Genomic DNA, 144,179 nt, shown 5'->3' with positions numbered 1-144,179 from the left:
CAACTTTGCACCAGTCCCTTTTATCTTGTCTGCACATTGACATCTCTGCAGTCGCTACTTAATCTGATTTAGCAATTGCAATGCTCAAACCTTGTTAAGAAATTCGGTCTTTTATAGATTCTTCTCAATGTCCCATATATAATATGGAGGAAGTTACTGTTTTACATATATTGTGGGAATGTTCAGTAGCTTCATATGTGTGGGGGGATAGAGATAGTCCTGTTAAGAAATGGCGTGGGAGTTATGCTGATTTTGCAAGTTTGTGGTCTGATTTTCTTGACAGGTTGGATAGTGGCAGTTTGGATCTGATATATGAAATCTGAAATCCACTCTGGACTAGAAGGAATCAATTCAGTTTTTATAACCAGTTCATCAGCCCATCATTGGTGTTAAATTTAACTGTCTCTAATCTAGAAATCTTCAAAACTGCAAGCTCTGTTATAGTCTCTACTGCAAGTTTTGCTACTAGTTCAGCTGCAAAACTTTTGCTACTAATTAATGAAGTTCTATCTGCATAAAATTGTATGAAGAAGTTTGCATATATTTTCCAAACAGAAGACTTTTGGAGTTGACACAAATTAGTGAAAGCACCCGTACGTCTTGGCTCTTAGCTAGAGCCAATCACCTTGAATAATTTTGTAGCATTAATTAATAGGAATGTTTACACTCATGTCATTCCATTTATATATTATGTAATGCTTGCAAGAAGTCTGGTCATTTTGCATTGGGCCCCATTCAGATAATCCAAAAAGTAAATAATAATAGTGCATTTGATGATGATGATGATGATAAAGAAAAAATATCCTGGATGATTCTGAAAAATTATTGTAAAGATGAATCTGTGTGTACAAATCTTAAACTGAATAATACTATCCTCCCAACTTGTTATCATAATGCCTTAATGCTAGCATTTCTTTTTCCATGTTATCTGGGATTTGAGTTGTTGACTCATTAGGCATGTTGTTTGCCTTTTTTGCAATGCTGAAGATGCAAAAGAGAGGTTGACATCCCTCCATATCTGAAGTCTTTTCAGTTTAATTATGTTGACTTCGAACTTTGAGACAGATTACTTTGCTTTCTATCTATGATTTCATGATATTCTAATCTTCGAGTTATTCTGAATAGTTTTGCCACCATGACATAAACTCTATGAACCGCATAACATTTTCAGTAGTAATTTACTGAAAAAATGTTCATTTACTTTCTTTTATCCATTAATAGTCCATAATTGGTGTGGCATTCGTTAAGTGCCAGGAAATAATATTGTTGTGAGTTTCACAGCACTAAATTGTTATAAAATCTTATTTCTCACGTCACAGTTACATTTCATGCACTACATAGCTTTATGCAATTGCTCAAATAATATTTTGAGTAATTTTAGGGGTATCTGACTAAAAACCTATGTGGTTTAACCGATTGGTTTAGTAGGCTGTAAGAAGATATAATATTTTGATTATCTAAGACTAATCCAGTGGGTGTTTTGGTGCCATGGAGAATAGTAAAGGGAACTGAAAGTCAAGTTGAAAGTTTGGAATGTTTATCAGTTTCACAACATGGACAGCCAAATAAACCTGCACTTTTACATAAACATGATTACTTAAGTAGGGATATTTCTGTTTGGTATTTACATATGAGCTACTGAAGCACATAGGTACTAGATGTTGAATACCTATGGATGTAGAATCTTCATCATATGATTCGGAATACTTGCTTTTATAGATAGCATTTTTTTGGAAATTGAATTGAAGTACTTTATGATTGTTAGAGGGTGACAGGAATACCTTTTTTATTGGCTCGAAAATGCTATATAAAGCTTATTGTAATACAATTTCAGTAATACACTTAGGGACATTTTCATTATCCATTAATGGATTTTTAAGTGACATTGCATTTTTGGCAATGCCTTCTGCAGCTTTATTTCCTGCTATCCTTCTGTAGTTGCCAAGACCACACTATGCAACCCAAATCTGAATATTAGTCTCCCCTCTATTATTCTTGCTTCCTTTTTTTTCCATTTTCACCCATCGGCAAGCTTTGGGAGTTTGATAAATTTTTAAGTTTTGGAGTCTTTTTTCTTCTATCCACGGTTTTCTGATTTAGACATTCTTATTTGTGAGTTAAGCAACCCTGCTTAACAATTGAAGCTTGTCATTGCTAACTAGCCCTTTGCTCTTTTTATCTGAGTCTGTTTTTGTAATATTTACCTTCCTATGAACTCATTTGAGGCTGTTAGTGTTAGTGGCTTCTTTGTATATATTATATAATATATCTTCCTTCCATAGAAATGCTTATTCTCATAATAATGTCCTTTTTTCCTATACCACTACCAAAAAGGGTAATAATCCCTGACCCTTTTTGGTTATGGCAGTTTCTACCAACTGAAATAAAACCAGTTGTGGGTTAAAACACCTTTCTAGCTTGATCAAGCATTCAGTTCTCACTTCCAGGCATGCTTTTTTCTCTTCCTTTTTATTTATTTATTTATGTATTATATATTATTTAAATTTTGCTTTTATTCCATTATTTTCTTACCTGGTGTCGCTTTGTTAGTTGAAGCACATTCCAAGAGCTCTTCTATTTCAAATGCACTTGAGATCAAGCATGTATGAAACGGGTGAGCTAGTACAGTTTCCAGGAGCTTAGGTTTTTTATCTTTGAAGCTTGTAACCATAACATTCTAATGATGAATCCATAATTGAATGTGTGACATTGAACAGGGTGGAAATGTAATGCAGTAGGCCCTCTGTTATGAAACTGTTGTTGGTATGATTTTCAGCAGGAAATTTGTTGTAGAAACTTTATATATTGTTTAATGGACTGGATGAATAAGTCTTTGGCATGTGAGTGTCTTTATAGATGCCTATGGTTTTAATCTAACTCATGAACATAGTCTTAACCAATTCAATGCCTTTACACCTACTTCTATTGAAACTGTTTGGATTCAATTTGTGTTTCAAAACATGATAAACTTCTTTTTTTGCTGCAACAATACTGTATTTAAGCGGGTGGTTGTATGCAATAAACATCTCTTACTAGTCTACATGTAGGGGAATTATTATGGCTGTATAACAAAGTGGTTGACTGTGTGCTATGAATTTGTTCTTTCTGATGCTTTATTTGTTTAAATATACTGTTTTTCCCATCTCAATTTAGTGATTAGGTTTTTTCCCCTGGGTGCCATTGGATTTGTTTTAACCTATTTGGTCTCCAGTTTGTTTTTTGTTTTGCTTTGTTTTGAATTTTTCATAAAGCATTTCCTTTGTCAGCTTTTGTTTTAATATGTTCTGTGGTTCAATATTTTCTGTTTGCCATTCTATTTTTCCTTGCTAGCATGCATAATCCACACAAGTTAGTAGGGTATGAAAATTCTTTGCTTTTGAGGATATGATTCAAGCATCTAGGTGACAAACTTGTTATTTGGGAATTATAGGGCCATGCATATACTACACAATTGGACTGCCTTTTTTAATGTCGTTGCGTGCGCCCTCCCTCTAATTTATTGGGAGTAGATTTTGAAATTACACAGTAGACAATACTCATTTATAGAACCGATGCGCATAAAATGTTGACACTAGATGAGATGCTTGTGCAAGAAATCTGCTTGCTTCTTAGTTATAAGTCATATGCTTTCTATAAGTAATGTACTGAACCAATAGATATAATCATGCCTGCAAGCATGATTATATATCTCCCCATTCTTACTCATTCCAGTATGTTTTTAGTATGTACTGGAGTGCGAAAGAAGCTGCATTTTTCCTATCTTCATCACCCATTCAACTTCTCATACAATTCTTTGCTAACAAACTACATTTCTAAAAGTTGTTCTATCCATTTAACTCTGTCGGGGTCTTAATGGAGTCCACTTCATATTAACTTATATCAAGAGCAAAGTTACTGTGGCCTACTTTTGTGCTACCAAGATTTAAATGGATAAATCTTGGATGCATATTGAAGATAGATTGTGGTCCCATGAATATGCCGAAGGCATTAATCAATTCTTATCAATGGCTCAATCCAATGCTCCTTCCAGTGACTCAATTAGGTGTCCTTGTCGGGACTGTCGTAATAACTTCTTCCAGCCATTTACTGTTGTGAGGGATCATCTATTTTTGAGAGGGATTGATAGAAGTTATACTCAATGGATATTTCATGGAGAAGATGATCATTTTCATGCCAGCCGGTCAGACGATGAGGATGATGGAGATGATACTAGAGAGTACATTGATGACGTCGATGAGATGTTAGATGACATTCGGGTGGGATCCTTCGTGGATGATATTACCGTTTTAAATGCTAGTGGCAGTGATGATGATAATGCACAGCCCAACGTTGGGACTTCTAGACACCATACGTTTGAACAATACGTCGAGGATGCACGACGTCCCCTATATCCATCGTGTACAACCTACTCAAAGCTATCATTTATGGTGAAGTTGCTTCACATCAAGACAATCAGGGGTTGGAACATGAAGTCATTTAACATGGTGCTAAAGCTACTGAAGTCTGCATTCCCGAGTGCTCTCTTGCCTGAAGACTATAATGATGCGCGTCAGCTAGAGCGTGGATTGGGATTTAGTTACACCAAAATCCATGTATGCCCAAATGACTGTATGTTGTTTTGGAAAGATGATGAAGACAAAGATAAATGCCCGAAATGCAACGCATCTAGGTGGATCTCAATGACGAGTAAACACCAGGTACCTCAGAAAGTGATGCGTTATTTTCCATTGAAGTCTAGGTTGCAACGCCTTTATCTATCGAAGAAGACAGCAGAAGCCATGTGATGGCATAAAGAGGGTCGTATTGATGATTTGAACTGTATGAGGCATCCAGCTGATTCCAAAGTTTGGAAAGATTTTGACAGGAAACATGATTGGTTTGCCAAAGATTCTCGTAATGTCCGTCTTGAACTGGCGAGTGACGGGTTCAACCCGTTCAATAACATGAGCAAGCCCTATAGTATATGGCCAGTAATACTTCTACCTTACAACTTGCCACCTTGGTCTTGCATGAAAGACACATACTTTATGTTGACCTGTTTGATACCTAGTCCTAAATCACCAGGAAATGATATCGATGTCTTCCTGCGTCCTTTAGTTGATAAGTTGAAAGAATTATGGGAGGTTGGTATTGAGACATATGATGCATTCGGTTTTGATGTTTTTCAATTACATGCATCTTTACTTTGGACTATAAATGACTTCCCTGCATATGCCAATCTTTCTGGGTGGAGCACGAAGGGGAAGTTGGCATGTCCTATATGTAATGTTGATACCGATTCTATGTGGTTGGCGTATGGGCGTAAACATTGTTATATGGGCCACCATCGATGGTTGGCCCTGGACCACCCTTGGAGAAAGAAAAAACGTGCTTTCAATGGTGCCAACAAGGTTTGGATTCAGCCAGCAAAGCTTTCGGCCCAAGCTATATTTGAATCATTATCTATGGTCCCGAACGTGCAATTCGGGAAAAGTTCACGGAAGAGGAAACGGGCACCACAAGAATTAAACTGGACAAAGAAAAGCATCTTCTTCGATCTCCCATACTGGCAAGACTTAGAGTTGAGGCATAACCTAGATGTAATGCATATTGAGAAAAACATATGTGATAGTGTGTTGGGCACCTTGCTGAGTATTGATGGAAAGAGTAAGGACACTGCAAATGCGCGTAGGGATTTGGAACATCTAGGACTGAGGAAGGAATTACACTTACGTCCGAATGGCGATCGTTGTCGAATGAGTCTTGCATGTTACACCCTAAACCAAAATGAAAGAATATCCTTCTGTGAGTGGGTGTCACGAGTTAAATTCCCAGATGGCTTTGCCTCTAACATTGCTCGGTGTGTGAATATTCATGAGGGAAAAATTTCAAGAATGAAAAGTCATGACTACCACATTTTCCTCCAACGGTTGCTTCCGGTCGTGATTGGTGGTTATCTGCGGCCTGACATTCGGCTAGCTTTGATCGAGCTAAGTACATTTTTCAAATAATTGTGTGCTCGAACATTGATTTATGAATCATTGCATCGGCTTCAGGCAGAAATTTCTATCATCCTATGTAAACTTGAGATGATCTTCCCACCTGCATTTTTTGATATAATGGTGCACCTTGCAATTCATTTACCGGACGAGGCATTGCTTGCTGGACCAGTGCAATATAGGTGGATGTATCCTTTTGAGAGGTACCTAGGGAAGTTCAAACGTTACGTCCGGAACAAAGCCCGCCCGGAGGGCTCAATTGCCGAAGCATATGTTCATGTTGAGTGTTTGACGTTTTGTTCAATGTATCTCAATGACATTGAGACCAGATATCAACAGGTTGAAAGAAACGTAGACCTTCCAGAACAGAGTAATGAAGAATTTTTCTCTGTATTCTCACAAAAGGTACGTCCGCTCAGGGCAGCCAACATTCACATGCTAGCCGAGAAATTATTTGCAAGAGCCCACTGGTATGTGCTAAATAATTGTGGCCAGATCAAGCATTATCTCGAGTAAGTGGTGAATTCTTTGCAGTTACCGAAGTGTTCATCTCATCATCAAAACACCGTGTAACTATAAGACGTTGTTTTGCAGTGAGCATTATAACATGATTACAAGGGAAGTCACAACCAACACTAGGCGCAGGCACGAGGCTCAATTTCCCGGGTGGTTCAAGAAACATGTATGTATTTCCCTTGCATAATGAACAAACAACCTTTTTATGAGAGGCACCCCGGTTGGTGTGCATTACATTTGAATCCGACATAAAAGTCTGTAAACTTTAATTGACTGTAATCACGTTGTCTAAAATAAAAATTCTTTTAGGATATTATTAAAAATGGATAGTTGTATCTCCTATTTTGCAAGCATGATTCGAATTGTTGTTTGCTTGGACACTAGATTCGAGAGAAGCGTACAATGGATCCAACCAGTGTACGAGATGAAATATATGCACTTGCATGTGGTCCCGACAAGTGGGTTGCGTCATATGCTGGTTGCATAATGAATGGAATTAGGTTTCAAACAAAGGATCGAGAGAGGTACTGGCGAACGCAAAATAGCGGTTTGGTTGTCCGAAGTGAACATCAATCAAATCCCATAGACTTCTATGGGGTGTTGAATGATATCATAGAATTACAATATATGGGTTGGCGTAAGGTGTATTTGTTTCAATGTGATTGGTGGGATGTTGGTGATAAGCGAAGAGGGATTCGCATTGGGGACCATCTAACCAGCCTGAACACGTCTAGAACATGGTATAAAGATGAGACTTTTGCTCTTGCTTGCCAAGCTCAGCAAGTGTTTTATGTAAAAGACGTGAGTGTGGCGGGTAGTTGGTATGTGGTCCATAAGATAACGAATAGAAATGTATACAACATCCCTTTAGTATCAACGGCTGAGGAGGCGGATGATGGTGCCGATTCTGGTGAGGATGACACTTTACAGGAGGATGAAAACATTGCCACAAACGTGCCATATGCCCAATGCAGTGACCCAGACTTGATGACTCTGTTGAACAGGGTAGATGAAGAACCATTGCTGCTTGACCCTTCGATCATGCTAGAACAGCAACCATCTGAACTACCTGACCACGAGGAATACGTCAAGGATGCTGTCATTGATGATGAGCTGGGAGTTGACGATGCCTCCACTAATAGCGAGGACAGCGAAGAAAACAATATTGCAGTTGCCGATGATAGTACATCAGATTCAGATGATGGTATGTTTTTCATAATCATGTATATATTTGGAATTTCGGAAATGAGGACTTCTTGTCATTATTTATTGTTAAAAGTCAGCGTTCTCACATTGTGTATGTTGACTTCTTTATTAAGCTATATACATTAATAACACGATAATATAATGTATTGAACCAAGGATAAGAAAATGCAAAGTTAATGATTGTCAAACTGATACCACTTTCTGAGCATTATGCAGGTTCCACATGTGGAGGTAAAGGACCAGAGTTGGGGTAATGGGGTCATGATGACAAACTTGGTGTAAGTTCTCATCTATACTCATGATAGTGCTATTTTGAGTATTGTTTCAATGCACTACAGAATGTTCATACTACTATATATATGTTTAGGGCAGTGTTTGGAACATGGCTGGTAATTGCAGTGTGGTCATATTTTGAATAACCATATACTGCTATCCTAGGTTTGGGATAGCTCAAAACGTTATGATTGCATTAGATGGGATTTGAGTATGAGTTTAGTCTCACATATAACTCATAAACATAGAACAGTATAAATGCCATCAATAGCAACTGCTATTGATCAAACAATGGATGGAAACAGTTTGAGATTGAGTCAAATGGTGATAAACTTCTTATAGTTGCAGCAAATTAGGCTTACACGGGTAGGTGTATGCAGCACCAAAATTGGAGACTGAAATCAATTTTTTTTTAAATTATTTAGATGATAAAACTTAGTACAAACTCGATCTCACATGCTGTGTAGCTGCATGTGAGTGGTTTATATTTCAGCTGGTGCCATGTAGTGAGATATACTTTGGTGTCACGGTAGGTCCCTCAGCAAATAAGTAAGGATCAAGCATGACATAAACCACATATATGAAGCTTAATTCATATATACAAAAAGACAATTCACCATCCAGTATAGGAATGTATAACAACATCTGGGCATACTTTTTTACTGCATCCAGTGTTCATCTTTACCAGCAAAGTTAATGGTGTATTGTAAAATGGTCCCTATAATATGTGGTTTATGGACAACATTAAAATATGAACTTTTGAATAATATTATACTATAGAACGAGCATATATCCAGAGCAAAATAAGCCAAGAGATACATGAATTAAGAAATGACTTAACAATATATACTTTTATCTGCAGATGAAGCTACTTGGTGGCAGCCACATGCCTCAACGAAGGTGGTTTCCAGTTGGGTATTTACTATGAAATACCCAGGTTGTGATTGTTTCCTCAATTATTAAGGGCAAACTTATGAGCACGTCTTAGTATGACCATGTTGTATTGAAGGGGTACTGCTGCTTATATATGCAACTAGCAAGACTTTGAGATTTCTATTGACTATTATAAGTTAAACTTCTATACAGTATTGATGTGTTTCTTATATAATTAAGATGGTTTGACAGGTCAAAAGGAGTACAAGAACACATAAACTCGTTAGCCCCAGGTGACTACCTTATCCTTCTACATGCATGCCTCCTATAAATGCCACAAATCAAAGGCCAAGTGATCAATAAATCTAAAAAACATTTAAACGATCTATTTAGGGTATAATGTTGATTAACAATACAGGGGTGATGACAATCAAATAAATGAAAACTGAAAAAATGGGCTAATCAACATTGGCTATAAATCCATGATTATATGTTATTTATTATACTTCTATGCTCAATTAGCTTCATTACCCACATAGTCTGATTTATAACATATTATGATATAAGGAGAGCTGATAGTGTTTTTTACATTGCTAATATTAATGATGGATATATCGATATTGGAGTTGAGCAATGTAGTTGCAAAACTAGTCTATGGGTCATTTCCAACAATTGTATGTGAACGTAAGTTTTATGCTAGCATTCAAACATTGTGAATATAGACTCAATTCTTTCAATCAAGTGTGATAAGAAAAATTATAAGCATAGCATGCTGAAAACTGAATACCATATTTCAACTTCTGATAACAGTAAGAGCACCAACAACCCATTCCCTAATGACAATTATAAGATGTATTTTAGGGTTCAATATATACATATTTAAGTTAGGCATATGGGAGCTAAATGGAATTGACTCAATTACAGTTACACTTCCCAAATTTGGAGAGCAATTGTAAGGCAATCCAAAATCATTCTTGATATTGTATTGAAATAACTTAAATTCTAATAGTATATAAAGACAGAATTTAAAGTGAAGTGAGATAAACAAATAATAATAAAGATGGTTTCAAATATTGGTGATTCATAGAAACCATAAAGGGTAATAATAGAATAGATACAGTCTAATCTTGAACAAGTGAATAAAGAGTAACAAAAAAAATCTTCATAATATTGGTGATAGCAAATGCAATGGGAGCTGCATGAAATTCCCAGCAATGCGAGGCCCATTCATCCATAATTTGGGGAGCAATATGGGTATCAGTTTCACAATAAATGATGATATTTGTATTGAGAATATCATCATTTTTTAATAGTATATAAAGAAAGAATATAAAGTGAAGTGAGAGAAACAAGTAATAATGAAAGAGGATAAAAAATATTATGATTAGTAGAATACATAGAGAATAAAGAGTGGGATACATCTTGAAATGTGAATAAACAATATAGTTGCAGAAGATGCAAAATTTGAAGAGATGCAACATGGGAGATGCATGGCATTCCCTAAAATACAGTGCCAAGAAAGAATTTGGAGAGCACTTGTGGTAGAAATTGAAATTATCGAATTAGTTCTTTGAAATAATCCATATGTTAATAGTGAATAAAGAAAGAATATAACATGAGATTGAGAGAACCAATTCAGAACTAAAGAGGAATGTATTGATGAATTTAGAATGGATCATAAAGAAATCAGACCAGGATATATATCGCATAAAGAAAGGTTGATAAATTGCTGTATAAAAAAAAAATAGTCAATGAAATGATAAAATTTAGTTAAATTTTAGCTACCATTAAAATAAGGAGAAACTGTGAGCAGGAAGTAGTACATCTTTCACGTGGGCAAAGTAAGCCCAAAAATTAACACAGGTTAAGCAAGAGAGAGAATATTATGTTTTCAAATCTGAAGGCTGAATAAAGAAATTGGGTAACTATACCATAGATTCTTAACATTGGTTAGGTTAAGGAGAACGTAAATATCATCCCACAGATACACAATCAGAGTGAAAGGTCCAAGTGATCAGTAGAGTGGAGGGAAAGTGGGACAGAAAGGAGGTGATCTGGAAGGTTCCCTTAGAGGAAGACAAGCTATTCAAGCACTCCAACGTGGGCTGTAACAAAGATCCACGAATACACACCAGGTTAGTAATCCAACTTTCTAGCTTTGCAAATTCCCTCTCCTACTCTGACTCTCTAGCAGAAAACTGGATTTCTTGAGGCAAGTTACTGAAATATGGTAGCAATTTTTTAAAAAGGCAGGTTCTTCATATAGTAATCGGAACACCAAATTTTTCATTATAGTTTGTGTGCCATTGTGGCTGGGGAAAAAACAGCCTTTGCTTGTAACAATGGAGTAGAAATTTGGTGTACAGCATGAATCAAGCATGACCACACATCGATGCTCCAACATGCTGGACCAGTTTGCTTTTTTTTTTTTTGGTTTTAAAAAAAAAATGTTTCTTAGCTTGTGGGAGGTAAAAAGGTTGAAGTTTTTTATTACCTACTCACCCATGCAAATCAGGAAGAAGGTATCAGCTGGAAATTTAAGTGCTTAGCAGCTTAGTGAAAGACTTGGAAGTAGAAAGTCTGTCACTACCAGTAAGTGGTTTAAAGTACCTTTTTTTTTTTTTTTGTGGCAGTCTAAAGGGGAAAAGGTTGGAATATTTTGACATTTGGTTAAAAACTGGGCATGAATAAAACCATGCTGGAACTTCTAAAACCATTAATAATAAATGTTCATTACTTATTAAAAAAAATATTAATAAATGGACATCATGACTGAGTATTTTTCATGCTTCACAATCATTAAAGCAATGAGACACGTAGAGTTTATGGTAAGGGGTTTTACATTTAAAAAATGCTTGCCTGCTTTGTTAATTCAGCTATCGGGTTATTCTCACATTGTGTATGAATACAGCATACAGGAAAGTCTGATGCATTTTCCCTTCATTGTCATAAGCTTCAGCACATATATTGCACACATATATTGCCCAAAATGTGAGATGGGTAAGAGGCTTTTTATTACCTACTCACCCATGCAAATCAATGATTAAGGTATCAACTACTTGTTTAAGTGACTAGCAACAACGTTGGAGACTTGCAAGTAGAAAGTGAGTCACTACCAGTAGGTGTTTTAACTTTATATTTTCTTGTGGCAATCTAAAGGGGAAAAGGTTGGAATATTTTGACATTTGGTTAAAAACTGGGCATGAATAAAACCATGCTGGAAGTTATTCTACCAATAAGAATAAATGTTGCAATGATTGAGTATTTTCACGTTTCACAATCAGAAATTTAGCAATGATCTTGTAGAGTTTATGGCAAGGGATTTGACAATAAACCAAATTGCAGAAACTGCTTTGTTAATTCAGCTGTAACATAGTCTCAATTACTTCTGATTGAATACAGAATATACACAGTCTAATGCATTTTTCATTCATTGTCATAAGGTTCAGCACATATATTGCACACATATATATCGACAATGGCGAGATGGGTAAGAGGACGATGGCGCGAACCAGGTGGAATACATAGAGCAGGAGGCATACGTGTCCAACAACATCCACTTTTGAGTGATATACAAGATAGGGAACACGAAGTACATTCGGACGATTCAACTCAACCACCAAATGTTGGTGGAGATGAGACAGTGGAAGCTATAGGGAATGAGGCTGAAAGGGTTGTGAGCACTGAACGTAAGTTGACAGATTCGAGCTAAGTAATTTCATAATAGTAGATTTTAAATTCCACTTATTATCTTTTGTCATGAGAGATCTAATAGAGATAATGTTTTGCAATTTCAGATGATGGAGATTTGCCAACTCGAAAACTTGGTCGGGGACCAACAAAAGACGCTCTTTTTGAACGCGTTCGGAAATTTGGGAAATACCTCTGAATATTAAGGATGGACAAAGAGGTCCATCTTGTGAGAATTACAACATATTTTATGGACGAGTGACATCGATTGTTAGACTTCATGCAAACATGCGATATGCAAGCTGGAAACAAGTATCTAAAGAGGAGAAAGAGGAGCTAATTGACCGTGTTCGAGTATACAAGTTTTATTTTTCTGTTTTGTCAGATTTTTTTTCAGTAAAACTCTTAGTCTAATGATATTTCACTAATGCATTGTTTCATAGGTTGACTTTATATTAAATTGGACACAAAGTTTCCATCGTGAGTGTGTGATAAATGCTCTCCATCGAAAATACAATGCATTCCACTACCTACTACGCAAGCAATACTTGGGCTATTCCTCACATGAAGCCGCACTTTCTGGCGGGACAACCTGGGTGGAGAAGCCTGTTTGGGAATACTTATGTGGATTGTGGTCGGGTGAACCATTCAAGATAAATATTAATTAGTAGTACGTTATTTCTTTGTTCGTTGGAATAATGGTTTATTCCAAATTTTTTAAAGCTAATGCAGTAGGCAGAATTGTATAGATAAGATGAAGTAATGACTCAATCTTCAAAACTGCTCTATTTGCTAGTAATGTATCTAAAGTTGTTTCTCTGTTAAAAGCTCAATTCATAGAGGAATGTTGTATTACTAGAACAGCAGTAGGGCTTATTAGCAAATAGAGGCATGAAGTAATGTTAGAAAATTTAATTGTTAATGGTAAATATTAATGTATATAAATTTCTTTCTTTGTAATTCAACAAAGTGTACACAATCTGTTTTTATTACTAGAACAGCAGTAGAGATCATGTGATAGAATGCCGAACTGATAACCATGGGCTTACATTTATTTGTTCAAGGTAAATAATAATGTATAACAAGTTCAGGCTTTGTTACAACATAAGCAGGTTATCAGTTTGATTTTATAGAACAGCAACGGATCTTGATTTTAACGACTACATAGAGCAATGTATGAAAATTACTTTGTTTACTATACAACTACTCAGTCTTGTTAAGTACCACTTCTAGTTAAACCACAATGGTTATCATTTTTTATTGCTATGACAGCAGTAGGGATAAATTTATAGCATGATGATTTAAACATAACAGTGAAAATTCCTGGAAATTGCAGAAAATGTCACAGAGAAATAACACAAATAGGAAAAAACAGCGAATCAACCATACAAATGGCTGAAAGCCTTTCGTTAGGGTTATGGAGGAAACTGTAAGTTGTAGCTACTATCTTGCTTCAATTTCAAAGAGTTATTTCTTGCCTATGTGATTGCAGTACCTAACAAAGTCACCTTTGATGATAAAGAATGAACAAGCCCCAAACTTGGTAGCTTTTTACAAAGAAGTGCATTGGTCAAAAAAGAAAGGTGGATTTATCACCAACACTGCAGAACAAAATTATGTAAGTTTCCAAATCTCAAGTAGTATTTAATTTAAAACTTCTTAAATATTATATAATGGTGTGCATTATCTATGGATGTAGAATCTGATACTTGAGCGGTTGAATGAGACTGAGTTGGATGGGAACATGGATGAAATAGCTAATGCAGTGTTTAAGGAGGTTTTAGGATATCGACCAGGTTATGCAACGAGTCTAGGCCACTCTGTTATACCTGAACCATCTCCTTCATTGCTCAACAATAGGGATTATCAAAGCGTTGTTAAGGAGAACGAGAAGAACAAGAATGAAGCAAATTTGTACAAGAACCAGTTAGAAGCACTGAGATCTGATTTACTGGAATTCAAGAACCAATTTAAAGACTATGAGAAAGTGATGAACACTCAGATGTCTCGTTATGAGTCTCAGAGGGAGTCTCAGCACGAGACTCCCATTGATGCCTAGCCATCGCTAGTTTTCCAAAATCATCCCTGCTTTTGAAATGTTTTTTGAACTGCTGTTGAGGGTTGATCAGACAGTAGATGGGGATGATTGTGGTGAGTTCCAACTTTTGTTGAGCAACTTAGGATGTGGCTTGGTTGGAAGTGATAGGAAAGTCATACCATGCGATGGCATATTGACAGGTGCATAATACATCCCTTTAATAACTTGGTCCATTTTTATTTCTTACATAGCTTATTGGTAGCAGCTTTATGTCCTTAGTGTGCAAGTGGTAGAGCCAGGGCAGTTATTTATTAGCTAGCTTAAAAAGTGGGATTTGTTTTTGGGACTTTAAGATAGCATATTTTGTTGGAAATATTTTTTGGCATTAGATACCTAACTAGGAATCATTAAATGAGTTGCAGAAAATGGTAATATAGGTGGATAGTTACTGAGTGATTAAAACTACTTCCTGTTGTAATTGCAATGTAGGAATTTCTGTGGAAACTTTATTAATACCATGATAGCAATACTTTAGATAACATGATATTTTTATGCAGCATTGTTTGACTCAATTAGCAAAGGGACTGAAAGGGACTACTGCTAGAGACAAAGGACTGCTGCATGCCTGAGACACTTCCAGAAATGTTCAAATACTTGCTTTTTGAGCCAAGACCACACTTGTTTTTGCCCAGTAACTTATCAAAGTATAAGTCAATCTCTCTTGAATCTAGATGTATGAACTGCTTTCAAAAGTTGCCTAACTGTTGGAAATTTCAGTTTTAGGATGATATTTATATGGCTGATAGATCAGCTCTATATGGTTTATGTGGATCATGTTTAATGATAGTAGACGTAATATATAAAATGTGTGTATATGGAAGTACTTTACGTAGAAATTTGGAGTTGATAGAGTTTATATTGTTGATCAGATTTTATGATGATGGCATTTATGCAGCAGTATTTATACACAGATTTGTCATTACATTGTGTGAATTGATAACAGATCTTGGGTCTTTAATGGCCATCCGTGCAGATCATTATGTGCATGGAATTTGGCTAATATGTAAAGAGAAATAATAATGTTGACTACAAGCAACCAAAATATAGATATATACATAAATAGGATGATTACATTGCGTTCTATACACATCCAATGTTATAAGCCGCCCCACTGCAAGATGGAATAAATTTACAACAAATTTATGTACGTACTGGGCTAATGCTTGAATGTTAATTCGTTTACTATAGTCGCAAATCTCAAATTCTTACGCCATCTAATTGTGGAAATTATTATATATTTTGGTCAATTTCCAGATTTTTTGTGATGCTGATTTGTGCAAAGAGACTTTTAGCAACAATATCGAATACTCAATAATCATCTTATGGTTAATAAGCCTATCGTTCAATTAATTTTGTGTTGAAGATGTATGTTTGCGGAAATACATTGTTATTAGCATAAAATAAACATGACAATAGCTTATTTTCAAAACAAGTTTTTGTTGGAAATACACATTAATCATTATGCTCGTTTGTAGGCATTCTTGTTTAGTGACATAGTTGGATGGTCAATAAAATTATTTCCCACAATAACTCAGTTCCAATAAAAAAAAATTTATGTTATCCATTGCGGTAATTGTATTTTAGTACCGGTACCAAAATGTTAATAGAACCAATTTACAACAACCACTTCTCATTGCTAGCTGCTTGTTTTGATGATGATCCTTTGCGGGAATATAATTATATTGGCACAATGTACTGCCAATATATTCTATACATGGCACTAACTATTTGTCGTATTCCATAATTAGTGACAGAATTTCTTAACGAAAAAAATATTTTTTTACAATGTATCATCTTAGCAAGTAAGTATCTCATGCGACAGTGTACTGACAATATTTTCTATACATGGCACTAACTATTTGTAGTATTCTACATCTACTGACAGAATTTCTTAACGAAAAAAGCCTTTTTTTACAATATATCATCTTAGCAAGTAAGTATCTCATGCGATGGTGAATGATCTAATAGGCTTATTCCTGGCAATTTTTTTTCTTATATGCAACAATTGGAGTTTCTGTAATAAGTCTACATTTGTGACAAATTACACTTTTGCCGAATTTGATAGTAAAATTGGAAGTTTATTATCTGCAAACGTGCGGCCATCAATTTTTGTCAGTATTGGAGATTTACGGCAATTTTTCTTGCTATTTGTGGCAAAAGTCGTTGCGAAAAAATGCTGAATTTTTTGTAGTGATCTCATTTAATTAAATATTAATATTCAATGTATTAGGCCACTTATTGAGAAGTAGTTTAGCCCAAACGTGAAAATGAGTAATAAAATATATAATAAATAATAAAATCTATATTTTTTCATTAACATAAATTTTTAAAACAAGTTATGATTTCACATGTACCACTATTTTCTCCATTCTTAATTTGTCGTGATGTACTAAATGCATTGCAAGTATATATATAGTGTGGGAAACCGACTTGCAAATGGTTGAACAAACCTGGGATCTACATGTTTCTTCACTTGATCAATTACCTCATCAGCTACTTGCTTATTTTGCAATTGACAGAGCATGAATTCCAAGCTTAATAGTCCTTAGTACTCTTTGTATCATGATTTTTTTTTTTTTCCCCTTATCTTTTAGCTCTATTTCTTTTTGGACTTGGTTTTTGGGATTTTTATAATTAAGAATATTGATGGATCTGCCAAGGTTTCAGAGCCAAACCCTAAATATGAAGAGGCTCTACAAAAATCAGACCCTGGTCAGATGGATAAACTCCACCTTCCTTTACATTTGTGCTCAAATCCTCTGGCTCAGGTAATAGATCCAACTCATGCACGTCAGATCAGATCAGGAATGCCTAAGCTCTTTCTTTTTTAATGAAAAAATTATGCATTCTAAAAAATGCGTGCAATTAATTAAATTTGGGATAGTGTTTCTGAATATTTTTTTTTTAAAAAAAAAACAAAAAACAAAAAACAAAAACAAAACAACCCAGGAGTCAAGAAAACCAAAACTCTTATAGATTTGTATTTATAGCAGTTTTTGTTGAGTAATGAGATAAGAAGAGACATTTTCAAAATTTCTTCTAATTTCTTTTCCAAAAATCACTCAAATATAAAATACTTTTTAATTTTTAATTTTTAATTTTTTTATCTAATCATTATAAATTTTACAAACTTAAAAAAGAAAAAGAAATATCAATATAGCAATTTAAAACTTCAAAACACAAATAATATCACAAAATTATATTTAAATACTTTTTTAATTTTATAATATTTTTATTCAATTTTTTCTCTCTCATTTTCTAAAACTCAATAAAACATTTTAATTCAAATTATTTTATTGACTATTTCACTACTATTAACAAAATTTTGAAATACTCAGTTCTGCTTAGCCACTGAGATTTCTCAGATGAGAATTTTGAGTTTTAAAATTAAATATTAAAATATTATATTTTAATATTATTATTATTTTAGGATTTAAAAAAGTTAAGAAAAAATTAAATTATTTATTATATTTTATATGAGAATTTAAAAAAATTATAATAATGAAATGAGAATTTTATATTTGAGATGAAACATAAAATTAATGTAATATATTCCGTTGCACATTAATAATTATGATAAAATTCTAAACTGTGTCTAATACATAACTAAGGATTTGAATCCTAGATTTTTTCGTTTTCTTGTCTGCTTGTCAATGAAGTCCACATGTTGAGACGTTAACGGCGAGGATTTTCGACTTGTGGGTCCCGACCGATATCCACTTTTTCCCACTCAAATTTTGCAAAGCCATACAATACGAATCCTCCAGCAGCTCCAGATAGCTCAAGCTTAATCGAAACAAGCAGAGATCAGAATGGCCGTCTCTGTGCTAAACGTTAAGACCCCAAATCTTCATAGCCTTCAAAGTTTCAATCGCAAGTCCTTCTTCTCCACTAAACTCACTTCTTCGTCTCCAAATTCTTTGTCTTCTCTTTGTTCCGGTTCTTCTCGTGCTTGCTTTTCAAATGTAGTCAATGCAAAGCTATCTATAACTTCAAATTCTGCAATCAAGAACCGTGTTTTTGACGTGGGTGTTGGGATTTTAGCAGCCTCGGTTCTGGCTTTCTCACCGTTAGATGCAGATGCTACTAGAATTGAGTACTACGCCACTGTGGGAGAGCCTTTGTGTGAACTCAATTTCGTTCGGTCTGGGCTTGGCTACTGTGACGTGTCAGTCGGCCCCGGTGCGGAAGCTCCTTACGCTGAGCTTATCGATGTGAGTCTTAGGATTCAATTTTATATTGGGTTTGATTCTTACTTTGATTGTTTTATGTTTAAGTAAATTTCCTCCTGTGGCGCTTAGTCGTTAGATTGTTACACTGCCTGTTCCTATCTCTCTCTAATCCTTGTTTAAAATGCTGTTCTTTTATATGTTGTATGACCTTTGCGGGGGCATCAGTTAACTAATTTAATTATTTAAGGCTTTTGGTGGATCATGTTAATAATCGTTTAGAATGAGTCGTAGTTTTGGAATTCTTCTCTATAAAGGCATTTCGTGAGTGCCGTCAATTATACTGGGGGAAAATCCAACGTACGCCCATTTGAAGTTTCTTAAAAGAATTAAGGTTGATTCAAGGGTGTCACATTTTACACAGTGGGATAAAGTGAGATGGGAGCGTTGCATTTAGCATTAGTCAGACCCATGGTTAACATGGTCTATTTTCTGGCCTCATTTAGACCTGTTCTGGTCATGATATGACTTTCAGCAGTCTGAGTACGAGTATAGCATATCTCTATGTAATATTAGTGTTGCATGACATTATTGCCACTAGTTATGCAATTGAGTTTTCCAAAATCTATTTCCAACACAGGTTCACTACACTGCAAGATTCGGAGATGGGACAGTTTTTGACAGTAGCTATAAACGTGCTAGACCTCTCACTATGCGTATCGGCGTTGGCAAGGTATATATGATGTCTCCTTTAATACATTAACTTGGTATGACCCACTTTTATAACCCCTAGATGTTGGCTCAAGTGGTAAAGGCTTTGGTCTTGGTGGTATGCTCCCTTCAAGGTCTAAGGGTTGAATCCTCATGGGTGCAAACAATTTCTAGAAGCTATCAGATTGGAGGATTTTCTCCTTGAATTACCCAATGTGTATTTGTGAGAAACTTCTTGCCGAGGGCTTGTGCACCCCCAGGATTAGTCGGGACAAGACGCTGTTCTCGGACACCCGATATCAATAAAAAAAAATGACCCACTATTATTGCCAATCATTAGAGTGGCCTCGTTACTTATCTCTCGATTTCTCACTTTATGACTGATGATACTAGAAATTTTAAGCGTATGATCAAAACCTACTTTGTGTGCATTAAAGTTGAAGCACATAGAGATGTTCTGGACATCTGCATATCCTTTAATCTACTTTATATTCGTTTTTTAGGTTAGATATGCTGCATGTTATATCTGTTCATGCTACAGATATAGTGTCTGGAACCACTAAACGCTTGTCCTATAAGCTGTTCTCAAGACACTGTGTACTTTTGTACTTGGTACCCTAGAAACATTTTAGCAAAGAACCTTTCTAATTCTTGTCATGGTATGGAACCTTTTCAAATGAACAGACTCCGCTTGGTTGTTGTCAAACACTCGAAAATGTCCTTTCACCTAATCAGATTAGAGAGGGGAAAAATATGTTGCCATGCTATTCATTCTGTAGATCTGTTTTATGAATTGAGTACTAGACAAAGTTTAGTTCTTTCTTTCTTGTTCATCCACCATTATCTTGTGCTAATTTCATCTTATAGTTGTTACTTCTTATTGGCATTGGCTGTGAAGCATAATCTTATAGTGGTGATGAACCTTTAGTACACACTTTTTGAAATACATTAGTGCTTTAATGTGCTGTTCTGAAATAAATTTCCATGTGTCCCAGAGGCCTTTCCAATTTAGGTTTTCTCCCACTTAGTAGTTCTCCTTTCTCCCTGAAAAACTAGAGACAACAATCAAAATTGTAGAAAAATCAAACCTTATTTAACAAGGTTGGCTCAATATAACTATTTGTGTCCAGGTCATCAAGGGATTGGACCAGGGGATTTTGGGAGGTGAAGGAGTACCTCCAATGCATGTAGGTATGTAACTCAAACTGTTTATAGATTGATACAGGTTATTTTCTGTATTTTGTTTCTCTTTTGCCAAAAAGTAATTTTCACTCTGCCTTAAACAGGTGGAAAACGCAAGCTTCACATTCCTCCTGAATTAGCATATGGGCCAGAACCAGCGGGATGTTTTTCAGGTGGGATTCAAGAGAGAGATTCAATATCCCGACTCTCATTATGATTGTAGTCTTCAAAGATGAAACATTATATAGTCATAAACACCTACAACAACACTCACAGAATTAATGAAAAGGGACACAACAAAAAACAGAAAAAAAAAAAACTATAATTGCTATCTATCTGCTTCTGTTCTCTCTTTCCCTCTCCTCTCCTCTCCCTCTCTCCTGGTGAGAATGTCTGTGACGATATGCCTAGAAAATAGTCCTTGGTCAAAACTTTCTCAGGGCAGATATATAGTGTTGTGGAGCCCTTGTTGACAAAAAATTCCTAATGGATCAGACTTGACAAGTCCCCGCGAAGTTTTTGTGAACCTCAGTCGACAAAATGCCAGTAATTGAAAATTTTCAAAGCTCCTTGGTTGCATGAGTTTTCCCGATTGTATCATGATTATGACATGCTTTGGTTGGAATGGTGCACAGGCATACTGACATCGATGTCTTTTTTGTATAGGTGACTGCAATGTACCTGGCAATGCAACTCTTCTATATGATATTAATTTTGTTGGTATCTACAGCGGGAACAGATCAAAGTGAAGCCCACATTCATTAGCATATATGGATGGGAAGCCTATGAGGTTCAAGTGAATTTTCTGTGCACCCTGAACTGAAATCTCATTAGAAGATAAAAGTTTAGATGGTAACCCAAGAACCTGATTTTAAGATGGAAGTTTAGATGGTGATCAAGCATTATGGACCCTATACGAACTTTAACGAACTTTACCATCTGCACACTTGGCCTGAGAATTGGAGATCATAGACCTGCAATAGATTGGCCTTCCCAGAAATGGGAAATCAAGATATCTGTCACTCATAATTGCAGGTGTCACTCCTTTCTCAGAGACCTTGATAAAACATGTTTGCTGCTTTGGTTCTCGGGTCAAACTGAAGTGACTTCTATAGGAATACAGGAAAAGATAAAAAGGCATTATGGCGCACACACTGTGAATGCATGCAGGAGGAAGCAAAAGATCCAATTGTCCATAGTAATTTCTAGGGTCAAGATTGCCTAACGGAGAATAATGATAAGCCTCATACTGCAGCATTCATACATGCATATTTTCATTTATCGGATAACTCTTTTTAGATATTTGGTATGGTATAGTGGTCTGATAAAAAAACAACATGTGTAGTACTAACACAAGGTGGTACACCATCAAAGATCATCAGGCAAATACTAAATATTGTAGATTTTTTGCATCACTTGCTTTAATTCTGAACACTAGTGCTGATATACTTCCTCTCCTCTGATTACTTGTAATAGGCTTGGTTTTCAATGTTTAGGGCGCCGAAGTACATCTTGCTTTTGAATATGGTTCAAATTGTATGGCTGACACTAGTCACCCTTCTCAAAAAGTGCAAGAAGTGCCATGGCTGCCTATCCCAATTGCTTTCCAACTGTTCTCTTCCTGAAGTAAGACTCGCATCAAGCTCCCCTTGAAGCTGGAAGTTCTTCTATATTGGAGGTAATCAATCGATTTAACATGTTTATCTTTTGCACATGGCTTGCAACAAGACCACCTGTATATGTGATATTGATCTTAAGAAGAGTACATAACATTGTGTATTTTGTTTCCAAACCCCAACCGTAATCCCCTATCCCCTTCCCCACGAAGAGAACCAAAATTGGATAAGAAAAATATATTGTTTTCAAAATTGGATTTTGGTATTAAGGGTTGACGAGTATGTCTGGCACCAATCTTTTCCCCGAGTTGTCACACTTACCATTACAATGCTACATGAAAACTGTATCTACCATGGCAAACGAATTTCATACAAATAAATCATGGAAGTTTTTCGCTGAAGTAAGATGGCATTGCTTAATCTGATATCTCAAAATCCATATCAATTGCCACAAACTCAGCACTATTTATTTGCGGCAGATGATCTGATTAACAAGTACTATTAGCCTCGGCCTCCATACTTGGCATGTTCTTTACTTCTCTTTTCCTCAATCGCGTATGAAAAGAAAAAAAAATGGTAAAAAAGGAAGTATTTTGTGTAGACTATTGTTGCTCGTGGTTTACGAAGAGCAGAAGGTCCATTAGCTAGTTGGGTTATGGGTATCAATGCAAACGTTGAAACTCCATATAATAAGTAAATCTGAGAACATTCTTTAGTAAAGCCTGTATTAATTGATAAATCGACTTTTGGGTTTCCTATCATGTCAAGTAAAATCTTACCTAAGGAAGGTCATGGATCGAAGAAATTATGAGAGCACTGGTATTTGTCAAATTTTATCTAATTTTTATTAAAGTGATCTGTATTGAAGTAGTCAAAACTCTAATACTCTACTTTTGAGTTACAGTAAAGTGAAATTATTCTTCAAATTTAGAGTTCTATTGTTTATCTCCAAAACAATTTTTTAGTCTAAAAGTATTCTCCAAATCCTAATGTTCAGTTCCCAGTTTCCTTTTTTTTTTAATTTTTTTATTCTTCCTTTATTTGGAGTGTATTTGCTGAATAATTGATGCCGAACAAAATAGCGATTATCCTGTAGGCTAGTTCTAACAGATGATTTACAGGAGAAAAATAGCCCAAAACCAGAGAGAAAAGTCTCTAGGGTTTAACTGAATATTATCAAATCAAGCAATGATGAAAATCAGTCCACAAGCTGGACTGTTATAGCTAAAAATCATGTTTATCTGAATTTTGCCAAAAATAGCAAAATCTCGAAAATCACTCCAAATTGAAATTCGAAATAAAATAAGCAATTTACAAAAAATGGGGCCCAAATCGGGTTTAAAATGACTTCCTAACTAACAAGTGAAATATTACTATAAATAAAAAAAATAACTAAAACTAGTGATTTGGAGTGGCAAACAGAAGAATTTGAAGTTGAAAAAAAGGCACATGGAGCCATGCTCAATGTGGACAGCGTGTGCGCTGAAAAGAGTTTTTCGAATCGGGGTCTTATGTGCGATTTCGACACCCGTAGCCAAAGTTATGGCCAAAAGACTGAAACGCACTCAAAACGACTCCAATGAGGAACATATCACAATCAATTCCTGCCTTTGCGCTGATCTGCCAACTCATGGTATCTCAGCGCCATCAAGGTGCAATCTGACAGCTCAGCATCATCTGTTTCGGATCCCCCTGCATCAGTCGGCCCGAGTTGGAAAGAACTCGTCCTCGAGTTCAGTGTAGTGTCATCAGAATCCACAAAACAAGGACTTAGGTGCTTCACATTAAAGACATTAGAAGTCTTCAAGTAACTGGGAAGGCGCAACCTGTAAGCATTATCATTGATCTTCTGCACGACCTCACAAGGTCCAATCTTCCGATCCTTATGCTTATTATACTCACCAACAAGAAAACGATCACGAGTTAATACAGCCCAAACAAAATCACCAACATCAAAAAGTACCTAACGACAGTGACTATCAACCCGAGTCTTGTACTTGGTATTGCTCTCATGAATGGTTTGTTTCACCTGCTCATGGATACCCCGAAGATACTCTGCCATCTCATCTGCTTTAGGACTGAAACGTCCTATACGAGGAATAAGGGCTAAGTCCAGCACCCCGGATGGGTTCTGACCGTAGACAATCTCAAATGGGCTTAAGCTTGTGGTTCTGTTTTTCGATCTATTGTAGGCAAATTCTGCTTGAGGCAATGCCAAATCCCACTGCTTCAGCTTAGTTCTTGCCAAACATCTCAAAAGGTTGCCCAAACTCCTGTTCACCACCTCGGTCTGGCCATCCGTCTGGGGGTGGTAGGCGCTACTAAAATTCAACTGTGTTCCCAGTTTCCCCCATAGGCTCTTCCAGAAATGACTGATGAACTTGGTATCACGATCTGAAGTGATGGATCGAGGAACACCATGTAAACGCACAATCTCTCTGAAATAAAGATGGGCAATCCGGACAGCTTCCATAGTCTTCCAACAAGTTACAAAATGGGCCATCTTGGAAAACCTGTCAACCACAACAAAGATAGAATCTGAGGCCTTTTGGGTGCGGGGTAAGCCCAATACAAAATCCATGCTGACATCGAACCAAGGAGCTTCAGGAATAAGTAAGGGAGTGTACAAACCCGCATTGGTGAGGACTCCCTTAGACCGCTGGCACACATAACAACGGTCCACACAATGGGCCACATCACTAGTCAACTTGGGCCAATAAAAGTCAGAAGAGATAAGGGCCAAGGTCTTATCTCGGCCAAAGTGTCCCTCATTATGAAGCTCACATATAATTTGCTGCCTTAATGAACAGTTTGGAATGCATAACTATAATCCACAAAACAGATACCTATTATGCACAACAAAATCATGACGGTGACCATCAGTTACCTCCTGAAATATCCTTCCAAAGGAAGAATCAGTTGCATACATATCCGTGAACGTCTCAAAGCCTGCTTTGGTACTCATGGTGGTGAGGAGTAAGGTATGATGGCTCGGGGCATCTGCGACGCGGTTCAGACTCCCTGCTTGGTGCCTTAGTGTAAAGGTGAACTCTTGCAAGTATGCCACCCACTTGGCATGCCGTCTACTCAGCTTGTGTTGGCCATTGATGTACTTCAGGGCCTCATGATCGGTAAACAGAATAAACTCCTTCTGTACTAGGTAGTGACGCCAATGCTTCAGGGACTGAACTATGGCATAGAACTCCAGGTCATAAGTGGAATAATTTTTCTTTGATCCCGATAGCTTCTCGTTGAAAAAAGCAACCGGATGACCTGTCTGACTCAGAACACCACCAATGCCAATGCCAAATGCATCACAATTTACCTCGAACACTTTGTCAAAATCAGGAAGTGCCAAAACTGGAGCCTCGGTCATCTTCTGCTTGACCAGTTGAAAACTGGCCTCTGCCTCCTCAGATCACTAGAAATCACGCCCCTTGAGGCACTCTGTGATAGGGGCAATCAGAGTGCTGAAATTTCTAATGAACTGGCGGTTGAAAGATGACAATCCATGGAAACTTCGGATGTCATGTAAGGTCCTTGGTCTGGGCCACTCCAAGACTGCATTTATGTTTGACTGATCTGCAGGAACACCATCAGTAGACACAACAAAACCAAGAAAAGTCACAAAAGTAGTGAAGAAAAACACTTATTCTGATTGACAAACAAGCACTCCGTTTTCAGCATCTCAAAAACAGTACGGAGGTGATCGAAGTGTGAAGCCCATGTCGGACTATAAATGAGGATATCATCAAAGTAAACTACAACGAATTTCCCCATAAAAGGCCGCAAGACCTGATGCATAAATCTTATGAACGTGCTCGGCGCATTGGATAGCCTAAAAGGCATGACCATCCACTCATACAACCCTTGTGGCGTCTTAAACGCCGTCTTCCACTCATCTCCAGGTCTTATTCTGATCTGGTGGTATTCGCTTTTAAGGTCAACTTTTGAGAAGACCTTAGAACCGCTACTTCACTATAATTCTGTTGATCGCTCGGCTGTCAACACACATACGCCAAGAACTATCTTTCTTTGGCACTAGCAGGGCAGGGACTGCACATGGGCTCATACTCTCTCGGATATAGCCCCTCTCTAACAACTCTACCACCTGTCGCTGCAACTCTTCAACCTCCTTGGGACTGAGGCGATATGCTGGTCGATTTGGCAACAAGGTCAATTTGATGCTGAATATCCCTCATAGGCGGTAGCCCAGGAGAAAGATCCTCTGGCATCAAGTCAAAAAATTCTGCTAGCAGTCGCTGCACCTTTACTAGTAAATCTGTATCCACATCTACTGCACTATTCCTACAAGGTATTAAAGCATAGACCACGCCTCCATGCTCAATCTCATCTAAAAACCTGGACATAGAAAGCAGGTTAGTATTATTGGCTACCGGGGTAGGAGTGAGTCCTTCCCGCCGGGGCGCCAACACAATCTTTTTTCCCTTGATGTTAAGGGAATACGTATTCTTCCATCCATCAAGAATGACACTGCGATCACACTGCCAAGGTCGACCCAACAATACATGACACACATCCATAGACACAACATCACACCAGTCATTATCGAAATATTTTCTACCAATTGAAAAAGACACGAGGCATTGCCTATCAACATTTACCTCACTTCTTTTATTTAGCCATGACAATTTGTATGGCTTAGGATGACGGTCCGTCTTCAACTGCAATTTCTTGGCAACCTCCTCGAACACTACATTCTCACAACTGCCGCTGTCAATGATTATTTTGTAGACTTTATCTGCAATTGTGCAGATCGTGTGAAAAATATTGGTTCTCAACCAATCGTCCCTGAATCACCCTTGGGAGTCAGTAGACTCTTGCGAACAACCAGAGTCTCATGACCATCTCCATATAACACATCATCAGTCTCATCATCATCATACAGGGGCTCGCCAATCTCCTTAGTCTCGTCTACCACATTTTCTTCAATCAACAAATTTTTACCCTTTTGATTAGCAGGCTTCTTGCAATCAGTCGCCCTATGCCCATGTTCACCACAACAAAAACATCTAATAGTAGGGTTAGAATTACCACGTGGTGGTTGCTGGACAGGACGGGAATCCTGAGGGCGAACTGGCCGACTGTTTTGATCGCTCCTAATCACTGGTCTCCTGTTTTGCTATTTTTCAACAGCAAGTGCACGCTGGTAGGCCTCCGAAACATTCCATAGTGAATGAAGGCTGAGGACATCTTGCAAGGGCTGGCGTAAACCCCCCAAATACTGTGCCACCATCTGCTCTTCCATTTCAGATAAATCGTTCCAGGCGACCAATTGGTAAAACTCCTCCATGTAATCATCGACTGATCGCGCGCCCTGCCTCAACGCATGAAGTTGCTCAAAGGTTTGCGTGTAGCTAAAGGGAAGAAAGTGACCCTTCATCTTCTTCTTCATCTTCTCCCAATCAGTGATCTTGGCCTTGCCCTGCCTGTCTCGTGAACGTCGCAACTGCTCCCACCACGCAGATGCTCTGCCCTTGAGTTTGATGGCAATTAGTTTCACTTTCACACGATCGGGGACTTCCTTACAATAAAAAATACGCTCCACTTCGTTAATCCAATCCACGAATCCCTCGGCCTGTAACGTACCAAAAAACTCGGGCAGATCGATCCGAAAACCGAGGTCTCCATGACGCTCCTCCCGACCACGGTGCTCCGGGAATAGAGCATGATTGTGATATGGGTTTTTGAAAGTGGAATTAGAATCGTGATCAAAGGCCTCATGATCCTCGAAATCCTGCGCCGCCAGGCACTAGGTTAATTCTGTGACTTGCCTCTGCAAATCCTCAATCATCGCATCCTGAATGCTACGATCACGGCGTTGGGCTTCCTCATTTGGAACCTGCCCACGAAGACCATGACCACGACCACCAGCCATTGAAACTGGTGAAATTTCCCGGGAAGATGTTGAAGCTCTGATGCTGATGCCGAACAGAATAGCGATTATCTTGCAGGCTAGTTCCAACAGATGATTCACAGGAGAAAAATAGCCTAAAACCAGAGAGAAAAGTCTCTAGGGTTTAACTGAATATTATCAAATCAAGCAATGATGAAAATCAGTCCACAAGCCGGACTGTTATAGCCAAAAATCGTGTTTATCTGAATTTTGCCAAAAATAACAAAATCTCGGAAATCACTTTAAATTGAAATTCGAAATAAAATAAGCAATCTGCAAAAAATGGGGCCCAAATCGGGTTTAAAATGACTTCCTAACTGACAAGCGAAATATTACCATAAATAAAAAAAAATAACTAAAATTAGTGATTTGGAGGGGAAAACAGAAGAATTTGAGATTGAAAAAAAGGCACATGGAGCCATACTCAATGTGGACAGCATGCGCGCTGAAAAGAGCTTTCCGAATTGGGGTCTTATGTGCGATTTCGACACTCGTAGCCAAAGTTATGGCCAAAAGACTGAAACGCACTCAAAACGGCTCCAATGAGAAACATATCATAATCAATTCCTACTTTTGCACTGATCTGCCAACTCATGGTATCTTAGCGTCATCAAGGTGCAATCTGACAGCTCAGCATCATCTGTCTCGGATTCCCTTTTATCAATAATTAGGTTAAAGAAAAAAATAGGTGGGAAATAATAATTTTAAGTAAAAATTAAATTATTAATTAATATATAGAATATATTCATAAAATATAAAAAAAAAAAATTATTATTAAAATATATAATATAATATTATTAATTTGATTTTGAGATGAATAATATAGCGTGGGTTAATATCTCTATTAATTTTGACTTTAACTAAAATCTCAATTTTTAATTAAATTTTGAACTTGACGGTAGAAATTAGAGTGTTTATCTCCAGAGTAGGGAATGGACAGCAGAAGAAAGTTGGGATGGGGAAAGTGTGGGTATGCTTTATGACCCAGGTATTGCACGTGAATCTCTCTTTTATTGGGATCGATGCATGCCTTTACGCTTCCTTCGGATCCTAGAAAGGCTGATGGCAGCAGAAAAGCCGAAAAGGAAGTAAAGATGGCTCCTCCCGAATATAGAAAGAAACATACGCATTTCCTAGCAGTTTCTTTCTTTGCCTCAGTTCTCTCTTCATACTGTTCTGAAATGGTGTAGTACATAGAACTGTTAGGTCTATTTTAGAAAAGTAAACTTGTAAATGGATATGACTTCAGATTTACTTTATAATAGAAAAATGAACTTTACAATCTCACATATTACATAAGATTTGTTATAATCTCACATGTTACGCCGTAAATTTATAAGTTTCCTTTCATAAGATGTGTTATAAACCAAATGTTTTTTTATGACTTCGATCCTCACCAAGGCTTGTATCCTGGATTTAAACCCAAATATCTGTTATCAAGAAATGCGCATGAACTCAAAGGGGATCACCAATCTGATGTTAACAGGATTTTCTAGCTTTATAAGAGGAATTCCTTAGCTGCTAAAAAGCCGTCTTGACAATATTATGATCTGTACCTTCCTGTTTTGTACCTAATATGATTTGAATTGAGTTCATTAGTCTCTACTTATCTTCACTACGTCACATTGTACGCGTAATTCGTATCTTGAATGTCATGAATGCATGGAAGGTTTCCAGAGCAAAAACTTTGCAATTCAACTTTCCTCATTGAGACTGGGTTTTCACATTGAGGCGAATTACAGTCGCGGACCACATTTTTGAAATGATCTCAGATGAATGGTAGTAAATAAATTATGAATATTAGTAAACTGTTTGTGAATAGTAGTAAAGTAGTTTCCTTACCAAACGCAGCCTAGTGTAGAAGCTACAATGGGTGCCTCGTAACTACTCACACAACCCACCACACACTCAATTATCATTCCACATTTTCAAGGTCTATAAAAACCACCATGCATTTGTAAAAGTAAAGAGTACAGCTGATCAGGATTCACCTATTCAGGACCCTATATAGAAGAAAAGAATGAAAACATGAATTAGCTTACAGATTTTCTCAATCACTTCTGAACCACAAAACAAGAATGAAATAGTAAACCTCCTACATTGGGGACAATGACAATGGTTTATAGGTAGGCTAATAATAAGAGGAGAAGCAAATGAGACAGAAGATTTGGTATTGTTTCTTCAGCTACATAATAGAGCATGCATTGGGGTTGTCATCACTGAACATTGTGATATAGGGGTCCGCATATATTGTCAAAGTGCCAGTGGTGGCAGTGTTCTCTACATTCCTGACATAACCAGGCGGTGCCTTCTTGTCATAGGCCTGAGTTGTGTAAGGCTGAGCCACTAAGTTGTAAGGAATGTAAGGCCACATCTCTGTCTTTTTCACTTTTGACTTGGCCCTCTTCAGCACCTTGCTTGCTTCAACATATCCAGTCACAGTCACCTTCTGCTGTTTCCTGCTTATGTCGACTGATCTAACTCCTGGCAAAGTATCAAAACTCTCTTGTCAAATTTAGTAGCCTGTCATCATTTGTAACAAGCTAAGGAGAAAGGGGAAGAAAACATTGGAAGAAAAATGAAACTTAAGTACCTCTTAACGAAGATAGTGCCTTCTTGACCTTAAGCTCACAGCCATCACAGTCCATCCTGACCTTCAGCTCCACGGTCTGCAGTTGTTTCTTCTTCTTGTGTTTATGGCTACTGGCCATCAAATCAAACAAATATTCTAAAGTGCATCCAACTCCCATTTTATGTATTAAAAATCCCTTTCACGAGAAACCTCTTTGAAAGATGAAATCAAGAGCTTGATTACAAGTTTGATGAGCTTGATAGAAAGAGACTAGACTCAGAAAGTAGACCAGGAAAAAAAAAAAAAAAAACAGAGATTTTCAAAGAGGAGAGGACAACAGAACACAAACCGGTCTGAGGGAATGTTTAAGGTGGATTTATAGAGAAGGCATTTGAAGTGCACACCCAAAGAAGCTGCAAGGAACTAACCTACAAATAATGGAATACTTCCATGACCTCTAACCAGCAAAGCAAAAGATAATCAAAGCTGCTGTCTTAACTTCTTTAATTGCTCTAATATCTTTTCATTACACCGACCCGCTTCTTATAAGGGCTTTACATTACATTTTAAAAAAAAAAAGTGGTGGACCCGGAACAGAGCTGCTGCAGTATACTTAAAGCTTTAAAACCCCTGATATTTTTCTGCTGTAGACTTTGTCCTAATTTTTTCTTAGTTCCTGATACAGAAACCTTGCGCTTAGGAGAGAGGATATTTGAAGGAAACTTTGTTGTGGGCTCCTATACTATCTTGGTGACTATTAATATGTACATTTTCATTTAAAGATCTTCAGCCCCATGTTAGGCAAGTTCCTTCTACACACTTTTTGACAGTTTGAATTTGAACGTCTAACAAAAGAGAGAAGGAAAAACAAAGGATCCAGATTTCTCCAATTGTACATCATTTATTTGAAAATTTAACCAGTAAATTGGCTCTTTGACAACTCATTCAACTCAATGATGCAGATGCTAGGAAACAAACACAAACTAACCAGCCTAAGATGGAGAGGATCAGAGAGGAGGGATGATATTAATAGCCCGCCAAGAATTTTACAAATATGTCTGTAAAGAAAAACTTTTGAAATTGAAAGTAATGTTCCTGGGAAAGATAATTACTACTTAATTGATGGATCGATTAAATTAATAATGGACGGTGAAAGGAGTTGCTACAAGATCATCAGAGCAGCCGATTGACGCGTGGCAGAATCTGACATTGGAGATAGTAGGAGCTGGCTGACTGGCTCCCTTTGTTTGTGGGGCTGGCTGGCTGGCTGGCTGTCCACTCCATCTTTTCTGTTTGCCCATCTTTTCTTTCTTTTGCATTGGTTGGTGGGTTTGATTTGTCAGCCGGAGCTCCATCTACCGAATACTCAGCGAAGAATATTGATTGATACACAATATTTTTTACAGTTTTTATATTATTATGTTTTAAAATGGAAATATTTCTGTTTTTCCAAATTGTAAAAATTTATATAAAGAAATTAAGGTTGCATTTGAATGTTAAGTTGACTTAGGATGAATTGAGTTTTTTATGAATATTAGTGAATTAAGATGGTGAAATGAGTTTTGTAGAGCCTCTAAGATGAGTTTAGTTGTATTTAGATGTTAAGATGAGTATTTATAAAAAGTCAAAAATGATTGTAGGTCCTATGTGTTAAGAGGTATTGAGTTAAAAAAAGTTATGGATTCCGCGTGTAAAGAGGTTTTGAATTTAGTAATTGAGAGTTAAGTATTTGGATGTTAGACTCAGTTTAAAATTAATATGAATTAAATTAATTTTAGTTAAGTTTAAGTTCCAAACGGAGGCTAACATCTTTTAATTTCGTAGCCAGAAGGCTTTCCTTCTAATCCTCCTTGCTCCCCCATCTCATCTCAAGTGGTTTGGTAAGATAAATCGTACAAACACATAGCTATCCTAAAATAATTACATAGAGATAAATCATGGTTAGTCTAGACAAATCCTATATCTTGGCATTGTTAATTAACCATTTATTTCGTTAATCATGCGTCTTATATCTCTTATTCGTAACCCTCAAATATCAAGTTGTAATTACGGTATTCTTCCGTTACAAGTGAGAATTTGTCAATAAAATTAAAGTATCGTCCTCTTTTTTAAAAAAAATAAAAATGTATCTTATATGCCTAACCATGATTAGTTAGCTAATAGCAAGGAAGACACAAGGCTATTAAAAATGCTTGTACACAGCTATCATGATCATGATATCAGCCAAACTTTGTCACAAACTTATATATAACTAGGTTGCACTCAAGATTTAAGAGAGATTCGAAACAATTACCAATACAAACTTGGTTGTTCTATGGCTTGAGGTGCATTTGCGACAAGTTTCTTATTAAGGATCTATATATCTTTAAGATTAATATGAATTTTATTCTGATATTTGGTGTCAAAAAAATAAAAAATAAAAAAGGAAATATGTCTACCAAAATAGGAACACCGAAAGGCCTAAAAGGGAAGCCTGGCGATTATCTCGAGCAATACTCAGATGCATATAAATCTCTAGATTATCAGCCGTGTCTAGCCACTACCCCCACTTTTTCCACTTTATTCCATTGGAGAAGCTTGTGTCAAGATCTTCTCATTAACGTCGCAAATTTTTATCAAAAGTTCATTTTCTAGTTGGTTCGATTCTTAATCATATACGCTAATATAATACAAAGTAAACAAATAAAAGATTCGGGGTCCACGAAAGGTGCACTTTTCTTCTGGTGTACGTGATTGAAGCCATGTACAAAAGTTGTTGCACTTCTAGTGTGATTTGTTGTGGATGCTAGGCTAGTGTCGGTACATTTTCGATGCAATAGTCTACCCAAAGTTACTTTCACTCAATTCCGTGTAGAAATTAAAAAGGGATTTAACTATAAAAAAATTACATAAAAATAAACTCACGAGCTAACATAGTTTCATATCAATGATATGTTAAATTTATTTTAGAATAAAAGTAGTTTTAGTAGTTTTATAATCTAATATATCATAGTAAGCTACGTCAATTTATATGTTTATTTTTATAAAATTTCTTTGTGACTAAAACATTTCTTTTTATTGGAAGTGCAACATTCGGTTCATCATTGTTGGCAACCGAAGTGATTGACCAATTAAACAAGGTTTATTGCGCTTTTCCTTAAGTTTAATTACATTTTTCTAATTCAACTTACTGCTCCATTGTATTTTCTAATATTGAGCTTCTTTTTTTTTTTTTTTTTGTTACTTCCCCATCCGTTAATTTTGACAGTTGAATTAGATAGAAAATTATCGAAGTGGTGGTTTTACTTCTAATAAGTTAAAATCCAAACTTGAAAGAAAATAATTATTCATAACGTTATTAACCCATATGGGCTATATATACTTTGAAGTTTATGGGACAGTGATGCACTTTGATTATCACAAGTAGCAAGCAAGGTTCCCACCCTTAACGTCATAGTATTACATCATTAGGTGAATTAAGACACCGATTGAATATTGAGTTGAGTTAAGATAAATTAAATTCTTTATAAACAGTAATATATTGAAATGGTGAAATTAGTATTATAAAGTTCATTTAAGATGAATTTATATGTGTTTAAATGAGTTAAGATATATTTATAAGAAATTTAAAAATATAGTAAAACTCACATGTAAATATGTGTTAAGTTGAAAAATATTACAGATCTTACATATAAAAGATTTTAAATTGAAATAAATTTAGTGATTTAAAAATTGAATATTTAAATATTAGACTTAACTTAAAATTAAATTGAACTAAACTAGTTCAAGTCCAGTTCTGAATGGGACCTAAAGCTTTCAAATTTTTCCTTCTCTTTTTTGATTAGGAGGCATAATATTGAACACTCGCAGGAATGTCTTTTCTCTTCGTACTAATTTTCATGTTCAAATGTGCAAAATAAATCTGTAAAAGGTCAAAACCTCTTCAAAATTCTGTTGGAACTTGGTATAGAGCAACCATCCAAACCATCCAAGAGTTTGGGAAATGATTTCACAAGCAGAGTAATGGGTAAAGTTTGACGACTTCGTCAAACAAGGATCTCCATGATGAGAAAATTGCGCTTGGATAAATACAACATAATACAACGATAAAAGAAAGAAGAAGAAGAAGAAGAAAGCAAGAAAGAAAGAAAGAATGCAAGATGAAGAGAATTATACCATAAGCCCCCAACTAATCCAATGACCCATAAGGTAAAAATTGCGGGCATTGGATGACACAACATGACAGCTACATATTACTTATTTGAGAAAAGAGAAGAAAAAAAATAGACCATGTGAAAAAACAAAAACGAGCAACCCGGGATTTACATGCAAGGCTACCTAAACTAATTAAATATCTATGAGATGATGCCAGTATCCGCTTTAAAGTCTGAAAAAATATTGAGAAATAGAAGCAGCACCACCGGCAGTGATCTTAACAAACAGGACCTACAGAAATCAAGCCGACTTGAGGCAGCTGATGGTTTGGATGGAGCTCTTCCAGCAACAGCAGGAGGAACTGCACGCCCACCAGGGGTGCTCTGCTGAGCATTTGTCGGCAATGGATTCGATGGTGTGCCATTTGGAGAAATAAGCGGCATTTGTTTACCATCACTGAGATCCTGACCTGCATATGCACATTGGTTAGCTCTCATCAACCTGAACGAATTGCAATTACGTCTGTTTAATCAACTTGGCCATTCAGCACATCTATAAAAGATATAAAACAAAAAAATGTTTATGAACAAGTAGCTGTTGGCATCTCAATTATATTTGAAATGGCCGGTTTCCACACATTGCATAAGGTCATCAACTTGGGAAGACTGGAACAAGTATTAAAAATTAGAGTGGACATAGTGAAAACTCACAATTTGAGTGTGACCAGGCTAACTTCAAATTTTCTCTATCAAACACCATACGGTATCCCGTCATGAAGTTCTCTGCATTACAATATTCTTTTTTTAGTTTTATAATGAAGATAAGAGATATTTGTGTGCTTGGGATTTATCAACAATATAATGTTGCATACTTACGTCCAATTGTTCCAATATCTCCACCTGCTGGCTGTATGGCTAAACAAAAGCCAACAACTCCCTGCAACAAAACGGCCACAATTTTAGATCCCCCGCCATGAATCCCGATTGATACAATAACTACCTTTTAAGCACCATAGAAAATATAATTCTACAATGTACATAAAAGTTGTTAAATGGTCCAATACGCCTCTTTAAAAGTCAGTAACCATAGAGATGATGGTCTCAATTCGAGACAACAATGCAGATGATTCACTACATAAATTACCAATAAATGGACAAAAGCTGTTGAAAATCAAATCAACCAGTCATATTATCAAAAGCGGCCTAGTTACATTATCTATCAATCTAATAATTACTTGTTGGTAATTTTCTCAGCACAATAAAATCATTTCTTCAAAAAAAAAAAATTGAGAATCAAAGGGCTATGGGCTTGCCTTGGAGTTGGGGATATAGCACTCAACACAGGTGTCTAGTCCAGATAAGCATGATATTTCTTTTTCAAGTAGCTTGAACTTAGGGCATGGTTGCCACTAGTAATATGGTATAATGGTCAATTTGCCTCAAGATTAGTATGATAATCTTTCAGACAGGAGCACCACAACTTTGCTATCATTCCCTCGGCTATACTTGTTCAGGGTTGTTAGACTATGAAAAATCTACTTCTGAAGACATTCATCAAACCTTTTTTCTGTGTCTGCTGGTGCTAATTTTAGATGCAATTTTGATAGCAACTTAAAGCTTAAAAACTAACTTTGCTTCATTCAAAGTTCTGACTTCTTATCGAATAACTGAGTTATTCTTACTTCAAGGGAAAACTGGGTTGGGCAGAAGGGGAATATCATACCCAGGTGTTAAAAATTCTCAGAAAATTTGTACTCACCTGATTGCCATTGATAATGAAAACAGGGTTATGGACCACAAAGCTGTTGTTTAATGGGAAAACAAGTGTCACGGAGGGAACCTTGGGCAACTCCTGTGAACTGAATCATAAAAAAACCACCTGATCATCAGCATGACACAGATAGCATGGCATACACATATAACACATTGAGAGAGAGAGAGAGAGGATAGTAGCTTTTGAACTCTTTATGTCAAGCAAATTCACCTGGCCTTATAGCAATACTTCCAAGGAGATCCTTCATAGCTAGACCTTGTAGCATTGACATGTCTGTCAAACTTTGATAATTGAAAGCCACATTAGACCTTGATAATGATTATACACGAAATTGTTCACAACAACAATAAATTACCTCCTTTGCAACTTTTTCATACAACTCATCTGGAAGAAACGTAAATGATGTCCCACTATCAATCAGTGCCCTGAAGCTTGTCTGCTCAAGACATGCGTTTCCAATACAAGAAGCCTCCACCCGAATAATGTAGGTTTTACTGAATGAAAACGTGAGTTGATCATGATTATCAATGCCAAGAAGTCAGAATATGTGTATAAAGATTCAAGAAGACATCAATATTAACTCTCACTTAATTATCAAAAAATATATATATTAACTGTCACTGTACAAAATATAAAAACATTTGAAAGCTAGAGGCTGTACTATATTCCATCTAATGGCAAGAACGAAGTAGACTGTTGGATGGATGGTCCTAAGTCCCCAAAAAAAATTCTCCCAGAATCATCCTCATTGAAGCATATTGAGAAAGAGTTCTGGACTAATCCTGCTTTAGCAAGAATACTTGGAACTGCAATCTCTCCAAATCCGAGACCCATGAGACCATCCGGAGCCACGCCATCCAAGTAACCACCACTTTGTTTCATACCACATCTGTTTTCAGAAGAATTGATGGGAAGGATTAGTCCTTACTCAGGCAACCAGCAAAAACTCAAGTGAATGGAACAAAGATCTGTAAAAATTTTAGCAGGGAATGGTAAATAAAGCACACCCTATAATGACTGGAGCCTGAACGAAATTTTTCGACACATTTGCACCTCCAGATGCAAGATGCAACACGTCCTCAACCAGCAACCCAGAACTTGATGTGTTTTCTGTGTAGTAATCTCTAGTGTAAGGGCATGGCTGCTTGGGACTTTTGCAGTTTGGACCTGATTCGCATAACCGATGGCTGCAATATAGATGCTTGCTGGTGCTTGAACTAGATGGATTGTACTCATTCAGATCTCTATCCTGCATAATAGATGCCCCATATAGGAGGGAGCCCCTGCCAATCAATTATTGGAAATAAGGACTAAAACTGTTATCAACTCTCGAAAGAGACTGCCCCACTCAACCGAAACATATAAGCCCCGAGTGTTTTAGGTGGCCGCCCAACCTGGCTCTCTCTAATGACCAGAAATCATGAGACCAGCCATCTACATTCGTACATAGTCACTTCTCTGATCTATTAACTCTAGTGTGTCCGTAATTCTTCATCTTTATTGATTTAACATCCACATATTAAGGAGATGGTATGATCTTCCAAAAAGAGCCATATCATGAATGGTGCCATAGTTAACCCAGACATCAGGAATAGATACGAGACTTTATACGAATCCTTAGAAATACCATCAATGTAATTCTCTTTCCATTTTTTTTTTCACATATATGCGAAATGTTCTTAATATTATCATCCACGGTTGGTCATGTATCATACTTTAAGTGATTTTTCGGTTGAATCTTTAAGTCACTGACGTATCAATCAGTGTAATAATAAAATCTAATATAAAGAGTTGCATACACAATTCCAGGCACTCTCAATTTGCAGCAGTTAATCCCCAAACCCTTAAGGGCCTAAGGCTGGCATCAGTAAAAGTTCTATAAATTGCATTGACCAATCGCTATTATGGTATGGTCTAGACCAAAAGTAAAAACAAAGAGAAATGCTTTAACCAAATTCTTCTCAAGTTAACTCACAAACTGATGTGATTTAATATGGTAGATCAAATTATACAGCTACTTGTATTATAAACCATTATATAACGAATTATATAAAGTCATATCAGTTTGTAAATTTACTTTTATAAAATCTCTACGTGGCATTTATCAAAGAGTGGCTTTACAGCCACACATGGGGATCCCTACTGGAATCAAGTGCAATTTTTTTTTTCTTTTTTTTCATGTATTTTTTAAATATTTTTAGAAAAAAAAACACAATATTACTAAAAATTACTATCTTAATCGTTAAGTAAAAAATTAAAAAAATAATAATAAAAATGCCACTGTCGAAATTCTCAGTCGGGATCCCCTTTTGTTGCTTTAGCATTTCTGTTTATCAAAAACAAAATGGTCATCAAAGTAAGCAAAATAAAGTTGGCATACCAAACTACTGTAGTAACGAGCAGATAAGGGAGCACATTGTACGCAATCGCATGGAACCCAAAGTAGATCACTCCCAGTATCCAATGCAACAAGAAACGAAATATTCGGTGTCCCAATATCAATCCACGTGTAATGTAACCTAAAAAAAATGGAAAAGATAAACATATTATTATTAAGATGTAAAGCGGAATTCAACGTAGGGAAATTTTGCTGTCGTATTTCTAATCTCGTTTGAAAACTTCTGACATTTGTCGTAGAAAAATATGCCAGTATAGACCAATAGAGTCAAACAAGGCATTTAAAAAGCGAGGTGAAAAAGCGAACCATCCGAAGTCATTTCCGAACGACATCGTATTGCTCCCTCGGGAAGGAAAAAGCAACTGTTTTTGAGCTCCGAGCTTCATGTTATGCCTCCGGAAGTCACTGCTCAGCAGCATCTGATAGTACTCAACGCTCCCCTTCCGCTCCGGCCACGACGAACTAACCGCACTACCGTTTCTCGAAATCCTAAACGCCCTCACTTCGTCCGAGAACCAGTGAACAAGCCTCGACGACAACGGCACCGCCGCACTGCCATTCTGAACCATCAGCCACGCCGTCAACAAAAAATACATCAAACGCCGAGCAGCCATCTCGACTCGAACCCGGAGCACGAGGATCACAACAAACAGAATCTAAAACGGATAAAAGAAAAAAGGAAACGTAGCTTGAGATCTAGTGTTTGGGAGAAGAAGATTGTGTTGAAACAGGAAGAAAGCGAAGGAAGGGAAGACGACTAACGAGGGAGGGACTGCGGAGTGCGGTCTGGAGTGTTTGTGAGGTGAGCGTAAAGGAGAGCAATGGAGGCTGATTGAATCATTACAGTGGTTTTAAGTAAGAAAATTAAGCGAGAAAAAAGAGAAAAATAGGGAGAGTATGGAATGATTATGCTGCGAAGACGCGCCACGTAAGTGGTCCCCGCGAACTTTACGTGTCAGTTTGTACAGCGTGCTTTGATTGGAGAGGGGACGTTTTGTCTCCACATGCCGGACCCTTGCTTTTTCAGATTTTTTCTACTACTTTTTGGTTTTTTTTTTTAAATTTATATTTAATACATTTTTAAAAAAAAAATATTAATTTTTATTTTTTATAACTATAATAAACATAATAAATATATATTTCAATAAGAAAATGTTGTCTAAAAATCTGTACTCTAAACAGTGAAAATAATAAAATTTAAACATTAAATTAAAAAAAGAAAATAAGACAGCTATAATATTATGTATACTACTCATTTATATAATTATTAATTTATAATTATAATGTAAATAAATAAAGTTTTTATTAAAGAATTATATAAGATTATAATCATTTTATATAAATGTGTTAAATTTAAAATAAAATTATAAAAATCAATATAATATTTAAATTTATTGTTTTTAAATTAATAATTGTTGGAATGATTTGTTAATAATATCACTTAAAAAGAATGAGAATAAATTTGTATATTAATTCGAGTCTATTCAAACTTGAGTTTCGAAACAGTAACTAACATAGACAGAATTTAAGAATACTACTTTAATAGATATTCTTACTGACTTGTCTTTTACATTTACTTATATGCTGTTTTAGAATGATACAACATGATGGAGATAAAAAGCAATGTGTGTTGTTATTATGTTGTTATTGAAATTGCAAGTATAGTTTGACAAATTCAAAAATCACTTTTGACCACATTGACCAAATCTCTTATAGTTTGAATGTGGGATTTGGCTAGAAATTAGAACGATTGTTCTTTATATTACAGTTTTAAAACGTGTAAATTTTGCATAATTTCTTTAGCAAAAATAGAAAAATTTAAGATTCACGTGAAAATTTTATTTTTTTAATAAAAATCTCATTTTATTTTAAAGAAATTATACGAAACTTGCACACCTTATAATTATATCTAGCATTCCTTTTTTTTTTTTATAAAAATATGAGTTTTATAGTGTTTTTATATACCTAGAATGCATATCTTATATGTTTTTTTATATATTTATTAGTATTGAAATATCTTAAACTATTTTTCCAATTTTTTTTTAATATTAAACTATGGATAAAATATAAAGATCTCATAATATTTAATATTAAAAAAAACTGACCATCTCCCTTAATTAAAAAAGAATATGGTAAAAGAATATCACCAACAGCCCGGGCCCCCCATTCCTCTTATCCAGCCCAAAAACAGCAAACGATAAGGAAAGGGAAGGGAAGCTGCATGCGTTCATCCGTAGAGGCGTATCTGATCTCCACGCATCGTTGCTATTGTCAGAAGTAATTAATTTCTTTATATTTCAGAATAAATAAAATAAATAGGAAGGCAATATGACAAAAAGGAGAATAATGAATGAATATACATATTTCTTGGCAGACAAAAGCAGAATGTCAGTAGGACAGAAGATTAGATCCACCACGTTCCATCTCCCTTGGATGGATAGATACACACACCCATAAATAAAGGAATGGGTTATGAATGAATATTATATTTACATTTCGGTAGACTTTTATGTATATTTAAAATAATCAGGAAGATCCATGATTTTATGGTTGGATATTTTTTAGTAATATTATTTATAATCAGGAGATAGAATATATAAGTGTCGTAAAATTATTTTAAAAAAAAATAAATTTTATTATTAAAAAATTAATATTTTTCGTGTAAATTTTGAATGATTACGCAGAGCTCTTAGCTTACATATTTAGAATTGTAAATATTATTCTTCTTTTTTCTTTCAAAAAAATTATACAATATTTTCACATCTTAAAATTATACAAATCATTTTCCAAATAATGAACACAGACTTGTATGTCACTATACTCTTACTAAATAGATATAGTGATCACATTTGCTCCATACATTGACAAAATGAAATGAGCTTTACTACATACAGTCGTCACATGCAGTCAGTTATACGGAATGAATAAAAAAAAATTATAAATTTTTTTTTTTATATTCAAGAGAACCTACATGAATTATAAAAAATTATAAAAATAATTTTTTTTTTCATATAGGTCCCGTATTAATTTTTTTTTACAGCCGACTGCACGCCGACTGCAAAAAGTATTTCTCAAATGGAATTATTGTTTTTGGTCGGTGGTCTGTTTCTTGGTTTTGGCATTTTCTCCAAGATCTTTTTGCAATATAACGTAAGTCCGTACAGTGTGGATCACAGGCTACCGAAAAGCTACTGCTTACAAAACGTTTCGATCTGGTTTGACAGATTGACAATGAAATCATACATAATACACTGCTATTTATTTTACAAACAAATGATTAATAAATTCAACACAAATAACCAATGAGATGTACAAACCCAAACCCAGAACCAATCGCATTACTTCCCTCTTGAAAATTGACAACAAACAACACTGAAAGTACTGAAAATGTAAGATCAGGATGGAAAGAATACATTGAAAAATAACTACACTTTAGACTATTGACCAAAAATCAAAATCTCGGGGTGTACTATATACACTGACATGTATAAAATCCGTTTTTAACATGTTTGCCCTGCATTTTCAATTGGCAGCAGATCACTAATTACTTCTCTATTGGGTCTATCGTATTAGACCATTGGAATTCTATTTCTAAATTTCTTGAGGGCCCACTTTTGCTTTCTGGTAACAGAGTGTACTCACCAGCAACTGCACCCAGCATTACAACCCGATCAATCTGGATCGTCACTTTTCCAAATGAGTTCTGCCATCAGATGATGAAGAGAGAACCGGTTAATATGCAGTTTAATTGAAAATCAAGATTAATAGGAGAGAATAATGTCTCCATATTTATTCTGGGGTTTGCTCTCTCTTTTCATATACCTTCCCCATTTTGCTCTTGTTCTTGCAAGAAATATGAAGCTTTTGGCCCTTCGGAGGGCTTTCAAAGGTCCATGCAAAGCTCTCATCAAACTCCGGATTTGGACCAGTGGAAACCACCTGATAAATTTACATTAATGAGAAGTTGCATTGGCAATAAACTGATATAAGCAGCCACAAATTACTCGAGGGAGACGAAAAGAAAAGGGAACGTAATTTGTGACCTAACAGTAAAAGTGACCTAATGATTAAAAGGGGGGATCTCATGGAATACAGCTTTTCTCAGTGCAATGTTGTGAGCAATGCTAAAACTGTTCCATGCAGCCCAAGATTTTCAGAGCAAACATGAATAAAAAAAACAAAGGAAGCCCAAAGCAATTATCTTGTTTGGCCTTTGGCCTATGTCCATGCAAAGATGATAATAAAATGTACAAAGTTGGAAAAAACAGCACTTAATTGGATGGCTCCCATAAATTTCACAAACCTCAATCCCCTTTTACCCTCAATATAGGAATCTCACAATTTGAAATCCAAAAATGAGAAATAGAAAACTTCATATGTAAACCTTGCTCATTTCTAGGAACTCAGTAACATGACAAGTCAGTCAGTGGGTATTGAGACAGGTAGTCAGTACATAGAGTACACGGAGTGACGGACATCCTCTTTTTATTGAGCAGGACTAGAAAAACCAATGAAGATAAATTAGCCTTCCCTTGAGGTACCAGGTCTGAACGTGCAATTTCAGAACTTTTGTGCATTATTAGCCACCAAACCAACCTATAATAGCTTTTAGTTAGGGAATTAGCTTCATTTCTACAGCATAAATGAGTAATGTATTTAAGAGAAGATTGCTCTCAGACCAAAAAATGTTGAACCTAAAAAACGCCTGAATGTATATAAAAATTGTATTACCTTGGTTTGCCTGGGAGGAGTGTTGCCAAGTGTAAGCTTACAATAAACACTTGGGTTCCCCACTGACTGTTTCATATTATTACCACGCTTGATTATCACAACCAATGTCCCCGGCAAACACTGCAATAGAAATTCCGCCTTCTCCTGAAACCGAGGAGGGCCAGACTGGATTAGGTATTGCAACAAGGGGATTGCATCTGCTGCGGCTATTGACTGGGCTCTAGAAACTTCGGCTGGGCATGCTGACCAAGCTTGCCTAAGAAGAAAAAGTGCGTCCAAAGCAGCTTCTTGAGTTGCCTCTGACCCAGTTTTGAGGGATGTAATCAGATGGGGAATGCTAAGTGTTGCAGGCTCAGTGGCTCTCAAGCGTGGGAAGTTGCTGAAGAGAGCATTTAGAGATTTCAGATACTCCTCATTCACAGTTCCAGTGGCCCACAAATCTTTTTCAATAGCAGCTGCAAGACACAAGGCCAGGATAATCATATCGGCCAATCCATAACAAAAGGAAGGAAAGCAGGAAAAAAAATCTGCTTGCATGACATCCAGAAACCAGTAAAGAAATGCCGCAACGACTGGTACAAGCAACTTTTTAAACCAAATCGCAGAAAGAGTTGGCACATTGTAAGCTTATAGAAGGAAAAATGCCCGCCATATTTTCCAGAATGGGTCAAAGAGTAACACTAATAACCCACTGATCACACATTCTTATTCAACTGCTAGTCAGCTTGAAAGCAACTGTTTGGAAAGTAACTAACTATTTCTTTGCATATTCCACCACAAAAAAAAGAAAAAGAAAAAGAAAAAACAAACAACTGCAAGCACGTGTATGTTTGTTCAAGTGCTACTCCTCTTGACTAAAACCATTAGAAAAGTAATTTATATTTTATTTTGCATATTGTACGAAAACATACTAAATGTAAATGTTTCCAGTATAATTTTTTTTTTTTTAATTCTCATCGCCGGCTTTACCCATGGGTTCTAACTTCCTCAAGTAGATTAGTACTAATTTGACCTTAATGGGACAAGATTTCATTACTAAAGATGCACCTGAAAATAACTACAATATAATATCATTCGATCGTTGAAAAAAGAAAAGAGAAATTTTCAATCGAACTTAATGCAAAATTTGTGGCAATTTCTAGGATAATGTGGAAACGTATTTAATGAGATGAGAAATGATATAAAATAGCATCAAACATTCACAAATTGAGCTATGTCCTTGGGCATTGGCGCCAGAAAAACAGTTAAAATAGAAAAATGGTACAATAATATTAAAATTTGTCATGAGAACCAATGCAATGGATATTTGTAATCGAGACAATTGCCAAAACAAGGACTGGCATAGCGGCATCTAGTTGCAGGTATTCATGATAAAAAGAGCAAGTATATTCTCCACATATCAGCTAAAGCACAGCAAGCCAAGGGCTTTTTCACCTAAGGGCAACACCCCCCCCCCCCCCCCCCCCCCCCTCCCTCCTCTCATGGGTAGAATATCTGGAAGAGAGTTCCCATAACCCCAACTCCTGTTGCCCAGACAAAAACAAAAAACAAAAAACAAAACAAAAGCGCACCTAATTCTGCAACAAGAATAAAGAGAACTTACCAGTTATAGCTCTCACCGTTTCACTCGAAGCGTATTCTTGAATGGTGTGATTAGAGAAGAGAAGTTTAACAAACATTGCTGCCTGTATGGATGTATCCGGATCACTCGAACCAATAAGATCTAATACAACCTGTACTCCACCAGCCTCGGCAACTGCTCTTTTATTTGACCGACTGTACATCACAAGGTTTTGCAATGCACATATAGCTACAACTTTCATTTCCTCTGTGGGTTGTTCTTCAAGTACATTAACAAGAGCACGGCAAGCTGAAACAGCATCAGAGCTTCGAGCAAGACTCTCATTCTGAAATAGATCACCAAGGGCCAAAGTTGCCAGTAACCTTGCTTGCTGAGCTTGGGTTTGTGGATCCAAGAGATACTGGGACAATGGTAAAATGGCAGATTTAGTAGCTTTTGTTTCTCTGATCTTCACATTGTTCAACAGTACTTCCAACAGCCTTGCAGCGGTTTCCTCACTCTGATGACACCTCATAAGTTCCAAAAGTGCCTCTATGGCACCACTTTCGGCCATTGCTTCAGCACTGGTTGCATCATCACTTTCCAACACAAGAAGAGCATTCAATGCACCAATTACTGTGCTCTCTGACCCAGAATGAAGCAACCTGACCAACACAGCAACAGGCACTTCCAAATAAAAGTCAGAACTAAATTGCAGAATACTTGCCAAAACAGAAGAAGCAGATTCCCACAAAGCATGAGGAAGCGAAGGATCAGCTTGCAATATCACTTTAGAAAGTTCATTGACACCACCCTCTTTTGCAATCTCATTTGGCCATGTCACTGCCAGACTTACAAGAGCCTTCACAGCTCTCTGCTGCAGTATGTGTATACCGGAACCAAGAACTCGTACAAGGGGACCAATTACTTGTTGTGTCACTGAATCCTTCTGAAGTCGTTCCTCCATGAGTAGATGGGATAGAAGCTCAGCTGCCAACTGTTGCACTGCCAAAGCTGGAGAATCAAGTAAAGGGACAAGTGGCTCTATAGCTTGGTGAGAGGTCAGCGTATACTCAGCACGACACTGTTTATGCTCTAAAATATTGACAAGAACCTGTAATACACTGTGCTGCCCGTCAGGCCCAAACTCTGGCCTGGACAGCAACAGAAAAAGGGGCACAACGACTTTTGCAGCAGATGGTCCTTTAGCAATGCTAGCATTATTGGTCAATATTCGCAGCAGTTCAGCAAAGGCGGAACAGAGAAAATCCGGTGCATCATGGAGGATGTTGAGAACGCTTTCAATTATTCCAGCTTTCACCATTTCCATCTTGCAAGCAGGCCTGTCTTTCCCTAACTTCACAAGGGCTCTGGAAATAGCCTCATGAAGCATGTGATTCCTACCATATAGAAGGCCGACAAGAGGAATAACTGCACCATTTGCAGCAACTAGCTCTGCCAGTTGCTCATCATCAACAAGTTTATCCAATGCATGGACAACTGACTGCTGAGCAGGACTGAACTCTGTCACAAGAAGAGAAACCAGAGGCTCAACACAGCGTGCCGAAGCCATCGTGGACCTGATTCTTGTATTTCCAAAAAGAACGCCACACAATTCAGCAGCATCCCCTTTCAGCTCCATTGAACAATTTGATGAAAGGATCTTGCAAAGGACATCCACAGCATTCATCTCAACATCTGCAACAGCAAGGGCTCTTGATGGATTTTCACTCAATAGTCTAACCAATGCAGCAATAGCAGCATGCTGCTCCCTCTCCAAACCGGTATTCAGAATCTCCACCAAGGGTTGAACAGCTTGTCGAGCAGTTTCTGCATTCCTAATATGGTCAGCAGAAAAGAGGCTTTCCAATGCTTTTGCTGCACTATATCTTGCACCCCTACCACCTAAACGTAAAACTGCTACAAGTTGACTGACAGCACCAAATGCAGACTCATGTCTGCGTATTTCAGCACTGCTGAATAGGATCCCTAACAGATCAGTAGCAGCCTCCTCAGTTGCATCTTGTGGACCAAGCGAAAGATACTTGGTTAGTGCTTCCAAAGCTCCTGATTCTACCATTACAATCTTATTTGGTGGACAGTCTTTTGCCAGCTGAGTCAGGAGCCCAAGAGCTAGAAACGGTGCTCCAGGACGATCTGGAATTGGTTTAAGCAGATCAACAAGGGCGGGTATTGCTTTCCTGGAAGTAGCACCAACCCTTATGTCATCAACTCTAAACAACCTCTCAAGAGAGACTTGTTCTGGATATGGCACCAAAGCAAACTCCTCTGAAAGCTGCAGTAGATCATATATGTCAACATCAGCACATCCAAGTAAGGAAATAAGCCCACCTGCAGCCCCAGAATTTGCGACAGATAGAAGAGTTCCTCTGCTACCATTACACACTAAACTAGCAACTGCTTGAGCAGCAAAATATCTGTTTGCTGACTCCTCTGATTTCAACAAATTTGCAAGTACTGGTATACATTTCATGGTTGCATGTGCTCGTATGATCTCTCTATTTTGAAATAAAATTGCTAAAAGTAGAGCACAAACCCAGATGCTGCTATCTTCCTTAAAATCAATCTGCATAGATTAACATGAGAGCAACCACCATTAAATAAGAGGAAAAAACCGTGTATAAACCACACTAAAAGATCTCACCATTGCATGCATGGCTAAACAGATGGACAGAAAGTAACGTTCTACAGAATTGATCCCTTATCACCAATTGGATGCATCATTTTATTTTTTCTAATAGAAGAATAAGGAGGACAGTTACCTGAGTGTACTGAGAAAAGCAATCTGATATTCTATCAGTGAGGACTTCAATAGCTCCAGCCTCCATAATCACAATTTTACTCTTTTCATCATGACAGGCAAGAACAGAAAGAAGCCATATGGCTAGGTTCTCATCAGATATGACCGTTGTTCCTATATTGGATTTGCCATTCTCAGATTCTTCTTTAGCATGCCTGAAAATGCTAATGGATTCCTTGACATCATCACCCTTATTTCCCAAAAATGAAGATTGTCTAGAACTAAGCATTGCAACAAGAGACTGAATAAGATTTGAACACAAGTGCGACTGATTAAGATCTTCCGCCACTCTTTGGTGATTAACTGTAGCAGCACAAATAAGAAGTGCAGCACCCCCAATTTTGACATTTGGGTTTGTGGAACCGATAACCCTTCTAGCAATTGAGCATACACATCCAGAGGCACAGGAAACTGTATCACCTAAAACAGTAGGCTGATCCCGGCAAAGCCGTGACAATATTTCAATGGCTTTATCCTGCAACAATGGTGCTGAATTGGCGATAGATAAAACTATTGGGGTGATGCTTTTCGGGAATTCAGCTAAAACTTCCCATGCGGGTTTTATGTGGTCACTTGCCCCCTTTGATCTGGACAGAATCACAAGTGCATCTAGAGCCTCAGATGTGGCAACAGATCCACCAATAGCAGATTCTAGGAAAGAAACTAATGCAAGAACTGTTCCAGCCTGATTCACACAGTCAGTTAAGGCAGAATCAATTTGGCGAGAATGAAGCAGACGAGCAATTGCTGCTGCTGCATGTGTCTTTCCAGAATCTGATCCTTCACTCAAAATCCTAGTAGCAGGCAATACAATTTCTTCAGGAACAGCTTTTTCTGATATTTCACAATCTAAAATAAGATTTGCCAGAGCACATGTTGCCAGCTCAGCAACTTCCAGAATGGAAGAGTGAGCAAGCCCAACTAAGGGAAACAATGCATCTCTAGCAATAGCTGCGACATCCCGGTTCTCTTTGATTGAAAGAAATATTGCAGCAAGACAACGCGAGGACTCTACCAGCACGCTTTCGGATTCAGCATTAAGCAGCTTCATGGCTGACCATAGAGTTTTAACAGCTACGCTACTTTCTCGCAGGTCCTTCCTAGTTTCAAAAATTCCAGCTAGAGCTGATGCAGACTTAGCCTGAGTCTCTTCCTTAGTTGAGCTCAAGATTTTTATCATTGTCTCCATTGCATCATTGGCAGCACTACCTTCACGCAATATATCATTGAGGGGAACCACAGAGAGCATGCTTTTCAAGGCATCCAAAACATATACTTTAGATTCAGGTAGATCACTGGTCAGTAATGCAGTGAGCTGGCTGATAGTTGCAGTATCAGATTTGTGGATTAAATGATTCAAAGTCTTTGCAGCAATTTCCTTCCCATTATGGCTTCCATTCTTCAGTAGCCATAACAATGCAGGAACAGCATTAGCACTTTCAACACAAGCACGTATATCTTCACTGTGATTGCATAGGTTCCTAAGGATTGATGCTGAATCTTCCTTGGCTTTTGCAGACCCTGACTCTAGAATTTGGACAAGTGGAGGTATGCCACCAGCAGCAGTGATAGCCCACTTGCTTTCATCATTTTCAGTTGATAGAAGGCAAAGTAATGCAACTGCACATTCTTGCTGTTGTTCTGATGAAAGCCCCAGAAGAGAAATTAATAGCTGGACTCCTTCACGGCCTCGCAGGGCACGCCACAGACTGCCTTCATTGTTACAAAGTGTGAGAAGAGCTTTCATAAGCTCATCCTGCACTTCATTGGTGGCCATTGTTATCAAACCAACAAGCAAACGTTTTGCATCAGAATTTGCAAGTTTACTTGAGAGTATGACATTCCCATACAAACTGGCTAGGGCTTCTATTGTTCGCTCCTGCACTAGAAAAGGTGACTGGGGTTTGAACTGCTTAAGCAAAGTCTGCTCAATAACCACAGGATCGGATGCCCTCATAGATTCTGCTTTACCATCATAGATCATCAAAGCTGAAGCTAATGCTCCTAATGTGTCAGCAACTTGAGCAGGTGAAGTGCATGATTCAAGACTTTGACCAAGGCTTGAGATGACATATGACAAACCACCAGAAATGTTTGCTAAAGCACACATGGCATTCTCCTGCAATGCTTGGGCGTACTCTCCCTGCATGAATTCTTTGGAAGGAGCTATAGTAGCATTTATCAAAGCAGGAATACCAGTGGAATTAGCTATCTCCCGCCTTGCTTCTTTACTTTGGGCTGAAAGAGATTTAAGAGCACCTGCAGCTTCTGCTCTGACAGAAGCTTCATTGCCAGGTCCTAATAGGTTGAGAAATTGTTTTGTAGCTTCTGCAGCCAAAACTATAGAACAAACAGATGCATCCTCCATCATCATACATGCAAGAAGAAAACACACATTTGCTTGAGTGCTCGACTGTCCCGTTGTCAGCAACTTCACAAGTACATCCACCCCTCCAGCTTGAACTGTTGCAGTCCAGAATCCCTCAGTGCTGCTGGAAAGGTTCTTTAATGCTCCAGTCAATAAGCCATCAACAACATTTCCAGTCTTGTGCCCTTTGGCTAGCTGTTCCCAGAGAACAGGAACAACTCCTTCCGTTGAAAAAATTTTTGATCCAACATGATCCTTTGCGCCACCTTGAGAAACAGCATAAATAGTCTTTGCAGCTGCCACCTGACCATCTGCTGAGCTGGACTTGAGAAGACCAAGCAATGGTGGAATGCATCCTCCCAGCAAGACTTTTACCCGTAGCTCATTCTCCTTACAGAGTGAACCTAAAATAGTTGCAGCCTGTATCTTCACTCCGAGTGACCCTGACCGGAGAAGAGAAACAAGTACCGGAACTGCCTGAGAGTGAGATCCAACAGCACTAAAAGCATTTTCACGTGTATCAATAAGTTCCAGCAACTGTCTCAATGAATACTCTTTCTCTTGTATAGATGAGGAACTCTGACGGAGCTGCTCAATGCTTTGAGCAACACTGGCTAAGGTCCCATCTGGATCCTCCATGCTACTACGCTCTCTGCAAGAGATTTAAGAATGCAAGTTTGGTTGGAATCATCCTTCTATATAATATCACGAGTTAACACTCTTCACTAACATAATTCTGTGGAAAATGAAAGTGAATCCAGCAGCAATGGCAAGCCTTTCTACTAAAGTATAGCATCTAAGCCCAAAATTGGCTCAGTGATAGGTGGCAGAAGAGAATAAAATAAATGTTTCACTTGGCTACCATAGATAGTAAAACTGGCACTTAAACTGACCTTGAACCCATCTTTATCACAGAATGTGGAGTAGGAGGTTCTGAATCTTGAACTTTGGCATCACCATTTCTTCCCTGCAATCATAAAATGAAAGTGAAGAACAAAAGTAGACATATCTCATGGCATTCAATTGACGGTAACAGCAGAAAACCATTCAAAATTAATGAAAAAGATGGAAGGACTTTGAGGTAATAGTATCAGAGACTTCAACACAATACATAGGGCAGGTTTAATCATGAATGTTCCAGGGGTCCAATGAACATAAGAATCCATTGAAAAATTGAGCTACAATGAAAACAGATTAAGCATAACAAGTTAAAGAGTTCACATGTTAAGTTTATAAAATAAAATGAAAAAATGCAGGTTTGATCATGCCGTTATTATATTAAGTAAACAAATCCCATTTTAAGTAGCATACAGGGAAAAAAATCCCGCATTCTAGAAACCGATTGCAATTTTGTTCCCAGTACTTATCAAAAAATTTTGTTCCCAGTCTTTCAAAATTTTGTTAATTACCAAAAAATCAACTTCTGAACCGCGAAACTTTAACCAAGACCATCATAGACAGAACATATTGGTCAGAATCTCCCAAAAACACGAAAATGGTGCAGCGGGCGGCCAACGGGAACTCACACATTCAATTCACACGTATCTTCTACAAAGCCCACATATTTGGTTTCAAAACGCGCATATGAGGTAGCAAGCATGCAAGAAATGAAAATGAATTAATAAAATATAGTTTTTTTAATAAAAAGAATCGAAGAAGTACCAGATCGTTAGTGGCAAGGCTGCCGCCATTGCTGGCAGCAAGCCTCCAAGCTAGCGCAGCCGCCAGCTTTGGTTACTCCAAGATTCTCAAGCAAATCAATCCAGAAACCTCACCTTCTCCAGATCTACCCCTGAGACCCAGTCAGAATATCAAAAAGATTCCTGCCCAAACAACCAAAGAAAACTCCACAAGTAAAATTCTAACACCAATCAAGAAAAATACAGATCAGATTATAATAAAAACCGGAAATCCAAAAATCCCAAAGCCAATGTGATTTAAACCATCAGAACATCATAACATATGTAAGCCAAGCCATCTACAGCTTTCCGAGCTCACAAAATAGAGAGATTGTCACAATTACTGAATTGCAAAGCTCAATCATGCTAGACTACTGCAATACAGATCAATTACTCCACCTCGGTAGCATTTTCTTTTATCCTCTGCTCTGTTATACAATTAAGAAGCTATTGTTATAAACTGAAAGCAGACCACAAAAAACTTGAGTTTAGCATTCATTGGGTTTCCTCCGGTTTTTCTCAGCGAGCATACAGAGTACAAGAGGAATGGAATGGTGGTAAATTATGAGCCTTGATCAGATTTAACTGGATTCAGAGAAGCATGGAGCAGATCGAGTATTTGAGAATCGAAGTCCGAGCCCTTTTTGTCGCTCAGTCAATGAAGAATCAAGAAAGGGAGAAAATGCATGAATCGGGTGCCGGATTTTCGCGTAACCCAACAGAAAGACCTCGGATTTCGCACAATTTAGGATATTGACCAATGCATACGGCTAAATATCACAAAGAGCCAGAGAGACAGAGCGAGGCAGACCTTCAGAGAGCAGTGGAAGCCGTTTGATGCATCTACGGTTTTCGTAGAAGGGAAGGGGAGAGTGAGAGTGATAGAGAGTAATTAGTTGGTGTGCCTTTTCTCTTTCTTGGTTTATCATACGATTGGTTTTCTTAGACTGTAGGAAACTCTGGGGGAGAGAGAGAGAGAGAGAGGGTAGCTTCTGGTGATATGACAGCGTCACCAATCACCACTAGAGGATCACCGACAAATATGAAGCAAGCCCAGAGCTCGACGGCTTGCTTGGCTTCCGCTTCACTGGCTTTTGGATAAACGGTTAGTTTTCCATTTTTATTTTTTTTTATTCTTTTCAACTGTGAGGTTTCTGTCCTTTTTTTTTTTTTTATTTAATTGTTTTTTTAGAATTAAAACAATAAACCTCCTAAGATAAGCCAACTACATGGACAACAATATTAATACCAAAGTTTTGCTATCTATAAACAAAATCGCATATTAATCTATATATTTACACTAATTTTTTATATTTAAAATTTAAATTAATACTGTTTTCAATAAAATCTATTTTTTGACCAGTCACATTAGATTGGTGCATGTATTAATACGCAATTATATTTACAATTAGATTTTTTTTTAATACTAAGGATAGCATGCCATTGTTAGTAATATTAGTTATAAGTAATATTATTTGAAATATTTATATGAACAACAATAAATACTTAAGACTCATTTTAGATGTCACCATGATTTTTTTCTAACAAATAGCATAGTCATTGATATTTTCTTTGTTAAAGGAAAAGATTTTACTTGAACATAATTTCTTTAGAAAAAAAAAAAAAAAAAAAAAGATAGCAATAAATATTGTAGAACTCACTTTAAATATTTAAATTTGGGTAACAATTTGAAACCTTGAACCTTTCTCTTATGCCCAACTTCAAAAATCATATGCATTTTTTAAAACTAGTCTAAACTACCAAAAACAAAAAGATTATACGATGGACTGTTAATATAACATAATGTTAAGGTCTGGTTTGGTTACTAAATATTAAAGTTATTTTATTTCATTTTATCTAATTATTACAATTTTTTTAAGTTTTCATATAAAATATAATAAATAATTCAACATTTTTAAATTTCAAAACAAAATTAATATTAAAAGATTATATTATAACAATATTTTATTTAACTTTCAACAAAATATCTCATTTTATCTTATCTGAACTGTGTAATCAAATTCTCCATATTTGACAATTCAACAAGAAATTTAATGATACTCATAAAAGGAAAATACTCATAAAGACAAGATATTTAATAGGAGTAAAGCTCAAGTAAGGAACCAAATCAAAATCAAGTCTCTTGTCGAAAGGCACTAAACATCTTTTTGGTCATAATTCTTCCTTTGTTTCCTTAAAGGAAATGGCATATACTATATTTATTTTATTTTAAAAAAAAAGAAATAATCTAATAGCTCATGCATAATAAGATGGGTATACAATGCATGCATTTATTAATCAATAATAATTTATTTTTTCAAAAAGAAAAGGAGGAGGGTAGGGCTCATTTCTTAGAAACCAAGTCGAGCGAAGCCAACTAAAATTTATCTGCCCACTTTGCATCTCTCTTTTCTCTCCTAGTTGGCTGAGAATATATGTCCATTTTTTTAATGGATAAAAGACCATCAGTGGTTACATAAAAATACATAATAAAATAATAAAAAATTATCTAAGAGTAATAAATATATGATAAAAAATAGTATATAATATTACTTTTTCTAAAAACTTAGCTGATTAGATAATAAAGATTAGTCCTATAAAAAATTAAATAATTAAGATTAATAAGACAGAAGGTGTAGAATACTTAAAGGTTATTTTCAAAGCCATATCATATAATATTTATTTATTTTTTGTAATTTGTTTTATATTTTTACAAGTTCTTGATGTGGACCTGAGAGAGTGATTGGGACAATTTACCAGCAAATATATAATTTTTTTTTTTTTTAAACATTGAAAATTAGTGTATCTATTAGTTGTACCATCTCCCTCGATCTCTCTCAGTGGGGTTGGTCCCATGCATATTCCTTCCTTAAAAAAGGCAATAAAGAACAAAATAATTCGTGGAAATTGCTGTCTCAACACAAATGATTGAGACAAGCGAGTGAACTCGTACCAAAAACTAGACAATTGATGAAGACTATAATCGCATGATTTTTTAACGTTTTGTTAATTAGAGAGGAGTAATGTTACAAAAAATTATGAATCGTAGAAGCGGTGTACATTTTAAAAAAAACAAAAAACAAAACAAAACAGAATTTAATATCAAAAATTTAATTTTTTATGTAAATCTTATTTTTATTTATTTGTTTGCAGCCTCTGTGATATTATTTATAATTAAAGAGGGTGTGTTTCTTCGTGTGCAATTTTTTTCCAGCAAATATTATAGTATGAGTTTTGCTACATATAAGAATAGTCGCGCACTAATCTGTGTATCAATACTGATTTATTCATACTTAAAATTTAAATTAATACTGTTTTCAATTAAATCTACTTTTTAACCAATCACATCATATTGATATACAGATTAGTGTATAATTATACTTACAACTATATTTTTTGATGTTCTGAAAACCCAATTAAATGTTTGGACGATGTTTGGTCTCCATCAATGGACAGGCGTAAGGATGAACAGATGGCCCCTTATGAGGACAGAATCTGGTTTGCTGGATTTGTCCACCCCTATGATAGATATGCCAATCCAAACTTTTTCTTGTGTAAAAACACCATACTTGGCAAACCATTTTAGCTCAAAGTTCTTTTTTGAAAATAATGGAGACTTCCTCAAAAGCACCAAATTCTTTGAAAGGTTCCATCCCATATTTAAGAATATAAATTGATTGTTATTCATCATCCTTTTAATCATTGTTCTTTCATTATTTTTTGATGCAATATTAAATTATCGATAGATAACTGAAATATATCAAATAACTTTTTTTGATAATCATAAAATTAACATATACAAGCCTCGTTTAATGTCACAAAACTCAATCATGAACACAGCTAGATAAAACTTAGAACCTGTTTTTAAACATCCTAGGGAAGTTTAAGTTTAATGAACACCTAATTGTAAGATGTCAGAACGGAAAAGATGTGATGACCCGCTTTTAAGTGTATTTTCGCTGAAATAATTGTTTTTATTTTAATTAATATATTAGTTATTTATTTTAATTTATTTTGCGTTTTAAAAATTGGTTTTTAATTTAATTTAATTTATTTGATGTTGTGTTTTATTTCTTTAAGTTGTTTTGTGGTTTTTAATCTTTTTGACGGTTTAGTTTCGTTTCCCGAAATGAGGATTGGACCTCATTTCTTTTCACATCTTTTTTTCCTTTTTTCTCTTTTTCTTATTTTCTTTTTCTTTTCTTTTTCTTTTCTTTTCCTTTTCTTCTTTTTTTTTTCTTTTTCTTTTCCTGCTTCCCGCTCGTCCGAACCCCCCCGTGCTCTCTCTCTCTCCTCCCTCTCCCTCACGCCGGCGTCCCTTCTCTCTACCAGACCGCCGCCGTCCGGCCACCAATCGACCCCCCACCGGTCCCATTCTCTTCCCCTCCCTCCGGTGCACCACCCCACCCAAGCTCACCCCCAACCGGCCGGCCATTTGGCCGGAAAAAGCCCAACAAAGCCGCACGGTTTTGGCTCCGATCCGCCGCCGTCGCTCCACCTCCGGCCACCATTTCTTCACCACTTCATCACCGACTCCTTGCCGTCCTAACCCACCCATTTCCGGCCTCCAATGACCACCGGAGCAGCTCCTACGAGCTTGTTTTTCGATTTGGGTATTTCGGCCATTTTCCGGTGATTCCGCCGCCACCCACGACCAACCACCACTTCTAATAGGTTCACAACCATCCCTAGACCACCCCCTATCAATTTCGTGTCCTAGTTTGTCCCCGTTCAAAAGTGGGTTTTTCAAACCCACGGCCACAGTGAATTTTCACTGTGACGTTGCTTTTCCGGCGCCGTTTGCGACGCCGCTTGTTTTCTAAAATTGCCATATAGCGCTGTAAGTATTTTCCAAACCCTATTTTCAGATTTTAATATATATTGCTCATTCAATTATTTACTGTTGTTGGTTGTTGATTCCGGACTGAGTCCGAGGAGTTTCGGGGGTCGGATGGATGGAGGACGGAGTTGCCTGTTTATTTGATTTATGATTGTTGGATTATTTTATTATGCATTGTTATGGCATTACATGGTTCATGCACGTGTGTTTGTGGAATTGTGTGAAAAGCCTGTGTATTGACGTGAGTGGTTTTGCGGGTGCGTGTGTATCATGAGCCCAAGCCGGGATGGGTTATTATCTCGGTGGAGCTCCTCTGGTCACTCGGGAGCGGAATAAACTGAGTGATGTCCCCTGAGTTGTCGAGAGCGATGACGGGAGCGGGGCTAGGGGATGCTTGGCTACGAATGCGCCGGGCGCGGAACCGGGTATCGCCCTACTCACCGACTCCGTGGCCCTTCGCTGGCGAGGGCTAGAGGATGCTTGGCTACGCATGCGCGGGGCGCGGAACTGGGCATCGCTCGTTAGGTGTCACATGCGTGGTGGTACTCTACGGTGTGACACTGGAGCCAGGGTGTGCGGATGACCCCTAGGGGAGGTCATGGTGCATACGGTTAAAATTGGATAATGGTTTGAGAGGCCAAATGGGACTTTTGGCGTGGGCCAGATGGACTTCTGGCGAGATATTGGGCCAGATGGACTTCTGGCGAGATATTGGGCCAAATGGACTTTTGGCGGCCAAATGTGACTTTTGGCATGTTTTTCGGTAAGGATGTGTTTTTGGGCCAAATGGATTTTTGGCGTGTGTGGAAAACTTGTGTTTTATGGGTTTTGTGCATTGGGCATGATTCATGCATCTTGTTTGAGTTTTATGTGTTTTTATCTGGTAGTGTTTGGGTTTTACTTACCTGCGGTACCATTCGTGGTTCCGTAGCTTTTGGTGCAGAGTTAGAGGACGAAGAGGAGGAGGCTGAGCCCGAGGATGCGGCTCCGCCGGGTTGCTGATGCTATCTTTTATATTTGTTAAAACTGTATTTGTGTTTTGTAATATTTTATCTATGTATGTTTTAAACAGCTTGTATTACGTTAAGAAAAATTCTGGTACTTAGTTATGACTTTCGTTATCCGCTGCGTGTTTCTCTGTACACATCTGTTGCCTTGCACACACTCGGCACCCGTCGATGGGATGGTGACCCGGGTTGTCACCATCCGGACGTCTCAATTTCCCCGTGTTCGGGCGTGGGGATTTGGGAGCGTCACAGGTGGTATCAGAGCGGTTTGGCTCTGGGTAAAACCACATGTCCCGTAGGTAGTACCAGAATGTTTTTAAAATTGTGTTTTGAAAATTATGTTAAGTATAGTTGTTTTATCTGTTTTATTTGTTTGGGCTTGTTTGCTTGTTTTTATTTTATTTAGTTATGTTTTGGCATGCTGGTTTCTTTTGTTTCTTGCTGTGTAGTGCTGTTTTTGTTTTTGTTGGTTTTATGATGTTTTTCTTGTTTTCTTAAAGGAGGGTCAAGAGTGGTGTTATGACAAGAGTATGGGGAGACCAGGGAGACCAAGGAAAAATACTCAGGAACCACAGAAAAATACCTCCAGAGATGACTCCATAGCCGAAGCAATTCGGCAGATGACGGAGTTTATGCAACAGAGTGCGAGGTCTCAACAGGCAGGGCCTTGGCCACCACAAGGACCTTGGCCACCACAAGGGGGTCCTTGGCCACCATCAGGAGGGCCTTGTCCACCATCAGGAGGGCCTTATCCACCGTCAGGAGAGCCTTGTCCGCAACAAGGAGGGTATTGGCCACAACCAGGAGGTCCCTGGCCATATCAGGGAGGGCCTTGGATGTATCCAGGAGGGTCCAGTAGCATGGTGCAAGCCGGATGCACCTATGAGCGCTTCCTAGCGCATCGGACTCCACACTTCACTGGAAATGAGGATCCAATTCAGGCTGGAAAATGGATCAAAGATCTGGAGAAGACTTTTGAGGTGTGTGGGTGCACTGAGGCACAGCAAGTACTTTACGCCAGCTATCTCTTGCAAGGTACCGCTTCTGATTGGTGGGATACCAAGAGAGTGATGTTGGAATCTGAACTGGGATCTTTCGCTGCGGTGACCTGGCAGCGTTTCAAGAAGGAGTTCAATGACCGCTTCTTTCCCGCATCGGTAAGGAAGCAAAAGGCAAGAGAGTTCTCCAATCTGGTCCAAGGGGGCGCGACAGTGGAGCTGTACGCCCGGAGGTTCATAGAACTTGAGCGGTTTGCTCCTCACCTTGTCGCCACTGAGGAGATGCGAGCATATCGTTTCCAGGAGGGGCTGCGTCATGACATACGCCGTATGGTGGTCAGCCATCAGATATCCACTTTTCAGGAGTTAGTAGATGTGACCACCCTTATAGAGCGGGAAAATAATCTGAGTATGGGCTCCCCTCCAGGGCAAAAGAGGCGGAGTTTTTCTGGTGAAGGAAGCAGCTCGGGTTCGCCTCAGAAGTTTATTCAGCGGACCGGAACTCGACCTCAAGCATCCTCAAGTGTTCGCATGGAAGGACGTATGCCTGTTTGTGGAGTTTGTAATAGAGCTCATGAGGGCGAGTGTCGGACGAGTAACGGACCCCAGTGTTATCGGTGCGGCCAAGTGGGACATATTGCTCGGGATTGCCCCGTCAGAGTTCAAGGAAGCCGTGGAGGTAGACACGGTGGAAGAACCAACCCGAGACAAGCAGTGCAAGCCCGGGTTTATGCTGTCACACCCGGAGAGGTGGATGATGAGGCACTAGCGACCCATGATGCTGGAGTAATCACAGGTATGGATTAATTTAATTTTTAAGTTGGATTTAATTTTTGGTGCATTTGGTTTCTTCGTTGTTTTTTTTGGATTTCATGGGTTGTGTGTTTGGTTCAGGAAGAGTCCGTTTGTATGAGTTTTATGCTTGTACTTTGTTTGATTCCGGTGCTTCACGATCGTTTGTGTCTTCCACGTTTACTCGGGTGTGTAATTTGGTCACGGAACCGTTGCCGAAGGCTATGGTAGTGGCTCTACCCGATGGCGAGATGGTGTGGTGTTCCAAGGTTGCTTTGGGATGCCCGTTAAATTTTGAGGGAAGATTCTTGGATGCGGATTTGGTGGTGTTCAAGCTGTTGGGTTTTGATATCATCCTCGGGATGGATTGGCTATACCGATATTCTGCGAGTATTAATTGCAGAAGTCGGATAATTAGCTTTCAGCTTCCAGATGGTGATTGTCTGGAATTTGCGGGGAGTAGATTAAAAGAGAAACCGATAATTATATCGGCGATTCAGGCAAGACGAGAGATTGCATGGGGAGCGGATGCATTCTTGGTGCAGATGGTGTCCACGCCGTCTGAGAAGAAGTCTTTGGCAGACATTCCAGTTGTGGAAGAGTTCCCCGATGTATTTGTGGATGACTTGCCCGGACTACCCCCTGTTCGGGAAATGGAGTTTGTTATAGACTTGGAACCTGGAGCGGCTCCTGTGCATAAAGCTCCTTATCGCATGGCTCCGGCTGAATTGAAAGAGTTGAAGACTCAGTTGCAAGAATTGGTAGAGAAGGGATTTATTCAGCCTAGTACGTCGCCGTGGGGTGCACCAGTTTTATTTGTTAAGAAGAAAGATGGAACCCTCCGTATGTGCATTGACTATCGGGAATTGAATAAGGTGACCATCAAAAATAAATACCCTCTCCCGCGGATTGATGATTTGTTTGACCAGTTTCAAGGAGCAGCCGTGTTCTCTAAGATTGATCTGAGGTCGGGATACTACCAGCTGAGAATCAGAGACCAGGATGTGCCTAAAACTGCTTTCAGGTCGAGGTATGGGCATTATGAATTTAAGGTGATGCCGTTTGGGTTAGCTAATGCCCCTGCAGCGTTCATGGACTTGATGAATAGGGTGTTTCAGCCTTACTTGGATTCCTTTGTGGTAGTATTTATTGATGATATACTGATTTATTCCCGAGATGTTGAAGAGCATGTGTATCATCTTAGTCTGGTACTTGAGAGATTGAGAGAACACCAGCTATACGCCAAGCTTAGCAAGTGTGAGTTCTGGTTGGAAGAAGTTAAATTTCTTGGGCATGTAATTTCTCGGGGCGGAGTGGCAGTTAATCCTAGTAAGGTAGAAACCATTTTGTCATGGCCACGCCCGACTACAGTACGTGAGATCAGGAGTTTCTTGGGGCTCGCCGGATACTACCGAAGGTTTGTAGAGGGTTTTGCTCGCCTATCCGAACCTCTCACAGCTTTGACTCGGAAGAATACAGAATTTGTTTGGTCAGAGAAATGTGAGAGAAGCTTCCAGGAATTGAAGAACAGGTTGACAACGGCACCAGTGTTAGCACTCCCAGACCGCATAAGCCATTCGTAGTCTTCAGTGATGCGTCTAAGTTTGGTTTGGGTTGTGTCCTTATGCAGGAAGGACGGGTTGTAGCCTATGCATCTCGTCAGCTTAAGGACCATGAGAAGAATTATCCGACGCATGATCTAGAATTGGCTGCGATTGTTTTTGCCCTTAAGATCTGGCGACACTTCTTGTATGGGGAAGCTTGCGAGGTATTTACTGATCATAAGAGCCTGAAGCATTTGTTTTCCCAGAAAAATCTGAATATGAGGCAGAGGCGATGGCTGGAGCTAATCAGTGACTATCAGTGTGAGATCAAGTACCACCCGAGGAAGGCTAATATAGTTGCTGATGCTTTGAGCCGGAAGTCACATTTGGAGGATGAAGCCGAACCGTCAGAAATGGATTCGTTACTTTATGGGATGAGAAGGCTCCTTGTAGAGAGTTCGCAGCAAGTAGAGATTTTGTCTTCAGTTCTTGATATTCGGGTAACTGATTTTGAAGAATTGAAAGCTCTCCAAAGAAAGGATCCGAAGCTGCTAAACATCAGGAAAAGAGTCCGAAAATCTCGAAGGCCGTTGCACTATAGCATGGATAGTGATGGGATACTTCGGTTCCGAGATCGCAGAGTGGTCCCAAAGGACTCAGATTTCAAAGAACGGATCATGGCGGAAGCTCATGCGGCCCCGTGTTCAGTTCATCCCGACAGTACAAAGATGTATCGGGACCTGAAGAAAAATTTCTGGTGGGATGGAATGAAGAAGGACATCGCCTTATATGTTGAGAAATGTCACACATGCCATCAGGTAAAGGCCGAGCATCAGAGACCTGCAGGTATGCTCCAACCCCTCCCTATTCCTGAGTGGAAATGGGATGATATCACGATGGACTTCGTAGTGGGTTTGCCGAGAACACCTAGTGGGAAGAATTCTGTTTGGGTGATTGTGGATCGGTTAATGAAGAGCGCTCATTTTCTGCCTGTTAATAACACCGACTCTTTGGGTAAGTTGACCCGTTTGTATGTCAAGGAGATAGTACGACTACACGGCGTACCAAAGAGTATAGTGTCGGATCGAGACCCGAGGTTCACGTCGCAGTTCTGGAAGAGTTTGCAGGCAGCTTTGGGTACTAAGTTGAAGTTCAGCACTGCTTATCACCTGCAGACAGACGGCCAGTCAGAGCGCACCATACAGACCCTGGAAGACATGCTGCGAGCATGTGTCATGGAGTTCCAAGGGAGTTGGGAAAATCATTTACCGTTCATTGAGTTTGCCTACAATAACAGCTACCATGCGACCATCCAGATGGCTCCCTATGAAGCTCTTTATGGGAGAAAGTGTAGGTCGCCCTTGTGTTGGGATGAAGTTGGGGAGAGTAGGGTAATTGGACCCGAAATAATTCAAGAAATGCAAAGCCAAGTCCGGATCATCAGAGACAAAATGGCGGCAGCTCAGAGTCGCCAAAAAAGCTACGCTGATACCAGGATGAGAGAATTGTCATTTGAAGTTGGTGATTGGGTTTATCTTAAAGTCTCTCCCATGAGAGGTGTTAAGCGTTTTGGTAAGAAAAGGAAACTAGATCCGAGGTACGTCGGCCCTTTTCAGATTCTGGAGAGAGTAGGGTTCGTCGCCTATAAAGTTGCTTTGCCAGATTATTTTGGGGATGTTCATGATGTCTTCCACGTATTATCCCTGAAGAAGAGCTTTGGACAGCAAGAGCCACGTTTCATCGACCCAGCAGGTATTCAGTTGCAACCGGATCTCACTTACGAAGTTGTTCCGTCGCAGATTTTGGATTGGAAGGAGCAACAGTTGAGGTCCAAGACGATACCTTTAGTTAAAGTGGCTTGGGGAGATCCGTTAGCTCAAGACTTCTCTTGGGAGCGAGCAGCGGACATGAGGGAGCAGTACCCGTATTTGTTCGAATGATGAAGGTATGTACTTTAATCTTGATCTCAGTCGGTTTATGAGCGTTTATGTGGCTTGCTTTAAGTTGGTGGTTGATTTGCAATTTCGAGGACGAAATTGTTTTAAGGAGGGGAGGATGTGATGACCCACTTTTAAGTGTATTTTCGCTGAAATAATTGTTTTTATTTTAATTAATATATTAGTTATTTATTTTAATTTATTTTGCGTTTTAAAAATTGGTTTTTAATTTAATTTAATTTATTTGATGTTGTGTTTTATTTCTTTAAGTTGTTTTGTGGTTTTTAATCTTTTTGACGGTTTAGTTTCGTTTCCCGGAATGAGGATTGGACCTCATTTCTTTTCACATCTTTTTTTCCTTTTTTCTCTTTTTCTTCTTTTCTTTTTCTTTTCTTTTTCTTTTCTTTTCCTTCTCTTCTTTTTTTTTTTTTCTTTTTCTTTTCCTGCTTCCCGCTCGTCCGAACCCCCCCGGTGCTCTCTCTCTCTCCTCCCTCTCCCTCACGCCGGCGTCCCTTCTCTCTACCAGACCACCGCCGTCCGGCCACCAATCGACCCCCCACCGGTCCCATTCTCTTCCCCTCCCTCCGGTGCACCACCCCACCCAAGCTCACCCCCAACCGGCCGGCCATTTGGCCGGAAAAAGCCCAACAAAGCCGCACGGTTTTGGCTCCGATCCGCCGCCGTCGCTCCACCTCCGGCCACCATTTCTTCACCACTTCATCACCGACTCCTTGCCGTCCTAACCCACCCATTTCCGGCCTCCAACGACCACCGGAGCAGCTCCTACGAGCTTGTTTTTCGATTTGGGTATTTCGGCCATTTTCCGGTGATTCCGCCGCCACCCACGGCCAACCACCACTTCCAATAGCTTCACAACCATCCCTAGACCAACCCCTATCAATTTCGTGTCCTAGTTTGTCCCCGTTCAAAAGTGGGTTTTTCAAACCCACGGCCACAGTGAATTTTCACTGTGACGTTGCTTTTCCGGCGCCGTTTGCGACGCCGCTTGTTTTCTAAAATTGCCATATAGCGCTGTAAGTATTTTCTAAACCCTATTTTCAGATTTTAATATATATTGCTCATTCAATTATTTACTGTTGTTGGTTGTTGATTCCGGACTGAGTCTGAGGAGTTTCGGGGGTCGGATGGATGGAGGACAGAGTTGCCTGTTTATTTGATTTATGATTGTTGGATTATTTTATTATGCATTGTTATGGCATTACATGGTGCATGCACGTGTGTTTGTGGAATTGTGTGAAAAGCCTGTGTATTGACGTGAGTGGTTTTGCGGGTGCGTGTGTATCACGAGCCCAAGCCGGGATGGGTTATTATCTCGGTGGAGCTCCTCTGGTCACTCGGGAGCGGAATAAACTGAGTGATGTCCCCTGAGTTGTCGAGAGCGATGACGGGAGCGGGGCTAGGGGATGCTTGGCTACGAACGCGCCGGGCGCGGAACCGGGTATCGCCCTACTCACCGACTCCGTGGCCCTTCGCTGGCGAGGGCTAGAGGATGCTTGGCTACGCATGCGCGGGGCGCGGAACTGGGCATCGCTCGTTAGGTGTCACATGCGTGGTGGTACTCTACGGTGTGACACTGGAGCCAGGGTGTGCGGATGACCCCTAGGGGAGGTCATGGTGCATACGGTTAAAATTGGATAATGGTTTGAGAGGCCAAATGGGACTTTTGGCGTGGGCCAGATGGACTTCTGGCGAGATATTGGGCCAGATGGACTTCTGGCGAGATATTGGGTCAAATGGACTTTTGGCGGCCAAATGTGACTTTTGGCGTGTTTTTCGGTAAGGATGTGTTTTTGGGCCAAATGGATTTTTGGCGTGTGTGGAAAACTTGTGTTTTATGGGTTTTGTGCATTGGGCATGATTCATGCATCTTGTTTGAGTTTTATGTGTTTTTATCTGGTAGTGTTTGGGTTTTACTTACCTGCGGTACCATTCGTGGTTCCGTAGCTTTTGGTGCAGAGTTAGAGGACGAAGAGGAGGAGGCTGAGCCCGAGGATGCGGCTCCGCCGGGTTGCTGATGCTATCTTTTATATTTGTTAAAACTGTATTTGTGTTTTGTAATATTTTATCTATGTATGTTTTAAACAGCTTGTATTACGTTAAGAAAAATTCTGGTACTTAGTTATGACTTTCGTTATCCGCTGCGTGTTTCTCTGTACACATCTGTTGCCTTGCACACACTCGGCACCCGTCGATGGGATGGTGACCCGGGTTGTCACCATCCGGACGTCTCAATTTCCCCGTGTTCGGGCGTGGGGATTTGGGGGCGTCACAAAAGACTTTGAATTATATTTTTCTTATATTTCAAGTACTTTGAACACTATTGTAATCTTATAGTAGCCGTAGGTGAGGTGATGATAAACTTGAAAGAGAAAGCGCCCCAACAACTGAACATCACGTCCCTCGTGCCAGAAGCACCCCCCACCTTCAATGCTAGCTCTCTTTTATTTGGCAAGAAAATGAAATTACAATGTCAATATCTACCCGACATAACTTGCATATAAAAATGTTAGCAATTCGTTGTATCAAGATATACCCAATATTTCATCAAAAACTTCACAAAACTTACAAAGTTTCACACAAAAATCAAAACTATCAACATTGAAACCTTTCCATCAATAACACTAACTTTAGTCCATAAAAAATTCAAGAAAAATTAATCAATGCTAACCCAAGTAATCTAGTCTCAATATTAGATAAAATACAAGAGCATTAAACCATAGAAAATAACTTACAAAGTTTGGAATGAAAAACACAAAAACTGCCCGAACTTCTCTCTCTCTCTCTCTCTCTCTCTCTCTCTCTCTCTCTCTCTCTCTCTCTCACGGTAAACAATGAAAATTGGCTAAGTGTGCGAAGCAATGCAAGGGGCATGGGGTATAGGATGAAGGCTGACTTGAGTAGGTGAATGAATGACTAAGTAATGTAAGTATGAATTGTGAATAAGAGGAGGAAAAGAGGTTGGAGTGCAGCTGGAAATCTGTTGCTGTGTTGTGTTGCCGAGTGGGTGAAGATGATTTTGAGTTAAGAGCATCCTCATTGGTTTGGCCAAATTCATTTTTAAATTTAGCCAATATCAACACTTCTTTACATTTACATATTCCATCTAAATTCAATCCCCACATTGGATTAGCCATTCATTCTCTATATAATAATAAAATATTATTAAATTAATATTTTTTAAAAAAAATTATTTTTATCACATTTTATAATTATACCAATTTAATATTATTAATAATTATATTATTAAATTAATATTAAAAAAACATATTTTCAAAGGTCATTTAATCATTAGAAATGAAAATGTAGAATATTTTAATTGGTGAAATGAAAGTGTAGGGGTGAGAAATTAATATTTGAATTTTTAGTGGATGAAAATGGCCTTCCATATTTAGCCAATCATTGTAGCAAAAGTCTAAAATGTTTTAGATTTGCCCAATCTAATGTGAGTCTTTTTTATACAAATAATTTAAATTTTGGCCAACATTCTCATTTAGTCAAGCCAATAAGGATGTTCTAACTGGCCATAATTGACACTATTTAGGATAGCACATGATGTGGCATGACAACCAAGACACGTCCTTGTAAGAATAGAAAAGCTTGGGCCAAAATGGTGTTTTCCGTGGGACTAAATGGGACTAACCAAAATGCATCTAGTTTGGGGTTTAGTTAGGGTTTGGGTCTTGGTTTGATCCAAATGTAACTTTTCTTGGTTAAATATAGTTACCAAGATATAAGAGAGTGAATGAGAGTGTAAGAGTGTATACTTAAGTGGTTGGTTTGCTTGTAGAAATGACTTAACCGAGTGAGAAAACACTTAGTTACAAACTAGTCATGTTTAAGGTTTGGTTACCCTAACCATTTGAGGTTTCGATTTGCATCACTACGTTTAGGGTTTCATCAGGGTTGAAGCGTTCTTGTAATGGCCAAATAGTATTTGGTTGGATAGAATAGTGAATGGTGTAAGAACTGTAACACCCCTTTATGTAAACTAGTGATGTCATGTATTTTCATAAAAATAGTCAGGAAAGAGAATTTTATAATTAAAATTGGACCAAAAAAAGTATCTTCTTTCAATTGCTGTATTGGTCTACTCTAAATATTAGACATAATTTGGACATAATGCACATTGAGAAAAACATATGTGATAATATCTTAGAATCTTTGATGAGCATTCAAGAAAAAATAAAAAATCATGTCAATGCACGTTGTGACCTTTCTAATATGAAGATAAGGAAGTAGTTAAAACTTAAACATGATGGAGAACAAATTACCATGCCACTTGCTTGTTTTAGCTTGCATGGAGCTTAGAGGCCAAGCTTTTGTAAGTGGTTGAATACTATCAAATTTCTCGATGGCTTTGCTTCATATATATCTCGATGTGCCAGTGTTACTGATTTCAAGATCTTGATGATGAAAAGTCATTATTGTCATATTTTCATACAAATAATACTTCATGTTGCTATTGCTAGATACTTACGACACAATGTTAGATTGGCACTTACTGAGCTCAGCATGTTTTCTAAAGACTTGTGCACTAGAAACATGTAAGGTTGATGTCCTAGAACGACTTCAGGCTAATATCACCCTAGTTGTGGGCAAACTTGAGTTGGTTATCCCACCCAGTTTTTTTGATGTAATTAATGGTCCACTTAGCCTACCATTTGCCATGTGAGGCTATGCTTGTAGTGCTGATACAATATAGGTAGATGTATCATTTTAAGAGGTATCTTGGCAAATTCAAGAGGCACATTAAGAATAAGGTGCATCGAGAAGGTTTAATAACGAAGGCCTATATCCATAGTCAATGCTTGAATTTTTGCTCTATGTACCTCTATGAAGTTGAGACTAGTTTCAATCCACAAGAATGAAATTTTGATAGAGAAGAAGATGGTGTCCAAGATAGAATATAAGTTTTCCAACAGAATGTGCGACCCATGGGTATGGCAACACGTCACTGACTAGATGAAAAACTTTTTACAACAGTTAAGTGGTATATGCTTAATAATTGTCTAGAAATTTAAGTATCTTCAACTACTCAAGGGGTCGAAATTCCAATTATTCTAACATTACTTCTTGTTTTGGTTATTTTGTCATTTGTATTCACCCATTTTGACTTGAACCAAGTATGTACATATAACAATACACTTTACCCCATTCAAAGTTTTACACTTATATTTTTGTTTCAAACTGCTTGTGTTTCTTGAATCTTTTCACTAGTGACAGATTTAGGATCTGTGTAAAACAATATCAGTGAAGTGTCCAAAGATCTATATGCACTAATGTATGTTCCTGACCTATAGGTTATATCATATTTTAATTGAATCGTGAACGACTTACGATTTCACACAAGGCAACATAAAAAATGTTGTCGCATTTAAAATTGCGGTGTATTAGTTACTAGTGAACACCAACAAGAAAGTGTCAAGTTTTATAGTATTGTAACAGACATTTTGGCATTTCACTACATGGGATGGCGTCATGTCTACTTATTCAAGTGTGAATGGTTCGACATGATTGATCCTATATGAGGAATACATGTGGGCAAGCATCTTGTGAGTGTGAATATGTCCAAAACATGGTATATAGATGAGCCATTTATTTTAGTGTGCCAAGCTTCATAAGTGTTTTACCTGAAAAATGCAAGCTTGGGTGGTAGTTAGTATGTGGTGCAAAAGGTCACAAACATAAATGTTTATGACGTTCCACATGCCCCATTGATAGAAGATGATGCATTTGATTCTAGCGACATTGATGTTTACAAAGAGGATAATTTAAGTGATGCTTATGTACTAATCCAATTCGATGACGATGGACTGGTTACTCCACTGCATAGGCCTGATGTAGACCCACTTAGATGGATGTGTCCGCATTAATGGGCCATGCACATCACAGCCTCCATGAAGTACTTTTTATCAATGACAATGAACATGAGATATGTTCGGATGACAGCTCCAACTCTGAGGATAGCGTGGATGAAGATAACCTCTACACTGATGAAGAAACAGACTCGAATTAGGTACCATCTGAAATAATAGAACTTTAAATATACACTTGTTGTGTGACACTTGGTAATCATTTTATTGACTATCTATTGCACAAATATCAGCATATTAGATTATTCATGTGTACCTACAACAACAGTGTTGATAAGTAAGATCTTTACTAAAAGTTTTTATTTTGTAACGTTATTTTTTGGGTTGTCCTTAAACTATAATGGCTTTTGTGGAACTTGTACATAGTACGATCATCATTGGGCTTTAATTACACCAAAATCATTAGTTCACCCACTTGGTTTTCATAACAATTCTTTCCTTTTATGTTTTGTAATATGGGTTCACTAAAAAGCTTTTGAACATTTGTTGTCTTCACGTGTTCCAAATTCTAGTTCTTTCCCAATTTTGAGGGAGAAAAGTAGACTTCATTTTACCTTCAAAAACCATTTTTGCATATCAGCGACAACATTTGTGCTTGGCTTTTCAAGGCATGCAAAAAGAGATCTGTGTAAAACATTGCCTCGAAGCTAAATGAGTTGAAAGCCTTCCAAATTCTTCTTTCAATCTAAAGTACATGCTTGAGAAGGAGATGGACATAGTTAGAGCCATTTATGCGGTAGCCTTCCAATTATTCCAATCATGTTATAGCTCCATACCACTAGAACTACATGCAATCATCCTTTGTTAGATTTATGAGTGTATAGACTAATTCCTGATGATGAATGACCTAAGAGGTTTACCTTTCATAACATATGTAAATCAGTTTGGTCCAATTTTACTTCCTACATGTTGGTTTGATGAGTATCCATTGTTTCCATGATAAACAGACATGCTCAAATCAGGAACATTTTCATATACAACCATGCAATTACATGGTAGCATATCATCCTTGTTATGAAAATGCCTTTAAAATCAAGAACTCAACTTTGAATGCCTCTAAAATTAGAATATTATTGTTCGAACTTGGCTGATCGTTGACCATTATTGTTGTTCAAACTTCACTCAAGCTCAACCAAAAATAAACAAATGACTTGAGCCACAGCGTGGCTTGAGCTTGAAGTGGATTTTTTTTTTTTTTTTAATTTTGTTCTTATATTTTGATTAATATTAAATTTTTTATATTTTACAAAAAATTCTAACGGCTAAACTGTTGCTTCAAATAGTTTTGATTAAAAATTATTGTGATATAACTTTCTATAAAACAAATTAACTTAAAGTTATAAATTACAAATTATAATTAAGAATAAATTAAATCGGTTAATGTATAACTTAAATAATTTATAAAAATTCCTAGTTTTATAATATATTAGTATTAAATATGATATAAATATATTATAGAAAATATTATTTTTTATTATGAAAAATAGACTTCATTTCATTAAATGAAACTGAAATTATAACTGTGACTGATAAATATAGGAAAAAACTCATATTACAAGCCAAACTACTCATTTGTTTGAGGCTTCCCCACACTCATATTTTTTTATGATGGGTATTGTCTTAACTTCTATAAACTCTCTAATAATAAAACCTTCTAAGATATGAGATTCTGTACAAATAGATATTTCAATCCTAGTTTGTTTAAAAATATAGTACTTTATAAAAATAAAGATAATCATCCCCCAACATCTATAGGATGAGATGATATCCAACCCTCATCCTTCAAAGGAGGAGAGGGAAATCCACTCACTATCCTCCAAAGGAAGAACCATCCCCCATCCTCCAAAGGAGGACAGGGTACTCCTATTATTGACAACATATTCAATAGCCTATATTTTTACTCAATATACAAAACAGAATAGAAATACAAAAAAGCTAGAAATACAATAAAACAAAAACTTGAAATAACACTGAAAACTAAAAAAACATCGAGCATGTAGGCTGTAGTGGCGCGCGAAGGACACGCGCCACGCTAGGAGTGTGCCAGACTATCAATCCTGAAGTTACTGAAGTCGCTGACCCTAGAAACGCAGCACTTGGCTACAATAGAGCCCTTTGTGTGGATGCGCATGGAGACCACGGGCACACTTTGACCCACCCTATGTGGATCACCCGCCGCTCCTTTTGGAGAAACCTTTAGTAGTTTAAAAGATCGGTAGCTTAGGAACCTTATGGTGGGGTGCGTGGTGGTCGGTGGCTGCTGAAAAACATTAAATGTCGCTTCTCTATGCTTTGACCAGGAAAAAAAAAAACCAAAACACTATCTAAAAAATTAAATACTTGAAGAAACTGCATTGAGGAGTAGGGAGGAATAGAGGAGCCAAAACTCCCAACGCTCCTCTGGGGTGGTTTTTGGTTTGGGTTTCAAGAGGGAAAGTAGACAGAGACTCTAGAAATATATAGGGCTTGATCATTTTGAAAACATTATTAAATATTATGTTTATTATTGTTTTACAAGCATATGATATAAGTATATCGTTATAATATATAATGTATTGTAGATATATGACACCATGTATTCGTAATAATATGCAATTATAAATAATTAATAATAGTTATATCTTACAATATGCGTGATCATTCATCTAGTATATTGAGAACCTTATACTGTATATAAGGTTAATGTTATGATTCCTTAATTAAAACATAATTACATCAACTTGTGTCATGATGTGCATTAAATCTAGAAGTTATTGTTAATGAATTAAATTTAATTTGGTAAGCCTTTCAAATAAATGTATGCTGTTGAGATAAAAATATATGCTTGCTTTCAAAATAATTAACCTAGATAGCAGAGTCAATGTTCGTATTGATATTTAATATTCACTGATAACCACCTCCTCTTGCCTATACTTAGTGATAAAGTTTCTAACATTTAAAACTTCTACTTATAGTTTCTCGTATTTCGTGTTTTATCTTGTAAAATGTAACAATCACTGTAAGTTAACTCTTAACTTACTATCAGATTATTGTGTATGTTTGATGGATAAAAGAATTATAGTTTATGTATATATGTTATCATATATGCTTGTTACTATGATTATTTGTTACACATAATACTCTGTCATGAAATACTTATTTGTTACACAATTTATTCTGTTGTGTCTTTCTATCTATTACAAGTATGTCATGTTAAATAATGTTATTTGTTACACGTATATCATGTCACGTAGTATTTTCTGTTACATATTATGTCATATTATGAAATGTGGTCTGTTATATGTTATGTCATGTTATGAAATATTGTTTGTTATATATTATGTCATATTACAAAATATTGTCTTTTACATATTATTTCATACTACAAAATGTTTTCTATCTCATAGTATGTCATGCCTTTCGTCTCACTTCATGTCATGTTATATTACATCAGGATTTTTGTCCTTTTGTGCCATGTCACATTTCATTTCGATTACAATTTGTGTATCTAGGAAACAACTTTTCAAGTCATGTCAAGTATATTTACATCTGTCATGACCATAAGTGCTAGGATGTCGTAATTTTACTATTAGAACTTTTTTGTTCACGCTGGAGTGTCTAAACTAGTGTGAAATTTTATGAGTTGACAAAGTAAAGATCAATGAGCTACAAATGAGACCTAGTTAGCTGGTCACTGGCACTCAGCAAGCACTAACACCTATGGTGCTACCCACATTTTAATTTCTTGTTATACTTACTCGTGCGAGTGTAGATATTTGACACGATATACGTACAATACGTGTGTCCACAGTAGGTACAGATTTATATGAACTGTACGTATGTTAACGCACTCACAGCATGTGTGGATACTTATTTTGTGATGTGGTAATCAGTAGGGACACACGGCTCAAAAGAACCCGTGTAGCACCCATATGGTCACTTTTATTTATCATGCTTATTGATCAAGATTCCAAGTTCATATACTGCACATTCAATCATATTTTAAGTTCATGTTCTATCCACACTTTAGTTCAAGTTCATATCATGTCAAGTTTCAAGTTATGTTAGTTTATGCCATGTTACATGTCAAGTTATGTTATGCTTACTTATGATTTTGATTATGCATTCATACATTTACTATCATGAATGCACCATTAACCTGTGTGGAAGTATTTTGTTAACTTGCTGAAATTTATACTCAAATATCAATATGGTAGTCTCAACTATCATCCTATCAGGAATGATAGCTCATGTGCCAGGATCAAGAGGCGCTTCAGAAGATGATTAACTCGAGGCGGTTGATTAATCAATAATAGCATGATGTGAAGCTCATCATTTCAATGTTCTAATTTATAAATAGTAATATGGCATCCTTGACTAAGTTGTGCGAACTACTCGATAGATTAGCCTAGTAGATACTTTGGTTTCTGTAGTAATTATAGAGCTCAGTCTCCCATGCTTTTGAGATTACAGTCATTTGAGACCCATACTGTAATCGTTGATGTTTATCTTGTCAATATGCAAGGATTATGTTTTAAGTATTTGAGATATCTTCAGTTTGGTACATAGTATTGCTAAAAAAAAAATTATTTGTTACAAATATTATATAATGCTATGTACATGTTTGGAACATTACATCTTTATCTGTCATGAATGGTGGCAAGTAACTTTATATTGCATGTCCTGACGTTTTAGATATTCGTTCGATCCTAAGCAAAATCTAAGGGCATCACAAATTCTATTTTCTTGGTGGATAATAAATGAGCATGTATATTTGAAGTTATATGAAAAGATTAGGATTTTAGTTTATTATGGTACAATTTCATAACACCCTGAAAGAAAAGTTCTGCTGTGATTATTGTATATTGTCAGATGGATGCTAGGTGGAGTAACGGAAGTATGTAATCATGTATTGCATGTCCCGATACTTATATCTCCCTTAAAATGTCCATCGGCCTACATGTGAAAGCCATTGTGTGAAAGCCATTGCTGTGATACTTGGGAGCAGGGGGTTGACTATGTCGACTCCCCATTGTGTGAAAGCCGAAGTGACATAATCAACGTCAATTCCTCTGGCTAGCAATGAGGTATGGGTGCGAATATTTGACATTTTGTGTGGAGATGAACTCTAACCGATTAGAGATTTATACACTAGATCACTCGTGGAATAATTACAAAACTTGGCCTTGAGGTATTTTCCCTCCTGCTGTGAATGTTTTATGAGCTCTAATAATATTTGCAAAGAATATTGTCCTACAATGCATGTACGTATATATTTTCCTTAGAACAAGGAAAAAATAAGAAGAAAGAGATTTTGTCTATGCACCTTGGTAATCATCTAATTTCGTGGTCCTTGTCTTAGGTTTCATGGAGATATGTTTCTCATTTGGTGAGCTTCGGATGATGCTGAAAGGGGATCCGTCCCTTTGTGCTCATTTTGAGAGGTTCTTTCTCCTTGTGAGAAGAGGCAAAAAAAACAAAAAAAAACATACATCTTTTTGTTGAAAAGTTCAAAAGGGGACTGTTTATTGTAAAAGCTTGCTTTCGACCTCCAAACTTGCATGTGTTAACTGGTGTTCCATGGTGAAATCTTGTTTGGTTGAAATGGTATATGTCTAGCACTAATGTTGCAAACCATTTTTTAGCATGTTCAATGGTTTTATACATTTGCTTTGATTTCCGTCGGTAACTCATTAATTGTTGAATATATATTATAAAAATAGAAAAATTATATTTACAAATCGATAAAGAAAATGCATCATTCACGTCATTGATATTATAAGATTTTATTTATAAAAAAAATTTAATTTTAACTTTTACAAATCAAATCCTATTAGGTTACAATCTCTACACGAACTTGCATGCATAACAATTATATAAAAAAAAAATATTTTTACAATCATAATTTATATACAATAGTTGAGCCGGCAAGAGGAAAAAAAATGGAGTAAAGTTCTTAATTTTTATAAAAAAATATATAATTTATATAAGTATGAGTTCTCCTATATATAGTTATTTTTACATATTCTTTATATTCTACTAATGTGATTGGTCAAAACAATAATTTTATATTAAAAAAATAATACAGTCAATCATATTAATAAAATACGTAAAAATATATAAAAATAATTATAAATAAAATATTTATTAATAAAATACGTAAAAATACATAAAAATAAATGTAAATAAAATCTTTGTATAGAAATATGTCATTGTTTTTAATTTCATCGAACTGAATTTGACTTAATTTTTTTTTAAGAAAATAGATGCATCTTACTAAGTAAATATAATGAATTAATAAATAGATCAAGACCGAAAGTGGTAACCTATATAAAGCAAACCGAAAGCACGCAGACATTCACCGTTCCCAGAGCTCCTCCGCCAGCCACTTATTCTCAGTACTAGTCCTTTGCTTACCTAGTCTTCGCACTTCGCAGAGCATGGGTCACAACAACAAGACCAGGCGGTTCAAAAATCACCCTTCCCATAGGGCGCAATCCAGCAGGACCCATCAACTTCCACGGTTATTAATTTCACACCCAACTTTTTCCGTAGTCTTTTTGTTTTTGGATTGAGTTTCGTCGTCTCACTTTTCTATTTCTATGAATTTTCCAGGGAGGACGAGTCTCTTCCATCTGATCAAGGTCCCAATTTGATAACTTGCTCTTATTTTACGAATCCCCTTTTTTCTCGCATTAAAGGTGTTTGAGGTATTGCCGCTTCATCAATCGGTTTTGATTTTGTACTGCTGATAACTTTATTACAGTTGCAGCAGCTGAAGAGGAGCCTGCAGGTCCGAAAATCCAACTTGCTATGTGGGTAAGCATTTTTTTCTTTCCTCTACTTATTCTCTTTTGCCCTTTTGATTTTCTTTGATTTTGATTCGTTGTTCGCTGTCACCAGTTATCTTATGTCTGAGTCATTATTTGTGATTGTAATTATTTTCGGATGGATTTTATATTTGAAGGAGTATTGAGGCGGCTGAAATCTAAATTGTATATAGTGAGCACACAATTAGCAGTGGGAGGGTAACACTTTTTTGCTTGTTGACTGGTTTGTTTGTTGCAGTGAAAGAAACAATTTTCTGAGATCTTTATGGGTTAGATCAATGATGTTGTTAGGATCTGTAACTCTGTCAATGATGTATGTGTGAATTCTATGAATTTCCAACAATGAGATTAAGCGGTGTGGTGGTGTTGATTTAGGATTTCGGACAATGTGATGCAAAAAGGTGCACAGGAAGGAAGCTTTCAAGATTCGGCCTACTAAAAGAAAGTATCTGGTTCACATTTTATCTTATCATGATTCGCTCTTGCACATTTACACCTTTCTTATGTTGACTTAAATATCTTCTTCTTCTTTTTTCCTCATTGTTAATTCTGTTTTAGCATAGGGTTGGCATTTGGTCTTTACTCGTTAGTATCTTTAAATATTTTCAGTTTAGTTTTAGTCTTTAGGATTGGCAAGTGGTTGAAATATTTTGATTGATAGTGATCTTCCAAACCTTGTTACTAAGAAGCAATGCCAGTTAAGAGAACCGGCTGCTAAGTTTTGAATTTAGCTGGGTTAGGGGGTTCATGCTTATTTGAGATTTTAAAACCAAAATGTTTTCTTTCATTCTTTCTTTTTTTTTTACCAGATTCATTTACTTCAGCTTTTACCTAAATCTAGTATTTTTATCGACGTAGTGTACTGTCATGATATAATAGGCAGTTTGACGTGCCAGTAAGCTTGATGTTTGGAAAATCTCATGCAGGAGTTGCGCGTGAGTAATGGTTTTGGGGGCGTTGTTTTAAGGTACTCATACAGATTGCTCTGTTTACCTTAATTTTTCAGTGGTATTAACTTATTGTTATTGACTCCTTTCACATTTATGTTTGTTAGATATTTTTGGATATATATAACGTGTTTGAAAACTAGATGGTTGTTCTTGCATACGATGAGGGAAAGATGAATAGTTTCCAACTTAGAGAGAGAGAGATAGAGAGAGAGATAGAGAGAGAGGAGAAAAAAACTTGAAGCTTCTATTCCACCAGTTGGATTGGCATAACATGTATTTTCGTTGATGGGGCTATCATCTATTCATTTCTTCCCACATTATACCTCTTGTTTCTTGACAGGATCCCAATTAATGTACTTTCCTCGTAGAACAATTTACCTAAAAAGTAATGTAATCTCTCAATTATTAAAAGCTTCTTTTGAGATTGGATTTTGGGTTGGGGGAGGTCAGCAAGCTGATTGAGCTGCAGAATACTTGGTTCTGTCCTAACTGCCAAGAGTGACAGAGAGACTTTAATCTTATGAATGCAAATCTGTACTAGAATCTATTATTCTATTCGATACATAGATGATACCTCTGGAATGAAATTGGATGTCACTGCATTCCTTATGTTTCAGGTAGTAATGAGTTTGGTTGGGTAGGATAGTTCTATGGTCAAAATCTTATACTAAAAAAGTAATACTTGTTATGTGTGTATAAAACACTTAGAAGTTCCTGTATTCATTTTTATTATATGTTTATATTCACCCTGGCAGTCCGGTTGGTACACAATGTGTCTCAAAAGAAGATCATAGCTTAATGAAGAGGAAAGGATTAGCTGTTGTGGATTGCTCATGGGCCCGCTTGGGTGACGTACCTTTTGTGAAGCTGCGTTGTGCTGCTCCTCGTCTCTGTATGGATTTCGATTCTTTACATAATTACTCGAGGGAGTTTCTTATTTAATTTAAAGTCACACACATATATATGCTTATAAATATGTGTTTCTTTAATGTATATTTATATATCCTGAAAATGTCTTTTGTGGGTTTCCACATACTATGCTTGGGGACACTTCGAAAAAAAGCATGTTTTGTATCTCATTGAATACTCTTGTTCTTTTTCTTTTCTTTTTTTATAATTTTTTAGAACAAGTGTTGAAGAATTTAGTGTGCCCATGAAATGTCTTTTATGTCTTTATCAAAAAACAAATTTCTCTTATGTCAACGTTACCGGATCTTTAAGTTAATAAAACTTACCCCTATTTGTTCATAGAATTGCTGTGTTTGATTGTCTCTTTGCCTGTCTTTGACTTTAGCAAATCACTTGAAATTGCAGTGCCATGGCTGGTAGCAGCAAATCCAGTGAATTATGGTAGACCATGTGAACTATCTTGTGTAGAGGCATTATCTGCAGCTTTACTCATATGGTACCCAAATTTCTTCCTAAGTAATACAGTTTTCTTAGGTAGCTAAACCGATGTTGGAGTTAGTTGGTGTTGTCTCTTTTCCTAACTTGGTTTATGCTCTCATGTTTTCTTTAAGTAAGCAGCTCTTAATTGCAGATAGAGGACACATTTAGTTATATTTCAAAGTTAGCAGGTGGATTAGCTTGTATTACCTGAATCCTATTCATGATATGCACATTGCATTATAGATGCAGATTTTTCCTAAGGCTCTATTTTTTTTTTTTTTTTTGATTGGTAGATTTTTCCTAAGGCTCTTATCAGATAATTACGTACATAGCTTTAGAATGAGTTACTATCAGTCTGATTGAGATAGAAGGTTACTGGCTTATTTCAGTTTTATTAGAGGCAATATGAAGACACATGGGCATCATCAAAAGGCCTGAAATTGCTGTTGCTTGTATCCTTGTAGCCAAAAGGTCAGAGATGGTATAATGTGACTCCTATGGCAGAATTAGCTTAGTGAGACTGAAGAAGCCCAACGAAACAACCACATTTTATTTTAAGCCTACAGGTGTTGAGGGGAATCTGAATGACTGAACCCACACTAGCACACTCCTTTGATAGAATTAGCTACAAAATCTTGCATTAGAAGAAACAGTGGCAGAATTCTGAGATCTGAAGGAAATGCTCTGTTTGTCTAATATTTTCCCAAGATATCAATTCAGTTTTTAGCCTTATTGGTGTCCTATTTTTACTTTTAGCGTTTCTTTCCCTACACTAATAGGGGCTATGCTCTACATAATCTATTTCGGCTGCATCTCTAATATTGACGGGTCACTATTCCATTATTCTTGGTATCGCCTTCTATTTGTGAACATAGATATTAGATATTCTGCTGCACCAAGATTGGATGTGTTCTCCAATGGAGAAACTTACTGTTTTCATGTCTATAATATGGTTTACAGTGGGGAAGAGGAAACTGCAAATCTGTTGCTTGGCAAGTTCAAGTGGGGTCATGCTTTCCTATCCCTCAACAGGTGTGTTTTTCTTAGCTAATCTTTGTAAAATATAATGATACTTTGTTGATTGGAGAATGGATACACCTTGGAGAGTTGAGGTTTCACTTTTATACTTCCTAAAATAATTGTGCTTTGATTTCCATCAATCTTGCTCTCTTTCAAATTTTGGCATTTCTAATTGACGCAGGGAACTTCTAAAGGCATACTCTGACTGTGAAAATAGTGCTGATATCATTTCAACTCAAAATGCTTGGCTTTCCCAACAACGCCAGGCTCCGAAGGTTCCCCCAGAAGTAGAAGGTATATGTTAGTGGCTATCAAAAAATTGCTATCCCCATGTCTGAATGCCAGATTAAGGTCCTTATTAAGTGAACTAGAAGTTATGTGGAACATGTTTCCCATCAAATGGGTTGTGCAATCGGCTATCGTTGCACCTGCAAATCACATTTGCAACCCTTTTTTTTTCTTGATTCAACGCAACCCAGTAGACTCCTTTCCCCTTCTTGGGGATGCTAGCTAACCATTTTGTCTTTCAATTTATCAATGTCAGTTCGTTGAACTAGATGTTTCACTACCCCATCTCTGTTTTATTTAGCATTCCCCTCATTTTCTGTGACACCTGTAAGCTGGAAACGGTGCTGCCCTACATGCCTTCTTCCATCTCTTATTTGGTATAGACAGACATACACATTGTCATTGAAACATTTCTTATATTATCATCCTTTTTTGGTGGTGGTGTTGTTATTTTGGTTTTCTGCCATCCACCACAAGTAGGATTTGTCCGTGAACATATGGTGAAACACCATTGTTTCATGGATGTCTTTTAAACTCTGTTCATATGTTTAGATGACACATATTTCAGACTTGCTCCTCCAGAGATCAAGATATATCTGCATCAGCTTTTATTCCTTCTTTATTGTTCCTACATTTGTCTGTGTTTTGAACTCTACTCTTTACAAAATCATACGATCAGTGAAAAACATATTCTCCATGTGACAATTCATCTTGTAAGTTGTTCGAATGATCCACTCTTTTTAGGTCATAAGGCAAATGAATCAATGGAAAACACATACAAGCTTCATTGTAATCATCACATTCACCTTTTTTTCCTCCAACTTTTCTCTGGTACTCTCAATTCCATAATCATGTCAACTGTCCATCTTGTATGTCGTTACAATCATGTCAATTTCCAATGTACTCCTTGTATATTCTTCTGCCTGTAATGGTATCTCCTCGAGAACTGTCATGTGATGGTCCTGAAAGACCAGAAGGAGGTTTTTGGGGTTATAATCCTTTCCATAAGCCTGATATTGATCCCATATCCATGAAACTAGGGAAATTAATAATGCAAGCTTATAACTTGAAGCAGTGCGGAATAAAATAACCTACACTAACATTAAAATTGTGTATTTGCTGTCTGCTGCTACAGGAACAGACAACTCTTCTGATTCCGACGACGGGCTTCCACCACTTGAAAAGAATATGAACCATCTGAACTTGCGGGAAAGCGAGGAAGAAAGTGATGAAGAAAATGAGTAGGTAGAATATTACTATATTTAACAGTTGCACGGTGAGGCAGAAATGAAAGGATGCAAAACTAGTGGCTGCAATGAGCAGCTCTGTACAAATGCCCGATCACAAAAAATAAAAAATAAAAAAAATTTCCCTGAAGAGATGCCTGCCGGAAACCATGCACTAATACATGAGGTTTGACTTATGCTCTGGCTTTTAATCATAGTTATTATGCTAACCAAAAGAAAGAGCAAAAACTGCTTTTAAGTTACATTTGTTTAGTGCATTTCAGACTTTCAGTGGAGGGCTTGTTTTCCTGCATAATTATTAGATTATCAGTTACTACTTCAAACGCTTGCTTCATCCAATTAAAGGTATGCAAGGCAACAGCCTTGTCAGGATGCAATGGTATGTTGCTCTTACCTATAGTTTTCCTGCTAAATAATGACGCCAAAACACCGGATGGTTTTGTATTTTCTAGATCCCAGCAAAATAATAAAAATGAATCTTCAAAAACAAGCAAGTTCAGCCGTCTAGTCCCGTTTCAGTGTTCTTGCCACGTGACTTTATCGTCTCATTCAAATTACAACAGCTATAAAGAGATTACATATAAGTAAATTTATTTATGATAAGATTCGTTAGATTAATTTTATAATAAAAATAATTTTATGATCTAACATATCACATTAAGTCATATTAATTTGTGAATTAAATTTTGTATAGAATAATATTATATACAGTTATAAATTGGGCAAATGTGTGTACTCTTTTTAAAAATAATATGATCTACTATTAAAAAAAATAATTTTTTCAAATAAATCTTAAATTTACTTATTTTTTAAAAAAAGGATTCCACGCTTCATATTAAATATCATATCTCTCCAAAGAAATTTCCGAAACTATTTTTTAGTTTTCCAGTTTTCAATTAATCTCAGTGCTGTTTTCGGGGGGAGAGAGATATATAAAATATATAAAAAAATCTATTTATTATCTCTTAAATCACATATTAATAGGTGCATTCTATTTAAATATATGCGTTTAAATATAAGAATAAAAATGATAATTTACATGGCAGTGTACGGCGTGGGAATGATAAGCAGCTAAAATAAAAATTGCTATAGACAACCAGCTTGTGTCCCTGCCACAGCATCTCATCCCACGTGGCAAAAAGCGAACGACGCCGTTTCCTTCGTTTCCCCCTTTCCCCATTTTCCCCCTTTCCCATTCTCGTTTCCTCTTTTGATTCCTTCCCCCCCATTCCTTGTCGTTTTCTCCTTCCCCCCATTTTCAGACCTAATACAATTCACTCATTCCATCTTTCACCATCGAAATCGACCCAGGAAAGCCCCACCTTCCTCGGTGAAATCGACCCACAAAACCGACAACACAATCCCTTCGAAGCCAAAAGCTCCTTTTATCACCTTCATCTTCCTCAAGCACGATTCTCCCCCTATTTCCATCTTTATTCGTCTTCCTCAAGCACTATTCCCCTCCATTCCCACGAAAAGGTCAAGTTTCCCACTCAAAATCGTAGCCATCGAAATCCTAATCCTAACCCGTACCCAACCCACGGCTTAATCCTAACTGGTGTAACCCTAACCCTTACTAGCATGTATAGATCAAGTTAGTTAGCTTATTTTCGCCTTTGTTTTGGTTTTACTTTGCAACATACATTTTATATATCAATTATACTTCATGTTTTTTATGGATTATTTACTCAGGTGTCAAAAAAATCAAAAGCAAAAGGGTGATGATAGAATTACAATTCACTTACAATTTATTTACAACTTATTAATAAAATAATATTTTTTTAAATTTCAAACACATAAAATCAAAATCAAAATCAAAATAAATATATAAAATAATATTATTTTTTTAGAAGGTTGTAGAAGAATTGTAAATGAGTAGTTATTTTATCATTTTCCAAAGCAAAAATAAATCATCACACCCACTAATCATAGTCTAATATAGGGCATGCCAAGTTTGTCTAATCAAATTAATATTATGATTAATATTATTTACATCTAACATTTTATATATATATATATATATACAAAATGGATTATCATACGGCAAGTTTTTCAAGTGGGTAGATAATAATCACGACTATGAGCTCCAACTTCAAAAAAGATATAATAAACTTTTAAGGAATGAGAGAGCTCGAGAAAAAGGAGAAATCTTGAGAAAAAACTTGACGATGTAGAGAAGAGGGAGATTGAAATAAGGTGTTCACATGCACTACTCCAGCTTTATTGGGCTTTTGTAGTTGTTGTGTCATGTTACTTAGTAGTATCTAAGTGATTTTGGAACTTGTTATATGTTGTTTGGTATATAACAATATGTAAATTATTAATAATATGTACATCTAAAGTTTCTATGTTGTTGCTTCCTAGAGATCATGGAGTTTTGTGAAATTTATATGTTGATGTAGGTTTTGAAGTAATCTGGGATTGAGTTAAAATTTTGTCTATTAGAATCTCGGTTTGCATATTGTTGATGTAGGTTCTAAAATTTGTGACTCCTCCAGCAATTGAATATTTGCAGCAATCTCACTCAAATCTCTTATCTAAGATACTAAAGCATCAGCCTACAACTCCAAGGCACCTGAGTTCCCTCCAACTGTTAAAATTAATATGCCATAAAAAGACAAAATAAATGAGCAACTGAAACACCACATAGAATGCATATTCGCATGTCATGATTGAGGCCTATATTTCAAGGAGAATTAGGTGCAATTGCTGTCTGTTTTAGAGTACTATGAATTACTACAAATTTACTATACAAGACAACCGACATATCATTGTGCCGGTTGTGCAAGTCAGGTTGCATTGATTGTGAACCATCCAACCCAAATCACATCTGTAACAAATAGCATTCAAACATTAAATTGATATCGATATTACTATTATTCAAATATGCTAAATTTTGAGTGAACTTACACTTTCTTGACTCGCAATTACTGTTTTTCGAATCAGAGTTTCACTAATGTTTGGAACAACCTAGTGATAAATACTTGTCAGAGAACTCTAGAATATTGTAATACAAATATAAATATATAACTATTAATATATATACCTGCACACCACCAACATTTGGCATATCTATCTTTAAAAGGCTAAATAAATTCCTGCATGTATCCACGATTGGTGTATCTCCTCCATTTCGCTAATAACCAAGTAACAAATAATAACTAGCAGATTATTCATATTTTGCATTTATAAAATATAAATAAAAATGCTATAGACAATTTTGCACCTCTTTACGTTTCCTTTTTACTAGTACTTTCTTCGTCTTCGCTTTACCTTTCCACATGTCTGTATCTATCCTAGATGCTCTTCTCAGATATGAGAGTTTGTCTTTCTCTCGCACAATATGTGGATTGAGTGCTTGCCCAGAACTACCGATCGTAGTTGTGTCCTTTGGCGTACAACCAACATTGGAGCCCGTACGTGATATTGATGGGGGTTCTTGGTTGGCACGATACAAGTCAATCATTGCATATAACTTAGTAATTGCATCCTCAGTATGCTCTTTTGAACCCGCTGCATGAGTGATCATCTGATAACAGATATTCAACAGACTTAAATATTGATTAGAATCTGCTTGTTGATCCCTTCATCATAGCTGCTATGGATTAACGTGTATCTTCTTTTGATGTTCTTTCTCCATCGATCTAAAATATACCTATCTGGCAAAAATTTAATCCTATTACATTTGAATACGGCCAAAATGTACCGACACAATATCCCTCTCATTTCAAATAATCCACAAGAACACTTTGCAACTACATCATCCTCACTAAAATCCACATAATTGTAACCAGCTTAGTGAACTCTTCCAAACAAACTTCATCCTCTACCAGATAGGTCTTTTGGGCACCATCACTCTTAAGTAACCTCGGATTCATATCGATGATGCCGATAACTTGCTGCCGAACTTCCTTGAATTTAGCATTCGTATACAACTCTTGAAACCTCTTCTCAATCGAAAATCTAGATATGCAGGGAATTGTAGTATTAAATGAGTGAAAGTCTGCGACATTTTCATTCTCAATTTTTTTTTCAATGCGTTATCAAACTGGTTGACAAACTCTTTCAAGTTTGTCTTAGCATGAACATAATTGTCAAAAAATGCATTCATGCTCTCGCTCCGTTGCGTTATACTCATTCCAGCCCAAAAAGACTCTTTCAAGAATGTCGGTACCCAATGCTCACACTCAACGTATAAACTATGCAACCACGCATTCTCATGCAAGTTGTAAGTGGTAATTAACTGATCCCAACATTTCTCAAACTCTTCAACACTTTGGGTGTCATACACACATTTCATCAATGCATGTTTCATCCCAATTTTGTAGGAACCACATGAGCCAAACTTCTCGGGGACTTTCTTCAATATATGCCGCAGGCAAAATCTATGCCGGGTTTTTGGGAAAACAATAGTAATTGCATTTTTCAACGCTCTATCTTAGTCAGTGATAATAGCTTTCGGAGTTATACCATTCATACACTGCAACCAGGTCTGGAATAACCACACAAATGTCTCGGTATCCTCATTAGAAATCAAGTCTGCTCCTAACAAAATTGACTGTCCATGGTGGTTTACACCCACAAATGGCGCAAAGGGTATCCCATATCTATTCGTTAGGTACGTGGTGTCGAATGTGACCACATTACCGAAATATTAGTAGGCTGCTCTACTACGGGGGTTTGCCCAGAAGACATTCTTTAATCTCCCATCATCATCTAAATCCATCAATGAAAAAATCCAGGATTTTTGTACTGCATCTGTAAAAAATATTCTTGAAGTGTTGCAACACCACCTATGCCAAGTAGTAGATGTCTTGCCTTACCGATGTAATTACGACAATCATTTTTCAAAAACGGGAGGTTCTCGAATCCACCTGTGCCAACAACAAGCGATCCGAAACTTTTATTCATTCGGATGCCAGGCAAATAATTTGTATTTATGATCCTTTTTACCGAATCACTCACTTCTCTATTACACCGAAAGAAGCGGGATTTTTTTGAACTGAGGTCGTGGTTATGGATATTATGTACTGTAGTCAACCGAAACTTTCCATCAGATTTTAAGTCATTAATCTTTACCTTACATTCCGTCTTTCCTGTCGGACGTGGGTTGGCAACATTCAAAGTCCTATTCCGGGCCTTCTTGCCGCAGGCACAAGCAATGGTTATATATCTAACAGTCTCATCTTCTCCCCTCTCAGTCCTCTTTGTCATCACTCCAAACCCTCATTTCTTACCATATTGTTTATAATAACTCATTAAATCTTGAAGGGAATTAAACTCCATCCCCGATTGTGGCTCCTCAATCATATCATTATCATCCATTTGCACATTCTGAGATGTCCCAGCACTGCCATCCTCGGTTTTCCATGGATTTGGTCTATCCTTTGTACTTTCTTCAACTATAGGAGATGTACATGGCGCTTTAGTTTCCCCACCATCGGGTTTATTATCCTCTAAACCAACTATTCTGCTTGTAGCGGAACTTGCATTGATGAAAGGAGTTGGAGGTTCCGGTAACCAATATTCTGCAAAAAGCACAAAACAAATATGCAATTAAACTCTTGAAAAGAAACCAACTTATTAAAAATAAATAATAACATGTTATCACTACCTGTATGTCGATTGGAAATTGGCTGCCAACTGGATATGGTAGAAAAGCTGGTGACCATGCAGACACTGATCCATAGTAACCAAGCATGTAATTTGAGATGTTTGGACTAGTTGATGGTATGTCCTAACATGTTATTAGATAAAGTTATTGATGTATTTTGAAAATAAATATCAACTCAACAAATTCCAATGTTACGGATATATTAAATGATATAACATACCGCGGATGAGGTGTTTGAGCTAGATGATGTTAGCGTAGATGGCTGTTCTTTCCCGTTTCCCATGCTGAGAGGGAGACAAATGCATTGTCAATATATCTCCTAAATATCTCCATTAAAGAGAGAATCATTGTTGGCAAAATTATTTTTAATAAGGGCTTAGTAATGGAGTTAATCATGCAAGCTATAAATATCTTATTGAGGGGACTTTTGCTAATGGGCATGTCCCACTAAAATATGCCACAAATATGGAAAAGGTCTCAATAATTGGAATCAGAAAATCACATATATATTACAATATTAAGTTCAGTGCATACAAATTCTCAGATATTTGACTCTCTGCATAGCCATAACAAGCAATGATTCTAATTCCAATATACCCAAAATGCTCAACCAAATCAGTGGATTCTCTGTTCTGATTCTTGCAGTAACTTTGGAACTTTTATGGTTGCAATTGTGTGGCCATTTGCTATTAAACGAGGTTTCCTTTTGCATCTAGCCAAAGAAAGAAAGAAAAAGAAGTGGGGATCATTGGCATCTCTCAAAGTTTGCAAGCCTTGGGGATATTGAAAATGAAAAACAGCTGGTTTTTATTCATGAGAGAAATGCCAAAAAAATGCTAAATCAAAAGCCATTTTTAATCTGTGTAAATATGTGATGTGCCTGGTTTTAATTATAGGTAATGGATTAAGCGTAGGCCTAGTTCAACAGGTGATGCAATTCTGAAGATATCGTGAAAATCTTGATCTGCAACTGTGAGAAGTTGAGGTCATAGAGATGTAAAGACAATTATAAAGAAACAATAATAATGTCACTTGTTTCATTGTTTTAAATCTCTGTGATTCTTTTAATATAACATTTGAAAACTTTTAACTCTCCTAGTATTAGCTGAGTGGTAAATTTTCATGTAACATGAAAAAGCTTGTTGTTTGAGGGTCAATCTGCATACTCTAGTGCATGTGGATGAGTGTTTATGTTTCTGTCTATCATTTTTCTTTTTAATCAATTTGAGAGCCACAAGTATGTGGGAAACTTCCATTTTCTATATTTTTTAGGTGTCATACTGCAGGGATTGTAATTTGAATTATGTCTACATTGCTATTTTATATTCCAATGAATGTAAAACATGTTTAAAACTTTTAAACAGCTAGATGGCATCATGCAATTTGGTTTTGCATTTTTATAATGTTACAACCTCATTTTCAGGTGTAATGCATATTTCAATTTATCATATTTATTCCCTTTCCATTAAACCGTTGATTTATTATTTATAAGAGAAATCAAATCTGTAGTCATATGGTTGCAACTCCTTTCTCAAAAGGACTCCATGGGCATAACAAAATTCAATATAGCATTTACTTCCATGAGAAGGAGACGCTCTCAAAGTTCTAAAATTCATCAAGGAAACATGGGCATAACACAACTCAATATAGCATGCTATGCAGCTCATTGCCTCATAGAAGATCAAACTTGTTATTACCTAATAAATTTCACTGAGATGATGGCCTAACCCAAATCCACCCACAAACTCTGCAGTGCTTGTGTTAAAGTACCCAACAATATGTTCAATATCAGAGCCATTCATTAAGAAAAATTTTAAAACTTATTGAAGAAATATGAAGAATGTCTGTAGAAATTCACCAAGAATGTTCGGAGGACTGGGTTGAAGGACCGAATCATTGTGGACCTCTCACGGCAACCGCAGACCACTCTCTCACTCACTACGCGGCGACTCAGAGATCTGGACTATGTGACGACGGCGACCAAAACAACGGGATGGCGACCATAAGTGGAATGAACGACGGCGGCCAAAGATGCACGACGGCGACGAAAGATGGAATGCTCAGATCTCTCTCTCTGGTTTCGCTCTACAGCAAGTTTCCTCAAGCAAGATTTTCATTCGATTTCCCTCCCTTTCGGGTATTTTGTTTTTGTTTTTGTTTTATTTTGTTTTTTTTTTAAATATTATCTGCTGATGTGGCATGGTGCCGCGGCGGGAACGCAAGCCAGTTGTCCTAGACTTATTGGTTTTCAGGAAATTGAAACGAAACGGTTGTGGGCCCGTGGCAGAGTTAAGTTTTAACGAGATTCAGCTTCTCCCTTTTCGCTGCTCTGTGGGTTTAAGGGTAATGGCTTACTGCTTCTACTTTCTCAAATGTGTGGGATTTGTGTTGACAATGCGATTTTAGCATATAATCTCCTTTTCCTAACCGAAGGTCACGCTTTCGTGTGTTTCCGCTCCGTGAGCCAACTATTCCTGTGAGTGATTTCGCCCTTTTCATCAATGGCTTTTATTTTTCAGTTAAGTTTTAAATTACTGTGTTCGTTGATTTTGTTGCATATTGCTGCATCGTTGGATATTTTTTGGGGGGCTCTGTTTTCTCAAACTAATGGTTTAATTTTTTACGACACTTGGGTATTTTCTTATTGGTTTCTATTCATAAAATCTTGTTCTTGCTGATCAGAAAAAAAAAAAAAAAAAAAAAAAAGGAGTCTTGGTTCTTTGCGTGGGATATGTTTTTTGGAAAGCATGCATCGTAATTGTTTTATACTTCTTTTTATAATCTCTTTTTTTAACATGGGATAATAATATCACATGGTTCATGAAGAATTAGAACTTTACACCTGCTACTTTCTTTCTTTTTTCTTGTGACCTTTTCGGCGGGTCCTATTTTTTTTGGAGAAAAGGGGGCATGATGTTTGTGTATACTGTTGAAAGTTTAGGCTTGGCCTCTTAAGTTTGGTTCGGCTTATTTGTTTTATTGTCATTTGTTTTATAATACTGCATGGCATCTTATCAGTATAATGGTTTATATTTTTGGTTGCCTGTTTGTTTAACTTGGTTTCTCACCCATCCATGTGAGACATACATGATGCATTGCTCTTAGGCTATTATGAACTTGTGCATATATTATTTATTTTTGCAGAACGATATCTATTAAGATCTTCCTATGGACAAAATTAATTTCTTATGGGATTGCAAAGTCATCTTGTACAATAGTATGCCCGACAGCTTCTGTGACAAACTATGGTAAATATATTTTAGGACATAAACACTGAGATCTAGGAACCATAATGAGATCTGTGCATTTATCTGGAATCGATGACAAGATATTTCTGCTGTATTATTTCTTTTACCTTTACATGTTTGTTTGGTTGCTTTCAAAATCGTGCATCATCTTCGGCCCATATTGATTCCCTGGTTATGATTTTCTTTTTCAAATGAGATAAAGCTTCATTTTTTTTTTTATCACTTTTGCCTTCAGTTCACCATTCCATGTTTAGTACTGGTTGGATTCTACCTCTTTTTGTATGTTTCTCTGAAGTTTAATTTGCTTTTGGTGTTCACTTTTAGTTGCATATTTGGGTATCAATTCTAATATTTTAGTCGGGGTTGTGAAGGTGACTTTTAGTTGGAAAATATGTCATCAATCTATCCAATTCTTGGCAATCTACCAATTGATCAGTGGAAGGTTACGGAGCTGAAAGAGGAGCTTAAGAGAAGGAAATTAACAACCAAGGGTTTGAAGGATGATTTGATCAGACGACTGGATGGTGCTATTCGCATTGATATGGAAAATGCTAAAAAGGTTCTGGATCATGATCTTAATTGTAAATCGCAATGTGCTGTTGTTGCAAAAGATGCAGAGACAATACCAGTTGCTGCAGAAACAGCTAACTATGTTGCAACTCCTTGTGGTAACAAGAACAATAAACCAGATAATGCTGTGGTTCAAGTTGACATTAACGAGAGTGTGGAAGCCTTTGAGCAAGAAAAAGTTGAGGAACACGACTTACTTGGTGCTACTGCTTCTGCTAAGGTGGAAAGGGAGCTGCTTGTTCATACAACTGCCTTCGAAAGTAGAACTAAAGTACCTAAGATTGTGGTCTCTGAGGTAGCATTTAGTGGGCAAGGTATGGAGAACACTGAAACTCAAAAGGAGAGCAGAAACTCAAAGCCGCAGCTGGATAATGAGTATTCAAAGCCCCGGCTAGACAATGAGGACTTAAAGCCCCAGCTGGAGAATGACGACTTAAAGCCCCAGTAGGAGAATGAGGACTTGAAGCCCTGGCTGGAGAATGAAGATTCGAGTCCCAAGCATGAGAATGAGGATTCAATGCCCCAGCTTGCGAATGAGGATTCAAAGCTCCAGCTTGAGAATGAGGGTTTAAAGCTTCCATCCGGGGATGTCATGCTCAATTGTTCTACTCCAGACAACCAGGTATCTGAGGTTAGCCCTATTTTAGGGTCTGAAGTAAAATTTGATTCTATTTCTACTGATTCTGTGTCAGTTAATGAAAAGATTGAACTAAAGGATAATGTAATTACTGATCTTGTCAAATTAGAACTTGATATTTTTAAGCCTGAGATGGTGGAACCATCTTCCAGCAATGTTGTCCCATTTGGTGGTGAATCACATCCAATGGATGTTGAAGAGCCACATGAGAACAAGTCATCTAATGGAGGGAAGGATGACAACAATGCTACAAATGCAGACATAAGTAAGAAAATTGATATAGACGTAGGGTATTATGAAAAGTTGAATTTAGACCTGAGTTCTAATGATAGTTCCATGGAAGAGGATGTGCTGGAGATTAAGCCAATTGATTGGAAGTATAATTCTGAAAAAGTAGAAAAGGAGAGCGAGAAAAGTGGATTGGCTATTGTGGAGGATAGTCATGTTGCTGTTCTTGGGGATACTTTATCTCCTGTAAAAAAGGATGTCTATGTTGAGAATGAGAATTGTCCAGCTACATCTGCTGAGAAAAGAAAACTTAATGGTAAGAGTTGTATCCTAAGGGTCTTTCTTATTTTTGTTGAAGTTTTATGTTCTAACGTATTCTTTTGGTTTGTTAAGGTTTTTGAAGTCTTATATAGTTTTGCTGCCAAGATGATGTGTTTATATTCTTCTTTTTGTTTATGAGATTCATTTTTTAGTTATTTTTCCTTTTTTTTTTAATTAAAAAAAATTTGTGATCTCTCTTATTTGTAGCATATGAGTAATTTCATGTCTAAAAAAGGCACAGTCACAAATTCTGAACTCTATTACCCGGGGGATTACTTGGTTGATGGTTGAAGAAGCTGGCAGTTTGAGAATCACAAAATCAATTTGTTATTGGGAGAGACAAAAATTTGAGTAATTAGAACACTGAGGAGTTGGCTCAAGTGGTAAGAGCCTTGGTCTTGGTGATATACTTCCTCCTTGTTTAAGGGTTGAACCCTTTTGTGCAAACAATTTTTTGGGGCCATTGGATAAGGAGAATTTCCCCTTGAATTACCCGAGGTACACTAGGATTAGTCAGGACTTTGTTCCGAATACCTGGTGCCAATAAAAAAAAAAAAAACTGAGCAATTAGGAGAAAAGAGAAACTTGAGTACACTTTTTGTATCTGATCTGTAAACTCGACTTTGACTGGGAGGTATTTAACATCTTCAGAAGATGCTTATAGAACAAATGTCCTCAAAAGATGATAGGTGCGGGGAAATGAGTTTAGTTTTCACCCTGCTATTGCTGTGCCTTCCAGATGTGAATTTATTATTTATTTCCCACCATATATCTAATGTGATATGGCAGGCTTGACATAGGTTTTGAAGTTTGAGTGACGTATTCTTCTATTGAATACAAAGCTCTATTCATTATTTGGAAACTGTGCTCACTATAATCTGGCCAAGGGCAGCATTTGGGTTAGGATGACTAGCATTAATATAGTGATCCTTCTTTCTTCTTAACATTTCCGTAGAAGAAAAGTTCATTCTGCAGTTTTTCAATTTCATTTCCAATGTTAACGAGTCCAGAGTGTAATTCTGGTAAAGAAAATATTATCCCCAATACTTAACTTTTATATCTGTTACTGTTAGTCTGCTGTCTAAATTCTCATTTTTTTAGGTATACAATTTTCTATCTGAAACTTCATGCTATGATTTTCTTTTCTGTGAAATGTATCTATACTGTATTCTTCGTCATTTGAACTCGTGTGTAAGTTTTTCATTTTCTAATAATTCTCAAGAAAGAGCTTGTGTAGATAAACCCATAAAAATCCTTTTTGGGCATATAATTATGAGATGCCATAACTTGATGGAAATAGTAATTTTCATGGTTTGTTGGCATTGGTTTTATTCAATATATAATTTAAAAGGAATTAAAATGTTCAGTTCTGAATATCGAACTAGTTGCAGATTTTGAACATTTGAAGTAAATGATCTTGTGCCTCTTTATACTATTAGCTGTCTTTACAGATCAAGTAGCAAATAATGAGCCAACTAAGAGGCAACGCAGGTGGAACTTGTTGGAAAACCCCCCAAGTGTGAAATGAAATTTGCATGTGCAGCTACCTACCCAGCCAGCCACCCACTCTACCATAATTCTGCAGCAAATATTGACCAAGAGAGCTCTTGATCAAGCTGCACCGAAAGAAGACTTGAAAATTACATGTGTCTTATCCCCCATGGTTCTCCTATAAAAAGAGATGAATTCTGAAGATGAAAATCATCCTCACTGAGGTGAGAGATCGGGCAGAGGGCTGAGGGCGAAATTTGGATTCTGGGGAAATCCAGAACGGAGTGCCATTTGAGAGATAGAGAGATTGTTCATGAGTGTTTGTAATTTTGTACAAACATATTGAAAATATTGAATTTCCGCTTCAATGGACGTAGGCAAGTTGCCGAACCACTTAAATATTGTTTCTCTATCGTCTTGTATGATTTTTGGACAGGCCGGAGGCACAAAAATAAGTATCAGAGCTCTGGTTCGAGCTGTCCGAAAATTCAAGTTGGTCGAAATCAATTTTTGACAATTCCAGGGTATTCCTCGTGTCGAAACGAATCCGTTGCCTCAAACGGAATCGAAAACGTAGGTCGGAAGAGCCCACACGTGCATCTGCTGTAAGTCAAGCGCCTCATGCGCGTCGGGGGAAGAAGACGAGTGATGGACACGCTCTCACGCGCCCCCACGCGCACTGGAGGAAGAAGACGCATGTGGGACACGCGCCCACGCACCCCCAGGTGCCCTAGAGGGCACCGGCGCGTGTGTGACACGTGCCCCAGGCGCCCTGCTGCCGCGCGTGCAACTTACGCGCCAGATGATCTGGACCGTCCGTTTTTCAGATCTTTGTTGGGCTAGATTTAAGCCATTCGGAGTCCGATTTCAGCGATCAAATAGTGGTTTCTAACTATTTGGATCATTCCGAACTCATCCGTATGGTGGAAATGTTGAGATCGCCATCAGTACATTCGATCTGAACCGTCCACGTGTTGCAGATCATTTTGGGCTAGATCTACGCCAGTTGGAGTTCCATTGCGATGATCAAATCGTGTTGAAAAGCTATTTGGATCATTCCGGACTCATCCGTACGGTGGGAATGTTGAGATTCTCCATCGGTACATTCGATCTGAACCGTCCACGTGTTGCAGATCATTTTGGGCTAGATCTATGCTAGATGGAGTTCCGTCGCGATGATCAAATAGTGGTGACAAACTATTTGGATAATTCTGGACTCATCCGTACGGTAGGAATGTTGAGATTCGCCATCAGTACATTCGATCTGAACCGTCCACGTGTTGCAGATCATTTTAGGCTAGATCTACACCAGTTGGAGTTCCATTGCGATGATCAAATAGTGCTAACAAACTATTTGGATCATTCCGGACTCATCCGTACGGTGGGAATGTTGGGATTCGCCATCGGTACATTCGTTCTGAACTGTCCACGTGTTGCAGATCATTTTGGGCTAGATCCACGCCAGTTGGAGTTCCATCGCGATGATCAAATAGAGCTGACAAACTATTTGGATCATTCTGGACTCATCCGTATGGTGGAAATGTTGAGATTCGCCATCGGTACTGTCGATCTGAACTTTCGATGTGTTGCAGATCATTTTGGGCTAGATCTACGCCAGTTGGAGTCTAATTGCGATGATCAAATGGTGATGTCAAACTATTTGGATCATTCCAGACTCATCCGTACGATGGGAATGTTGAGATTCGCTATCAGTACTGTCGATCTGAAATGTCAATGTGTTGCAGATCATTCTGGGCTAGATCTACGCCAATTGGAGTTCAATTACGATGATCAAATAGTATTGAAAAACTATTTGGATCATTCGGAACTTATCCGTACGGTGGGAATGTTGAGATTCGCCATCGGTACTAATGATCTGGACCGTTCATACTTCAGATCGATTTTGGGTTTGATCGTAGCCAGTTGGAGTCATGACGGACTCATTTGCTGTAGGCTTGATCGTAGCCAGTTGGAGTCGTGACGGACTCATTTGCTGTGGGCTTGATCGTAGCCAGTTGGAGTCGAGATAGACTCAGTTCCTTTGGGCTTGATTTAAGCCAGTTGGGATCGTGAAATTTGATGGAGCAAATTTCAGATCATTGGACGATGCTGATTAACTTGTTATATCAGCAGGTTTTGGCAGTCATACAATTCATGGAGCATATTGTTATTAAGAAGAGAACCGCATCGGATCTCATTGTGGCTTTCCTTGAAAAGCCAGTTGCAAATAACAAAGTGCTGATGAAGAAATTGTTCAACTTCAGAAAAGGTAGAAGGTATTATTGTTGCCCAATAGTATTTGGCATTGCGGTCAAAAAGTTGGGAGGTCATGAGAATGGCTATGAGTAATTCTACAAAGAAGACGAAGTTGAAGAGATCTTATCCTAGATGAGGAGGTGTGCAGAAGAAATTCTGGCAAGATCTCGAGTTTGTGGCAAGACAGACTACAAGAAACTGCTAAAATCAGGAGAAAACTGAGAATGATGTTATGAATATGGTGACTGAAGAAATACAAGACGTTGTATTTCTTGCAGTGCACAATGCTGTTAAAGACAGCTTGAAGACAACAGTCATTCAGGTGTGTTTTATAAAAAATGTGTGGAAGGTCACGAATGATTTATTGGTCTTGGCTCGTGGTAATGGTTGTGTGAATTAGATGAGCAAGTAAAAAGAAGTCAGTTTTACTTTTCCTCATCTAAATTTGAAGAAATCTCCCTAGACCACGACATGAAGTAAAGGTGTGAGAGATGGGAACAAAACGTCAGATGTTCCAGGGATGTCTACACCTAAAGTTGGTGATCACATAACTGCCAAGACGATCAGACCTCCATGGTGGTTACTACTTTAAACTATATCCTGCTGAATGAAGGTAGTGAACTACGGTATGAAGAAAATCTTGCAAGAATGGAGATTATGCAAGTCAAAGTTAGCAGAGACTGCACACAAGATGGGCACATTGACTGAAGACAGAATATGTTAGCAGCAGGATGGGGAGTCAGTCGCCCAAGTCAGAGATGGAGACCTCAGCAACAGGTTCTCTGATATGTGTCAAGGTTCGTGCGAGACCATTGATTCCCAGTGCAGTGGGATATGTGTTGTCCTATACAGATGTGTTGATTAAGGGCATTGTATGTGATGAACTAAAGTTATGCATCACTTTAGTTAGTCTTCTAACTTGAAGACATGAGCTATAAAATTGTATAGATGATAGGGGATCATGCTGGAGATAGAGCTCTGCATGTTGAGAACCAGTCTCCAAATTGGAGATTGGTGTGATTGTAGGATTATGGAGCCTGGTTTGAAAGCTATAAAGGCACCAGGTAGATTGTTCGCGCGGTTGTGGCTCGAGAAAAACTCAGTTTGCTCAAAGTGTACATGAGTGCGGACTCATGGACTCGAGCAAAAGAAGAATCCTAGAGAGTTGAGATGGTGCAGTTGAGCACTTGTAACTCCTCTGAAGAAAATCTCTTGCAAGCTCCGTGGGTGTAGACGATGCTAATGCATTTGGAGAGGCATTAGGACATCCATTTGAAGACGTACCTGCAGATGCATTTGATAGCGGATCTCTCACGGCTGACAAGCATTCCAACGAAGGAGTGCAATCATTTGAAGGATGCAACCGTTTGTAGCATCCTAGTATGGCACACTTGGGTGGAGGGGGTGATTGTTGGAAAACCCCCCAAGTGTGAAATGGAATTTGCATGTGCAGCTACCTACCCAGCCAGCCACCCACTCCACCGTAATTCTGCAGCAAATATTGACCAAGAGAGCTCTTAATCAAGCTACACCGAAAGAAGACTTGAAAATTGCATGTGTCTCGTCCCCCATGGTTCTCCTATAAAAGGAGATGAATTCTAAAGATGAAAATCATCCTCACTGAGGTGAGAGATCGGGCAGAGGGCTGAGGGCGAAATTTGGATTCTGGGGAAACCCAGAACGGAGTGCCATTTGAGAGATAGAGAGATTGTTCATGAGTGTTTGTTATTTTGTACAAACATATTGAAAATATTGAATTTCCGCTTCAGTGGACATAGGCAAGTTGCCGAACCACTTAAATATTATTTCTCTATCGTCTTGTGTAATTTTTGGACAGGCCGGAGGCACAACAGAACTCTGATGGCCTCAAAGTTCCATAGCCTCATAGTACTAATTCTACACCCACCACTACACCCAAGGACACTTTCCAGACTACTCCCAAGGACACTTTCCGGCCTACTAGTTTGAAACGTAGTTTCTCTAGGTTAGACTCCACAAATAGTGATAATACACCCAAGGAACGTGTTGGTGAGTTATTGATGTTTTCTGAATGAATATTAAAATTTCCAGCAGTAGTTGATTTATATTAAAATGTTCTTCCTTCTATATGTGGGCAGTTCCACCATCTTAAAAAGCTCCAACTAATTCTCTTAGAATTGATCGATTTCTGCGGCCCTTTACTTTGAAAGCAGTGCAAGATCTTCTGGACAAAACTGGAAGTGTTGCTAGTTTCTGGATGGATCACATCAAGACGCACTGCTATGTCACTGTAAGATTGCTCTGCTTCCTTTCTGCTCCTTATAATTTAGCAGGTGTTTGTTCACAAGAGCGCGCACACATATCATAGGGTAGGAGCAGGCACGAACATGGGGTGGTCTTTCCCCACCTTGAGAACGCTCCCTTGATTGTCTTCTAAATGGGGAGGGGTATGCTAGGATACAATGGCCAGTCCTTTTAGTGTCATGGGATCTCTACGTCGTGTGAATGTGAAAACTCCCTTCAAAAGGAGACCACCTTCTGGTCCATCAAGTTTGTTGTGGTTTATGCATCCATGCATTCCAATTTTTCTAATACCTTTATTCTGGTAACTTTTGTGATGCAGTACTCATCGGTAGAAGAAGCCATAGAGACGAGGAATGCCGTGTATAACTTACAGTGGACTCCAAAAGGTCGGAGCCTCTTATTGGCCGAGTTTGTTGACCCTCAGGAAGTGAAAATGCGGGTGGAGGCTCCTCGAACTTTGGCTGCACCTGCCAGTGCTGGTCCAACTATTCCTCTAGCCACTGCAACCCCACAGCCCCAGCCCTCTCATCAACACAGGCAACAGCTTCCACCCCCACCTCCTCTCCCACCACCGCCACCTTTGTCTAACCCAATGCAGTCAAGAGAGTGGGTTCATCTTCCACCACCACCTCTGCTTCCGAAGAAACTTGACCCTCCTATGGTCACTTTAGATGATCTCTTTCGAAAAACCAAAGCAATGCCTCGGATTTACTATTTACCATTGTCAGAAGAACAAGTTCCAGAAAAACTTGCATCACAGGGCAAAAGCACCAAGCAGTAGGGGAGGGATCATGCTATATACTTACCCCAAGCTGCTCAATGGGTTTGGGTTGGTAAGAGAGAATTACGTCATTGCATCTTTGCAGGTCCGCTGGTGAAAGTTGTATCAAGGAATTGTCCCGGCCAAGCAGAAGGATCCAATTCGTAGATGGGTTTGAGTTTTTGCGAGGAGTGCATTGGTTTGGGGCTGGGTTCTTTCTAGTGTTAAAATTTTTGAAACTTAGAGCTGTCTTTGAGCGGACTATTTTACCTTGTAGAGCATCTTGTATACCTGTTGAATCAGAGCTTCGACTTGGTGAACTAGAATTTCTAGACTCTTCGGATGCCTGCCCGGAGTTTTGAGGATCTTCGTGTTGACGGGGCTGTCCACATTCACTCATCTAAACTGCGATTATTAAATTTTCTTGATTTTGCAATATGAACCATATGTCTCAAATACTTATCTTGTTCTTGAGTACTATCGAATACATAAAATAAAATAAAATGGAAATCGATGCTGCCGAAAAAGACACTTTTAAGCCTTCAAATACGATCAAGTACTTATCTTGTTCTTGATAAGTCCTTTATTTATTGTTCTGGATAGTTCAATCTTCGAATTGTATGTATGTGGAGCGCGTAACTTCAGAGGGTAAACTCACAATTGGAATACTGACATTTGACACCGTCTCAATATTGCTTTTGGCATTGAGAAGACTTTAGACGTCTCTGTCCACACTCAGAACTCAACATAGTCATAATCTCTGATTGATTATACATCAACCATGTCGGCCAGTGTCAAGAATCAAGATGCCGGCCCTTTTTTTTTTTTAATAACTTTTTTTCAAGCTTTCACTAATCTATTTAACACAAACCTAAAGATATGGTTTACAAACATTCTCATCTTCCTTCTTTGTCATGCAGTTTTCTGAGGAGGATCTTTCAGTTCTGAAGTGTGTGAAGCTGACTATGTCGGCGTTGAGCAGTCATGGGTGTGCGCCCATTTTCAGCATGCGGGTGTTGACAGGCGCTTGAAACCAAATCAATACAGGAAAGCAACCACAAGGTACAACTCAACATTTCATTGCTATCCTAATAACAAAATCTCGAATAAATAGTGGCAGATGATTCATGATTGCCATGATGGTGGAGTACTGGCCAGAGGAGAACCAGGCCGGTGGGTTTTTCTTCAGCACAACAGCCACCGTCTTCTTTGCAAACACATCTGAAGGGGTCGACTTAAATCCTTGTGAAAGATGGGCTCTCTCTCGGATGGCTGCTTCAAAAGGTTTGTATAAATTCCACTCGGGCATCCAGTTGTAGTTAGCCATGGCAGATATTGCTATGTTAGTCCTGATAGCTCCCGGGACAACATTGATGACATCGATTCCAAAAGGTCTGAGTTCCAATCTGCATGTAACATGGAGTACAAGTCGTATATTAGTTGACAATACAAGCATTAAGAAATTATAAGACAACAGAGGATTCACCAAACTTTTACTTCAATGGCAGATTTCATTTACCTATTGGACTTACCTAACGAAGGTGGAAGCCCTGAGAGCCATGGTCTAGGAGTAGGCTATCTCATGGATTAGAAATATGATCGTCCTAAAATGAAATCGTAGGCACAAGTTCAACTTAAAATATAGTCATTCATCATATTCATGCCATGGAATGTTTTCTTAAACTGCTTTATGTAGATAATAAGTGGTTTTTACCGTGCTGTCATTTACTATTGCTTCATTATTTTGACTTATTCTAATCTTTTTCTTAAAATTAGTGATTTTACAAATAAATGATAGACCTGACTTTCTTAAAGCTATTGCGTTTTATGTGTGGTGTGTGAGTCCTCTGTATGTGGTGAGACTCCAAAGTTTATTAATTTGGCTCATGGTGTGAATCTCTAATGGGTTCTGTGCATTGAATTGTGTTCAAATTTCCTCTCTGCACACCATAATTTTGTTTGAATTTATGTACTTTGGGTGGTTGTTCTACATGCAATTTCGATTCAGATATAAATAATCTTAGCTTAATATAAAGATTGATCCAGGTAATATGCAGACCTCAATGTATCGGTCAATGCATGCAGAGCAGCTTTGGATGCAGAATAAGCACCAGCCCATGGTCCAGGAGCCATAACAGTTACGCTTCCAATATTAACGATCTTTCCCTTTCTCCTGGATGCCATATGAGGGACAACAGCTTGAACCAACCGTATGGGACCTATTCAAGATTATGACATTACAAACAAAGGAAATGGACCTTATTATACATTGTTTTAACAAGGTTTTTAAAGTAAGCAGAGAAGCAGGAGATATATTTCAGGCGAGTCGTATAAAAACGGATTATTTAGATATGGAAAACTTCATTCACCAATGAAAAATCTTGAAGCATTTCCATAGACATATAATTGTTAAAAGGTTTCTTAATCAGATGCAGCAACACATGTTGCCACGTGTAAAACCTGGAAAACTTAGGCTCCATACCCATAAGAAATTATTTGGAAAAAGTGCACTAATACTCTTTGACGATGATACATTGAGTCATTTCAGAAAGTGATAACAACTAAGAATGAAGTCCTTCATTTGAAGAACTACAGAATCGTTTGTAGAAAAGCATAAGTCTGCCCGTTTAGCATATACACAAGTGATATGCTTTCTGAAAAAACCATTCCCGTATACAAACAACTGAAGCTCCATTTCAACAGAATTTCTAAACGAAACCACTACCGACAAAAGTATGAGCAACTTGACCTCAAATCATGTGTTTCCCACTATCTATACAGATTCCAATCAAGGGATCAAGAGATTTTTATGTTTTCACTTGGTTCATAGGAATTTTTAGTCAATCCCACACGAAACCAGAACAGGTCACCAAGTAGTGTGTGCAGAAGAACAATAATAACAGCAACATGAGAGGAATTAAAACAACAAGTAGCGATGAAGAATAGTGTAACATACCATAAACATTGGTATTAAAAGTGTGTTGGAGAGCAGAGAGAGGGATCTCAGCAAGAGGGGCTACACATTGCACCCCAGCATTATTTACCAGCACATCTATCTGACCATACTTCTCCATTACATTGGACAGCGCGTGTCGCACACTGTCTTCCGACAGAACATCCAGTTCTTGCAGGAAGAACCTGGGGTCATTCTCCAGGTCCGACATGGAACTCCGGGACCTGCTCGTGGCCACGACGTGGCAGTTATTAGCAGCGAACGCTCGGGCCAGCGCATGGCCTATGCCCCCAGCCGAACACCCCGTGATTAGTACCACTTCTTTGCTGTGAGGATCCATTGACACTTGAAAAGCTGGATTCTGAATTCCGGCCGCAAAGGTGAGGTCTTTGTGGACACTAGTGAGAGAAATATCTACAACCCTGATTTCCTGCAATTCTACCCGGTATGGAATGGATAAAGAGTCAAGCTAAAGCCCGTCTTTGGTTTCATTTCTAGAAATATTCCTCACAAAATATCAGTAGTCTGCATTTTTTTTTTTTTTTAAGTTCTGTGATTCTCTCTAATTTTTTATTTCCAAAATATTTTTTAACCTCATAAATATTACTCTTTAACATTTAAGAATATGCTTAAACTTTTCAAATCGTTATGAAATCATAATTGGAGGTCATTTTCATTAGGGGTGGCAATATGTCACACGACCCGTTAACCCAACACGAACACGACACGATAATAACGAGTTAGGGTTTAGCCTTAATGGATTCGGGTCAAAACGGGTTGACCCGTTAAGACACGATTGCTTAACGGGTTGATAACGGGTTAACCCGTTTTGACCCGTTATGACACGTTAAGAAAGTTAAAGTTACAATTATACTCTTATATCTAAAAATAAAATTATTAGAATTTCAATTTCGATATTTTTATTATTTGGATTGTAGTTTTGGACTTATAATTAGTTTTATAATTTTTATAGATATTGTAATTTTAACATTTATATAAAATTATGCTAAATTTAATCAGGTTAAAAAGGTTAATTTCGGATCTATTCAATCCATTTACATAAATAGTTTAAAATGAGTTATATTGTGTCGTATTAACATATTTCGTAATATTTTCTTAATTTATTTGTTTACTTATAAAAAAAAATATTTCGTAATATTTATTAATGGGTCAAAACGGATTGACACGACACGACCCGTTATGTTAATGGGTCGTGTTAGGGTTTGAGATTTTGACACGATAAGCTTAACGGGTCGGGTTAGGGTTGACCTATATGACCCGTTAATACGATTTGACACGACACGAACACGACCCGTTAACACGATTTGACACCCCTAATTTTCATGCATGTTAATAGGTACGTTAATATGGCAATGAAAATGATAGACACAACCTTTTTTTATAAGTTTTTATATAGTTATAGTTTAAATAAATAGTATTTTAGTAAAATTACTTATAAAAGTAAATTATTTATAAAAGTAAATCATTTGACAAGAATACCTTCCTTTTAAAACATAATTAAATAAAATAAAAAATAAAAAAAAGCTTGTGCATGTATAGGACTTGCCAACTGTATTGTTTTAAGAGAAATGATATTTGCAGTCGTGGTTGTGCAAGCGGCGTGCAGTTGCTTTGAAAAAAATAAATTAATATGGGACCCACATGAAAAAAAAAACTAACCTTTTAATCGTGGATCCCACTTTTTTTCAAAGCGATTACGCAACGTTTGCAATTACACGATTGTATGTAGCATTGCTCTTGTTTTAATTATGAACCGTTAAAATGGTCATGACCACAATCCCTCTGCACCTCTCTCTCACGTGGTTCATGATACTCTCAATTTGAGGGCACTCACCTCTTTAGCCTCTAATTTTTATGATCTCGTTTACCAACAGATCAATTATATTTTGAGTTTTGTTACTTGTATGTCCGGAAACACTCCACTATACATACCTTATGGTTTATATATATTTTCATTAGTGTGTGACCCACTTGAAGAGTGTGTAAGACGCATGAAAATTAGGTTTTTCAAACTGTAAATATGAAGCTTCCTCCTTTGATAGGCCTACAACCCAACCTAGTACAGCTGGGTTTGTGCCCCACCCAATCCAAACGCCTTCATTTAAGGCGCCAAACCGAACTGACTTGATCTAAACAAAATAAAATCAAGTCGAACCAGTACGACCTAAAAAAAATCCTACTTTCTACATATCGATTTACAAAATCTCGATCTGAATCTCAAATCTACCATCCACCTACTAAATGAGACCACAATCTCTCAATCCTGCAAAACTCCATAGACATGAGCTTCACTTTAGCCATGTTATTGTCATCGTCGTCATCGATAATCAATTCCCTCTCCTCCTCCATCTCCACTACAAAACCATCATCTTCCTCTTCGTATCTCCATTTTAGCACTCCAAATCTCTAATATCCCCACTTTCGCCTCAAAGTCTTTGCTTGCATGACTCACACCCCAAATGTGCACAACTCACACCCTAAATGTCACCACCGAAAAGAACCCCCATCCCATTGTTCGAACACTTGGTAAGCACACAAAAGCCGCACTTTTCATCTGTGCCACAACCGCAATGATAGCAAAGCTCTCAATCAGCTCCCTCTCTCATTTTTCTCTCACTCTATCTCTCTTTCATCACTCTCAAGCTAATGACTTCTACGCTGCACCACCGCGCGCCTTGTATCTGTGCTTTGTGCCCAACACCAGGTTCCGTCACTCATTCTCTCTATAGTGGCTTGTTGAACTCAAGATTTCAAGTTTCATGTGATTATAAATCTACACATGGATTTTGATGATAACAAATGAATTCAAAGAATAAAGAAGTCTCAAGCTCAAGTTGTCTACACAATGGAGTCAAGCACATCAAGGAAACAAGCATGAGCAATAAGGGAACAAGTTCACATTAAAATTATAGAGTAATGTTGTAAATCTCTTCAAAATTCGAAATTAGGATTAATGCTCAAAATTAATATTTTATCATAAAGCATTAAAATACATTTTCCACATGTGCATGAATATTTTTGAAAATTAAATTTGAAAATTTTGAAAGATGATTGATTGTCATCTTTTGCATGTGCATGCCTTGATTAAAGGGTTGAACTTTGAAAATATTAAAGATGATTGATTGTCATCTTTCACATGTGCATGTTTTATTTGAATATTTTTAAAAGTGATTGATGCTTTTTTAGACTTATACAAAAAGTAAAAGATTAGGTTTGAATTTTTTGAAAATGAAAATGTGCTCATTTTGTCATATGCCAAAAGTAAAAGATTAGGTTTGATTTTTTTTGAAAAAGTGAATGATGTTGTCTTTGACAATTGAGAAAGAAGAACCTTTTATTTGAATTCTTTGAAAAACTGAATGATGTTGTCTTTGACAATTGAAAAAGAAGAACCTTTTATTTGAATTTTTTGAAAAAGTGAATGATGTTGTCTTTGACATGTGAATCTTTTTAAATTTGAATATGAAGTCTCATATGCCTATAAATAGATCATTTGAGAGCTTCACATTCACAACACCAAGAGCATACAACATTCATTCAAAGCTTTCATTCTCTCTTCTCTAAACATTGAGCCTTAATCCTTGTTCATTTTGAGAGATATAGCTTGCGCTGTATTGTTCTTATTTCACTCGTTGAGGAGTGTTTTCTGATAACCTACCCACTATCAGCTTTTGTATCAGAAAAAGGGTGTGTATAACCCTTGTGTGTGTAGAAAGTATTCTACACAGGGAATAGTTGAATCACCACGTGTAAGGTGATTGCAAGTGTAGAGGGTGTTCTACACGGATCCTTTGTAGCGGTGTTGTTCAAAGGTGTAATAGGTTTCTATCTCCACCTGAAGGAGGTTGAATAGTGAATTTGGGAATCCTCAAGGGGTAGCTTGAGGCGAGGACGTAGGCAGTGGGGCCGAACCTCGTTAACATACTGAGTTTGCTTCTCTCTTACCCTTACTCTTTATATTTATTGTTATTTCATATTTTGTTTATATTTTATATTATATATTTGATTTATAATTGTTATTTTTTTTAATACAACTCAATTCACCCCCCCTCTTGTGTTAGTCATCTGGGCAACAATTGGTATCAGAGCTAGTTGACCTGTACTGTTCATACAGGCAGATCACTCATGGGAACTCTCGCTTGTGACTGTGTCACCGAAGCAAGACTCTCCGACCATGAGTGACGGTGCACCGGTAGAGACGGTGACCGGCTAGTCTGGTAGGTACAATTGTTAGGTGACATAGGTGCGGCCTATGATCAGTAACAATTGGTATCAGAGCTAAGAGCTCTATTATAAGATTAACTATCTTTTGAGTTAAGATCTTATGGCTAACATTGCAGCTTCATTTGGTGAAGGTCAATCTAGTAGTCGGCCTCCACTCTTTTGTGGAGATAATTACTCATTCTGGAAAGTTAGAATGAGAATATTTCTTCAAGCTCAAGGTAGAGAAATATGGAAATGTATTGTAAATGGACCTTATATTCCAACAAAAGTGGTTGATGGAGTAAAGGTCAAAAAGGAAGAAGAAGAGTTTGATCGTGAAGACGATAGACTTTATACTTTAAATTTAACTGCTATGAATTTATTATATAATGCTCTTAATGGAAATGAGTTTAATAGAATAATGAATTGCGCTACGGCAAAGGAAATTTGGGATAACTTGGAAGTAACCTATGAAGGAACTTCGCAAGTCAAGGAATCAAAAATTTATATTCTTACTCATGAATATGAAATGTTTAAGATGAATGATGATGAATCTATTTCTAGTATGCACACTCGTTTTACTAACATCATAAACAGCTTGACAGCTCTTGGCAAAGTTTATTCCAATGTGGAGATAGTAAGAAAAATTCTCAACTCTTTACCAAAACGTTGGGAATCAAAAGTTACAGCGATTCTTGAAGCTAGAGACCTCAAGAAGCTCGAAGTCAATGAACTCATCGGGTCACTTATCACCCATGAGTACACATTGAAAAGAGGAGAAGAAGAAGGAAAGCCAAAAAAGAGCTTAGCACTTAAAGCTGTTCCTCATGAAAGTGAAAGTGATGAAGATGAGGAAAATGACGATAAAGATGAAGAAGTTGCGATGATAACAAGAAGAATTCAGAGGTTCTTGAAGAAAAATAGAACTCCTCCGAGGAAATCTTTCAAAAAGTTTTCCAAGAAAGATTCAGGTAAAAACGACACTTTAATTTGTTATAAATGCAATAAACCTGGTCATATCAAGCCAGATTGTCCTCTGCTAAAGAAAGATCGAAACAAGGGCAAGAAAGCAATGAAAGCTACATGGGATGATGATTCAAGTAGCTCAGATAGTGAAGCAAGCAATGAAGAATCAGCAAATTTTTGTCTTATGGCTAAAGATGACATTGAGGTAACAAATCTTGATAATATTGAAAATCCTTCATATGAAGAATTGCAAAATGTTTTAGAAGAGATTTATGAGGAATTTGAAAAATTGGGTATCAAGTATACTGCTTTGAAAAAGAAAAATTCTTCTTTAACAAACGAAATTGAAATTTTAAGAAAAGATAGTATCATTTTGAAAGATGAAAATCTTGAATTGAATAAGAAGAAAACCGATTTAGAAAATATTATTGAAAACTTTACGAATGGAAAAAGAAATTTTGAAAAACTTCTTGGTAGTCAAAGATGTGTTTTTGACAAGGCAGGTTTGGGATATATGCCAAAACAAAAATACAAACCTTATAAAAATTTTTTTGATAATCATTCTACCTCAAAGACTAATATTCAAAATTCTTTTCATAAAAATAATTTTGTCAAAAAAGGATATTATTATAATCATTCAAGTTTTTCATATATGTCACATGCTATTTGTAATTTTTGTAATAGAAATGGTCATAATTATCATACTTGTCCTATTAGAAGAAATCATACAATGACTATTAGGGCCATATGGGTACCTAAAAATCTTGTTTCTTCTAATACTAATAAATAAAGGACCCAAAGAACTTGGGTACCAAGAAAAATCATTTTAATTGTTTTTATAGGTATGCATGAAGTCATCCACAAGCAAAAATAAGTGGTTTTTAGATAGTGGATGTTCAAGACACATGACGGGAGACAAGACTAAGTTCTTTGATCTTAGATCTAAAGAAGAAGGACACGTGACATTTGAAGACAACTCGAAAGGGAAGATCGTGGGAATAGGTAAAATTGGTAATGAATCTTCTCTCATAACTGAAGATGTTCTACTTGTTGAAGGTTTAAAACATAATCTTTTGAGCATAAGTCAATTATGTGATAAAGGATTTACAGTTACTTTTAAAATGGATAAATGCATTATTTTGAATGATCATGATTGTAATATTTGTTTTATTGCTTTTAGAAACAATAATGTTTATACAATTGATTTTGAAGAAATTACCTCACAAGATGCTATTTGCTTGTCAGCTCAAAATGAAACTAGTTGGTTATGGCATAGAAGATTAGGTCATGCCAACATGGAACTTATTTCCAAACTTTCAAAAAATGATCTTGTGAGAGGTTTACCAAAAACATATTTTCTTAAAGACAAAATTTGTGATGCATGTCAATTTGGTAAACAAACAAAAACTTCTTTTAAAACTAAGAAACATATTTCCACTACTAGACCATTGCAACTGATACACATAGATCTTTTTGGACCAAATAGAGTTGCAAGTCTAGGAGGAAAATATTATGCATTTGTTATTGTTGATGATTTCTCTAGATATACTTGGGTCATCTTTCTTGCTCATAAAGATGAGGCACATAATGCCTTTACCAAGTTATGCAAGAGAATTCAAAATGAAAAGGGCTATACTATTTCAAGTATCCGAAGTGATAGGGGAAAAGAGTTTGTTAATAAAAATATTGAAACATTTTGTGATGAAAACGGTTTTATTCATAATTTTTCTGCTCCTCGAACTCCTCAACAAAATGGGGTAGTAGAGAGGAAAAATAGATCTCTTCAAGAGATGGCAAGAACAATGCTCAATGAGAACAACTTGCCTAGTTATTTTTGGGCCGAAGCGGTAAGTACTGCATGTTATGTTATAAATAGAGTTATGTTAAGGTCTAAATTAGATAAAACCCCCTATGAGCTTTGGAATGAGAAAAAGCCCAACATTGGTTACTTTCATGTATTTGGATGCAAATGTTTTATTTTGAATGACAGAGATAATTTAGGCAAGTTTGATGCAAAATCTGATGAAAGTATTTTTCTCGGGTATTCTACTAATAGTAAAGCTTATAGAGTATTCAACAAAAAGACTTTAACTGTACAAGAATCTATGCATGTAGTATTTGATGAATCTAATTCTCCACTCTCCAAGAAATCTATTGATGAAGAAACAGAAGGTATAAATAACACAGAAAGTCTCAATCTCAACAAAGAGAAAGCAATAGAGGAAGTTCAACATGGAGCCATCAGGAAAGATCATCAAAATTTAATACAAGATGCAACCAAACAGTGGAAATTTGTGAAAGATCATCCAGTTGAACAAATTTTGGGAGAACCTTCACAAGGTGTAAGTACTCGATCATCTCTTAGAAATATTTGTAATCATACTGCTTTTCTATCTCAAATTGAACCCAAAAATATTGATGACGCACTTCTTGATGAATCTTGGATTCTAGCTATGCAAGAAGAGTTGAATCAATTTGAAAGAAATGATGTTTGGACACTTGTTCCTAGACCCAAAAATTATACTATTATTGGAACAAAATGGGTTTTTAGAAACAAGAAAGATGAGTCTGGAGTCATTACTAGAAATAAGGCTCGACTTGTAGCCCAAGGTTTTAATCAAGAAGAAGGAATCGATTATGATGAGACATATGCACCTGTCGCAAGATTAGAAGCTATTCGAATGCTACTTGCATATGCTTGTTATAAAGATTTCAAACTTTTTCAAATGGATGTTAAAAGTGCTTTCTTAAATGGTTTTATAAATGAAGAGGTATATGTTGAGCAACCTCCAGGTTTTGAAAATCATATTTCCCCAAATCATGTTTTCAAACTCACAAAAGCACTATATGGACTTAAACAAGCTCCTAGAGCTTGGTACGAGAGACTCAGTGGTTTCTTGATTGAAAAAGGTTTTTCAAGAGGAAAAATCGACACAACTCTTTTCATTAAATATGAAAATGATGATATTCTTTTGATTCAGATTTATGTTGATGATATAATATTCGGTGCTACTAATGAAAATATGTGTCAAGTTTTTGCTAAGACTATGCAGGAAGAATTTGAGATGAGCATGATGGGTGAACTTACATTCTTTCTCGGATTGCAAATTAAGCAAACAAAAAGTGGGACATTCATCAATCAATCAAAATATATTAAGGAATTACTGAAGAAGTTTGGGATGGAAAATGCTAAGGAAATTGGAACACCAATGAGCCCATCAACTAAACTTGATAAATCCGGTAAGCCAGTTGACTCGAAGATATATCGAGGTATGATTGGTAGCTTATTATATTTAACAGCCAGTAGACCAGATATTATGTTTAGTGTGTGCTTATGTGCACGTTTTCAATCATCTCCAAAAGAATCACATTTAATTGCAGTTAAGCGCATTCTTAGATATCTTAGTGGTACAATTAACTTAGGGTTATGGTACCCTAAGCACACATCTTTCGATCTAATCAGCTACACAGATGCAGATTATGCTGGCTGTAAAATAGATCGAAAAAGCACTAGTGGAGCATGTCATTTCTTAGGTCATGCATTAGTTTCCTGGTTTAGTAAAAAACAAAATTCTGTTGCACTATCTACTGCTGAGGCAGAATATGTTGCTGCGGGTAGTTGTTGTGCTCAAGTTCTCTACATGAAGCAACAACTTGAAGATTTTAAACTCATGTATAATCACATTCCAATCAAATGTGATAATACAAGTGCTATAAATCTTTCAAAGAACCCAATACAACATTCTAGAACTAAGCATATTGAAATAAGGTATCATTTTCTTCGAGATCATGTGCAAAAAGGTGATATAATGTTAGAGTTCACAAACACACACGATCAGTTAGCAGATATTTTCACAAAACCTTTACCAGAAGATAGATTATGTATGATCAGAAGAGAAATAGGTATGATGCATGCTATGAATATCTCTTAAAAGATAGACCAGAGTCAATAAAAATAGAGATAGATTTTTTTTAATACTTTTACATAAATTTGAGATTCTTAGCCTCATGTTTGAGACGCTCATTCTCTTCATACAATATCATGTCATTCTTATTCATGGGAACCGGCAAGCGGAATGAAGAATCTAATAAAGATTTCAACTGTTTATTCTTCTGCCGAATGATTCCTTCCCTTGTGTGAGACTCTTGAACAATTTGTTGAAGTACAACAATTTGTTCTTTGAGCTTTTCAACTTCGTGATTTTTGGCTTGTAGCCGCTGAGAAAAAGCCACAATAGAGGAAGAGTAGCGAGTCCCAAGACTCACCAAGTCATAAATAGCATCAGAATCTGACTTATTAGTCAGATTATTATTTTCTTGCTGCAACATGGCACCAATGGTAGCTGCAGAAAGAACAGGAGGTTGAGATGCAGAATGCCTCATGGATGGATCTAGAGAAATGTTAGAAGAATGAGCCATTGAGAAAAGAATAGAAGGCTTAAAACGAGAATGCTGAAGGAATGCAAATGAGTTATAGAGATGAGATGAAAACTTGATGCGGATTAGATGAACTTCAGGACTGATTTTATAGAGATAGCATAAAGAATAAGACAAACTATTTTCTCTTCAAATCTTATTTAGTCAAAAGAAATACAAGATATGCTGGACACACATTGTCAAAAGTTTTCTTACTAAGCCAGCGAGATTAACAGTAGATTGTCCCTATTTTTCTAGTAAACGATGAACCTCTGCTGTTATCTGCCGATGTTGACCTTGTATCTGAACCCTTTCTCGTTCCAGCTCTTCTATTCGTGGTTGCAGATCATGAGCATACCAATCTGCAAATTTTTTTCAACTCTTGGTTTTTCTTGCTTTAGCCTTTTATTCTCACTATCCTTATTAGCAAGCTTCTGTCGTAACTCAGATATTTGCATGTTAAGATGATCAATCTCACTCACCCTCGCCATTAACCTTCGAGACATGATCGTAACAGAGGCAGCATATTGATTACTGAGCATTCTTCATTCTGCAATAATCTCAGAATCAGCCTTACTAGAAAAACGGTTCACTGCTCCTATCATGGTATTGACGGCCTCAGGAGAGAAGATTGATGATTGATGCGTCAAGGGTTCCTGATTCAAGTCTGGAACATTAGTGGAAGAGAATTGCTCAGCCATTCTATCGTTGTGGAAAAACAGAACTCAGGTCAAGAAGTGATTATTTTTTTGGCATCCGATAGATGAAAATGATCATTTTTTTTTATAGAAACTCGGAGCCTTCAATCCCGTTTGTCAACAACATCAGGCGATTGTTTAAATCTTCAGCCGTATTAAACTCATAGAGTTAGGCCTCGAGGCTTTGCAGCACTTGTCGGGTCACGGACGGCTCCATTTTTCAACTATCTACAGTGACTATTAAACGCATCGTTTTCTTCAGTCCATTTACTTGTTGCGGATCCTTTTTAATGATGCCAAAAGGGGGAGAAGTGTTAGACTAGAACATTAACATTGTTTAAATTGCTAAACTTGTTATATATGCTTGGAATTATATTTATACTTTTGCTTGAAAAACTAACGCATATTTTCAGGGGGAGCTTAAGTATTAATATAGGTTTCAAGTTCTATCAAATATTTGTCATCATCAAAAAGGGGGAGATTGTTGAACTCAAGATTTCAAGTTTCATGTGATTATAAATCTACACATGGATTTTGATGATAACAAATGAATTCAAAGAATAAAGAAGTCTCAAGCTCAAGTTGTCTACACAATGGAGTCAAGCACATCAAGGAAACAAGCATGAGCAATAAGGGAACAAGTTCACATTAAAATTATAGAGTAATGTTGTAAATCTCTTCAAAATTCGAAATTAGGATTAATGCTCAAAATTAATATTTTATCATAAAGCATTAAAATACATTTTCCACATGTGCATGAATATTTTTGAAAATTAAATTTGAAAATTTTGAAAGATGATTGATTGTCATCTTTTGCATGTGCATGCCTTGATTAAAGGGTTGAACTTTGAAAATATTAAAGATGATTGATTGTCATCTTTCACATGTGCATGTTTTATTTGAATATTTTTAAAAGTGATTGATGCTTTTTTAGACTTATACAAAAAGTAAAAGATTAGGTTTGAATTTTTTGAAAATGAAAATGTGCTCATTTTGTCATATGCCAAAAGTAAAAGATTAGGTTTGATTTTTTTGAAAAAGTGAATGATGTTGTCTTTGACAATTGAGAAAGAAGAACCTTTTATTTGAATTCTTTGAAAAACTGAATGATGTTGTCTTTGACAATTGAAAAAGAAGAACCTTTTATTTGAATTTTTTGAAAAAGTGAATGATGTTGTCTTTGACATGTGAATCTTTTTAAATTTGAATATGAAGTCTCATATGCCTATAAATAGATCATTTGAGAGCTTCACATTCACAACACCAAGAGCATACAACATTCATTCAAAGCTTTCATTCTCTCTTCTCTAAACATTGAGCCTTAATCCTTGTTCATTTTGAGAGATATAGCTTGCGCTGTATTGTTCTTATTTCACTCGTTGAGGAGTGTTTTCTGATAACCTACCCACTATCAGCTTTTGTATCAGAAAAAGGGTGTGTATAACCCTTGTGTGTGTAGAAAGTATTCTACACAGGGAATAGTTGAATCACCACGTGTAAGGTGATTGCAAGTGTAGAGGGTGTTCTACACGGATCCTTTGTAGCGGTGTTGTTCAAAGGTGTAATAGGTTTCTATCTCCACCTGAAGGAGGTTGAATAGTGAATTTGGGAATCCTCAAGGGGTAGCTTGAGGCGAGGACGTAGGCAGTGGGGCCGAACCTCGTTAACATACTGAGTTTGCTTCTCTCTTACCCTTACTCTTTATATTTATTGTTATTTCATATTTTGTTTATATTTTATATTATATATTTGATTTATAATTGTTATTTTTTTTAATACAACTCAATTCACCCCCCCTCTTGTGTTAGTCATCTGGGCAACATGGCTCTTTAGGGGTACATTTCTGTCACCCAAGAGTATATATTATCATGTGTTAGATTCATGGGCCTGCTGATCATCAAGACCTCCTTTTGCATGTTGAAAAACACAACCTGCAACTTAGGAGGCGAGAAAGAAGCAATGGCAGCTAGGGTTTGAGGACTGACAAAAGTTTGACAATAAAGTTGAAATAAACATATTATAAATAAATCCCATATCATAGGATGCATGAATGATCAATTATAATCATCCTTCTCATTTAGGACCATCAATCATTAAACCCGACAATGACGAATCACTAACTTCTTTTTTTTTTTTAATATATTGTAGGGTTTGGTAATTTTCTCACATGACTTGCACATATAATAACAATCTTAAATCTAATTAATGATGATAGGGAGTACTGTTGGGACAAGGAGTACTTAACATATGCTCTAAATGTAAAAGCTAAGGTAGTTGGTCCTGCTGAGAAATTAGTTATAATTTTTTAGGTTGGGAGGATTGATTAAAGTTTAGGAATGGCATTTCAACCAACTTCCTATAATTGATGATTATAACGAGACGAATTTACCACCAATTCATGCTAATAATGTATAAATGTATGATATTTTATGAGTTTATTTACTTTCGCATTTAATTTCTAAGAACTAAAATAGAAAAAGTCTTGTACTTAGTTCCTGTTGGGCATGTTGGTTACATATTCATAATTTTTGTCATAATGTTGAGGTTGGAGGCAAAGTTTGGCTGTTTTGGGTAGAGGAGATTGAATTTTAGATATATTCGGGTAATGGAGCAAGCGATATCAGGTTGGTTTTCTTTGGGTAATTATCAGGTTTTGGCTACTTTTGTGTATGTGAGTTGTTTTCAAAAACAGTGTCGGGTCTTATGGCAGTATCTTAGTGATATTAATGTGGATGGTAGGCCTTGGTTTCTCGGCGGTAATTTTAATATTATTTGCTCGGAAGGGGAAAAAATTGGTGGTAGTTGCTGATCTTCTCATGCTCATCTTGAATTCAATAATTGTATTCAAGAATGTGGTTTGTTAGATATTTCATCTTCTAGTAACCGATTTTCTTGGTGTAATGGGCGGTTAAGGGGTAGGCGAATTTGGGCTCGGCTTGATAGAGTTTTGGTGAACTCGAATTGTTTGTCGACTTTTCCATATGGTAGAATAGAGTATTTATCTCGTACATCTTCAGACCATAGTCCAATGATCACAAAGCTGGTTCAAGAGTGTTGGGTTAGTCCAAAGCCCTTCTATTTCTAATGAATGTGGTGTTATTATGAGGACTTTCTCTCTGTAGTTCGTGAATGCTAGAATCAAGAAGTGCAAGGCTGCCCTATGGTGCAAGTTAGCGCGAAGCTGAAAAAGTTAAAACGAGAATTGAAAAAATGGAATTTTGAGGTCTTCGGTAGGGTGGAGTCTGAGCTTAACGTGATTGAAGAAAAATTGTTGTCTCCAGAATAGATTGTGTTAAATGAGTATTACCAGGAGATGGAAGTTGAGTTATTGAGGTGTAAGCAAAAACATATGCATTACATGCTTAGAGAGGAGATCGTGAGATGCCAAAAATCTAGGATAAAGTGGATGTTAGAAGGAGATACCAATACGGCATTCTTTCATGCTTCGCTGAGATGCAAAAAAAAAATTAAAATAAAATAAAAAAATTCAAAGTATTGGATCGTATGACACTTAAAGATGAAAGGGTGACTGAATCGGGTGATGCAGTGCTTGAAGAGGGTGTCGAATTTTTCCACTCTCACCCAAGGGCGGAACTACTAAGGGCCTTGGGGGGACTTCCTCCCCAACCTCCCCCAAATTTTTAAAATCATATGAAAATTACAATTTTGGAGGTGTTTATATAAAGTAAACTATATAAAAATTAGTGTTTGACCCCTCCAAAATTATTTTTTTGTAATTTGCCCCCCCAAACTAGATTTTTTGGTTCCGTCCCTGCTCTCATTTTACGACGTCGTCTATGAATGTGGAGGACACTGGTATGAATCTTTTGGCCCCTATTATTCCTGACACGAATAATTTGTCTTTGTATCGAGTTTCAGTGCTATCAGAAGTTAAGGAGCCACTGTGGTCAATTCTGCAGGACAGTAGCCCAAGACCTGATGGTTTTTGGGCAAGGTTTTTTCATCATGCTTGGGATATTATCAAAAATGATTTATTATAGATGGCTGTGAAATTTTTTGAAGGGAAGCCGTTGTCTACTTTCTTTGGTGCTACTAATATGTGTTACTTCCGAAAGTTGAAGAACCCAATAGTTTCTCACAATTCAGACTAATAAGTCTCTATTCAGTTGTCTATAAGATTCTTTCTAAGATGTTGGTGTATTGATTTTCGCCGATTATGGAGAAATTGATTTCTGAAGAGCAATCGGCATTTTTAAAAGGTCACAGTATTTTTTATAACATTTTTATTGCCCAAGAGCTTGTTCATAGCATTAACAAGAAAATGAGAGGCAGGAACATTATGCTTAAAATTGATATGGCTAAGGCATATGATAGAGTGAATTAAAAATTTTTGTTGGAAGTTATGCGAAAGTTTGGATTTTCCGAGCAATGGCGAGGCTTGATTTTTAATTGTATTCCAGCTCTAATGTGTTTGATTATGTTAAATGGTTCTATGAAGGGTTTTTTCAAGCCATCTCGAGGTATTCACCAAGGTGATCTTTTATTGCCTTATCTTTTTATTTTATCTCAAGAACTTCTTTCTCGCATGCTCAAAGATAACTTCCAAAAGGAAAAAGTCAAGCCATTTAATTCAAATGGAGGTTCGTTGATTTTTTGCTAATGGGGAAAAGAAATCTATGACTCAATTGATGAAGACTATACATGCATATGAATCTATGTCAGGGCAGTTGGTGAGTCTGACAAAGTCCTCTATTTTTTTCTCCTCTATGTTTTCGCTTGCTAGGGAATTAGAGGTGCGATTGACTAGTTTTGTGGAAGGAAAATGGCCTTGTGTGTATTTAGGGGTACCATTACATGTGGGAAGGATCACCATTCGACTTTTTGAGCCTTGGCTTTTAAGGCTACAAAAAAAATTGGCAGGGTGAAAGAGTAAAATTTTATCCTTTGAAGGTAAAATTACTCTTATCAAATATGTATTATCTAGCATGCCAATACATATTTTATCAGTTATGAATTTACCAAATGGGGTGTTAAAAGCTTTGACATCTATTTTCTCAAACTTTTTTTGGAGCTTTGGGGAGGAAAGGAAGAAGAGGAAGTGGGTGGATTGGAGTAACATTTGTTTACCGGTGGAGGAAGGCAGGTTGGGTATAAGAGATATTGCTGAAATGCAAACTTTATTATTCATGAAATTTGCTTGGAAACTGGTGTATGGTAGATCATATTGGGCAAAATTTTTTACGGCGAAATATGTAAGAGGAAAGCATCCTACATCTATATCTCACTCCGTGGGTTCTAGATTTTCGAAAATGATTATGTTAGTTATGCCTATTGTGGTTAAAAATTCTAGAGTTTTGATTCGGAATGGGGAGGCTAATTTCTGGTTTGATAATTGGCTGGGTGATGGAGTGATTGTAGATTCACATGAGGTGGTGGGCGATTCTCGATTGCAAGTTGAGAGCTTATAAAATCTTCTGGCTGGGATATGAATAAATTAACATCTCTTTTATCTATGCAGATGGTTGACAAAAGAATATCTTGGCCGGGAAAGATACAAAGTGGCAAAGATATGCTGGTTTGGCAATCGACTCCGGACTGGGTGTTTGACAAAATCTGCTTGGCAGCTTATCCGGTCGCATGGGAATATTTGTCCTTGGTGCAAATGGCTATGGCATAAGTATATTCAAAAAAAAAAGTCCTTTGTTTGTCGGCGAACAAGAAAAGAGGCTTTACCGGTGGATGATGCAATTGCTAAACTTGGGATTCCTTTGGTCTCAAAGTATAATTGTTGTGTGTCTCCTAAACAAGAAACAATTGATCATGTTTTAGGTGGTGGGGAGTTAGTAACTAAAGTCTGGAATTACTTTGCTAGCATACTGGGCATTCATTTACCTCACACTCGAACTTGGCAGGGGATCCTCAATGTGTGGTGGTTATGTGCTTCGGCGTCTTTACAAACAGGTGCGTGTTGTGGTCTGCTTTCTATTCTAATCACTTGGGCGTTATGGAGAGCAAGGTGTGATGCACGGATGGAAGAAAAAAATATTGATTGGAGAGGGGTAGTTGGCGAGTTAAGGCAGTTCTAGTAGATATTTTCTCTAAAAACAGATGAATTTTAAATATCTGGAAATTGTTAAGAAATTAAATTGCCCTCTTGTTCTAGTTGGGAAGAAAATTGCTAAGGTTGTTGCATAGAAGAAACTGAGAGGGGGTGGAGTTAAACTTAATATTGATAGTAGTTCTCTTAGCAACCCCAGGCTAGCTGGCAGGGGAGGCATTTTCCGGGATGACAACGGCCAAACCGTGGCTGGTTTTGCAACACATTATGGAGTGGTTTCGAATGTAGTAGCTAAGGGTCGTGCACTTCTTGATGGTTTAAGAATGGTTCAACAAAGGAGATTCAAGGATTTTATGGTGGAATCGAATTCGGCGGTAATAGTGGGATGGATCCGGTCAGGAGGTTGTGATATTTGGTATTTATGAAATTTTTTGGAAGAAATTAAAGTGTTATTTCATGCCTTGAATTGTAGTATTTTTCATATTTTCAGAGAAACTAATATGGTTGCAGATTTTCTTGTCAAACAAAGTGCCAATAATAATTGTTGGTCATTCACTAGAGCAAAAATAGGAAGCAGGATGCTTAGAGGATTGCTGCGTGCAGATTGTTGGGAACTTCCTTATTTACGTTTATAATTTCCTTTTATGTATTGGTTTTGGTTCTATGGAAATTTTTTGGCAAAAAAAAATCTTCTGATAGGCTTGTTTAGACTTTTTAGAGCATTATTTTTTCGTGTTTTGCTTTTGTTAGTTTGTATTTAAGAGGATTTTATTGTTCTTCCTGTAATCTCCTAGATGCTTGGCTTGTAATTAAGGTATTCCTTCACCACAAGTGAAACTTATTAATAAACTTGGGACATAGCCACTATTAGACATGTGACTACCGGCTCTTTAAAAAAAAAAAAAAAAAAACTTATATTATGTGTTTGCAGGATGCATGAGTATTTATGTCATGTACTAATAAATCACTGGACTACAAAAGTCATAACATAATAGTTCACTAATTTCACTACTAATCAAACATGACAATATGCTGATCTGACGTAATATTAATTGATGTTATATGTGTGAAGCATGCATGAAGAGTCAGATACTTCTTTCTTTTCTTTTATTTGGCACAGCTTGAACTAGGTGATCATCCTTGAGTACTTGAAAAGTAAATATCATTTGATTCTCTCCAAATTGGTTGGACATACAGTAGGTGCGTTGATTTACTACACGGACAGAGTCTCACGGACACAGTCTCTGGTTGAGTAAAAGAATAGAAAAAACATCTGACTTCTTCATGTGTATTTCATTGGACTCAGGAAGATATAGCTCAGTTGGTATAGCTCCACTCTTTGAATTAAAAAAAATACAAACTTGACAAAGTCGTCAAAACATTAAAATGGTGGGGGAGAGCTAATACATGGTCATGATAAATCAAATAAAAGCTGAAAAACAAAGTCAAAAACAGACAATAGTTTTTATTTAATTGATTGGAGACAAGCACACGTACATCCGATATGTATTATGTACATGATCTTTTCACAACCAAACCAAGAAATTTACGAGTTTTGAAACCCGCAATAACTAAAGTAGCCAAAGCTAACTATAATGTCTGGTTTAGACTACATGCGGCATGTCTGATCTCATCTCCAGCTAGGCTTTCCAGCAGAATCCTGGGAAATTGGAAAATGTTTCGGGTGGACCTTTTTGCTCCTTCCAACTGAACCATCTACCTTCCCGTCTTCGCCTATTTTCTCTGATCCTCTCTTCACTCTCTCCTTCTCCTCCATTCTCTTTAGTTTTTCCTCTTGGCGTTTCTTCATCACGTACACTGCAGCACAACTAGCACCAATGGACGACATGACTCGGGGGGGAAAAAAGAAGAGAAAAAGAAAACTGGGATTTAGATAGAAATCTGATATTCTTGATCTGTATGGTAGGATTGGTACTGGCTCTAAGAGGGGAAATTTATATATATAGCGGATATATTGCCATGATCTCTAGTGTTTGTGTTTGCATCTCGGAAATTGGCCGCTGGTTTTGTGTAATATATATGATCTTATTGGACCATAATTAAAATAGTATTATCCTAGTTAGTTGTTGAAAGATGGTTTAGAACACAGATAAGAGGAAACAGTGGGGCGCCGACCCAAGTTTTGTAGACCATTCAAAGGGGGTAAGGTGGACGTCAAATAAAAAAGGTTTGGTTATTTTTGTAGGCAGTGGGAGTGGCACTCAGTCTCGAGACAAAACGTTTTGGTTTTCACAAAAATTTCAACCTCCACCACGGATCTATTATTGGAGGGGAAGAAATGGAAGGTGCAAAGTTGGACCTGCATTATTAGCGGGTAATTAGGCACGAGTCAACCCTTAATTGAGAGATGCTAAACTAAATATATAGAGCTCCCATGTTAGGGTTAATGAGGAGAAGTGGGGAAAAAAATACTCCAAACTCGTCTCAATTCTTATTCGAATTTTCAAACTTGTCTCAAGTTCTTATCCGGTATTTGAGGATTTTACTTTACATGTAAAGTAAGTCTTTCAGCATGTACTATTGGCCATATAATATTTTAGCTAGAGAGCATTCAATGAGCATAAATACTCACTTAATTATGTTCTATATTTTCTCCACATAAAATCCTCAAGTTCGGATAAGAAGTTTAAGAGAATTTTGGTACGTGTGAATGAAATATTATAGGTTGGTTCAACACTTCCATATAGATAATATTGTAATTTGTATGTTGTGCATCGTCGATTTATTTAGCATGAATTATGTTGGTCTCGACAGCCATTGTTTTGTTCATAGATTTTCTTTGCTTTGTATTCTATATTTGAACTCTACCAAGACAGTTATATATAAATTGAAAAAAAAAAAAAACACTTGTTTAAATCATTCAAGCTGTGTCTACAATTGCATTAGATTTCTTTAAAAAATATATAGGTAATTTGAGACAAAATATTTGCCTAGTCTGATTTGTACCTCGTTTGTTTTTACAAATAAGATAAGCTGATCAGATGAGTTATAAAAACAAACTAAGTTGTCTTTAAGCGGTACAACCATAATCAAAATTTTGAATAGCTAAGATACCCTAATAGCTTAGAATTATGTTTAGTGAACCTTATCTATTTATTTATTTTGTGACATTTTCAAAGTTCACTTGATTATGAATTTTCTGAAGCAGTTGTGGCGTTGAGATTCCAGAGCCAGAAGCAGATAAGACATTTAAAACGGCCACTTGCATGTGCTAGAAGTTTGCAGTGGGCCAAACCTATTAAACGATGCGAAAAAGGGTTGAGTTCAGTTTCACTTTAACAATGATCATTCACCTTTATGCAGAAGAAAATATATATATATATATATATATATATTCTTCGTATTTATTCCTCATAAATGGATTAGGGACCCGCCTAAAGTGTTTTTGATATCGTCTAAAAACTCTTAACCGCAATTCTACGGCCAAAGAACATTGTGGATTTGCTAGTCTAGATTGGTTGAAAGAGAATTCCACTTCCTCTTTCTCTCGATCTATTTTTCATATTAGGATTGCTACCCGCCTTATACGGGTATGTAGCCACCCCGTCCCCTCATAGGCAGGTGGCTAAATCTCAACCTCGCACTCCATTACCCACCCACATCCTTGACCATTTCCATCTACTTGCCAAACAGGAAGATTGACAATATCACCATTTGGCCACCCCACCCAAAAACGTATTCTTAATAAAAATGCACAAAATCATAGTTACATCAAATAAATCTAAAAATATCTAGTCATAAATCTACAAATCTATGCACAAGAACACAAACCCATGGACATGATCGGGGGTACCCCTGACATCAGCCATAGGCATAAAACTCGCAGACCCATGATAGTAGGCGTGGGTCATAAAGCTCACAAACCCACAGGCGCAACCATGACTCTTCAACTTACATAATCCGCAATAGCAACTATGGTCTTAGGTCATAGAGAGGCGCAACATCAGTATGATAGGAAATGGGAAGAAGATAACGTCGAAAAAAATAAAAAAAAGTTGGACAATGTGGAAAAAGTGAGAGGAGAGAGAAATTTAAGGTTTTATATATTTATATAATTTTTTATAATATAAATTATTGTATGGGTGGATGGGTGAAATTTCGAGCTGTACCCACCCGCAGCTTGCCCGCATGGGTTTTTTTGGGTATAACACCCGCATCCGAGATGGGTGGTTTGCCTACCCATCCCCTAGTAGAACAGGTGGATTGGGCGAACAGACCCAGTTCTGTGAGTCCGCTGTCCAACCTTACTTCACACTCACTTATATATTGATGTGGTTGTCCATTTAAGAAAATAAAATCTTATGTAGAACACTAGAAGCTTCCAACCAATGCCATGTCAACCGGTATCAAGTGAGTGATGAACTAAAAGGAAAGTGCAACATGATAATGTTAAAATACATTAACATTTCACTCCCATCTATGACCGATAATGATGATCCTAAACAAAATTTATTATTTTTTTTAAGGACCAAAGAAGAAACGTTGTTTTAGAAGATGGAGGAGGTGCTCGCACGATTGCCACCATACTTCAACATCATCCGATATATATATATATATATATATATATTTTAAAGAATAAGACTAAATACAGTCGTAAATTATGCAACCAATACATAATTATTATAAAAAATAGTAAGATTTATTATTAAAAAATTAATTTTTTATATGATTCTTATATTTACTCACTTTTTAAAAAAGAATGCACGACGCTTGCATATTCTATAACTACAAATATTATTTCTATTTTTAGAGATTACCAACACATTTAGAGTCTAAATGCGCACTTGAATGCCTAATGGAAATTCAAACTAAGTGAAGTTCTGTGCCTACAAGGTTTTTGCAAAAATAAGTAAGTTTTTAATTGAATTTTTTTACAAATCAAATAACATCATATAAATATTATATTAGATATAATTACATACTAACTTAAAAATAAAATAACTCATTGTATTAATAAATGTACGTTTGTAATTCTCCATTATGGTACCATTACGTTAATCAAAACCTACCTAGAATTGCCCATACGGCAAGCATCCAACAATGTAAACAAGTCCTTGGCTATAAAATTGGGAAGAAGAAATTAATATGTAATTTTGTTTCTCTGTACGTAGATGACACGTACTTGTACTGTGGGTGGATGGACAGAGCATTGTCATCAACAAACCAGCCAGCCAAACTGAAAAATTATTCTCTTACTAGATGAACGAGAAAAAAGGAGTCAGCCGTGCAGGCCCACCACAGAAAATCACGTGACACAAAATGAAGAAAAAAATAAATAAATAAATAAATGTGCTTGAAAATCTTAAGGCTGGTTTTGGATGTAAGAAATATTTTATTTTATCTTATTTTATTGTTATAATTTTTTAAAATTTTAAATAAAATATAATAAATAATTTAATTTTTTTAATTTTAATATAATAATAATATTAAAAAATAATATTTTATTTAATTTTTAATTTTTATCTTAATTCATTTTATTTTATCTGTAAAAATAAATGTAAAGTATACATAGACCATGAAACTGTCGTATATTTGGTACTAGGGTTCTGGAGTTCCACATGTCACTGCTTGACATGGGGTTCGCTCATTTTCTATGAACCCACAAATCAAAGTAGCGTCTTCTATGCAGAACATGATAAGCACTGCACGGTCTTGTTTGGCTGCTATATATCAACTGTCATTATTCATGCTCAGCCCCCAGTAATCTCGCTTTGTTTAGCTGCAACAATGTCATCTCTCTCTCTGTTCTTCTATCACCTCAAAACCATAACCCTGGTTTTGTTCACTCTAATGCTGCTTGAAATTATAGTTCTCATACGGTCTGTGATGGGACTAAGCTCCAAGTCCGACAAACGCCTAATCACCACCAACCAATACCTCAAACTCATCGAGGAAAAGAATCCCACGACTCGTTACAGTAGAAGATTGAGGACGGATCAGCCTCATCCGGCTGAGTGTGCAGTGTGTTTGTCAGAATTCAAGGAAGAGGAAGAAATTAGGAGGCTTCAATGTGTGCACACGTTCCACAAGGATTGCCTGGATAGGTGGCTGCAGCAATGTTCTGCAACTTGCCCACTTTGCAGGACCAAGGTTCTGCCGGATGAGGTTGTGGCTAGTTATCACAGGATGCAAGATCAGGTGGAGTATGATGGAAGTGATGAGGAGGTTATTTTCTTCTTGTCTGCATCACATGGCACTAGTTTTAATAGATTTTTCTGAATTCTCTTCAGTCTTTAAGAGTATAGAGGTCCTGATCAGTTTTGTACATAGAAGCATGTATGTAGGTTCTTGTTTTGTTTCAATGTGAAAAGAGGAAAAAACAAAAAAAGAGCTTAAATTTCATACTGCTTCGGATTAATGTATGCATATTGCATACATAACTTTATTGAAAACATAAGGAGATGAATTTCCCAGCTTACTCCCTATTGCTTGACATTTCAGTGCTAGTAATTGACTTTTTTGGCTTTGATGAAATTCTGAGTTTGAAAATTATATTGACAGATATCATATATATGGGATCAAAACTTGGTTGAATTATAAGTGACCTTGAATTCTGTAAGAGAGGCTTAATATTGGTTAAGTTTCTGCAATGGCTTGAATTCAGTGTTAAATTCAGGAACTTGGTAAATCTACAAAGCCTTTTACGCACATAAATATTGCTTCCCATTGGTAATTTGGTACCTACAACTGAAATATCTTCCCAATTAGATCTAGTGTTGGTGATCTAATTTATGAACAGCTGAATATGAATAATAGTGGTGACCTACAAGGAGTAACTGCGCCCCCAGTTTTCAACTATCCCCCTTCTTCATTATTTTAGATTGGTAGGTAGAGAGGGTGGAGAATTTGATGTATTGGATATATATTAAAAACATGGTAAAATGAAATTCCCTGTGGATTTTCCAGATGTTCAACTGATTTATATGAAGACTTTCCTCGTCAAATCCAAATCCAATTATAAGCACTGAAAGCTCGAGTAAGAAGAACAAACAATAAGGGAAATTCATCCCATTAAAGAAAATTTGAAAAAAAAAAGAGAGAGAGAGAAATCGGTATGAAGATTTCCCATTCTGCACAATGTTTTTCAGTAAAAGATTAGTTATGTCTACAACAACCCCCCTTAACATGTGGAAAATAACCTCAATGAGACAATATATGAAGGCAGTATGAGTGGTCCACCCAACCTCTCCGACCCGATCGCATGTTTAGCAGCTGAAAACACTCGACCTCTTATGAATTCAATGGGTGGGGTTGCATGTTCACACAAATTACATGATGTAGGACTAGAAAAACAAACAATAATAACATAATTGAGAGACATACTGGCTCTGTGATAAGGTAGATCAGGGCTTAATAGGCTCCTTCCAAGTCTTTTCCGCCTTAATCAACTAATTTTAGCAGTCGTGGAGGACATGCAAGAGGTACTCTTAAGTCAGTGGTATGCATAGCTGTGAAATGATTTGTGGAGTAAGTTTCTGAGTTTCTTTTTTTAGTTACTAATACTTAGATGCACTGAATATCAAGCATGGTATAAAAAGAAAAGGGAGCAAAGTGCTTCAATAATAATAATGAAGACAGTACAAGAAAACCAAAAGAAGAGAAAAGAAATGAAAAGGAAGGGGAAATGAGACCACAGGAATGTTATTCCGATCCCATGACTTTTTAACTTTTGAGGTTGCCTTCAATACCAAGAAAAATGTCTGTGCAGTTTGGGGTACAGTCCATGAGATGAACCAGAAAGTTTTTATAGCATCTAACAAGATTTGAAATTGCACACTGGTTTGGCTGGAATGGAGCAATCAAAGAATACCTTCACTCCATCTTTGTAGGTAAATGTAGGTATGATCTTTATTTTATCATTGGATTGGTATGAAAGATAGGTTAGATTCTGCAGGACCTGGACCCATGCAGAGAGATTGGGTTTGTATCTGAGGAGTTTGGATCCGCAAGATCAAAACTTGAATTCGTTGGAAACTGATGGAAGCAACAGATTTGGAGGCTAAGAGTTGGCAGTAATAAACAATAATATTTGTAGGTGAAGTGATTGGGATAAAAAATAAATAAAATAAAATAAAAACAGAGAGAGAGAGAGAGAGAGAGAGAGAGAGAGAGAGAGAGAGAAGAAGAAAAGGTATATGATAGTAGGTGAGGGAGGTAGGGAAGGATGGATGTGGTTAGGGAGTGAATGTGAAGAAAGGTACTGGTGAAAGGGGGAAGATGAAAGAAGGAATAAAAGAATAAACTAACTATTCAACTACCTTTGGATTGGATGAGAAAAAGAAGAGAGCTTTTTTTTAATTCCTTTTCTTTTCTTGAAGAAACTAGAAATGTTCAAATGAAGCCTTTTGAGGGAGGAAGAGTTAGCAGCTAATTGGAGGTTGTTTTGAAAATAAGTTTGGTATTAGAGTTGGTAGAGGTAAAAGTTATTTGAATATAATGTTTTAAAAGTATTATGTTCTTAAGAGTTTATAAGAATTGTATTAATTTTTATTGATAAGGGTAATGATTTGGTGAAAATTTGAAAGAAATTTCTTTATTTAGATTTTAAAATGTTTTAGTTTGATTTCTTTTTTGAAAAACAAATTGAAATTTTTTAAGATATTTTAAAGTGTGACCAAACAATATAGACATTGATGTCAAAAGCTCAATAATAGGGATCAAGGGGCCTAACAAAAGTAGACATTATAAATGCTACAGCACTGCCAAACTGTAGATATTATGTGTCCGGTGTATCACGGGTGCCATGACATAAGTCACATTTGTGGGGTATTTTAAAAAAGAAATGATATTTCGTAGTATAATGTGATGAAATTTCGTGTATTATTTTTAAAAAAGTTATATAAATTTAGAATTTATATAAAAACTTTATTTTTTTTAATGATTGACTTTATTTTAAAAAAAAAAAAAGAATACACAAAATTTGCGCATTTTAAAACAGTATATAACATTACTCTTCTAAAAATGTTACAATTAAGATGACAAATACCTTTGACATTTTCCTTCATATATGAGTTCATATCGAGTCATGCTATATATTACATTATGGTTAACATCTATTCTTATCTTTTAAAATGATAAATTTAAAAAGGGATGAATCATATCATTTAGTATTTTTGTTTGGTCAAACATTAAAAAATAATAATAAATGGAGGACTATTATTTAATGTCTCAAATTGATTGTCATCCTTAAACCATATTAGTTTCCTCGACAGGTGTTTGTCTCACAAGCATTAAAGAGATTAATAGTTTAGCAAAAATTAGTCATAAAATTGTAAGTAGTTAACTAAGGCCCGGTTTGGATACCGAGTACAGATGAGATTGTACCGTATCACAATTTTTTTTATCTAAACATATTATATTTTATTTCTAAATTTTAAAAACATCAACTTAAATAAATATTAATGAACAGTGTGTGAACAATAATAAACAGTGCATAGTTTAGCTGAAAATTAAAATAGTGGAATCGTCACCTTTTTCAAATCTCAAACATTAAAAATTATCTTATTTCATCTTATTATCCAAATATATATATATATATATTTAAATTATTTCATCTTATTTTAACTTAAAAATTTTATTACTATTTAAAATCTCTCTTATCATCTAAATTATTTTGTTACAGTACAAATATAGGCCATTCAAAATTGGAAGGTTGTGGTACCTTCTCCATACTCCATATTTAAACAGAGTTTGGAAATTTCCATTTATACAAGCTTCTCAATCGAAAGTAGGTCCTTAGTACAAGCCCATTAATTGCTGTGTCTCTATCTCCCCCTAAAGGAATTGAAGACATCCACATGGTTTATATGAGGAAAATCTTCTAGGACTTTATTTTTTATGCTATCCATTTTCATATTTATCAAATATTGATTTCCAAATGGTAATACTTTAGCTTAGACATGAACCAAAGGTGCAAATCATGGCGTGAAAGTCTATATAGCTTAAACTGGTTCTCACAGACCACAGGAAGGTACAAAACTGACGGCTTGGTCCGGCGAGATATGGCAGGGAAGCTCTGATGAGGTGGTGGTTGGTAGGGATAAACATGGGAAAGATCCTTTGGTTACTGAAGATACGGGTGCAATTTCAAAGGATCCCTTATTTTTAGGTAAAGTTGATATGGTTGAATCTAATTTTAGAAAGAATATTAAGGGTGGAAGGATTATGAGTTCTGACTTATCACAGAAGGAGTCCTTTGTTAATAAGGAAAACCTTCCATCTATGGCTCCTCATGCTAATGCTAAAGGATTTGGTGCCGAAATGTTAGGTGACAAAAAGATAGCTGATTCTTCAAAGCAGAAAGGCCAATTATTTGAATTTATGGCTGGTACTCGGCAGGATAAGGATGAAAAGGTATACTCCAGATACATGGTGACATTTCCAAATGTAAAAGCTAGTGCAAGAAGGTTTATCTCTTGAACTTAGTAGGAGGAATAATCAGGAAAGTTCCCAACCTATCCCTCCATTTTCAAAAGCTGTTAAGACTGTTAGGCAGAAAAACTTATCCAATTGGAAAAGAAGGGTTAGGAGTGGTAATTTGGATACTACCAATGACAACCTGGACTCATCAATGTCTATGGAAGTTAATGGAGGTCCCAAAGAAAGGAGTCTAGAGGATATAGAAAATGAGGCTAATGGTATTAAAAAAAACAAAAGCACCGGGTGCTTGCTAATGTAAGTAACCAAAATAGATTGGCAGTGGCTACTCAGCAACCCTGTCAATATCAATGAATATATTAAATTGAAACTGTCGAGAACTTAGGAACCCTCAGACAGTTCGTGAACTTCACTTGTTGGTGAAGGAAAAGTTTCCAAAAGTAGTTTTCCTTATAGAAACTAAATGCAAAAGAAAGAAGGTTGAGCTCGTTTGTAATAAATTGGGTTTTGAGCACAGTTTTGTGGTGAACTGTATGGATAGAGGGGGTGGTATTGCTATGTTGTGGAAAAAAGAACTACAGGTTGAACTCTAGACTTACTCACAAAGTCATATCTCAATGACCTTCACAGATGTTGTTTTAAACCAGAAGTGGTTTTTGACTAGATTCTATGGGAATCCTACAGTGGCAAAGAGAGTAGAAAGCTGGAATTTATTGAGATTACTCAAACCTCTAGTGGCTTTACCTTGGCTTGGCATGGGGGATTTTAATAAGATAATGTCACAAGAGGAAAAAGTAAGAGCGACTGCCTAACCTTATAAACAGATGAAATTTTTTTGAGAAGCTTTGGAGAATTGTGCTATGAGTGACTTGGGTTATAAGGGATCAAGAGTTGCATAGTGTAATAATAGAGAGGGAAGGGAATTCAATAAAGAAACATTGGATAGAGCTGCAGGGAATAGAGAACATAATTTGTTTTGGGGAACCTCATATGTACATGTCCTCCCTATTTTGAATTCTGACTATAGTCCTTTATTCATTTCATACTATAATGCTGACAAGGCTTCCAACAGAGAGAGAAGAATTATCAGATATGAAGCTAACTGGTCAAGATAGAAGGATTGCTTATAAATTGTAAAGATAGCTCGGAGATCAAGAGTTACTTATGCTAGCATACTAGATTTTATTAAAAAAAGGCTTAAGCAATTGTAAAGAACACCTAGTCAGATGGAGTAAAGCTATTCATCGTGACAAAAGGAAATTAATAGATCAGAAGAGAGACATGATTAAGAAGATGCAGAGATTGAATCAAGGTGATTTTAAGGAGATAATTAAAGGCTTACAGAAAGAGGTAGATGATTACCTGGAAGATGAGGACTCGAAATGGTGCCAGCGAGCAAAAATGAAGTGGTTAAGAGGGGGGGACAGAAACACTAAATATTTTCACTCATGTGCTAACCAGAGGAAGCAACCTAATACCATCCATTCTATCTCCACTAGTGAAGGTTATTGGGCCAAAAGTCAAGAAGAAATCAGTAGCTTATTCCATAAATGTTATTACAAGCTCTTTGCCAGTTCCCAGCCTATTGAAATTTTAGAAAGCCTTGCTCATCTTGGCAAGTCAGTAACTGATGACATGAGTAGGCAATTGATCAAAGATTTTTCTTCGAGGAGATTACAGCTGCTATTCTTGAGATGAATTATCTGGGATCACCAAGACTTGATGGGTTCCCTGTAGCATTTTATCAAGACCCTTGGAAGACTATTGGTTGTGATGTGATAAGACCATTCTAAACTCGAACAGATCTGAATGAGACCTTTATAACCTTGATCCCAAAGAAGGTAAAGCCTAAGCTAGTTTCAGACTATCGACCAATAAGCCTTTGTAATGTTCTTTACAAAATTATTACAAAGGTCTTGGCAAATAGATCGAAGCGTATACTCCCAGATTTCATTACTCCAACTCAAAGTGCAGTCATCCCAGGCAAGCTTATTTCAAATAATGTCATTGTTGCCTATAAAGCCTTACACTCTATGCAGACTCGAATGACAAATAGAAATGAAGGATATATGGCTCTCAAACTAAACGAGCAAAGCTTATGATAGAGTGGAATGATCCTTCTTGGAAGCATTCAAAATAGGTTTTGCTAGAAGGTGGATTGGTCTTATTAGGCAGTGTGTAAGCACTGTTAGTTATTCCATTTTAATAAATAGGGTTCCACATAGCAGTTTCAAACCTTCAAGAGGAACTAGACAAGGGGATCCCCTCTCTCCTTATCTTTTTATCCTTTGTTCTGAAGTGCTCGATTCAATTTTGAATACTGCTGAGGAAAATAGACTGATTTCAAAAATACCAATTACAAGTGTTTCTTTAGATATTAACCACCTCCGTTTTTGCATATGATAGTCTTCTTTTCTACAAGGCCAACACTCTTGAGTGGAGCAAACTCTTCCATCTTCTTCCATCCTATGAACTTGCTTCAAATCAAAGGTTGAACAAGGAGAAAACTTCAATATTTTTCAACAGGAACACCAAATCAAAAGTGAAGGATCTTATACTGGCAGCAGCAAGAGTTAGAGCAACACAGTCATATGAGAAATATCTTGGCTTACTCTCTTATGTGGGTAGGAACATATCCAAAACTTTCAATCCAATTCTGGACAAAATCAGAGGCAGGTTCAGCAACTGGAAAGTGAAATTTTTATCTCAAGTTAGGAAAGAAGTCCTCCTCAAATCTGTAATTCAAGCCATTCCTACCTATAGCATGGGGCTTTTCAATTTTTTCAAAGTTTTGTTAAGAGAAATCAATAGAATTATGCAAAAGTTCTAATGGGGGCGAGAGACTAAAGATCTAAAATCTATTGGATTAGTTGGTTTCAGTTAGGAAAATGGAAACAAATTAGTGGATTGGGTTTTCGAGTTTTAAAAATTTCAACTTAGCCTTGCTGGTTAAGCAGGGTTGGAGAATTATTTAGCAGCCTAATTCATTGGCTTCAAAGATCCTAAAGGCAAAGTATTTCCCTCGATCTGATTTCTGTAAAACCAAACTTGATAACAATGTTTCCTTCATATGGAAGAGCATTATGGCTGTTAAACATCTGCTATCTGAATGACTGGTCTGGAAAATTGGGAATGGTAGTCAATGAAGATTTGGCATGATAAATGATTTCCTACTCCAACTTCTTTCAAGATTCAATCACATATGAGATGCTTAGAGGGGGATGTAAGAGTTAAAGATCTAATTGACCTTGATAATAAGCAGTGGAACCTAAACTTTTTGAATGAGATATTATCAGAACCTAAGTTTGACACTATCTCAAGAATCCCCATTAGTATCTGCAACAGTCCAGATAGGTTGCTTGGAGGTGTACTACAGATAGCAAGTTCTCTATCAGAAGTACTTATCATTTTCAATATGAATTGTTGATAAGAAAAAGGGGTCAATCATCAAGCACTTATGTCGAGTACATAAATCTAGCCTAAGCTATTGAAGTTACTAGTGACAAATGCTGTGAAGAATTTTCTTTAGCAAGCCAACTTAGAATCCATTCCAACTAAGCTCAACCTCTTTAAAAGAAAGGTCGTGGAATCATCTAATTGTCCTGTTTGTCTGTCTGAACCTAAATATGTTATTCATGCATTATAAAGTTTCAAAGATGCTCAAGATGTTTGGGGTTCTTGCTCTAGAAGGCTACAAAAGTGCAGTGTGGAAGTGTCTTCTATCTATGAATTGTTATCTTATTTTTTCATTACATTGCCATATGAAATGTTAGCTAAGATAGCAATGATAGCACATCAGGTATGGAAGATAATGAACCTTTTTGTTTTTTAAGATAAATTTACACCTCCTGAGAAGCTTGTTCTTCAGTCTCATCATTCACTGGAGGACTATAGAAGTGCAATGACAGAGTCCCAAGCTCAAGTAGAGAACAGTAGGACACATATGCAAAGATGGAAAGCTTCACCTCTTGATACGATCAAGATCAATTAGGATTCCGCTATTGACAAATCTCAATGCAATGTGGAAGTAAGGGTGATTGCTAGAGATAGTGAAGGCCGAGTGGTAGCTACATGCAGATCATCGAGAGGGATTTTCCCTGATGCACAGTTAGGGGAATCCATTGCAATGCTTAAAGCTACTCTATTGAGTATTAAAATGGGAATACAGCAAGAGATCATTGTAACTGATGCTCTTTCTGAAGTCAATGCCATTAATAGTGATGAAGAGAAGTGGAGCTCAGATGGCTTGATTATCAGAGATGTTAAAACTCTTTTAAAAAGAATCCATAAGTGGTTTGTTAGACATGTTCCTAGGGGCATAAATAATGTAGCCCATGCTCTAGCCAAGGATGCATTGCTTCTCTTTGAGGAGTGTATTGTATTGGAGGATATTCCTCATTGTATTCGTTCTCTGGCTCGATATATCCTAAATAAGATCAGACTTTTTTAAAAAAAAAAAAAAAATAGGTCTCATTCGGTTATACAGATGAGAAGATAGTTGAACATTAAATAAAATATTATTATAATATTATTTTTGTTTTGGTATTTGAAAAAGTTAAATTATTTATTATATTTTATGTGAGAATTTGAAACAGTTGTAATAATTAAAGAAAATTAGATGAGAGAGTTTGTGTTACCAAACAAGACCTAATATCTTGGAAATAAATGCATACATATATATATACACAATATGTATATATAGTCATCAATTTAATCAAACACATGAAAAATGAACTATGCTAAGTCAAGAAAAGTTCCACTTTGTTAAAAAAAGAAAAAAAAAAAGAAAAAAAAAAAAGAAACCCATTTTATAAAAAATAGAAGTATTACAATCATTCCATAAAAGTAACTTCACAAATAAATATGATTTGATACGATAAGTTAAATTTTTTTATAATAAAAATAATTTTATAATCTGATATATCACATCAAATCACATATATTATCAAGACACGTTAATATGTGATTTATTTTTATGTGAGAATTTAAAAAATTATGATAATTAAAAAGAAAAGATGAAATAGTTTATATAACCAAACGACACTTAATTTTTTGGAGATAAATGCATACATACATTCATACATATATATATGTATGTATGTATATATACACAATATGTATATATAATCATCAATTTAATCAAACACTTGACAAATGAACTATGCGAGGTCAAGAAAAGTTCCAAATTGTTAACAAAAGAGAAAAAGAGAGATCCATTTTATAAAATATAAAAGTATTAGAAATAGAGGTGAAATCGGTTCAAGGGTGATGGACTCATCATTTTTCTCGAATCGAATATTCAGTTAGTCCGTTTAGTCCGTTTAGTTCAGTCCAGTCCACTATCGGTCTAGTTCGTCCGTTTAGTTTAGTCTAATTATTATTTTTATTTATTTTTTATTTTTTCAGATAAATTAATAAAAAAAAATTATTTAAATTAATAAATTAAAATTAAGTATATTATTAATATAGATTATATAACTATTATATAAAAATATATATTAAATTATTAAAAAATATTTTAAAATATATATAAGAGTTTAATCCGATTCAGTTGGTTTTTTGGATCCGAACCAATTGGCTAACACCCCTAATTACAAACACAAATAGATTCTATAAAAATAAATTTATAAATTAATATAACTTCTAATGATAATCAAGCCACGTTAGTCAGCCGTGATTTCGTGATTTGATTTACTTTTGTAAGATGTTTTGTGGCTACAAAAATTCTCAATAAAGAATAGATACTTGGTGAACCGTAAACCTGAGCATGGAACTTGTTCTTTCAGGAAACGAACCAAGTCAGACAATATTCTTCACCCTATCCTCCGCTCTGTGAATATATCCAAAATGGTGTCCTAAAAACAATCAAAATTGTTTTCATTTTTGTCAGAAATGAGAAGCAACCTACAAAGAAAGAACGGGGAATAAGGGCCAGAATATGTTCTTCGAATGTTACAATCGTTTCCTTGTGCAACAGGATTGCAAAGTTTATTTCGATCTGCACGTTGTCATCATAACCTTCATCCAAAGGCGTTTTCGTCGGTTCTAGACAGACTCAAATACATCTTCTGCACAAAACTATATCACTCATGAAACAGATTGGAATTTAAACTTTATTGTTATAAACTTTCAAAGATGAGATAAGAAATGCTGATTCCAATCAGATTTCTGGAATATTTTTAACTCTTATATATTTTTCAGACAACTTTCCACGATAAGAAATGCTGGTTCCAACAAACCATTGTTGGACTTAAATTCTATGACAACAATCGATCTACAAACACATGTAGGGAAACAAGAAATTGGAAATCATGTACATGAGCTCTTTGAGGAAAGACTTCAAAAATAAAAAACTTAAGCAGAGAAGAAACCAGTAGTAGCAGCCATACTAATCTGGCTTCTAGGCTCCCGAACCCAGTACTTGATTAGCTCCATTTTCTCGGATCCAATCTTCACCAGGAGCCTCTGAGCCAGGGCTGAAGCAGAAGAAACCACGTCAATCCCAAACCCTGCTTCACCACCACCAGCAACCTTTCCTGCATCCCTGACCCTCCTCTCATACTCCTCCACAACCAAAATAGCAATATCTGCCATCTCTCTCTCTCTCTCTCTCTCTCTCTCTCTCTCTCTCTGTGATTTCGAGAAGCTTTTGAGTAGAAAACCCGACGTCTTAGGATGCTTAGACTTTCTTCGAGTGTACTCTGCTTTTTGAAAACTTGATGGAGAGAGAGAGATCAAGGAGGAGAGGAATTTAAAGGACGAGACACGAGAGCAGGAAGTGGAAGCGTGACAGTTTTTGGATACAGAAATGATTTGTGCAGTCGGGAAATGCAGTCGGCGTGCAGTCGATTGTAAAAAAAAAATTAATACGGAACCTATATAAAAAAAAAAATTATTTTTATAACTTTTTATAATTTCCCCTGAATATAAAATAATTTTTTTATAATTTTTTTTTATTCATTCCGTACAGCCGACTGCACGCCGACTGCATTTCTTGACTATATGTAGCAAAGGCCTTTTGGATAAGGTTGTACAGCTCCAGGGCGGCTGTTGTTTTTATTATTTATTATTTACTGGTGTGGTCGGTGACGTGGACCGCCCGTCGAAAGCGAAACCGCGGTTTGCAAAGCGTAACGTTGTATTCATTTTATTGATGACACGCAACCTTTTTTTTTTATTTTTTATAACCACTGACAGAAGATAATATTTCTATAATTATTTAAATAAAAATATTATAGTTAAGAAGTTAGTGCAAAAAATTGTATTTATAAATTTCCTTTATTTAGATTGATTTTAACTCAAGTTCACTTTTATCTCATTTTATCTTAATTATTATAATTTTTTTAAATTTTTATATAAAATAAAATAAATAATTCAATTTTTTTAAATCTCAATATAAAAATAATATTAAAAAAATATATTCTAACAATATTTTATTTAACTTTCAACTTTAATCTCAATTTATCTTATCTCATCTCTGAAAACAAACGAGACAGTCGTAGTATTTATTTTGCATATTAGATTCTCTCTTACCTTGTATCATTTGCAAGAGCCAAAATAAAATACCAAAAATATGAATTTTGCTTGGAGAAAATATATATTTCTCTATGCTCGTGTGACATGATAAGACGTCTATCGATTTAAAAGAGTAATATTAAATACAATTTTAAAACATTGCATCGGAATCTAGCAGGGACTAGAGAGCTGCTGTAAACAATTATCATTCATTTGCCAACATCAGAAAGGGAAGCAAATGAAGTTTACACGGATGGCAAAGGAAGCTTTAAAGGAAGAGGTATTAAAGATAGGAACCCTTATAACTCTCAATAGATTTTTTATTCTATCTTTTAAAATACATCATTAAATTTCATTTTTTTTTATTTTACATATTGACTTTTACAATATATATCATATATCATTTTATCTATTTTTTCTTCATATCATTTTAATATTATACCTCTTAATATTTTATGGGAGAAAAAGTACAATGAGAGAAATTAATTTAGGAGAAAAAGTACAAAAAGAGATAGAAAACAAATAAAAATATATTTACATTTGTGTACAGTTGCTTCTACATCTAGCAGCAATACTGTACAGAAATGTAAAATAGAAATAAAATACAGCATCCGTTGGATGCACTTTTTAGACAACATTCTTTTAAATTTTATATAACAATGGGCTTTACAAAACCCATTGTGAGTGCTCTTATATGCAAAGTTTAGGTCTTGTTTGGTTAACCAAAATAAAAAATCTCGTCTCATTTCATCTCAATTCATCATTACAACTTTTTTAAATCTCAATACAAAATATAATAAACAATCTAACTTTTTTAAATCCCAATACAAAATTAATATTCAAAAATTATATTATAAAAATATTTTATTTATTTCTATTTAAAATATTTCATCTTATCTCATCTCATATGTGTAACCAAACGGGGCCTCAGTGTTTTCGGACGTTTTTTCATTGTTATAATTTACAGTCTATTATTGTTTCATGCATTCCTTGTGGAACTTATAACAATTTCAATAGAATGGATACCCATTTTGAAGATAATTCTGTCCTAATTTACTGTTAAATTAAAGGTAATACGTGCGTACTGATAATCTAACCAACAAGCTAGCCGATGAAAATGGAAATGTTTTTTTCAGAAGATTGAAATATTATAGCACATGGTATCCACATGGCCTGTCTTGATCCATTATTTATCTGTCTATTAATCCACATGGGTTGTCAAGCAGATTGGTGGTAGTCCCATTTCAGCTACGGTTACGCATTGGCTTGATTCCTTCAAAAGGCCGAGAATATAAGGCCAGGGGCTACCATCTTATCCCTAGTACTTGGATTACATCAGCTCGATACAAGCACCAAGCTGCATGCCCGGGACAAACCCCACCAGAGATGTTTTTTCTTTTGTAGATTCTACTTTTTTTTCAAAAGATTAAGCTCGGTTTGAATACAAAAGTCTCCAAAACTCATCTAATCATTATAATTTTCTAAACTTTTCATACAAAATATAATAAATAATTCAACTTTTTCAAATTCCAAAACAATAATAATATTAAAAATTAATATTATAATAATATTAAAAATTAATATTATAATAATATTTTATTCAACTTTAATTTCAATTCATCTCATCTTAAACTCACTCTCCAACTTTCACTAATATTGACTACATTTTTCGTGGATTTCTCAATTATGTGGAAAGTTAGCCTCTCTTCCAGAAAACACAAAGTATCTAACTAAGAACAAGTGCACAAAAGATTGGTTCATAAATGCCAGTTGTTCATTAAGATTATTACAGAAGTTTCAAAATATAACGAAAAGCTTCACAAACACAACAATTCCTATCACAAGAACATTGCATGAAAGTATCATCAATATGCCAATTGTTAGTTCTTCAAGGTATATGTAAACCTGTTCTTACACTTACTGAAGGGTAGGTGATATTAATAGTAATAATTTCTGAAACTTCTTCACAAATTATCATTCAAACTCTTACATATGACCGGATGAAGGGTGAGTGCCTTTAAGATTTTGTCAATACAACTGTTTTAGACTTTGGAAAGTCCTGGTAAGGACTGACTGACCATAATAGAGGGCCAGTCCATCTCAACATTGCCTTATTCTTGTTAACAGGAAATACAACCTTTGATTTCATAAGAGACCAAGTGTTTTCAGCTGCTGAACATGCTCTGGCGGGAGAGGTGGAGGCGACCAATCAGATCCTGTCATCTCACCATCTACATCCTCAACCACATATTCCTAGTAAAAGAAATTAAACCAGATTCACAACCAGGACCGAGTGGCCTTACGATATTTGAGGACGAAGATAGTAGAAAAAAATGAGCATAAAAGTTGCACAGCTATCTGCAGAAAAGTACTTTGGAAGGCTACAATTTTCAATATACATTCTTTTTTTCATTTTTTTTTTTTTTTTGTAAGTAAATTTTCAATATTCATTCTCCACGAGCCAGCATCATCATCATAAATTCTCATCAAAAAGAATATTTCCAGCATCACTCAGACTGAATGCCTGAAGGCTGAAAACACTAGCACGTTTCCATGAAAACCTAGAAAACCGATATACCCCGCCCCCTCCAAACTCACTGAAGAAAGACAATCTCACAAAATAAATATTTATGCCGCCAGGTCTAGAGATATCAGATATGTTAACCACTCCCGACTGTTATTTATAGTCTATCATTGTATAAAAAGAAAGGGAGAAATAGGACAGGTCAATTCCACTTACCTTTGTAAGCATCCTTTTCGCAAGTATGTGATAATGACGCTGCCAAATTCTTTGCCCCACCATTGTGGCCACCAACACACTGTAGAATATCCCAATCACAGTAAAAAGTCCCAGAACAATCAAAGCCATAATAAATAGCAATGGCAACCCAGCTTCACCAGCACCTCCTAAGCAACCGCATTCACTTGCCATACCAGCACAACTTTCAAAACAAGTAGTACAGTCAGTCCACATACAGAGAGTACCAGGTAGGTGACAATCTGCGCACACACTGCAACGGCAGAAAGAAAATTTGAATCATCTCATTCAACAGCATTCAAATTTTTCAGTTTTACATAGATAATCACCTCAGATAATAGTATTTAATATTTTCATACAGTAAAATCTAAAATAACTCCAAAACAAAAATTCATCGGAACACCTTATAACCATTGTCTGATTATTATAATCCAAGAGGCAGCACAAAGGCAGATTGAAGGTGTCAACACAAATGGCAGCCTTTTGCAACAAATGACAAGTCAACAATGGGGATAATGAGAAATGATTGTAAATACCCAATCTTTTGAAATAAAAGTAAGAATGCATTCAAGCAATTGCATGTATGCCAAGGATCATCATAGTAGAGCTGCCTATATATGAGCAGCAAGAATGGAATCCATGTCCACAGCAACAAAAATAGATAAGCATTACTAACAGTAAAATTTCACTTTCTGCATGGAATATGTCACAATTGAAAAAGGACAACCATTTTGCTCGTGTGTGTTGGCGCACATGACAGGATACATGTTTTCACTAGCTTGTAAGCATCTCATGATTCCCATAAAGCAATATAATCAATCTCGCACTCAACTTGCTCCCCATCACTCTTACACATTAGACAGAGGAAGAGTTGAAGACACAAAAAAAAAAAACCTACAAGGGATCAACGTTGTAATAGTGACAATGATACAGCAGCAACCAAACAATAAGACAAATCATCTGCATTAATTATACCAATGATTTGTCAATATAAGCATCAGAATCATACCCTGGTTGACAGCAACAAAGACATAATTCTCGACAAGGCTGAGCCAAATCATTGCGAACTCTTCGATCATAGCAAGTAATAAAGCATCCAGACAGCCCAAGCAGTGCAAAAAACAATAGAGCCCCTGTACTCACCAATATCATGCATGAATTACCAACACAAAAATGGCATTGATATATTGATGCAAAAGGTAAAGTGAATGCCAGTACATATAGCCTTGCATTAGTGTCTCGAACCATCGAAAACTAAAATTTTAATTAACTTATCGGATTCCATCTCCTAAGCCAAAATATGACCAAAGATTATAATTGTAAGGAAATTTATGAGTCATTAACTACCAATAAATTTCAATTCCTGCACCTCCACTCTGCCACCACCATCATTTTTTGTCTTAACAGAAAAAGGAAGTTTGAGTATCATAACTGTCATCCTTGAATGTCATAGAATCTAGCATCCTTTATTTTTTGCAAAACTAATAACTACATTTATAACTCTGTAACCTTGATACTGTGCTTGAAAATCATCCCAATATGTTCCAGGGGCACATGACCTGGTATATGTTGCTTGAAAAGCATAAATATAAGTATATGACCACACAAAGTTGCATGACCAAAATACTCTATGCATACTAATAAGTGACACAAGATGAGAATCACACCAATGATTTTACAAGGAAAAAAAGTTGACCAACACTGTTTACAACAAGCATACTTGTATACGCATTTTGAGAACTGCTACTTAGGTTATTCAGTTTTTACCGCAAATGTAATAGAAACTAAGCTCACTATCAAAACCCCATGCAAGACGAAGCCAGAACTGCTGGTAGCCATCTATCAAATACACCAAATACGCGAGTGAAGCAATCACCTGCATAAAATAAACATTTAATATCAATGTTCTCTCTATTAAATAAAAAATTAAAAGAACATGACTGGATGTGGAGAACAGATGACCTACAAGCTGAACAGCCAGAAATATAAATATAATATCTCTAGTCACAAAGAATCGAAATTTCAAGGTTCGCCATTTCCTATCAGCAGCAACATGAACTCTCAAATGATAAGGGGCCTTGCAGGTTGTGCAATGAGCAAAAGCAAACCCTTCCTGCAGAAGTTAACATAAGATGCAGACAGATTAAAAATGGCAGATTAATAGTAATGCCTAAGGAATATCAGTATACATGTTTACTGTTTATTTGAACACTTTAAGTTCGATTAAATCTATTTTATGAAATGAATTTTCACTGTTTATTTCAATAGATTTTAACATTTATGCTATTATAATTATAAATCGAAAATGAAGATATGTTAAGAAAAATTATATGATACTAGTATATAATAGAATAATTATTAAAGTATTTTCCATAGTATTTATTTACTTAAATAGAATATTATGGCACATTTTCTTACAAATTTAGTGATATTTAGTACTTCGTATAAGTAACGAGCTACGAAGTAAAATTCAGGAAGAAACGCAATGAGGTAAGTAGCTTGATCTTGAAATTAGGAGTGGCATGCGTTAGCTAATTATATATATTATTATTAAAGCCAGTTCTTTAGAAGTCAATATTTATGTACTACGCATGTCATGATATCTACAATCACGTCATTCATCGTAATGCATGATCATGTTTCACTCCACATATTAGTTATATATGTATTATGCATCTCACGTTGCATAAGACACGTAACCTTTTATAAGATCGGGTATAAGATAAAGATCATATTAATTAGATAGCCATTTAGATACATGGTACTGTAGACAGGGTGGATGTGCAAGCCACGAACTCAAGTGTGGTCCACCATAGTATTTTATCATATCAGATCAGCAGTTCCCCTTGTGGTCACAGGATGTGGGACCGGTGCACAGTCTTGCACACAGGGTTAAGTATGTTGGCCAGTGAGACAAGTCAATTAGTCCAAATAAGTCAAATAATTCAGATCAATCATTATACAAAAATATTTCCAAGTCATGCATATCACCAGCATATTTATGAACAATCGTGATTTTAATTCTCAACATTAAATATTTTATGAAAAACCTTATGGTAAGTATGTTTACGCTATAATTGGTTTCTTACTCAGTCTTCGACTCATTTTAGTTTGTTTTATGTTTTTAACCACCCCGGTGAAGATGATGAGTACGAGTAGACAGGTTAGATGGAGCATTTTGATTTAATTCTAGGCTTTTTAATTAATTTATGAAAGATATTTTTCAATTCAAACTTCGATCATATTTCTCAAAACATGTTTTGTTTAATAATTATTTTTATGAATTAGATATTTATTTTATTAAATTACGAGATATCTTGCCTAGTATTATTTATGAAAATGTGTGACATCTCTAGCCTACGGGAGGGGGTGTTACACTCACATAACCTGATCTAACCATATGAGCTATGATCATATACATAACTGGCATAGGAAACCCTAATATGACAATTGAATGATATGATCTATTAAATTTTAAAAGGCACATGGAGATTACAGCCATACCCTTACAGCTCGCCAATGATCCAAACATTCCCGGTGTACATACTTTGATGTACCTTTGCACTTGCAAGGAGCTATAAAATCCCTACCTGAGTGAAGAGAGAGAGAGAGAGAGAGAGAGAGAGAGAGAGAGGATCACAAGATGATGAGCCTAAATTGTCCCACTCATCTCTAAAAGACACCCATATAGCAGTCAAGGAAAAGGGAAAAATAATTGTCCAGAACCTAAGCAAAAAATCACAACACAATTCTAAAAAAACTCTGCACTATCGACATAAAAACAGCGAAATTGGCCCAGCTCTTCCTTGAGAAGTTCATATAAAACTGACCCTACCTTAGATGTTACTGGTTTTAGATGATCTATTGTTTTATTGTTGAGAAGTTAAGAGCACGCAATGTAACAAGTAAGTATTAAGTACGGACACAAGTTACTCCTATCTTATTATTAAATAAAGGTGCCTTACATAAACAATTTTAGAGGCATGACGTTTTGTGATAAGAATGGAGTATCAGGTTATTCATGAATTACTCCAGGAGTACATGATAATTTTCTGTGATTCCATATTAAGCCCACGTCTTTGCAAAGGTGGATGCAATTATTTGCCTTATTAGTTCACTTAAAATACATTTTCAGAAGCCCAGAGCAACATTTTTTTTATACAATTAAGAAGCCCAAAGCAGCAACAACATATGCAAATTGTTTCCTCGGCTTAAAGACAGAAAAAGTGATTCCACTGAGCACGAATTTGCAAAAGAGTCATATCATAATGACCATTTTTCCGACAATTCATGTAAATGATAGAAACTCTCGCAAAACAAGGAAAAAAATAAATAAACTTACTTGGAACTTACCATAATAATCTCGAAAACCGACTCTATAGAAAAAAGAAAAAAAATTCAAATTTATAATAACAATTCGCCTCGAACCCAAAATGTTGAAGATAATTTCGACAAAAAAAAAAAAAAAAGAAGCGACTTGTCGAAACCAAAAATGGAAATTTAAGAAAGTCAACCGGAGAAATTACCGTCGGTTTCAAGGCAAATCCTGCATTGAATTTGTTCTCCGGGGCCGGCCTCGAGGTCGATCTCGCTGGGTTCGGCGATCGGCGTCGGAGGCACGAGAGGCGAAGACTCCGAGCGATCCGCCATTGAATTGCGGGGTAGAGAGAGAATAAGCTGTTTGAAAAATTTTAGGGAAACGAGTCTAAAACCATGAAATTCACAGAGAAAAACCCTACTCCTTAACTCTTTCTGTCCCTTCGCATATGTGCCTCGGTGGGAGAGGAAATTGAGCAGCGCTGAAGTTTCTGATGACACGAGGAGAGCGAAGAAAAAAATTCCTGCAACGGTGACGTAACGATGTTGTGTGAAACATCACGGAAAATGATGGTATCAATATTCAATGTGTAAATTCATATATTTTTGCTTAGAAGAAAAAAATCATATATTTTTTTATTTTTTTAATAGTTAAAGAAGTAGTTATAAATAAATTTATATTTTTTTTCTTAAGATATTAGAATGTTTAAAAAATCATTTTTAAAAAATAATTCATTTTTAAAAAATTCCTCCCTCCCTCCTCCTAACTGCTATTTATTTTTCAGTTTCAGTCTTTATTTTTCTGTTCATTGTTTTTTATTTATTTTTTTATGTTTCTTTCCTGTCAAAGAATGGAGAATTCACATTTTGATATTTTTCAGAGGTCAAGCGCCACCATGCCCCACCGCAAGCTTCCTCAACTGCCAATCTTTTATACTGCCTAATGTTTCATTGAAGGAGCAGCATGAGTCAAAGCGCACACGTAGATCCATACAGCACCATACAGGAGGCTTCTTCTGCCACCACACACAATGTTTATGGGTCCAATGACTTTGGCACATTCAGGATCGACGGTCTGGCACTCTCCTAGAGTGGCACATGTCCTTCAGTGCCACTACCGCCTCCGTGTGTAGTGTATTTTTTATTTTCCTATGAATTTGAGTTTTCTATAATTTTATTTTTTGTTTAGTTGTTTGTGTTAGGTAAAATAAAAAATAAAATGACTATTAGACTTTTGTCCATAGCAAGAGAACACTCCACTCCTTTGGAGGTTGGGGGATAGTTGTTATCTCAGACAAATTGAGGTGGACATATTTATTTTTACAGAATTTCATATCTCAGAAAGTTTTGTTAGTAGAGATTTTATAGAGCTTAAGACAATGCTCGTCACAAATAAATTTGTATGCATAGAAGCCTCTTACAGATGAGGAGTTTGGCTTATAATCTGGATATTTCTCTATATTTATCAGTCACATATGTAACTTCGGTTTTTATGAATAAAATGAAGTCTATTTCCTATCATAAAA

General features: G+C 36.6%; 9 protein-coding genes, 1 long non-coding RNA gene and 1 pseudogene across 18 annotated transcripts; 6 read left to right on the top strand and 5 right to left on the bottom strand.

Annotated features, from left to right (window-relative positions):
* The first annotated feature begins 3,926 nt into the window (after positions 1–3,926).
* On the top strand, positions 3,927–4,784 carry LOC122306238. Its single transcript, XM_043118673.1, has one exon. The coding sequence runs from the start codon at positions 3,927–3,929 to the stop codon at positions 4,782–4,784; it is 858 nt and encodes a 285-aa protein (XP_042974607.1).
* A 2,817-nt stretch (positions 4,785–7,601) lies between these two features.
* On the top strand, positions 7,602–8,911 carry LOC122307355. The gene is made up of 3 exons (XR_006241739.1): positions 7,602–7,698; positions 7,917–7,978; positions 8,836–8,911. It is a non-coding gene; the product is annotated as an uncharacterized LOC122307355 (long non-coding RNA).
* A 9,460-nt stretch (positions 8,912–18,371) lies between these two features.
* On the top strand, positions 18,372–22,609 carry LOC122306668 (photosynthetic NDH subunit of lumenal location 4, chloroplastic). 4 transcript variants are annotated; one of them, XM_043119127.1, is made up of 6 exons: positions 18,372–18,848; positions 19,444–19,536; positions 20,645–20,705; positions 20,801–20,869; positions 21,363–21,492; positions 22,173–22,609. In XM_043119127.1, the coding sequence occupies exons 1-5, from the start codon at positions 18,447–18,449 to the stop codon at positions 21,443–21,445; spliced, it is 708 nt and encodes a 235-aa protein (XP_042975061.1). In that variant the 5' UTR covers positions 18,372–18,446; the 3' UTR covers positions 21,446–21,492; positions 22,173–22,609. The 4 variants fall into 4 exon arrangements, with proteins under 4 accessions (XP_042975061.1, XP_042975060.1, XP_042975057.1 ...); XM_043119126.1 differs by having other exon boundaries at positions 18,373–18,848; positions 21,363–21,486; positions 22,193–22,609; XM_043119123.1 differs by having other exon boundaries at positions 18,373–18,848; positions 21,363–21,486.
* A 7,515-nt stretch (positions 22,610–30,124) lies between these two features.
* LOC122307760 (heavy metal-associated isoprenylated plant protein 23-like) lies at positions 30,125–31,448 on the bottom strand. Its single transcript, XM_043120842.1, has 2 exons — positions 30,823–31,448; positions 30,125–30,713 (listed from the first exon to the last, which is right to left on the bottom strand). Exons 1-2 carry the CDS (start codon positions 30,977–30,979, stop codon positions 30,415–30,417), a joined length of 456 nt encoding a protein of 151 aa, XP_042976776.1. The 5' UTR covers positions 30,980–31,448; the 3' UTR covers positions 30,125–30,414.
* A 3,486-nt stretch (positions 31,449–34,934) lies between these two features.
* Positions 34,935–39,974, bottom strand: LOC122308127 (aspartic proteinase-like protein 1). Of its 2 annotated transcripts, none has more exons than XM_043121300.1 (10): positions 39,413–39,974; positions 39,089–39,227; positions 37,716–37,957; positions 37,370–37,597; positions 37,064–37,202; positions 36,919–36,989; positions 36,694–36,793; positions 35,811–35,871; positions 35,646–35,717; positions 34,935–35,404 (listed from the first exon to the last, which is right to left on the bottom strand). In XM_043121300.1, the coding sequence occupies exons 1-10, from the start codon at positions 39,718–39,720 to the stop codon at positions 35,136–35,138; spliced, it is 1,629 nt and encodes a 542-aa protein (XP_042977234.1). In that variant the 5' UTR covers positions 39,721–39,974; the 3' UTR covers positions 34,935–35,135. The 2 variants fall into 2 exon arrangements, with proteins under 2 accessions (XP_042977234.1, XP_042977235.1); XM_043121301.1 differs by having other exon boundaries at positions 37,716–37,991; positions 39,413–39,575.
* A 2,372-nt stretch (positions 39,975–42,346) lies between these two features.
* On the bottom strand, positions 42,347–53,327 carry LOC122307214 (protein CELLULOSE SYNTHASE INTERACTIVE 1-like). 3 transcript variants are annotated; one of them, XM_043119941.1, is made up of 8 exons: positions 52,666–53,327; positions 52,250–52,410; positions 51,481–51,554; positions 48,182–51,239; positions 45,441–47,985; positions 43,838–44,292; positions 42,929–43,045; positions 42,347–42,809 (listed from the first exon to the last, which is right to left on the bottom strand). In XM_043119941.1, the coding sequence occupies exons 3-8, from the start codon at positions 51,489–51,491 to the stop codon at positions 42,651–42,653; spliced, it is 6,345 nt and encodes a 2,114-aa protein (XP_042975875.1). In that variant the 5' UTR covers positions 51,492–51,554; positions 52,250–52,410; positions 52,666–53,327; the 3' UTR covers positions 42,347–42,650. The 3 variants fall into 3 exon arrangements, with proteins under 3 accessions (XP_042975875.1, XP_042975874.1, XP_042975877.1); XM_043119940.1 differs by having other exon boundaries at positions 53,078–53,327; XM_043119943.1 differs by having other exon boundaries at positions 52,250–52,379; positions 53,078–53,327.
* A 22,264-nt stretch (positions 53,328–75,591) lies between these two features.
* On the top strand, positions 75,592–81,380 carry LOC122308413 (18S rRNA aminocarboxypropyltransferase). 2 transcript variants are annotated; one of them, XM_043121728.1, is made up of 10 exons: positions 75,592–75,780; positions 75,873–75,901; positions 76,030–76,076; positions 76,463–76,528; positions 77,014–77,054; positions 77,793–77,929; positions 78,352–78,442; positions 79,387–79,458; positions 79,628–79,740; positions 80,870–81,380. In XM_043121728.1, exons 1-10 carry the CDS (start codon positions 75,698–75,700, stop codon positions 80,977–80,979), a joined length of 789 nt encoding a protein of 262 aa, XP_042977662.1. In that variant the 5' UTR covers positions 75,592–75,697; the 3' UTR covers positions 80,980–81,380. The 2 variants fall into 2 exon arrangements, with proteins under 2 accessions (XP_042977662.1, XP_042977661.1); XM_043121727.1 differs by having other exon boundaries at positions 75,593–75,780; positions 76,024–76,076.
* An 8,092-nt stretch (positions 81,381–89,472) lies between these two features.
* On the top strand, positions 89,473–98,450 carry LOC122307077 (annotated as a pseudogene).
* Positions 98,451–99,220: 770 nt separating this feature from the next.
* Positions 99,221–101,823, bottom strand: LOC122306644 (short-chain dehydrogenase RED1). Its single transcript, XM_043119085.1, has 3 exons — positions 101,346–101,823; positions 100,449–100,608; positions 99,221–99,795 (listed from the first exon to the last, which is right to left on the bottom strand). The coding sequence occupies exons 1-3, from the start codon at positions 101,680–101,682 to the stop codon at positions 99,459–99,461; spliced, it is 834 nt and encodes a 277-aa protein (XP_042975019.1). The 5' UTR covers positions 101,683–101,823; the 3' UTR covers positions 99,221–99,458.
* A 21,476-nt stretch (positions 101,824–123,299) lies between these two features.
* Positions 123,300–124,104, top strand: LOC122306862 (E3 ubiquitin-protein ligase RHA2A-like). Its single transcript, XM_043119385.1, has one exon. The coding sequence runs from the start codon at positions 123,414–123,416 to the stop codon at positions 123,903–123,905; it is 492 nt and encodes a 163-aa protein (XP_042975319.1). The 5' UTR covers positions 123,300–123,413; the 3' UTR covers positions 123,906–124,104.
* A 13,323-nt stretch (positions 124,105–137,427) lies between these two features.
* LOC122307740 lies at positions 137,428–143,229 on the bottom strand. 2 transcript variants are annotated; one of them, XM_043120813.1, is made up of 7 exons: positions 142,863–143,229; positions 141,841–141,926; positions 140,303–140,449; positions 140,104–140,212; positions 139,346–139,469; positions 138,319–138,520; positions 137,428–137,831 (listed from the first exon to the last, which is right to left on the bottom strand). In XM_043120813.1, exons 1-7 carry the CDS (start codon positions 142,984–142,986, stop codon positions 137,724–137,726), a joined length of 900 nt encoding a protein of 299 aa, XP_042976747.1. In that variant the 5' UTR covers positions 142,987–143,229; the 3' UTR covers positions 137,428–137,723. The 2 variants fall into 2 exon arrangements, with proteins under 2 accessions (XP_042976747.1, XP_042976746.1); XM_043120812.1 differs by having other exon boundaries at positions 138,319–138,589; positions 142,863–143,228.
* Between the last annotated feature and the right edge of the window lie 950 nt (positions 143,230–144,179).

Source organism: Carya illinoinensis, chromosome 4, assembly GCF_018687715.1.
Source record: "Carya illinoinensis cultivar Pawnee chromosome 4, C.illinoinensisPawnee_v1, whole genome shotgun sequence".
Taxonomy (NCBI): domain Eukaryota; kingdom Viridiplantae; phylum Streptophyta; class Magnoliopsida; order Fagales; family Juglandaceae; genus Carya; species Carya illinoinensis.
Note: the sequence above shows the minus strand (reverse complement) of the source record. Positions and strands in the feature narration are given on the sequence as shown.

Coding starts and splice junctions, on each gene's coding strand:
- LOC122306238 (XM_043118673.1), top strand. CDS start 3,927: ATGGATAAATCTTGGATGCATATTGAAGATAGATTGTGGTCCCATGAA.
- LOC122306668 (XM_043119127.1), top strand. CDS start 18,447: ATGGCCGTCTCTGTGCTAAACGTTAAGACCCCAAATCTTCATAGCCTT. Junction 19,537..20,644: donor TGCGTATCGGCGTTGGCAAG/GTATATATGATG, acceptor ATTTGTGTCCAG/GTCATCAAGGGATTGGACCA. Junction 20,706..20,800: donor AGTACCTCCAATGCATGTAG/GTATGTAACTCA, acceptor TGCCTTAAACAG/GTGGAAAACGCAAGCTTCAC.
- LOC122307760 (XM_043120842.1), bottom strand. CDS start 30,979: ATGGGAGTTGGATGCACTTTAGAATATTTGTTTGATTTGATGGCCAGT. Junction 30,714..30,822: donor GGCACTATCTTCGTTAAGAG/GTACTTAAGTTT, acceptor ATACTTTGCCAG/GAGTTAGATCAGTCGACATA.
- LOC122308127 (XM_043121300.1), bottom strand. CDS start 39,720: ATGGCTGCTCGGCGTTTGATGTATTTTTTGTTGACGGCGTGGCTGATG. Junction 39,228..39,412: donor TTCGGAAATGACTTCGGATG/GTTCGCTTTTTC, acceptor CATTTTTTTTAG/GTTACATTACACGTGGATTG. Junction 37,203..37,369: donor TTGCCATTAGATGGAATATA/GTACAGCCTCTA, acceptor GTTTTCATTCAG/TAAAACCTACATTATTCGGG.
- LOC122307214 (XM_043119941.1), bottom strand. Junction 47,986..48,181: donor GCTTTTCTCAGTACACTCAG/GTAACTGTCCTC, acceptor TAATCTATGCAG/ATTGATTTTAAGGAAGATAG. Junction 43,046..43,837: donor CTCCTCCCAGGCAAACCAAG/GTAATACAATTT, acceptor TAAATTTATCAG/GTGGTTTCCACTGGTCCAAA.
- LOC122308413 (XM_043121727.1), top strand. CDS start 75,698: ATGGGTCACAACAACAAGACCAGGCGGTTCAAAAATCACCCTTCCCAT. Junction 75,902..76,023: donor GTCTCTTCCATCTGATCAAG/GTCCCAATTTGA, acceptor ACTTTATTACAG/TTGCAGCAGCTGAAGAGGAG. Junction 79,459..79,627: donor GCTTTCCTATCCCTCAACAG/GTGTGTTTTTCT, acceptor TAATTGACGCAG/GGAACTTCTAAAGGCATACT.
- LOC122306644 (XM_043119085.1), bottom strand. CDS start 101,682: ATGGATCCTCACAGCAAAGAAGTGGTACTAATCACGGGGTGTTCGGCT. Junction 100,609..101,345: donor TTTTAATACCAATGTTTATG/GTATGTTACACT, acceptor AATCTTGAATAG/GTCCCATACGGTTGGTTCAA. Junction 99,796..100,448: donor GCATTGACCGATACATTGAG/GTCTGCATATTA, acceptor TGTTACATGCAG/ATTGGAACTCAGACCTTTTG.
- LOC122306862 (XM_043119385.1), top strand. CDS start 123,414: ATGTCATCTCTCTCTCTGTTCTTCTATCACCTCAAAACCATAACCCTG.
- LOC122307740 (XM_043120812.1), bottom strand. CDS start 142,986: ATGGCGGATCGCTCGGAGTCTTCGCCTCTCGTGCCTCCGACGCCGATC. Junction 140,450..141,840: donor ATCATTGGCGAGCTGTAAGG/GTATGGCTGTAA, acceptor TAACTTCTGCAG/GAAGGGTTTGCTTTTGCTCA. Junction 137,832..138,318: donor CGAAAAGGATGCTTACAAAG/GTAAGTGGAATT, acceptor TTCTTTTACTAG/GAATATGTGGTTGAGGATGT.